The following is a 144,179-nucleotide window of genomic DNA, read 5'->3' on the forward strand; positions in this document are numbered from 1 at the left end:
CTATGATTAAAGTCAATGGAAAACTACAACAATTCAATTCAACCAGAACTACAAATGGCCCTCACCTTCAGGATTGTGGTTTGGGTCAATGCACCAGATAAAGAACTATGACCCACTGAGGTGCTTGCTGACAGCAAAGGAAACACAAGTAGGGAATAGGTAGTGGTAGAAAGTAGTTATAAATACCGGCTGCAACCACATAACCACTTACAGAGATGAGGACTGTTACGAATTTTGTTATGAATATGTGCTATGGGTCAAATGTGTATTGACCCAAACAAGCTCATGTATTGGAAACTTAATCTCCACTTTAACAGTGTTAAGATGGTGGGAAATCCGATTATAGTAATTGAAAAGTGGGGCCTTTAAGAGGTGATTAGATTGTGAGGACCATGCCCTGGTGAATGGATTGACCCATTCATGGATTAACAGGAATGGTTCTGACAGTTTTGAAAGGAGAGCAAGTGAAGAGGTTAGCTCTCTCTTACTCAGCCTATTCTTGCCACATGATACCTGTAGGGAAAGTGAAAGTAAACGGTCAGGGTCTCTCAGATGTTCAGAATCTTGCGAAGCATTTGATATAACTATGCATGTGTGCCCAGGTGTTCCTTGGTTATTGTCTAATGTAATTGTGCATGTGTACCCAGGTGTTCTTTGGTTGTCTGACTCCACCCAGGTGTTCTTAGGTTATCGGGCTTAAGTATAAAGGACGAGTGGCTCTGATCCACAGTGCCCCCTGCCTCCAGGATGCCCTGGGGGGGGGCCACAGAGAGGCCACTATGCTGCTGGAGGCTGTTGCTGACAACTGTTGCTGCCAGGGCCCCCGGAACGCTCTCAGAGGCCACCGCCACCACTGCTACTGGACGCTGCTGTAAGCTGCTGCTGCTGCTGAGGAAGCTGAGGACTGACCTCACATTGGAATGAACCTGTCAACTCTGTCAACAGCTCCTAGGATCCTTTCCAATTACCTAGCTCACAACTTGTATGTGAGGGCTCTGGTGACCCAACATGGCATGTGAGGGGTCTGTAACCCAGTCTATACAATGGGTTTAAAGGATCTGTGAGCCCTAGCCTGACAATACCCTGCATCGCTGTAGAAGAAGGCCCTCACCAGATGTATTCCCTGGACTTTGGACTTCCCAGCCTCCAAAGCTGTAAAAGATAAATTTCATTGTCTTTATAGATTACCCTGTTTCAGGTATTCAGATATAAGCAACAGAAACAGACTAATATAATATGTTTGTGTGTATATACTAAGTTGACAAAGGGTAGACCTGTAATGGTTTTATGTGTCAACTTGACTGGGCCACAGTACCCAAATGTGTGGTCAAATAGTTTGGATGTTTCTGTGAGGGTGTTTTTCAGTGAGATTAACATTTAAATCAGTAGACTTTGAGTAAGGCAGATTACCCTTCATAATGTGGAGTGGACATCATCCAACCAGCTGAATAGAACAAAAAGACTGACCTCCCCAAGCAAGAGAGAAATCTGCGAGCAGGTGGCCTGGGACTTGAATTGCAACATTCGCTCTTCCTGGGTCTCCAGCCTGCTGGCCCACCCGACAGATTTTGGACCTCCTAACCTTTGTAATTCCATGAGCCAATTCCTTAAAATAAATATATTTCTCCCTCTCTTTCTTTGTGTGTGTGTGTGTAAGCATATATATGTACATCCTGTTGGTTCTGTTTCTCTGGAGAACCTTAATACACCAGGTTTTGGCTATTATATATAAAGTTACTATGGACGTTCATATGTACAGGCTTTTATATGAACACAAGTTTTCATTTCTCTAGAATAAATACCCTCATATGTGATTGGTTGCTGGGTTATATACTAAGTGTGTGTTTAACTTTATAAGAAACTGCAAAAGTGTTTTCTAGAGTGACTATACCACTTTTCAGTCCCACCAACAATGTCTGAGAGATCAAGTTGGTCTGCATTCTCTCCAAGACTTGGTATTGTTGGTATTTTTTAACTATTCTAATAGGTGCATAGTGATATTTTCTTCATAAGTTCTATTTCAGCCCTCCAGTCTCACCCTGACCACATTTAAGTCACCATTATTTGTCTTGCCATCTCTAAAACCTGCTTTTGTGGTCTTTTCAGAAAGCATGGATGAAGGGACAGGGTGATTGGGATTACATGGGGCACATAACGCTTCTTCAAAACTACTACTTGAAAAAAGAACTTGCACCAATCACCGTGGGTTTTACGAGGAGCTTCTAAAAAGCAGGTGTATTTATTACCTATTGCTGCAAATTACTGTGAAACTTAGTGGCTTAAAACATCATTTATTTGGGCCAGTTTTTGTGGGTTTGGAATCTGTACAGAGCTTAGCTGGGTTCTCTGACACTGGGCCTTACCCCAGGCTGTAGTCATCCCATGGCTCAACTCAGGAGGATCCACTTTTCCTAGCTCACTTCTATGGTTTGCTGGCAGGATTCACTTCTTCACAGGCTGTTGGACTGAGGGCTTTTTCACTAGCTGTTAGCTGGAGTTTGCCCACAGTTCTTTGTCACATGGGTCTCTTCAATATGGAAACTTGCTTTAACACACACACACACACACACACACACACACACACACACACACACACACACACACACACACACACACACACACAGGAGATTACACAAGAGTGTGAGTAACAGGAGGTAGGGATCATTAGGAGCCATGCCAGGAGCTGCCTACCACAGCGGGTGTTTAGGTTTGACAATCTAGATGAAGGGGAGGCTACTGGGGAATTTTCTCTGAAGCCGTCTTTTCAAGGTGAGCACAGATTTTACTTAGAATGAATATTTACTTGTGGCAGTTTAGGGGAGGAAGACCGATGGAGCTTTCGGACTGCAAAATCAAAACTACCTCTTGGCAGCACCATAGGATATCAACACAAGAATCCTCTCCACCTAGAGTGGGGTCTATCACTTAAAGATTCTCAATAGGTGAATTTAAGGAGGTGTTTAATCCCATCTCTAGGCTTGAGATCAAGATGTTGGGGCAGCGCCATTATTCTGCCACAGCAAATGAAATAAAATCAGCATCAGAAATTCAAAAATTTAGAAGGCTAACTAAGTCCGTTCTATGGTTCCTTCTCTGATTTGAACTGTAGAAACAGTTTTAACAGCAGGAGGCAGGCACTATAAAGTGTTAGAGATTCAAGACCAGAGTAGAATAAGCCTTGCGCTCTTCAAATCTACTAAACTGTACTAATGGCCCTGGGAGGCCTCCTAACAAATTAAACTAGAAGTTAAGAAATATTTTTTAAAACATATTTGTACAATATATTCATATTCCTAGAAGGAAACACCAGAATCTGATAAGATTAGTTATCTCTAGAGAGAGGACTAGGAGCTCTGTGCTGGGAGACAGACACACTTTTTACAAAATATCCTTTTATACTGTTCGGATATGTTCCCATGAACATGTATTTCTCTTTTAATTTAAAGCAATTTTAACTCTTCTAAACCATCCCTGAAGCAAAGATAAATGAGATAGAAATGGCAAATTATCTAGAAAGTAATGAAAATAACCACTTTCTATCAAAAAACCTATTGGACACAGCTAAAGCTGTATTCGGAAGAGAATGAATAGCTTCCAAAGCACTTATTTTAAAAATAGGCTGAAAATAAACTAAATATGCAACTTAAGAAATAGGGAAAACAATTAAACCTAAAGAGAGTACAAGAAAAGAATTCACTGAAGTAAAATTAATTAAAAAGAAAAACAAGTAAAGATAAAACAACGCTGATGCTTACAATTTAATAAACCCTGACAAGCCTAATTAAGGATTAAAGAAAAAAATGAAAATATGCAGCATTAGAACATTAGGAATTAGAAAAGATACAGAAGACATTTAGAAATTGTAAAAGAATATAAGTATATGTCTATTTGAAGGAAATGTATGGTTTTCTAGCAAAATATAAATAACCCAGGTTCACTTAAGAAGTAGCAGAAAGTCAAATAAACCATTACACATAACAGAAATTAGAAACACAGCTAAAGATCTGCCATGTGGAAAGGCATCAGCACCAGATGATCTTTATCATAGACATCTATCTAGCCTCAAAGAACAGATAATTCATTTTCTTATGTCTATTCACAGAAAAAGATGAGGGGATCCTTTAAGTCATAGTATGTGTGAAACAGATAGGCTTAATGACAACCAGATAAATATAACTAAAAATAGAACTATAGATAAATGTCATGTACTAATATAAATAAAAACATTCTAAGTAAAATTAGAAATTACCGTTTATTTAAATAATAGCATACCTGGCTAAGTAGATTTTATTCCAAGTATAATAATTAGGGAATATATTAACGTAATTCATAACATGAATAAAATAAAGAAGAAAAATATTTGTGGCATTTGGTAAAATTTAACAGCTTGTACTTGTTTATAATAAAGTGTACCATAATCAACACTGACAAATTGATAAAGTAGGAACCAAAAGAGGCCAAAAGGTATATTAAAAGGTACTGAATCTCAAGTGGAAATAAAACGTAATTTTTACCTCTCAGAGTAGAAAAAAATTCAGTACTGGGGAGAGGATGTGGAAAATCCTCCACATGTAGTAAAAATGTGAATTGCTAACTTTTTGCAAGGTAATTTGTTGTGCCTGCTAAAAATTGGCCATAAACAGCCCTTTGGGGACTCTCTCCTGTAGAATAAAAGAATAAATAAACAGGAATAAATATAAACAAATACTATGTAGCAACAAAAAGCAGTACATTATCTCACTGCCCATTGGTTGGTAAATTGTCAAATAAATTGTATGGCATACTTATCTCTTGTTAACCCTTACACAGAATGCTTTAGATGTAGATGTATTTTATCTGGTGGAATGATCATTTATTTATATCTACTCATATAGATCAGATGAGAGATATAAATTAACACAACGTAAAACTAATCCTTTTAAAGCACACAATTCAGTGTTTTTTAATATATTTACAGGTTGTGCCACCATCACCACTACCCACTTCCAGAATATTTTCATCACCCCAGAAAAAAATCTTGTACCCATTAGCAGTCAAAAGTGCTAGAAAACTAATACTCTCAAGAGCAACCCTGTGATGGTTAATTCTAGGTGTCAACTTGATTAGATTAAGGAATGCCGAGCAATCTGGTAAAGCTATCTTTTGGGGTATGTCTATGAGGGTGTTTCCAGAAGAGCTTAGCATGAGAGCCTGAGTGGACTAGACGGGAAAGATCCACCCTCAATATGGGCAGGAACCAGCCAATCCTCTGGGGGCCCAGAGAGAACAAAAACGGAGAAAAAAGGCAAATCACTTTTTCTCTATACTCTTCTCTCCTGTCTGTGGACATCAGAGCTCGAGACTTTTCAGCTTTTGGGTTCAAGGTCTTTCACCAATGGCACCATTGGCTTCCTTTGTTCTGAGGCTTTCAGGCTTGGATTGAGTCATGCTGCTGTCATCCAGTTTTCAGACAGCCTCAACCTTCACAATGGCATGAGGAAATTCCCCTAATAAATCCCCTCTCATATATTTATATGGATATCCTACTGGTTCTGTCTCTCTGGAGAACCCTGACTAATACAAACCCGTAGCCAGTGACTGTCAGAAGTTGGTGTATAGATGCTCCAGTTCTCTTACCCCTCAGCAGCAAACTCTAAGGCATACATTTACAGTTTCCCTTAGTTTCCCCTTCAGGATTAAGCTTTAGTTATCCATAATGCTACCTTGTATAGCACACTCTTTAATCTTTTATTTATTTGTTGGTTGTCTTCTCTCCTCTGTTTTCTCTTCCCTTTCCCCCTACTGCTGTTTCCTGTGATCATCTTCCTAATAAACTCCTTGCATTCAAATCTTTGTCTTGAGTTCTGCTTCTGCAAGAACCCAACTAAGAGAGTGGGTATCAGACATGGTCCTAGGAAGCAGATTCTCAGGATGGGGTTCTGGAATTGTATCACTCACTGTCCAGATGACAGCAAAAATCCTATAATTGGTGGTAATTGGTGATGATAATTCCCACATGCTTTTGTATCAAGATTACTGATTCTTACTGTGGTCACTTGGGAGGGGGATACAAGTGAGAAGGATGCACTTATATGAAATGTCTAGTATTTGAAAGATAAGGGGACAATAATAATTATAAAACTCTGAAATGATGTAGCTACTATTAAGTGCTACTAATGCATTGAAGAAGAAAATGTCAGCTTTGGGTCAGGCAACTATCAACTTAAGGCATATTGTAAAAGCCAGAAAACTTATTTGGCAGCATTTAAAGAGATTTTGGCAGCATTTAAAGAGATTTCATCTCCTTCAGCCAGAGGACATGATGGGACTGAAAATTAAGTGCAGGACCAATGGTAAACTTAGAGGGGGGGAGGGAGGGAGGGAGGGAGTGGGGGAGAGAGAGAGAGAGAGAAAGAGAGAGCGAGAGAGAGAATACATAGTTCTAACAAGTCTAGTGGTGTTTAATCTGACGTCCCCAGAAATTCTCCTAGACATAGTAAGATCCTAAAAGGGAAGGCGTGGGGTGCTGAGAACTAGGGTGGGGACATCAGAGTAAATGCATTTGAGAATTTTGAACCCTCAGATTCCTCTGAATTCTTTGGGCTGGCAAAAGAAGCCCACTCATCCATTGCTGGAAAGTAGCGGCCTTCCTTTGTCTAGAAGCCATGCTAAGACTTCCCCTGAGACAAATGCCTCTCAAGGTGATGCTTGCCTCCCTCTAGGTCTTTCCCTTCCCAACCACTGCTTTGAGATCAATAAGCCAGGGCACATTGTAGCATAGCTCAACTGTGGAAGTACTGCCCAGGCTTTAGAAGTAAAGAGATATTTCCCAGAAGGGCTATGTTATCTAGCTAAAATAGTACCAGCAAGAACTGGGAGGACATGCCTGGAAATGAATCTTGAGGGTGCTGAACAGAATTTAAGGCCATATATAGAAGAGTTGGTTGGAATGAGGACACTCTCCTGTGACTCATAATTTAGCATCCTGGCGAGGACATCTGAGACTGGTCTTAATACACTATTGGGATGATTCCTTGAAGCTTGAGAAAAATGAAGACTGTAAATTAGGTGGAGATGCCATAATTATCACAGGAAAGTATTGAGAAAGAGATCAAATAGTATAAAGAGGGGGCATGCTAGACTAGATTTATGATAAAAGAGTATAGAACTTACCAGCTAACTATGTTCTCCAGGAGGGTCTGGAGGACATTCTCATCATGGGAACAATAAGAATTCTCTAGTTGGCAGGGGCAGGTTGGGGTCAGGGAGCGGCACTAGCATTGTCAGGAAGCTCAGTGGTGACTCTTTCCTGTATGCTGGGATTGCTGCTATGGAAATGGTTTCCCTCATGACAATTAAGATGAAAAAGAATTCTGAAATATCAGAGGCCAAGTGACAGCACCCAAGACAATGAGAGGCCAGGTGGACATAATTGTCACACTGCAAAGCCAGAATGTCAGCTGGGAGCCCTAATTAGGATCTGTGGTGAAGGCTAGCAGACCAGAGTGTTCTAGGGCTGAAATAGATGGGTGGGTAGCCAGTTAAGGGATTTTTTGATCTATATAATCAAAAAATGTCACAGGTGGGTGTGGAGATGTCAGCCGCTACGACAGAAAATCATAATCCTTCACCTTGTTTCCAGACTTGAACCTGTTCTCAGGTCTGGAGTTCATTGATTGAAGATTGCCTTGAGGAAGGACTCTGCAACGCCTCAGATCTGTAGTAGTGGTTTCCCAATTCTTCCCCCAAAGGAACCTACAGTTACAGACTAATTTCACACTCTGGAGGGGGGAATACAACTCTTTTGAGGTCTGTTGGATACAGGATCTGAACTGACACTGGTAGTAGAACTTAAAACACCATCCTGACCCCTGGTTAAGGTGGATCATACAGAGGTCAGGTAATAAATGGAGTTCTGGTCCAAGTCTGTGTCACGGTGGGTTCAGTGGGGCCAGTCATCTACTGTGTGGTCATTTTCCTAGTCCCACGGAAGATATCAACTAAATGGATGTAATTTTCAGCTGACAGAATCATTATATTGGTTTCCTGACCTGTCATGTAAGAGCCATAATAATAAGAATAGACAAATACAAGCCTCTGAAACTGTCTCCGGCCCGGGCCAAGATATTATATCAGAAACAATACTGCTTCTTGAAAATCATGTCAGAAATAAGACAATCTCAGTGACTCAAAGGATACCAAGATGATGGTCGTCCATCTCTGCATTCAATTGACCAGTCTGGACCTTGCAAAAATCATGATGGTTGATGGTGGACTACTAAATTTAACCAACTGGAAGCTCCAATCACAGTTCCTGTGCTGGACGTACTATTTTTACCAGACTAATTGGCAGAGACCCAGGCAAGTGATATGAAGCTCTTGATACAGCAAACTCATTCTTTTCAACCCCATCAGGAAAGAAGAGCAAAAGCAGAATGCAAGTACATGTTCACTTGGAACAAACAGAAAAACACATTCATGGTTTTGCCCCAGGGTTATGTTAACTCTCCTGATCTTTGCCATAATATAGTCTGAAGGGATCTTGACTGGACAGTCTGCAGAATATCACCTGGTCCACCATATTAATGATGTCATGCTAATTGGACTAGATGAACAGGAAGTGACAAGTACTCTGAATGCCAGCCAAATACACTCCAGAGGATGAAAATCAACCCTATAACCTCAAGGTCCTTCCTCACCAGTGAAAATTTTAGAAATCTAATGATTTGAAGCCTTCTAGAACATCACTCAAAGGTGTAGAATAACTCCTTGCACTTCTTCCCACAAAGCTAAAAGCACAGTTCTAGGTAAGCTGCTTCAGATTTTGGAGAAAGCATGTGTCATCTCAGTTGGAAAAACATTTCTGGCTCATTTATAGGGTGACTAAGAAAACTTGGAACAAGAGGGGGGTCTGCAAAGAATTCAAACTGCTGTAATCGACTGTGACTTAGACTGAGGACCCAGCATATCCATGGCACTAGAGGTATCTACAGTAAATAAGAATGCTGTGAGGATTCTCTGATAAGCCCAATAGGAGAGTCACAGTGCAGATCTCCAGGTTTCCAGAGAAAGATTTATGCTGTCTGCAAAAGACCACTCCAGGCAGGCTACTGAGGGCCTGACCATGGGGTATCAAGGGACTATGCAACCAGAACAGAAGTGTCCATCATGAGTTTGGAGGTATTGTCAGACCTCCAAGTCATATGTTTATGATGGTATCTTGTTTTAAAATAGATTTGTATGTCCATGAGGGCAAATTCGTCTGTTTACCTAGGCAATTTGATTGTTTTCTAGTTATTACAAAATAGCAAATTAACTCCCAATGGAATTTACAAATACTGGCTCTATCATATTTATTTTAATGAACTGAAATTGTTTTAATACATTAATTATATGCAAATAGGTCCTTGAAAATAGTTTTTCCGTTTTCTTTTAATTGTTTTTCTCTCTCTGAAACCTCTTTCCCATCCTAAAAATTATATTTAAAAAAATTCCTCCTATACTCCATATAGAATTGGTTATATAGCTGTTCTTTACATATTGATTTTAATCCATCTTGAATTTATTTTATGTATAATGTGACATAGGGATCTATTATTTTTACAAATTAATAAAATTTTTTATCACTTAGCCTTTGCTTTCCTCAATGATAAGAAATATTGCGCTCATAATATACTAATTTCTCAGATATACATGGATTTGTTTATGGCTCCTCTGTTATGTACCATTGACTTTCTGTACTAATAGCATTCTGTTTAATTATTGTGGCCTTATATTACTTCTTGATATCTAGTAAGATATATCTCCTTTGGTGTTCTTTTGTTTGTGTGCATGTGTGTTGCGCTTGTGGAAGCCTGTTGTGTAGTTTCTCTTTCAGATAAAATTTTAATTGAAATGTTTATTAAGATAATTGTAGATTCACATGTAGTTGGAAGAAACAATACAGAGAGAACTCATGTACACTTTACCCGGTTTCCCCCAAATACCAACATTTTGTAAAAGTATAGTGTGCATAATATCAAAACCAAGATACTGACATTAATATAATCCAACAACCTTATTCAGATTTAATTGTATTTGTTTGTGCGTGTGTGTGTGTTTAGCCCTCTAAAATTTTATCACATGCGTAGATTCATGTATCCACCACTACACTCAAGATGAAATTGTTCCGTCGTCGTAATGATCCCTGTGTCGCCCTTTTATGATCACACTCACCTCCCTGCAAGCTCTGTACCTAACTTCTGGCAACTATTAAACTGTCCTTTGTTTCTGCAATTTTGTCATTTTAAAAACAAATATCAGTGGAGTCATACAGTATGTAACCTTTGGAGTTGACTTTTTTCACTTAGCATAACTCCTTGTAAATTTATCCTACTTATATATATGTCAATAATTTGTTGCTTTTTATTGCTGAGTAGTATTCCATGGTACAGACATACCACAGTTTATTAAACTACTTATCTGCTAAAGAACATCTAGGCTGCTGTTTCCAGCTTTTAATTAGTCCAGATAAAATTGCTGTGAACACTTATGTATAACTTTTTGTGTAAATGTAGATTTCCATTCTCTGGAATAAATGCCCAAGAGTAAAACAGAAGAATTGTGTGATGATTACATGTTTACTTTTTTAAGAAACTGCCAAACTGTTTTTCTGAGTGGCTGTACCATTTTCCATTCCCACCAGCAATATATGAGTGGTCCAGTTTCTCCATATTCTCGACAGCATTTGGTGCTGTTACCACTTTATTGTAGCGATTCTGCTAGATGTGTAGCGATATCTCATTGTGTTCATACATGCATTTTCCTGATGGTTAATGATGTAGAACAGCTTTTTATGTCCTTACTTGCCATCTACATATCCTCTTCAATATAATGTCCATTTGTGTATTTTGTACATTTCAAATTAGATTGTTTGTTATTGTTGGTTTTGGGGAGTTTTTGTTTGTTCTGCTATTCATTTTAAGGGTTCCTTATACATTATAGATATAGTTAGTCCCAGTCCTTTATTGAATATATGTTTGCAAATATTTTCTCCCAGCCTGTAGCTTCTTCACATGGGCTTTCTGAGAGCAAAAGTTTTTAATTTTGAAGAAGTGCAATTTATCCAATTTTTCTGTTTATGGATCGTGGAAATTTCTAAGAAATCTTTGTATAGCTCTAGATCCTGAACATTTTCTCCTTTGTAAAAAGAATTTATAGTTTTATGTTTTATTTTTAAACCTATGATCCTTTTTGAGTTAACTTTTATATAAGGTATGAGGTTCTGTGGTTTAGGTCAAAGTTCTTTTTTTTGCCTAGGAATGTCCAATTGTTCCACACCATTTGTTGAAAAAGCTACTCTTCACTGAATTGCTTCTGCATTTCTTGTCAAAAATCAGTTGAGCATATTTATGTGGTTCTACTCCTGTGTTCTTTATTCTTTCCATTGATCTATGTATCTATCCCTCTGCAATACCACACCATATTGATTACTGTAGCTATATAGTAAGCTTTAAGATCAGATAGTGTGGTTCCTCCCATTTTATTATTCTTAGTTAAGATTATCTCCTCTCTTTTAAGGTTGTGCCCTTCTGTATAATTTTAGAATAACTTTTCTATTTCTAAGGTAGAAAACCTTGCTGAGATTTTCACAGGGATTACATTTCACCTATAGATCAATTTGGGGAGAAATGGCATCTTTATTATGTTGAGTGTTTCAATCCATGATAAGGTATGTTTCTCCATATATTTAGATCTTCTTTGATTTCTTTCAAGGGACTTTTGTAATAATCAGATCCTTTGCATGTGCTAAATGTGTACCTAGCTTTTTAATTTTCTTTAGAACAATTGAAATAGTATTATATTTTAAATTTTGGTTTCCACATGTTCATCACTAATTATAGGGACATTACTGATTTTTGTATGAATATATTGGTCTTATGTCCTGCAACCTTGCTGAATTCACATATTAGTTCTGAGAGGGTTATATGTGTGTATGTGTATGTGTTTCTGTGTGTGTTTGTAGATTCTTTGGGATTTTCTGCATAAAGGAACATGTCCTCTGCAAATAGGGACAGTTTTTTTTTCTTTCTCATTTGTGTGTGTCTTTTATTTCCTTTTCTTGCCCTATTGCAGTGGCTAAAATTTCCAATATTATGCTGAATAAGAGTTGTTAGTGTGGACAGACATTTTTGTTTTGTTCCTGACCTTAGGGGAAAGCATTAAGTATTTCACCACTAAATATGATGTTAGCTGAAGGGTTTTTTGTAGACACTTTATCAAGTTGGGGTAATTCCCCTCTATTCCCATTTATTTGTTGGCAGACTCCTGAGCAATTCCCCTTGCTGGTAATATCAGGCTTGCCTGATGTTGTAAAGGGACTCCTGTTTGATTCAGGAGAGGAATGGGACTATCTGAGCTGCCTTCTCTTGCTAGGTAGGATGTTGGGAAATACTAGGTCTTGGCCTTCTTTTGTTGGGGACAGGGGACATGTAAGATGGCCTGTCACTGTGTTGTTCTCTATTCCTGGGGCCCCAAACTATTTCCCCTTCTTACCATCTTTCATAGTTCTCCTTTGGGTGGTCTCTAGTATTATTTCCAGGGTTTACAGTTATGCTTAGTGGAGAGGAGCAGGCAAAATGGATCTGTCTGGACTGGAAGTCCTTTCAGATAAATTTTAGAAATTTCCATTAAAAGCGTCATAGTGATGTTGGAATAACTATGGGCCATGTGACTTGCTTTATCAATTTGGAACACCAAATAGTAAGTTTGAAAACAGAAGTCTTAAGGAACTCCAATTATAGCAGAGAACTGGATTATTGTTCTCTTTCATCACTCCCTTCACAGTAATAGGATTAGACCTCCATAGTCTTTGGCTTGCCCTCCCATTGTGAGCAGGGTGTGTTTTTCTACTCCTTAACTCCAGGTTAAGTCATATCCCTTGCTTTAGCCTATGTGATGTTAATAGTATGTACAATTGGGCTTGCTTTCTTTTTTTTTTTTTTTTTTTATTATTATTTTTTATTTATTTATTTATTTTTTATTTATTTATTTTTTTTAATTTTATTTTGTCGATATACATTGTAGCTGTGGGCTTGCTTTCTTATGTCTCTGCCATCTCCACAAGTGAGCCTTCTCCCAGGTAGGAGTTGCCTCCTCAGCCTGAGTTCTAGAATGAATACAAATGGAGCAGAGCTGAGCCCAACTGTCAGAGAGGAGCCAAGCCTAGCCAGACCCATAACTTAAGCTAAGACACCCAGAGCAGCCCAGCCTAGATCAGCTGATTTTCAGCCAAGCCATAGAGTCCTGAGCTAAAGCAATGCTTACAGTTGCATGCCACTAAGATTTGTAGTTGTTTGATGTGCAGAGTTACTGTGACCATAGTTAACTAGTTAACTCCTGTAGACACTGTGCCTTTATGACCTTCTCCCACTTCTTCCTTCATGCGCTCTTGTAGGAACTGCAGCCATAATTTTGAGTATAGAAGTCATGTGCTACGATAAAGGAACAGAAAGCTAGAAGGAACCTGGGTCCTGGATGACCACAGGGCCACCATGCAAGCCCTGGACTGCCGACAGCCAGACTTTTTTTTATGGTTAAGTTATTGTTATTTGGGTGCTCTGATACATGAAGTCAAACCTAATCCTGACTAATACACAAATTATCTGTACATTGTCAAATCCTATGGCTGGTTTTCAGCCCTCATCTTACTTCCCCTATCAGCAACATTGGCCCTGCTGATCACTGTCCTTCTTGAAACCCTTTCTCCAGGTGGCTTTTGGGATCCCACTCTTTTGTGGGTCTTCTCTTAGCTCATTGGCTACTCCTTCTCAGTCTCAATTGCTAGATAACACTTGCCTTCCTTAATTCTAAATATTGGGCAGGGGGGCCACAGTGCTCACCTTTAAGAATCTTTATCAACACTGTCTGTAATTAGTCTTATAAAATCCCATGACTTTAAATACCATCTATAAGGTGTCAACTCCCAAACTTATTTTCCAGCCCTGACATCTACTCTGAACTTCTCTGCCTATCAAATTTCCACTTGATTGTCTAATAGGCATCTCAAGTTTCACATATCCAGAACCGAACAGTGCATTTCCACCACTCTTCCCCATCTCAGTTTTGATGCAGTGCAACAGCATTTTAATTTTAATTTAACATAGTCCTCAAAAGGAAAAATAAACTCCAATAATGTTTAAAAATATAATTAAATATAACTTTTCTGAGTTTATTGCTTAAAATGTAACTTCTTACTGGTCTTATTATACACTAAATTAAAAAACATACAAAACAAGGGTTCACTGCTCTAGAACTCTGTGTTAGAACTTTAATGCAAATGTAGATTGACATGTGGTAAATATAGGCAATGCAGGGAGACCTGCCAAGACTCTGAGGGCTTGACGCTTTTCTGCACTTTTCTTTGCAAGGTATGTGGTATTGGATCATGTACTTCATCATTGGTTAAAAAATAAAATTGTGTGTTTATTGGATTTATGTGACCTTTTCCTCCAAAAATCTCAGGGCACCAAACTTTTAGCACATCCACTCCTTAAGTAATTTTAACATGCAGAGAGGATGAGAAGGTCAAACAATAACAAGAATTCTGCTAGCCAATGTCAGCAGAATGCATTAGGTGTCAGTACAGTTCCTATTTCAGATATTAACAAACAGGACATAAAGCTACAGTACAGCTGGAGTGAAGCAAGAGGCATGCTGGGGAATATGCCAAATAACCCTGGGGAATTGGGCAGTGCAGTCAGCCTGCTCAGAGTACAGAAGCAGCAAAATGCAATGTTTTCAAAACTAAAAACTAGGATTTTAATGAGTAAAGATGCCACATAGAGAATCCTTATCTGCATTCAAATATTTATTTTGCTTGTGTGAATTTAGCCATTTGTAAAGGTAGAATACGCTCTTTTCCATTTGCTTTATTAATTACAATTGTTTGCCTCTTTTCACTGAACAAATTTTGCAGGATTTTATGAACCATTTTCTTTGTCTGATTTTCTATAATAACCACCAGTACAGGTTTTAGTACTGAAAGTGGGTTCAATCCAGAAAACAAAGCCACTGCAAATATTACAGGAGCAAAGGAATTCAATATAGGAATCAGGGCTTGCACATACTTCGGGGAGCTGATGGAAGGAGGGTCTGGAGGCTACAGGTAGAGGACCAGGGAAACATTCCCTAATGGCTTCAGCCTGAAGAACTGGAGCAGGGAGGGAAGCCGTTCTGGACCCTGTGTCCTCCTGAGGATAATGGCTTAGCTTTCCAAATCCCATGCAAGTTCCTCTCATTGGCAAAAATCAAACCCTGAACCATGTGGAAAGGGCATTCTGGGAAGCATGGTTCCGACCTTGGAGGTGGGAGGTGGTACTCCAGCATAGCCAATTGCACAATGAAAAGGGAGCTCTATTTATTGAAGATGGGCCTGTTTATTCTAGGTGATAATTGGGGTGCAGGCTAAAATCACAAATTCAATTTTGTTCATTGCTCTGTTAAGAAGAAAATATCAACTGATGTATTTTTATTTTTTTCTGAAATTATTTCTATTAGATTTTAGATGTGAGTTTGGAACAAAGAAAAGCCCTAATGTTAATGGTGAGGGCAGCCCCCCACCCCTACCTAAATGCTTTGATGATGGAGGCCAGACAATGCAATATTTTGAGTGATCTACTGTGTCTTCATAACGAAATTAATTAAAGCTGCTTCTTCTTCTGGTTCTAAAGCATAATTCCGGTCTGAAACATGAAAAATTTCATGGACTGTTATTTGCACTAGAATTGAAAACTGACTTGAAATACAAATTTATAAAATGAATAAATGAGACATTAAACTTTGTCTGCAAATAATCAACTAGAGAAGGCACATGATAATTGTCAAAGTGAAGTTAAAAAGTGAGGAAGAAGAAAAAACAGAAGTGTTGATGAAAAACCCTGCAGTTATCGGGGATTTGATTCCCAGATCTTTAGGGTTCCCAGAAGACAGAAAAGAGACCCCTGTGGTTTAGAAAAGCCTTAGAGAAAAGAGGAGGAGAGAGAGAGAGAGAGAGACAGAGTGAGACAGAGAGAGGGAGAGAGAGCATGAGAGAGAATGGGACATAGAGAATGGCAGGGAAAGCTGCAGTGGTTGGAAAGGAAGCTGCAAAGGCACTAACAGAGCCCTCGCAGCTGTAAGAGAGCTAAGAGAAGAACCCTATGATCAGGTTCTATAAAATTGGAACAGATGTATGATTTAGCTGGGTCTAGTAATGAAGACTGGCAAGGGACTTGCTCAATTGCATCATACCCCCCGCCCCTTCACTCTTGGATATGTGTGTATGGATAATACTTGTTTAATTTAATAACAACTTTTAGCCATTTTTTATAGCGACACCTATTTCTTAAACAAAATCCAATGAGCATTTTTGTGGCTTATTTCATATTTGGGAGCACCCTCTTCCTCTGGATGGTGTGGAACTCTACTATCACCAGGTGGCAACACACAACTTTGCAGGGAAAAAGAGTGGAAGGAAACTGTTCCTTTAAAGCACCAAACAGCATTGTCATTGTGACCCTCTTTGACCTTATAGGCCATGACTTGCAGGACAAAATGTGTTTTAGAGCTGCTTCAACAAGTCCTGAAATCCTGAGAAAATAATTACTGACAAATTTCTTCCAGGTTGCTCTAAAAAATTGCAAATGTTGATTCAGTTATAACTATAGTATTTCAAAAGGTTTATTTTTCCCTTTAAAATTTCTATCAAAATTGAGAAACCTGACTAGAACTCTGCCCATATTAGTAGCTGAAAGAGGAATTAGCAACCATCTGTTTACAATGAGCCCACTGTCCCCACTCACTACGTTTTCTACTATACTTTGCTGTGATAGTCTCAGTTACAGTCTCCCGTCTCCTATGACACAGAAAAAGACTATCTATCTCCCAGGGATTTTGTAAGGCTTAAAGAGGTAATACATGAAAATGGCTAGTACAGTGCCTGTTACATAGTAGATGCCATTTAAATGTCAGTTGCCTTTCCCCCATATACACAATTTAGGTGACAGTAATGGCTACTGCTAGCCGAGCTATGTACTGGGCAGTGTACTAACTGGTTTTGTTCCTAAAACTACTCTATAAAGAAAATGAGGCTAAGGTACTAATTTGCCTAAGATCCCACAGCCAATAAGTGGGTGAGCTGGAAATTCAGCCTCAGGACTTTCAAACCCTTACCAGTAGCCATTGTTAGGGTTTGGAAGGCTGTTACCCCAAAATATGGTGCTTTGACATGCTGGAATAAAGAAGCAGGCTCAAGGTCTCTCTTACACTCCCCGTGCCCCCATCTCTCTATCCTCTGTCACTCTCCAAAGAACACGATGAAGCTGTTCCTTCATCTGCCTAAAGTCTGAACCGGCCAAAGAAGACAATTACCTCTGGTCTTTTCTCTGAGATCTCATTAACTTAACTCATATCACAGGAAGGAAGACTGGAGTCCATCAACACACCTGCACTAATTTTTGTCACAGACCATTGACCTCTATACCGGTCCCATTCAGTATTTTAAAGAGAATCATTTACCAGTCATTGTCTACTCTGCAGACCAAATGGACTTTGTCCCAGGACCATTGTATGTTCTCCAGGCCCATTGTACCCCCTAAGAATCATTTAGTCCTGCACCCCCATTTCCCCTTTCCCTATAGACATGGGTATGTAAACTCTGAACCCTAATGGGAAATTGGGACATTACTCTGTTGTGATTCCCCTATTCTTTGTCTTTTCCTAGCACATTAAATAATATAATTTATTATGCTTTTTCTTCATATTTATCTAAATTTGTCAGTGATTCTTATTAATGAATCTTCAGGGATGAAGAGGAAATTTTCCCTGGGCCCCTACACCATCCTAACCTTGATTCTTCAAACCAAATAGAAAATCCCATCAAGCCTCATGCAGCCTTTGAAACACTTGGGGAGCCTGGATTCTCATGGAAGAAAGATTCTTTTGGTTTTACCACATTTAGTTTTTGAAACTATAGCACAACATTGCCAAACCCTAAGGCTTGAGATTGACTTGGAGAAGCAGGCTTGGCTGGCACGTAGTGGGAAGTGGGTCTGTCTTAGGAAAAACTAAGACACAGCTATTCAGAACATCTAGCCTTTTGTATGAGAATAAACAAATAAAAAAAATTTTTTTTAAAAAAATACTTTTATTCCAAGATTTCATGCACAAACTTGTATCCAACTTGCCCTTGTCCACCTTAATTTTCCTTTAATCCTCATGGCACCTATTAACAAAATCCTCTTGATTCCTGTCCACTTTTCCATGTACCATTAAATTCTGATCCCATCTTCCAGGGTCATATCACCTGTAAACAGACACTTGCTTTTAAATAGATGCCCATGTTTTGGTAGCGCAATAACCAGAATCATTGAGTTAAAGGTATTAATGCACTCCTGAATGCATGGTTGGAACCCCTTTAGAATGCAGATACCTAAAATGAGTTAAGTGGCCCCCAACTTAATCACCCCAAGAACACCTTTATGACCAATCTAGAAACTCCAGTATCTACAGACTGATTCTTCTAAAAACTTTATAACCATAGATTGGTCATAGAACTTGAAGAAGCGTTTTAGATGATTTCTGATGGACTTATACATATGCATTTTTTAAAGTGCCTTCCTAATGAAAGTCCATTTGAATATAGTTCTACCATAATCTTTCAAAGTGGGAAACGAATTTGAAGATTATCTTATGAATTATGTGCTTTGTTTTCTTTTGTCTAACAGTAGAGTATGCTGTCTAAACTTTTGCTCCATACAATCCTTTTTTGGCATTTGCTTAATATCTCTGAGACTTTGACACTTTTGCACAGAACTTTTATGCATATATCTCAGGAAACAGAATATCTGGTCTCTTTTTAATCTCTTAAGAGGGACTCCATAAAGAAGCTTCAGCCTATAACAGTTAGAGGAATCAATTAAAGCTTGCATTAAGGAACACTCTTCAATTGAACATGTTCTTCCATTACAGAGTTGACCCCTGTGGATCTGTAGAAACTTCTTTGGTCAAAGAACATTAGAGCAGTTTTCACTAATAAATCCTTTGCTTTTCTTCTTGAAAAGATCCCTTTACTCTTACTTCAAGTGTGTGAAATGTTTTCCTAAAATGGGAACAGTTCAAGAAATGGTTATTTGTAAATGGACTTTCTGTATATGACTATACCAGTTAATACTAACTTTATTTTATCAGGGTTTTCCAGAGAACAGAGCTGAAGTATGTACATGCACATGCACACACACAAAGTATGTATGCACACACATATGTGTGTATATATATATATATGTATATGAGTATGCTCATATATACATGAGTGTGTGTGTGTGTGTGTGTGTGTGTGTGTGTGTGTGTGTGTGTGTGTGTGTGTGTTGTAAGGGATTGGCTCATGGGATTATGGAGGCTGAGAAGTCCCTAGAACTGCAATCAGTAAGCTAGAGACCCAGAAGAGCCGATGGTGTAGTTCTAGTCTAGAAGCTGCTTTTTGAGTTTGAGTTGTAAGGCAGGAGAAGACTGATGTCCCAGAAGCAGTCAGGCAGGTGCAGTTCCCTTTTGCTTAGCCTTTTTATTCTATTCAGGTCTTCCATTGACTGAGTGAGGCCCACTCACACTGGGGAGGGCAATCTGCTTTGCTCAGTCTACTGATTCAAATGTTAGTCTAGTGCAGAAACACCCTCACAGCACACCCAGAATAACACTTGACCAAATGTCTGGGTACCTCATGATCCACTCAAACTGACGCATAAAATTAATCATTACAATATTCCATTATTAATAACATTTAATTCCGTTTCATTTTTGTTCTCAGTTTCTTCTAAGGCTCTTAAGAGCATGCTATTTGTTCTATATTTTAAATCCACTCTTTGGTGATTATGATTAGTAACTCTATCAAAGCACTCTTTATGTGTGCGTCACGTGTGTCTTAAAGAATAAAACCTTGGTTGGTATAATACATATATTTCCAGGTTTAGGTTCTAGACATTTACAAAGAGAAAGCAGCCCTTGACATCTGACAGCTGGCCAGCTTGGTACTGTCCACTAGGCCTTGTTGTTGTTAGAACTGGCCTTGGTATTTTCCTCTTAAACACAGACAGTTTCACAGAATATTAAAATAAGACAAGACCAGTCTGTGATCATCATGGAGCAAGACAAACACAAAACCAGTCTCCAATCATGTTTGAACGTAGACAATAATATGAACATTGTTGGACACTGTACTAACTTGTTTCATTCCTAAAACAGCCCTGTAGGGAAAATGAGGCTCAGATACTAACTAGCCCAAGATCCCTCTCTAAGAGCTGTAATAGCAATAGTAAAACAGCTAAAAAGCTATTGATTTAGTTCTAGCTCCACTAAACTTAACGATTCTCATGCTTTACAAACTTTTCTACTGACAAAAATGCTTACAATTTTCAGCTAGTTGTTTATTCATTTATGACGTGCTGTTTCTTTTCCCTTTATAATCACTGTTTCTTGCTGTGACACTCCAAATCCAGCCACCCTCCTTTTTTTACCGAAAGAGAAAAAAATCCCACTGTTACTTACAGTGGGAACTATCCTAACTATGTTAGGGAACTATCCATACTCTACACAGTCTTCTAGAGAAGCCCCTTGCACAACTCTGATATGATTACATTAGTGAACTGTTCGTACTTAAATAGAAAAAATCCGGAATTATAGCCAAGCAGGCTACCCTATGAAAGACTTAAATTTATCTTTAAAATACAGCTCTCACTGTACTCTAGCTGATGAAGTTGTTTTCCACGGGGATACACATAACAATTCTGATGCTATTATACACATATACTGGAATTGAAGGAGTAAATGGACGGCAGAGGGTGAGAACCAGGACTTTCACTGTAGGAGAGGGAGTTTGCGATCACACAAGGGGAGGAGGTCAGAAGGATCCATGTGATAATGAATCAGAGTTGGAGAGATCAGTGTGAACTCAGCTGGCCCAGCCTAGAAGCAGTGACGAGTTAGCAGAGCACACCTAGCACCCACGTCTTGGTTTCCAATAAAAGGAACTCCTTGGAAAAATGGAGGCTCCTTGGAGAAATGGAGGCTCCTTGGAGAAATGGCTGGTTCTAGAATCAGGGCAGGAAATATACAAGATGAGCCTAGAGCATTGTGTAGCACCAGAAAGTAAGGAAGTGCTCAAGAAAACCAAAACAAAAAACCTTTGCTGATGGGGGTAAGTCAAAGGGACACAAGAGCCAAATGAAAGAGTTCCCAGCGGCCAAAGCTGGAACAATTTGATCAACAAAATGAAGCAGTATTGGATTATAACCCGAAGTAGAAAATAAATATCCATGAGTCCATACTGACTCAAATAAGAGATTAAGTGAGTCAGCGAGTGGGGGAGAACAGGCAGGGCTCCATGCAGAAGAATTCCAGATAATTTATGTAGTTACTTTGCCTCAGGGTGGGGCAGGGGGATGGACGCTCCTCAAGTGCGGGCTGTGGGGAGTGACTTCTTTCTAAAGCATATGGTGTGCACAGTGGAGAAACCTGACGAACACTCCCTCAGCCAAGTAATCAAGGACGGCACCAACAGTGATAAATCACGTCAATAGTGCGAGTCGCTTTAGAAAGCTCACGGGCAAATAATATAAAAAATAATAGGAATCCTTTCATGAACTTTTTAATGTACCTTTATATGATGTGGTAAAGACGGATCTTTGGGGGGCTGGCCAGTTAGCTCAGTTGGTTAGAGCGCGGTGTTATAACCCCAAGGTCAAGGGTTCGGATCCCTGCACTGGCCAGCCACCAAAAAAAAAAAAGAAGAAGCTTTACCTCTGTTGTTTTCCTCCCTCAAACCCATAATCCCAGTATAATCATGAGGAAAACATTAGTGAAATTCCATGGAGAGGCATCCTACAAAATATTTGACCAGTCTCATGGTCCTCAGAAACAAGGAAAGTCTGAGACACTGTCCCCACCCCAAAGGAACCTGTGGAACAGTGAAAGGATATTAGGTAAAAAAAAAAAAAAAAAAAAAAAAAAAAAACTAAAGAAATCTTAATAAACTATGGAGTTTAGTTCATAAGAAATATACCAGTATTGATTCGTTGATGTAACAAATGCTCCATACATCCAGTGCGGAGAAAAGCTCTGCTTCCTTACACCTTGAATGCTGTGATGAGTCCCTCCTGACACTCTCTTGCTGAGGCACCCATGGCTCACCTGCAGTGTGTTCCGTCACTGCAATGTGGACTAACCCAGCTCCTGCTGTATTTCTAGTGGTCTTGGACTGGAGGACATTGGCAAAACCATGGTTCAATCAAACAATGATGACCATTAACACGCTGATAGTAGCAAGTTTTAGATTCATTTTTTTCTGAAAATAATTCGTGTTTTTCACTTAGTATTGCAGTTTTTAATTATTTTTTAAATTTCAATTTTTAAAAAAACCATGCTGTCTTTACATGGTATATACTCTCTAAAAAGACTAAGTATTTCTCTCGTTGACCTCAAGATGGCAGGCTTGAATAACAGATGTTCTGGACTTAAACGTTCTCTTTGAAGCTGAAGTTACGAATGGTCTTTTTTCACTATAGGCTTTTAAAAAACATATCTATGTTCCTTCTATCTTTGTTTTCTTCACTGTTTCCTGAAGGGCCGTGATATTTTACTCAAGTTTTTTCTTAGGATATCAAAGACAGTCATGAGAATCTGGAAGCCCCAAAATGGAGATAAAAAGAAGAGGTATGTTTAGGCAAATTGTACTAGGGCGGGATCAGTGACACACATCCCTTCACGGCAAAAAAAGTTGCAATGTTAGTTCTAAGTTACTATCGTGCATCCACAGTAATTTTATACTTGAATGTATCTACCGTGCCATCATGTCACTGAAAAAGTAGACTCACGTAGGAACTCCAACCAGTGGTTCTGTGACCTCATAGTGTCTAAAATTCTCCCAGAGTAAGTAAAACAATCTTTCAATTCAATTTAGTCTTTAAAAAGTATATCATATATTATTTTTCCATTTTTCTAATCTTATTAGGAAAAAGCAACATAGCATGGTAGTTAAGTACATAGGTTTTAGAGTTAGACAAACACAAGTTCAGATCTAATTCGGCCTCTTATTGGCTGTGTCTTATGGACATGCTCCTTAACCTCTCTAAACCTTATCTGAAAAATAGGGATAATAACATTTCTCACGGAGTCATGGATGGAAAGCACTTAGTACAGCTCAATAAATGATGGGCATTATTATTATTTTATGGGAAGGAGAAAAACGTGAGGTGAGGAGTATCACAAAACACGCTGTGGATTGTGAGTTACAACTCCACACAGGTTAATGAAATTATACTGATTTTTTTTTAAAGTATGTGAGTTTCTGTGTGAGGCCAGAAGACCCAGCTTTTAGAAGTGATTCTACTATGGATCTGCTGTGAAATTCAAAGAAAATTATCTAATGACTTTATGACTCAGTTTCCTCATCCATACTCACAGCATATCCATGACCACAAGTGCGCATCAGAGACCAGAAGGAATTTCCCAAGGGTTCTGTTCTGCATAGGCCTCCTCCGTCACTTCTGCAAGGGTAGAAGTGGGGTTATAGGAAACCCCGATAATAAGACTGATTGAAGTCCTCACCAGTCTAACAGGGTAGGCGTTCAGAAAATATTAAACTTAAGAACAAATATAATGTTTATACATCTAATGATTCCAAATTCACACCTATACATAAACACAGACACAGATTTCTTTTGTATTCATTGTATAGCCTCGTGGGCTTACAAGGAATAGAAAAACGACATTTTGTTGAGAGTCTTTGGTGACTCAGCCCAGCTGATGGGACATGTGCAGAAAGTGAGATGCTTTTAAACCTAACCTGGACCTTTGGGCAGCAACTGGTGACAAAAATTAATGTAAGGCTGGCAGGTTAGCTCAGTTGGTTACAGCCTAATACCTATAACACCAGAGTCCAGGGTTCAATCCCTGTACAGGCCAGCTGCCCCACCCCCACCTCCAAAAAGAAACAAAACAAAACAAAAACCCATAGGGGTGGCCAATTAGCTCTGTTGGTTGGAGTGTGGTGCTAATAACACCAAGGTCCAGGGTTTGATTCCTATACCAGCCAGTCACCATAATCAATCAATCAATCAATCAATCAATCAATCAATAGAGAGAGAGAGAAATGAACATAGGATTCACAGGAATCTAAGGAAATACCCAAATATCATTTAGATCCATGTGTTGTTTTTACTTGCAGTAGGTACTTTTGGTGTAGGCAACTCACCACCAGATCAGTCACCAGAGACACTAACTAGTGACTAATCGATGGTCTGATAGTTAATCACCTCTGTCAACCCACAGAGCAGAAAATGCTAACAGCCAAGAGCAGTATAGCCAGAGGAGCAAGACAATTAGACCTTTGTTATAGAAATTTGCCTGAGTAGTTTTTACTGGGAATTAGGGGTACTTTCTCTTTTCCAAATATTATCAATTTTGGAATACTCTAAAAGGGCTTAATATACAAAACAACCCCTTGATTTACTCAATCCTCAGTCCCAGGTTTGTTTTGTTCTGTTTGTTTTTTCTTTGTTGCTTTAATTTTAGTGTCACTATTCTGAATACTACTTTTTCAACCAGGAAGACAGTGAGAATTCGCTGAACATTGAACAAAACATGTCATCTTCATCAAAAGTAAAAAAAAAGTCAGGAAGGCACACCAGAGTGCTGTTCTTTCCAAATAAAATGCGTGTGTCAGTAACAGCAGAGGACACTGGGGGGCGGTAACACACAGCGTATACAACTGTGGTTTTTCTTTAAACACATTAATTTAATTTAATTTAATAGATAACGGATTTCCAAGTCTCCACTTTGAAAAGGAATTTCCCCAATAGTTTCTGTTGTTTGAGAGGTACTACATAGAGATATGTGGTCCAAAAAAGTTGTCCCTTTGGACCTTAAGTCAATCAGAAGATCTGATTTAGTTTGTGACTTCAATGGTTAGTGGATAGGACTTTGCAAATTAAATTGTTTGCCTTTTTCCCTCTTGGACTCAAAATTAGGACAATTTTTTAAATTGGCTTTTACCATTTTGTCTCTTTTCATGGTGGAATGACCAAAAATTGTGTTTAATTGCTTATGGCCGTGCTTATAAGTCAGACCATCCTGGTTTGAGAGGAGGACGACAGTCTGGGCTGGGGGTTGTGTTCAGACTGTTTCCCTGACTGTCATGGTGGCTGGGGTGTGGGGAAAGGGGGCGGGGCTACTGCTTGTCAACTGTTTGGGGCCTGTGGTCACCCTGAGGCAGGTGTGGCAAAGGCACCAGAGAGAGGAGAGGTGAAGGGACCTGAAGGTGCCTGTGGCTTCAGAACAGATGGAAAGCAGGAAAAGCCTGGAGCTCACCTTCCTCGGGCTTGGACAAGGTAGAAGGCCGAGTGGGCCCCTGCACAGAGCTAGCTCTGAACACACAGTGGCATCCACGTGCTGCTTTCCTGTCCCTGCCAAGCCCTGGGGGTTTCTATTTATCTCAAGTACCATCACCACCCTCATCACAGCCAGCTGCTCCTGGCTTAGCTTCTCTGCCTCTAGGGAACTACACAGTGAAGATCATTAAGGACCAGCCAGAAATGAAAGAATATTAAGGCCTCAAACTTTTGGAAAGCTTTTGGTCATACTTTTTCAGAACACACAAGAGAAAGAAATCCCCAAGTATCTGAAACTGTTTAGAAATAAATATAAACTGCAATTTTATCCTGGAAAATAGCTAAACAATAATAGCTGACTGAATACAGTGCTTAATGAGGGTCAGGCACTGTTCAAAGCTCATTTAATCCTTATGAGCACCCTATGGAGAATGTATTGTAATTATCCCCATCCTATAGATGGGGAACCTGGGATGCATGACTGTTAAATGACTCAGCTCAGGACACATTACCTGTTAATGTATCAGAGCTGGGATTTGAACCCGGGTAGCCTGGTCCAGGGGCTACACTCTGAATCATTATGTTATGTTGCTCATAAAGTGAGAGATGCAAATCTTCCTCTTATGTATGAAAGAAAACTTGTTTCAATTTCAATAACTGAATTTGGAGTCGTCATTTGAATGCATATATTTTAGATTATCTGGAAGAAAAATGCTGTTTTACAGTGAATTACTTAACTCTTACTTAGAATTTATAATGGGATGTTTGCCTTTAATTATTTTAATCCCATGTCCAGGTTAAAGACACTTTTATTTTACATATATTTTTTAGCTTTTATATACCTTTACTGGAAATCAAACATCTCTACAGAGGAATCACATTTTTTCCAGCCCATCTTTTTAGCATTTGGAATATTTAGTACAGGGTCTAACCCAGAGACGGTGCTCGAGAAATGCTTATTAGCTGCTTGAGCAGTTTTAATAACTATTCATTAATGGTGAAAGGTATAACTACCAGAAATACTTGTTCTGTGTATTGTAATAGGAAAATAAATTTTACCAATTTTCTAAAAGATGAAAAAGTTATAATCTAAAATATATGTTAATCATTAATGTATTTTTAAGAATCACTGATAGTTTCTTAACAGGTTAATGCACCTAAGAGAAAAGAGAGAAATCATGGGATTATTAAAATAACAAATAACAAATTTAGAATTCTTAAGGGAAGGGAGCTAATAGTATGTGTCAGGCAAAAGGCTAGGCACCTTCATAATTACCTTATTTTAGCCCTCCAGAAAGCTTAAGAAGCTATTTTATTATTTTCATTTTACAGATGAGGAAACTGAGGGTTAGGTCTGGTAACTTACTTTCCAACTAGTCAGGATTTGAATATCTTTGGTTCCAAAATCCATGCTATTTCCATTACACATTTTATCAATCAAGAATGCATTCCACAGTAGCAGAGGTTATTGACTGTGGTGTAAAATAGTAGGGTGTATTTTCTCACATAAAAGGCCAGGTGGGGGCACCTGGCTGCTGCACAGGTCCAGTGGCTCAGTGATGTCGGGGGCAATGGTGCTGAGATTTTCCTGGCCTTTGCCTCATGGTTGCAACGTACAAGGGAGGAATGGGGAAAGGGAAGTGGGTGACACTTGCACCCCAAATCCAACTACTTTCCTAGGAACCCCATAGCAGACTTCCATCCCATTTGCCAGAGCATGGTTAAGGAGGAGGATGGTAAGGGGTTGGACAAGCCAATGAACAGTGGCTGCACAATCATGTTGTGTTATTTGGTAGTAGACTCCTGAGGCTATCTCTGCAGAGTCATGTTTAGATGACCAAGCACCTGCCCCGAGCTCATCTCCAGGGGTATATTCTGGGTCCGAAGAACTGAGCTGTCAAGTGCATATGGGCTACCTGGTTATCCTTGCCCTTGCCAATACAGTCTTGTCCAGGTGTCACAGAGAGAACAGGCTGTTAATTGTTACTGCCACTTTTTCAGCACTTTCTGTGTCTGTAGACACAGACAATCCTGTGTCTGCAGCTCAATGCTGTAAAACTATGGGCACTGGGTTTTTCTTTTTTCTGATTTTTGGTTTTCAAGCAGTCTAGACAGAGCATTAGATAAGGAGTCAGAAGACTTGGATTCTAGTCTGGTTTTACTATCCACTGAGAGACCTGGAACAAATCCCTTAAGCCCCATGGGCTTTTATTTTTTCATCTGTGCAAGGTGGTGATAATTTTCTTGCCTGTTTGTTGAGATTGTGAAACGTACTGGTAAGCACTCTGAAATCGCTATGGCCTTACGTAAAACAAGCTATAACTACTACTAGGTGCAAAGGGGCCCTCTGGATCCAAAGATTGTGGCCATTGCCTTCGATCATGAGGCTGTAAGAGCCCAGAGGCTCGAGCCATATCATCCTCATCTTGTCTCCCCAGAGCTAGCACAATACCTGTGTTTAGTGAGAACTTTATAAATGTTTACCCAATGAGTGGGCGGGTAGGTCAGTGACTAGGAGAATGAAAATGAATGAAGGATGATCCCATGACAACGAAATTCTGGCCCTTTGGCTCTGCCTTCGCTCTTGCATGTCTGCTGCCTGCTAGAGATCACCACCCGGGTGTCCTGTAGCACCCCAAAGTTGATCTCACCGCCAAAGTGGGCAGCACTCATCTGCTCAAAACTGTGAGACTTCCAATTCCTGCCACCAGCATCTCTCTTCTCCAGCTCCTTAGCATGCAATTCCAGCTTTACATTTGTGTCTTTATTTCCTCTCATCATCAACATCCTATCATCTGAAAAGTCATTGCATTCCATTTCTGCAATATTCAGGCAGGAGACAAATCTCAGCCACCACACAGCACTGCAAAGGGCTCTTCCTGGTTGTGAGACTCGATCTTTCATAAAGTGCTGATGGCGATGCTGCAAAGCCCTGTCTCTGTTACTGGCATGGTTTCGCCAGGATCTTCTCTGAAGCAGAGATTAGGATGGATGCTCTAAGATCGCTCCATCCTGTCCTAAATGCTCCTGCCTATAGTCAAGCATTGCCAGCAGCAGACTTGAGAGTTTACGTTTTCCAAACTACAGAGCTAGTGGGTTAGACAGAAAGAGTTTCTGTTCAAATAAAGCACGGACAAATAATACACTCAGTTTGGATTGAAGATTCCTTTGCTCTCTCACCACTTTTAAAATATCATCTTTTTTAGGATGTAATTCACATACCATTCAATTCACCCATTTTAAATGTACAATTCAAGCTTTTAGTATATTCACATAGTTGTGCAACCATTACCATAAATAAATTTTAGAGCATTTCAATAACCTTCCCACCACCACCATCACGACCAAATAAGAGCTACCCATTAGCAGTCTCTCCCCTTCTCTCCTCCTCTACCCCACCCCCCAGCCCTGGGAAGTGGCTAATCTACTTTCTGTTTCTGTAGATTTGTCTATTCTGGACATTTAATATAAATGGTATCATATAGTATGTAATCTTTTGTGACTGGCTTCTTTTACATGGCATAACATTTTTGAGGTTCATCCATGTTGTAGCATGTATTAGTAATTTATTCCCTTTTACTGCTGAATTATAATCCATTGTATAGACATATCACATTTATCCATTCATCAGTTGATGGATATTTGAGTTTTTTCTACTTTTTGGCCATTATGAACAATGCTGCTGTGAACATTGGTATACATGTTTCGTGTGGACTTATGTTTTCATTTCTACCTACAAGTAGAATTTGTGGATTATGTAGTAATTCTGTGTTTAACCTTTGATGAACTGCCAGACTGTTTTCCAAAGATGTGTTATTGTATAGTCTTTTTAACTTGGGGGCATTCTTAGCATCTTTATAGAGATGGGCACTTAAAGTGAGTGTGATAACTGTCTTAAGAGTTAGACATGTCAAAAGAAACATAATTTTATTTTATTAAGTACTGTGCATTTATAACTTGTGTCCAAGTCACCATCAGCAAATCTTCCAGGAGACAGGATTGCATTGTGCCATCTAGCTTGTCCATGGCAGAGGTGAGATACCTGGTTAAATATCCTTGCACTTAAAGTTACCTTCACTGGAATATGGCCTTGAACCAGAACCTTCCTCTGCCACCCGTCACGCTCCTTGTTAGGAGATCCCAGGATGGCCTGCCTCAGCCCAGCACCTTGTGAAGTCTATCTGTATCATTCTGGTCCTGGAGACGATGCTCAGTACAGTCTTGTCTGTTTTTGCTGCTATAACAATATCTCAGATTGGGTGATATATAGTGAGCACGAATTTATTTCTTACAGTTCTTGAATGTGGGAAGTCTCAGATCAAGGGGCCAATATCTGGTGAGGGCCTTCTTGCTGCATATCCCACAGTAGAAGGTGGAAGGGCAAGAGAGAGACCAAAAGGGGGCAGAACTTGTCCTTTTATAAAAGGAACTCCCTCCCACTATAATAGCATTAATTCACCACTTAAAGATCCCGCCTCTTAATACTGTTACAATGGCAATTAAATTTCAACATGAGTTTGGGAGGGAACAAACGGTCAAACCACAGCATTTGTGCTCATGGATTTTTTTCATAGTAGGTGACTGTGGTAGAGAATTATGTCACAGAGACAATGCTGTGACCTCTACATAGAATGACACAGAGAGAGAGTTTTATTGTGCCAAGGATAGGACAATACCCCAGAGTGGTTAAGGAGAGAAGAGGAAAAGAAAAATCCATTTTGATAACTTTACGGTTTTAGATGATATCTTTGAGAACTCTGAATACATAAACTATAAATGGTATACTCTGGGCTTAAATATGTTGGCTTCCCTTTATAACTTAAAAAAAGAAAACGGAAATAAAAAAAGATAAATATATCACTGTCAGTTTGAGCTTAATCTTTATTTAGACTCTATATATCTCACCTCTGGGGATACTAAAATGAGATGAATTTCGTATTTTAGCAAGGAGGAGAGAAAGTGTTTTTCTAACAGATCTACATATCTCTTTAAAATAGTATTGGTAGTCACTCCTTATCTACTTCTTCTCATAAAGAGTTAGGATTCAGTGGACACAGTTTTAGGAAACTAATAATAGTAAGTCTTAAAACATGCAGAATTGTAGAAGTAGAGGTGAGGCAGCTAGGTGACTTGAAGCCTGGAGAAATTAAACACATCGCTCAAAGTGTCCCGGCCAGAGCGGCTCTGGAACCCTGTCCTGAGCCTGTGACTCTCAGACCAGGACTCTCTATGTGTGCCCCACTGCCTTGGTCTTCTCTGGCCTCCTGACCCTGACTGTGTATGAACGGCAGCAGGCAAGCAGCCTGCCAGCCAGGGTGTGCGGAAGCTCCCGCCCTCCAGTGCTGGTCACCGTGCCTGCACACGGCGGGGCTCAGTGGCAGCCATCACGGTTCAGGGTTGTAGGGGAGGGGTTTCAGGTTCTCATGTTCAACCCTCAACTTTAGGGGCCACTATTGGCACAGACAGTGCCTTTGTGTGAGGAGAAAATCCCAGCACTCCTCAGGATGGGTGAAGCCCTGCACCAGGGCTTGAGAGTGGCGTGGAGGCTCTATCTCAGCCCCAATTGTACCTTCACCTGGGCGCCCCTTCTGCAGGTCACCGCTTTTCTGATCTATCAACAGAATATATTGCCTATTTTGGAACTTATAGCAATGATAATTTATAGTATGTGCTTTTTGTGTGTGTTTGGCTTCTAACACTCAACATTATATTTGTGAGATTCAGGATTAAATTTTATAAACATAGTGAATATTTGAATACACCACAATTTATTAATTTACTCTACTCTTGATAAATTGAGTTGCTTTTCATTTTTGAGTTGCTTTTCATTTTTGGCTATTATGAATATTGTTGCTATGAATATCCTTGTATCTGCTTTTCATGCATTTCTGTTAGTTATAGAATGAGGAGTAGAATTGCTGAGTCATAAGGAAGGCCTATGGAGACTGCCAGCTTTCAAAAGTGGTTGTACCAGTCTACACCTCACCAGCAGTACATAAGAGATCCTCACCAACAGGTTTATTTGTGCTCTTTTTCATTTTTGCTATTCTGTGAATTTTTAGTGGTATCTATTATATTTTCATTCCTCTGATACATACCAAGATTGGGCACCTTTTCAAAAGCTTGTGTACCATTTGTATATCTTCATAGGCGATGTACCCATTCAAGTCTTTTGCCCATTTCTTAAAAAGTTTTACTGAAATATGTCGAGCTGAATCACAGATCCCTCTGCCCCATCCCGCACAGGTTGCAAGTCAGGCAGTTGAAAGAAAAATCAGGTAGCCACTGGCAAAGTTGACATACTTTACTCCAAGGCAAGCTCTGTTGGCCAGTGGTTCAGAACCGCTGCCTTTTATACCGAAAGTACACAACCATGGCAATGAGCCAAGGAGTACATGGGCACACAGGTGCAGTCACAACACTCTATATAACTTGTTTACAGTGGACGTGCTGAGCCATACCCAGCCAGATAAGAGGCGAGGGGGCCTGGCTATACTGACTCCATTTTCCTCACAAAGTACAATTGATAATACAAAATATCACACGTTTAAAGTATACATTTTGATGAGTTTGGACAAATGCATACACTTAATATACCAAACATATTCATCACCTCCAAAAATGTCTTTGTGTTCTTGTGTGTGTGTGTGTGTGTGTGTGTGTGTGTTAAGAACAGATAACATCTATCCTCTTAACATACTTTAAAGTGCACGACATCGTACTGTTAACTAGAAGCACTATGTCATATAGCAGATCTCTAGAACTTATTCATCTCGCATAACTGTGACTTTATACCCATTGACTTTGTCCATTTTTTGAACTTAGACTTTATGTCCTTTTCTTCACTATTTGTAAGATAACTTCATTTTTTTCTGCATATGTCCTTTCTTGGATATATGAATTTCAAAATCTTCTTTCACTTTGTGGCTTGCCTTTTCTGTCCCTTAATACTTTCTTTTGATGTCTATATTATATCTCTCCATTTATTTCAGTCTTTAATTTCTCACAACAATGTTTATAGCTTTATTTTTGAGGTTTTTACACATCTTTCATTAGATTTATTCCTAAGCATGTGATGATTTTTGATTATAGTAAACACAAAATCTTTTTTTTCTTTTAGAATTTCACTGTGTATTGCTGGTGTATAAAATAAAATTATTTTGCATATTAACCCTGCACCATCCATATTTCCAAATTAACTTATTAATTCCAATAACATTAATTTATCTGGAGATTCTTTTTTGTTTCCTGGTATATAATAATTTTACATGTAAATAACTAAAGTTTTATTTTCCACTTTCTAATCTTTATTATCTTCTATTTTTTCACCTTGCCTTTTGTACTGGTAAGTAGTACCTCCAATAAAATGTTCAATTAATGTAGTGAAAGCAGAAGTTCTTGTCTCATTCTTGATCTCAAGGGAAAAACTTTCAATGCATGTGGTATTTGCTTCATAACTTTTATAGATTTAGTTTATCAGATAGTCTCGTTCATAGTTGTCTTATTCATAGTTTGCTAATAATTTCCTGCTGCTAATAATTTTTTATTGTAAAAGAATGTTAAACCTATATTTTCTATATTCATTGAAATGATTGTGATTTTTCATTTTTTTATCTGTTAATACGGTTAACTGATTGATCTTTTTTTCAGATTAACAACATTAATTTAATGTGATGGATGATTTTTTATTGAAACATAATTGATTATACATATTTGTGTGACACAGAGTTGAATATCAATAACTGTGCACAATGTGTGGTAATCAAGTCAGGATGACTAGCATATTCATCATTACAAAACATAATCATTTCTTTCTGTTGAGGACATTTGATTTCTTCTAACAAGGTAAGCTAACCAGCCAGCCCTCTTTTTCAATTTCTTTCATCAGTGTTTTGTAGTTCTCATCGCAGAGATCTTTCACTTCCTTGGTTAAATTAATTCCTAGGTTTTTTGTTTTTGTTTTTCTGTAACTATTGTAAGTGGTCTTGCTTTCTTGATTTCTTTTTCTGCTAGTGCCTTGTTGGAATATAAAAATGCTACTGATTTTTGAGTATTGATTTTGTATCCTGCAACTTTACTGAATTCATTTATCAGCCCTAAGAGTTCTTTGGTGGAGTCTTGAGGTTTTTCTACATGTAGGATCATGTCATCTGCAAACAAGGACAGTTAGATTTCATCTTTTCCAATTTGGATGCCTTTTATTTCTTTCTCTTGTATGATTGCTCTGGCTAGTATTTGCAATACTATGTTAAATAGGAATGGTGAAAGTAGGCATCCTTGTCTTATTCCTGTTGATTATCTAGGATGACGCTGGCAGTGGGTTTATCATGTATGGCTTTTATTGTGTTGAGATATTTTCTTCTACACCTATTTTTTTGAGAGTCTTTACCATGAAGCAGTGCTGAATTTTGTCAAATGCTTTTTCTGCATCTATTGAGATGATCGTGTAATTTTTGTCATTGATTTTGTTGATGTGGTGTATCATATTTATTGCTTTGTATATGTTGAACCATCCTTGCATCCCTGAGATGAATCCCATTTGATTATGGTGTACAATCTTTTTGACATGCTGTTTAATTCTGCTTGCTAATATTTTGTTGAGAATTTTTGTATCTATATTCATCAAAGATATTGGCCTCTAGTGTTATTTTTTTATTGTGGCTGTCTGATTTTGGTATCAGAATGATGCTGTCCTCATAGAATAGGTTTGGGAGAATGGCCTCTGTTTTGATTTTTTGAGTTTGAAAGGAAAGGATTGGTATTAATTCCTTTTTAAAGGTTTGATAGAATTCAGCAGTTAAGCCATTCAGTCCTGGGCTTTTATTTGTTGGGAGACTGCTGATTACTGCTGCAATCTTGTTGCTCTTTATTGGTCTGTTCAGGTTTTCTATATCTTCTTGGTTCAGTCTTACTAGTTTGCATGTGTCCAGAAATTTATCCATTTCCCGCATAATTTCAAATTTGTTAGTGGATAGTTGTTCATAACAGTCTATAATGATTCTTTGTATTTCTGTGATATTGGTTGTAATGTCTCCTTCCTCATTTCTGATTTTTGTTATTTGGGTCTTCTCCTTTCTTTTTTAAATTAGTCTAGCTAATGATTTGTCTATTTTGTTTATTCTCTCAAAAACCAACTTTTCGTTTCATTGATCTTTTGTATAGTATTTTTGTTTTTGTTTTTGTTTTGGTCTCTTTCATTTAGTTCTGCTCTAATCTTTATTATTTCCTTCCATCCACTAATTTGTTCTTGTTTTTCTAGTTTTTTTTTTAAACATTTTTATTTTTTTATTTTATTTTATTTATTTTTTAATTTTATTTTGTCGATATACGTTGTGGCTGATTATTGCTCCCCATCACCAAAACCTCCCTCCCTTCTCCCTCCCCCCCTCCCCCAACAATGTCCTTTCTGTTTGCTTGTCGTATCAACTTCAAGTAATTGTGGTTGTTATATCTTCTCCCCCCCCCCGGTTTTGTGTGTGTGTGTGTGTGTGTGTGTGTGTGTGTGTGAATCTATATATCAATCTTTAGCTCCCACCAATAAGTGAGAACATGTGGTATTTCTCTTTCTGTGCCTGACTTGTTTCACTTAATATAATTCTCTCAAGGTCCATCCATGTTGTTGCAAATGGCAGTATTTCATTTGTTTTTATAGCTGAGTAGTATTCCATTGTGTAGATGTACCACATTTTCCATATCCACTCATCTGATGATGGACATTTGGGCTGGTTCCAACTCTTGGCTATTGTTTTTCTAGTTCTTTGAGGTGTAATATTAGTTGTTTATTTAAACTCTATTCTTTTGATGTAGGCATTTATTGCAATAAACTTCTTTCTTAGTACTGCTTTTGCAGTATCCCATATGTTTTGGTATGACATGTATTTATTTTCATTTGTTTCAAGAAATTTTTTGATTTCCTACTTAAATCCTTCTTTGACTCATAGGTCATTCAGAATCATGTTGTTTAATTTCCATCTATTTATATAGTTTCCAAAGTTTTGCTTGCTATTAATTTCTAGTTTTATTTCATTGGGGTCTGAAAAGGTACTAGAAAGGATTTCAATTTTTTAATATTCATTAAGCTTTGATTTATGACCTAACATGTGATCTATCCTGGAGAATGTTCCATGTGCTGATGAGAAGAATTTATATTCTGTAGGTGTTTGATGAAATGCTCTGTAGATATCTGTCAAGTCCAATTGGTCTAAAGTGTAGTTTAAATCCTGTGTTTCTCTGCTGATTTGTTACCTAGATGATCTGACCAAAATTGAGAGAGGAGTGTTGAGGTTCCCAACCATTATTGTATTGGGGTCTATCTCTCTTTTTAGATCTAATAATTTGCTTTATATACCTGGGTGCTCCGATGGTGGGTGCATATATATTTATGATTGTTATAACCTCTTACTGTATAGATTACTTTATCATTATATTGTATATATGTGATATGTATATATCACCTTCTTTGACTCTTTTTATAGTTTTTGGTTTAAAGTCTATTTTATCTGATATAAGAATAGCTACTCCTGCCCATTTTTGGCTTCCATTTGTGTAGTGTATCTTTTTCCATCCCTTCACCATTAGTCTGTGTAAGTCCTTACTGGTGAAGTGAGTTTCTCATAGGCAGTATATAATTAGATCTAATTCTCTGATCCATTCAGCCAGTCAGTCTATGTCTTTTGAGTGGGGAATTCAATCCATTTACATTTACGGTTATTATTGAAATTTATTGTGTTACTCCTGGCATTTTATTGATTTTTTTGATGGTTGTTTTAAATACCTTTTGCTCCTTTCTCTTTTATTGTCTGTCTTTAGTGTTTGTTGATTTCTTGCAGTGGCAAGGTCAAGTTTCTTTCTTGTTTGCATATCTGCTCTATCAGTGGGTTTTATTCTTTCTTGTGTATTCATTGTATTGATTATCATTTTTTGTATTCCAGATGTAGGACTTCCTTGAGTATTTCTTGTTGAATTGGTTGTGTGGGGAAAATGCCTACAGTTTTTATTTGTCTGGGAAATCTATTTTCTTTTCATTGCTGAAGGATTACTTTGCTGAGTATAGTATTCTTGGCTGACAATGTTTTTCCTTTTAGTACTTTGAATATATCATCCTATTCTCTTCTGACCTGTAAAGTTTCTGCTGAGAAATCTGCTGTTAGTCTGATAGGAGCTCCCTTATATGTGACTTGATGCTTTTCTCTTGCTGTTTTTAGAATTCTCTGGTTGATTTTTTACAGTTTGACTAGAGTGTGTCTCAGAGAGGACCTTTTTGGATTGAATCTGTTTGAAAATATTAGAATCTCTTAGTTCAGGAAGTCCATCTCTCTCCCACTACCTGTGAATTTTTCTGCTATTATTTTGTTGAATAGGTTTTCAATGCCTTTTCCTTTTTACTGTTTTTCTCCTATTCCAGAACACCCATAATTCTAGGTTTGTATGCTTAAGGTAGTCTGATAGCTCTCATAGATTTTCCTCATTTTTAAAAATTCCTTTTTTTTGTCTGCTTGGGTTATTTCAAAAACACTTCTTTGAGGTCAGAAATTCTTTCTTCTGCTTGCTCTAGCCTGTTGCTTAAGGTCTTGGTTGTATTTTTTTTAATTTCATTGAATAAATCCTTTAGTTGTAGGAGTTATGCTACATTCTTTTTTAAGGTATCTATCTTTGTTCCATTCCTCCTTCAGATCCTGGATTGTTCTTTTCATTTTGTTGTACCATCTATCTGTCTTCTTTTATGTCATGGCGTTTTCTTAAGATTGTTGCCTGGAATTACTTTTTAGTTGTTTCAAAGCTTTCCTGCTGTTTGGGTATGGTACTAGAGAATTATTGTATTCCTTTGGGTGTGTCATATTTTCTTATTTTGTTCCTATTTCTATTATCCCTACACTGATGTCCAGGCATCTGGTGGAGCAGTTGCTTCTTCTATTACTCTGGAGTGGCTTTTGAGGAAAGAGACTCCCCCCGTAACTGTGTTTTATATTGACCATTGGGTAGGGTGTTTTAGTTTTGTTTCCAGGTAGATGCAGTACTGTAGTTTCCATGTGTTTACTTCAACCGTATTCAACATCAGAGATGTCTGTTACTGCCTCTGTGTCCTAGGGACTGGGGCAGTCAGTGGTTCCTTGCTGAAGTAAGTGGCACTGTGTTGGCTCATCAAGGTTGTGGTCAAGAACTCAAGTTCTTGATGGAAGTGCCTATGTGCAGGGACGTGCCTTGGGTCCTCCCACAGACCCAGAAGGAGAAGGAGCCAACAGGATTACCCCCGGTGTTGGGACCGAGGGATCTCAGGGAAAAGTGAGCCTGCTGCCCGCCAACCCAGCCCCATGAAAGAGACACTCAGACGCAGCAGGGGTTCTGTCAGGGCAGTTCCACTTCATTGCCATTACACTGCAATTTATATAAGCAAGCAAGTAAGGGCTTTCCATGAACTAACCAATCAATTAAAAGATCACGCGGGCATGCATTTTGTACTAACATGTTGAGCATAGTGATCATGCAGGGTTCACAAATACGGAAATACTGGAGGACCAATAAAAACCTTTTGGAGCTATCTTGGGTTATGCCTCCCCTACTTCCTGCGGGCACCATCTTCATCCTGCACCCATAGGCACCATGTGGCTCACAGATAATGTTTGCCCCTAAAAATGGGCCCAACACCTGTGTGCTGGGTTGCTCCTTGGCTGAGTTGAGTGACCCTGGGTGGACTTGTTGTGACCATGATAGCTACTGTCCTATGACCATGATAGGTGCACTGGGGTGTACTGAAGCTTCTCAGCTTGATTGGATGACCCTGGGAAAGGTTTCTTTTTCCAGCATTTCCATGTGTGTCCCTCGCTCGGGTCAATGCAGTCACATGGGCTGTGCGAGTAGTTCCCACCACCAAATGTGTGGCCACAGGGCCAGCTCAAATTACCCTGTGGATTGGGCCAATGATTTTCAGGGCTCTACTCACTCACCTCTGTCCTGTAGGCAGAGACTCCTCCTGGGTCCTTGCTTCTCCCAGTTAGGGGATGAGGCGATGGTGGCTGGGAATTTTCTTCCATACTCTATTAGGCTATCCTGAGCTTCTGCACTCACTGGCAGCTCCAAACATATCCCTCCCTGGGTAAATGCAGTCTTGGGGGCTCCGTGCCTTGTTTCTAACACTAGGTGCGTGGTCACAGAGACCACGCAAATTCTCCTGTGGGTTGGGCCACTCGCTTGTGGGACTGTGCTTGCTCACCTCTTTCCTCCCCCGCTTGGTAAAACACAGGAACATCTGGATCTGGCAAGGTGGAGCTGGTGGTGCCTGGGCTGGGTGTCAACAGGCAGTGGGACAGAGTGTCATGTGGGGAGACAGGCAGCAGTGGTGGCAGCAATCTGGGGCCTGGCGGTAGTGGTGGCAGCCCCAGCAGTGGTGGTAGCAGCAGTGGTGGCCATGGGCCAAGGCACCAGCAAGAGGAGGATTACTACTATTAAGTGCGCATGTCTGAGCAGAGTCTTTTCGCCACAAGAGAAAATTCCTCCTGTGCTGATCCTGGTGTCAGAGATGTGGTGGCTGAAGCCATGTGCCTCTTTCTCCTCTCTGTGCCACCATCCTGGGCTTTTATGCTCCACAGGGATCTTACCAGTCTCCTCCTGCATTCCTATGCTCTCCCACTGGTGCTCTCATCAATATTTAGCTCTCATCAATATTTAGCTGTCTGTTCATTGTTTTGGTCTTTTTCTGTGGGAGGAACATGCTCTGAACATTTGTAGTCCACCATCTTGCCCCACCGCTCCCTTTGATTAATTTTTTTTAATGTTAAACCAATCTTGTACTCCTGGAACAAACCCAACTTGGTTGTCTTGTTATCCTTTTTATTTATTGCTGGACTTGATTTGTTAATATATTGTTTAGAATTGTTTGCATACAATTTCATAACAGAGATAGACTTGTAATTTCACTTTCTTGAAATGGTCTTGTCAGGTTTTGATATCCAGCTCATCCCAGCCTCATAATACTTGCTGGGTATTTCTGAGCCCCGCCCCAGCTTTTTAAAATTTTCTGGAAGAATTTGTATAAGGCAATTTGGAATAATTCACCAGTGACACGATGGGAACCTGCGTTTTCTCAGGGCATTTTTAACCAAGGATTTAATTTCTTTAAAAGATATAGAACTCTTCACATCACTAGGCAAAGGAGAATTGTGGAATGTAATGACTTGATTAGGTCAGAGTTTTAGAAGTTTAATCGTCTGGTGTTACTGCAGAGGATGGATTGAAGGCAGACAATGTTGGACTTAAAGATCAGTCAGGTAACTATCAATACTCACTTGCTGATATCAGTTCTAAGCAGTGGCACAGAGTTAAAGAGGGGACAAGTGAAAATGAATATTTCATTGTTTTTAAGGAACTGATTTAGAAAAAAGAATGACAAGGATGGCCTATTAAACAAGTCTGAATTTACTGTGTATTTTTTTCTTTACTTCTATAAGGAGAATCAGAGCTGGTGCCATTTCAGTAGATTCTTGCCCTGCCTGCAAACTATAACCTTGGAGCATCATTTACTGAAGATGCTAATCAAAAAATAGGACATGAAAGCTAGTCATTTTTTACCTTATGGCAACTAAGACCTAAACAATATTGCATTGTCATTATTCCTTGACTGAAACGTAGATGTGTTTGGGTGGATTTTGCACCAAGACTTGTATCCTTTCTGTCTTTCCTTTCCCTTCCCCAGGTTTCCTTTCAACGCTTTCCACATGTCCTTACCTGACCCCTGTTCATGACTGGACAGGGTGCAGGAGGGATGGCCTGTGGAAGCAAGTTGAGCTATGAGGTGTTACCCGGAAACTCCTCCTATAATTATCCAGGAGAGGAGGAGGAAGAGGAAAATAGGAGTCAGGAAGTAAAGCTAAGGGCAGAGATAGCCAATAACCAGAAAGGGTAATAGATGAGTCCAGACAAAAGATAACCCAGGAGGTGAAGAGAACACAGTGTATGATAGTGAAAGTGTGGGAAAGATAGTAAAGACTTAAGTATGCCAGTGCTGGATAGCTCTACAGATTATCTTTGGACATGAGCTCCATTATGTATCAGGTTCAGATTATTTAAAGAGCTCTGGTGAGCCAGATAGTCCCTTCCCCAGTGTCTGGTTTTGTCAGGTTATAAATTGGCTTTTCAGTTCCCCAAGATATTGATATCTAATTAAATAAAATGTGTTGCTTACTCTTAAGGAGTTAAAATTCTGATGGGGAAAGAAAGTATACACACAGATAACATCCCAACGATTCATACTAATAAGGGGAAATGCAGATCAAGAGCTCTAAGTTCAGGTACATACGACAGGGCAGTTGAGATGTTTTGAAGAAGGGGGTTTCCTTCAGGTACTGCCACATGTACACACACTCTCACTGTGGCACAGAAACACCTGGATATTTTCCTTTCATACCTGGCTTAGATGCAAAGTTAGTATAACCAAGAATATGCTAATAAGAAAGCCTAGGTATTGGGACTGCCCTTACTAAGCATTTTGTAATTTATAAAAAGCAGAACTTGGGTTTTCAGGACACTTCATCTGCTAACTGTCAACAAAATATAGTTGAGGTTGCAATGTGTCAGCAAGGACATCAAGGAGGAAATCAGAGGGTCAGATCTGCAGGGACTTGGCTTGTTTAGCTCACGTGGTATCCTTAATGTCTCAGTGGTCCATTCTGTTTGGCAGCTTGGAGAGCCACTCAGGTTCAGAACTAAAAATGTGCAGGCCACGAGGAAGGCAGTGAATGACTGGGGACCAACTTACTAATGCCTCCTGGAAGTCTGGTCACTTCCACATGCATCCATTCCCATAAGCAGCTCTTGACTAGATTAAAACAAAAACAAAAACAAAAAACAAAACCTTCTCTCTAGTGTTTCTTCAGTGTCGTTTTGCCTAAGAATCACCTGGTACTTGTTTAAGTGCACATTCCTGGACCCCACTCACAGACACTCACACACGACTTTCTGGGGTTGGGCCCAGATATCTGCATCTTTACAAGCACACCAGGTATTCTAGATTAAGACTGTCTGTGCCCCACTGTCTAATCACTGAACGAAGGGCCATGATTTAGTCTATTTCCAAAGAAAAGGGTCTGCAAGTAGTTTTTCTCCTCCCACATTCAATCTGTCATCTCCTTCTGCCACTCTGTTCTAACATTTTCTTTATGTTTTTACCCTCTCCATGAGCTCCTCACCCATAATCATTATCTAAGCTGGAGGCATTTCACACCTGGGCTTCTGGGATCGCCACTGCTTCAGTTAAGCCAGCCTCCACGAGACTGTACGGCAGAGGGGTCATCTGAGTAATTTGGGCAACGTATTTCTTTGGCTTCACTTACTGAATAACTCAGTTTGCCAGAGATTCTGACGTGACGACCGAAGGTTGAGTCTTACATGGGTCTTTCTTGTCAATACTTTAAAGTGGGGGAAATTTCCCATGAACATCCAGATTTCTGGCTATTCTTAAAATATCAGAAGATCTGGCCAGTCTGGCAATTTACCTAATGGCAACCATCACCTGCAGATGAGGAGAGGCTGCTCCCTTGAGAGGCTGTACAGGCCCAACTAAGCAGAGGTTCAAATATTGTAAAGACAAGGAAGCCAGTGTGTCAGGGCCCTGTTCTTCCAAGGCCATTGGTCTAATTTTGTATTTGTAGTTTTGTGCTTTTTTCCTTAAAGAGATCTCCGCAATTGTGTGTTTTAGACTCCACGACACGTGGATCCGCCCCTGCCACTCTGCTCTCGGTACTCCCCACTCTGAGGTCAAGGGTTGGTTACCATTTATCATCAGAGTGGCCAGTAGATTTTGTTAAAGTAGAGAAATGTTCCTCTGAACTTATGGATCTATAAAAACATGTGGAGGGGGCCTGACATTTCAGGAAGAAAGAGAGAAGCTATCTCTTTATGGATGTGGTCTGGTCTACATCGCTGGAGTTTGATTTCCTGATCCCTGGCTGCAACTAGTTCTCCTTCTATAATTCGTGATCCTTAAATTCCCTATAGTCGAAATAACATTTTTGTACATAGTCATCAAGCTTGCTTTCTTCCCAATTTCTTCAAAGACACATTTAAATCCCATCAATTTAATCCTCATTTGGTGCAGTGAGGCTGCTAAGAATCCCCACGCTGAAGAAAAAAAAAAGTGGTATCTGCCTGTAGAAGGAGAACGCGCTGTACATCTTGCTCTTTTGGAATGAGATGTCCTAGGGGAAAGGGGCTGCATCTTTTCTGTATTTTTTACTGCAAGTGTTTGCAGGCATGGCTGTATGCTCTCTGAGAACTCAATAAATATTCATTGACACTGATGATAAGACATGTATAGAATAGATTAAAGCATATGTTCTCCAGCTACCTTCTAGGGTGTGTTTTTTTCTGTATTGGTCACTGCTTGGATCAGATTCTTTTATCCCACAGTACTAGAGCTCTGTGGAAATACAAATATTTTTGTTGCAACAACATGCTGTAATATTGGGAATTCGGTCATTGTATTTCCCCTGCCCAAGATACTCTGCTTTACTTTGATATGTCTTGGGTTATTCATAATGATGTTTTAAAGACTCATTTTTCACTCTCAAGATTGTTAAGGATTGGGTGATGTTTTCTGTGAATATATTTATTACTTAGCAGAGCCATGTCTCTGCTTCTCCTCGGGCATGGAGGAGAAGTGGTATGCATTATAGATCATCTGGCAAGGAGTCTTCCCAAGTGATTTACTTGAAGCTTATTTTAACACTTTCCATTTGCACAGACTATTAGTCTTCTCTTTTTAGATAACATTTTATTAAAAGAAAACACCTGTTTGAAGATGTAAAAAGAAGACCAAATTTTTTAAAAGGGCATTTTGTTGAAGATAGCATTTGCTTTATCTTTTTAATAATTTTTCCTGGCTAGGAGTGGGTTGAGGATGTGATTTATTACTCTTAGTCTGACTCATTAGCTATTTTTCCTACAAAATAATGGGTTAAGAGCTAGGGCCACCAGGCCAATGTGGACATTTGTGGGTCCTGACCTTGGAATTAGTAAGGGATTCATTGTTTTAATGATATTGTTAATGGTATGAGCCTAATTTTCAGTATTTTCTCATCTTAGTTATATTTTGCCTACATAAATGTAAATGTAATATTTTTCTCTATTTAGCCTGGTGTCCTCAATGACTTCAGCCAGTTTGAAATCATCTCTAGTCCTAAAATTGTATTAGTGTGATTTTAGAATGCTTGTGCCCTTAGATGTCTTAAAGAATCAAACAAAAATCTGAAAAGGATATTAAAAGAAAGGAAAATGATAGGCCAATTACTCTTATGAAAATAGATGCAAAAATCCTAAACAAAATATTAGTAAATCTAATTCATCAATATATGGAAGGTATATGTACAATATGAGCAAGTTGTGGTTTTCCCAGGAATGCAATTATTTAATTTGAAAATCTATCAACCACAAAATTAAGGAGAAAAACGTATGATTATTTCAACAGATGCAGCAAAAATATTTGATGAACTTCAACTATGTTCATAATAAACTCTTATCAACTAGTAATAGATGAGAATTTCTTAAATAGAGAAAAGTACCTGCAAAACAGCATAAACAAAGTTCTCAATGAGGAGATATTGAAAGCTTCCTTCTGAGATCAAGAAAAAGAACAGATGCTTTCTCTTACCACTGCTACTCAACATTTAACTTTATAATTAGTAAATAAATGTATCAATGTCATTGTATAAAAGCTCAGTACAAAAAAATCAATTATATTTTTAGATACTATCTCAAACAATTAAATAATGAAAATTTGAACATACCTAGGAGTATAGTTAACAAGGGATAAACCAGAATGAAGCATGGAGAGGAGACAAAAAGGTGGAAAGTACAAAGGAAGAGGTAAAATACATAAAGAGTATAATGAAAAGGTCTGAGACATGAGTAATTGTAGCCCCAGAGAGAATGTGGCAGAAGAATTAATTGAAGACATAATGACTAAGCAATTTCCAACACTGGTAAAAAAAAATTTAAAAAGTCAAGGCACAGATTAATTTCTACAAACTACAAACAGAATAAATAAAAAGAAATCCACACCTATGCACATTACAGTTAAACTGCTAAAAATAAATAATAAAGAGAAAATCTTAAAAGTAGCCAGCGGGATGGAGTAAGGAAGAGTGGAGACAAAATGACCAAAACTAGATTGTGACTGATTTTGTCTGAGAAATGATGAGAGCCAGAAGAAAATGGGAAAATATCTACAAAGTATTGAAAACAAAAACAAACACACAAAAAACCCTGCCAACCTAAAATTCTATGTTCATTCTTAAAAAATGCAATTGGAATGAAGACATTTTCAGAACAGAAAAAAAGGATTCATTACCAGCACACCTATTATTATGGAAATACCAAAGGGTATTTTTCAGATGGAGTAGAAATGTTTCCAGATGGAAGGTGAGAAAAGCAGGAAGAAAAGAAGAGCAATAGAAAAAGAAATGAATAAGGCCCAACCCCGTGGCTCGCTCGGGAGAGCGCGGCACTAGGAGCGCAGCGGTGTTGGTAGCGCTGAGGCCATGGGTTCAGATCCTCTATAGGGACGGCCGGTGCGCTCACTGGCTGAGCACGGTGCGGGCGACACCAAGCCAAGGGTTGAGATCCCCTTACCGGTCACAAAAAAAAAAAAAAGAAAGAAAAGAAAAGAAAAAGAAATGAATAAATCTAAATGAATATTGGCTGTATTAAACAATAATAAAAGTGTCTTATAGACACAAGTCAGGAGTCAAGTAAGTGAAGTTAAAGTATTTGAGTCCTTGTGTTATCCAAGAAGAGGGCAAGAGTATCAATAAATATTACATTCTAATAAGATAAGAATGTCTGTTGTAACCGTTAAAAGAATAGAAAAGGGTTTGTAACTTTGAACCTAATAGTAGAAAATGGAATAATAAACTCAGGGTCAATCTAAAACAACTTAAGAAAATCAGCAAAACAGAACATAAAACACAAAGTGGAGCAAATAGAGAACACAGAATAAGATTATAGTTTTAAACCCAAATACATCAGTAATTGTATTAACTATAATTAGTCTAAATGCTTCAAATAAAAAAAAAACATTTCAGGATAGATTAAAAAGATTTTATGACTTTTATCAGACACACCTAAAGCATAAGGATATAGAAAGGTTGAAATGCAAAGATTAACCGAAAGAATGCTAAGCACAGAGAACATTTACAAAAGTTCACCATATGCTTATCCCTGAAGTAAATCTCAGTAAGGGCCATGAGATTCGAATCAAACAGTGTATGTTCCAGATCCACAATGCAATTAAGCTAGAAATCAATTATAAAGTGACATCTACAAAATTTTCTTACACTTGGAAACTAAACAGTATACTTTAAAATAATCCATAGGTCAAAGCAGAAAACATAATAGAAATCAGAAAATATTTTCAACAGGATAATTAAATTATCACATCTTAAAACCTGTGTGATACAGCTCAAACCGTGCTCACAGAGAAATTTATAACTTTATAGGCAATGAAGGATGTCTGAAAATCAGTGCACTAACCATTCATCTCAAGGAGTTAGTAACTGATATCACGCCAAGTTTAAAGAAAGTAGAAGTAGGGAAATAATAAAGATAGCAGAAATTATTGAAATAAAAACAAATAAAAGATAGAGAAAAATCAATAAGCCAAAAATTGCTTCTTTGAAGAAACTAATAAAACCGATAAACTCCTGCTGAGACTGATCAAGAAAAAGAAAGAGAAGTCAAAAATAACAAATGTTAGGAATGAAGAAGGCAACATAATTATAGATTTTGTAGATGTTAAATGCATAAGAGAATATTCATTTCTTTTTCCCATTTTTTAATTGGATTACTTGTTTTTTTATACTGTTTAGTTGTTTGAGTTCCTTATATATTCTGGATATTAATCCCTTGGTATATGTAGAGTTTGCAAATATTTTCTCTCATTCCATAGGTTGTCTTTCTGCTCTGTTGATTGTTACCTTTGCTGTGCAGAAGGTTTTTAGTCCATTTATTTATTTTTTCTTTTGCTGCTTGTGCTTTTGGGGACTTGTTCATAACGTCTTTGCCCAGTCCTACTTCCTGGAGTGTTTCCCCTATGTTTTCTTTTAGTAATTTTATGACATTTTTCAAAGGAAGACATACAAATGGCCAACAGGTACATGAAAAAGTGCTCAGCATCACTAATCATCAGGGAAATGCAAATCAAAACCACACTGAGATATCATCTCGCCCAAGTTAGACTGGCCATTATTAAAGAGACCAAGAATAACAAATGCTGGCGAGGATGCAGGGAAAGGGAAACTCTTCTACACTGCTGGTGGGACTGTAAGTTAGCACAGCCATTACGGAAAACAGTGTAGAGTTTTCTCAAACAACTACAGATAGAACTACCATAAGATCCAGCAATCCCACTACTGGGTATATATCCAAAGGAATGGAAATCATCATGTCAAAGGGATAACTGTTTATTCCATGTTTATCTGTTTATCCCATGTTAACTATACTCCCATGTTTATCGCAGCTCTATTTATAATAGCCAAAACATGGAACCAACCTAAATATCCATCGACAGACAACTGGATAAGGAAAACGTGGTGTATCCATACTCAGCCATAAAAAAGAAGGAAATTATACCATTTGCAGTAACATGGATAAGCCTGGAGAAAATTATCTTAAGTGAAATAAGCCAGACACAGAAAGAGAAATACTGCATATTCTCACTCATAATTGGGTGCTAAAAAAGAAGGAAAGAAAGAATGAAAGATAGAGGGAAAGAAAGAAAAGACCACAATAATACATTGAACTTTCAGAAGGAGAGAACAAAGCTAAGGATACTAGAGCTGGTGAGAAGGGAGGGAGGGGGGTTGGGGAGTGATAGGTTGGGTGGAGACCATGCGGTAAGATTATGATTTGTAATGATGAATATGCTAATAATAATAATAATAAAAGTTTATTCCTTAAAAAAAAAGAAGAAGAGAGAAGAGGACTGGCTGGCTAGCTCAATTGGTTAGAGTGTGATCTTATAACACCAAGGTTAAGAGTTTGGATCTTCTCACTGGCCAGTTGCAATAAATAAATAAACAAATATATGAGAATATAATGAACAACTTTGTTTCAGCAGCATTATTCATAATAGTCCAAAACCAAAAGCAGCCCAAATATTCATCAATAGTACAGTAGAAAAATAAATTCCTACAGGAGAATCTTCTATAGCAGGGGCCATGGAATTTGGGCTGGTAAAAGAACAAGTCTGAAAGTGGTTCATCCTACGCTTTAGAAAAGCTTGAGTGGAGAGAAATCACATCAGTATGGAGAGGTGAATTGTTCCACAGAAGCAACTGTCTACTCTTCCCAAAAGCCATCTAGTGAAAATCCTCTAAAGGACATGTGTTCCGTCCCAACGTGACCTATTTCGACTTCTATTCTGGATTATGCAAGACCACCAGAAAGCATCATTCTTGTATTTAATCAGTTTAGTCCCTGGCAGAATTTCCTTTTCTAAGTTGCATTTATTTATTGCTCTTCTCTCTCCAGGAAGATGAGCCTATGTTCTGGCACCAAGCTCTGGGGTGGGAGAAGCAGAGCTGTTGGGAGAAGACTCCTTAGAAACACAACACACAGAAGTAGGAATGAATTCTAGCTCCATTTCAATGTTCTCTTCCATAAAATGTGTATTCATACAGCATACAGTAATGTAAAGACTAAATGAGGTAATGTCTATAAAATTTCATGCACGGAAAGATGCTCAGATGGTAGCCATTAATATTTTATGTTGATTGAGTCTGACTGGCTTCCATTTCAGAATATGTGTGCTATGGTTTGAATGTTTGTGTGCCTCCAAAATTCATGTTGAAACAATCTCCAATGCAATAGTATTAAGAACTCGAGCCTTGATGGGGGATAGGGAGTAATTGGGTGAGGGAAACAAAAAGTAATTACAATTTGTAATGATGAACATGCTAATAATATTGATTTGATCATCACATACTGTACACAGATACTGATAGTCAACTCTGTACCCCATGCATGTGTAAATAAAAATCACCTAAAATGAAAATTAAAAAAATGAAAACTAAAAGATACGATCACCCTTAAATGATTCAAAGCAAACCATTTTGTTTACTTTCTGTAAATGAGTGATTTGCATTTTACATTACTTGAGAACTTTTTAAAACAATATCTCCTGAATGGAATGAGAATTATATGGTATCTCTGAAAGGACATTGGGACCAAGTTCTAGAAATAGCTCTGCTGTTGATTTTTGTTTATGTTATTAAAGTGTTGAGCCTCATTTGTTAATCAATATGAGGTACAGTACCAAAAAAAAAAAAAAAAAGTGGAGCCTTAAGGAGGTGAATAGTTATGAGGGCTCCTCCCCTGTGAATGGGACTCATGCCCTTATAAAAGAAGCTTCACCCAGCGTTTGCCCCTTTCGCACTTCGTCTTCTCCACTATGTGAGGACACAGTGTCCCTCCCCTTCAGAGATGCAGCAACGTGGCTCCATCTTGGAAGCAGAAAGCGAGCTCTTACTGGACACCAATGTCTTGATCTTGGACCTCCCAGCCTCTAGAACTGTGAGAAACAAATTTCTATTATTTATGAATTGCCCAGTTTGTGGTATTTTGTAGTAGCAGCAGGAATGGACTAAGACAATGTGTTTTGACATTCACTCAGACATTGTCCTCCCTCCCCACTGACTACACTAAGAACCCCAAGAGTGAGTTAAGGGGTTCAAACCAAGCATTCCTTGGCCAGAGAAGTCAGGCTCAGCCCCAGCTGAGCTGCTCAGAAAAGGCATTTTGATATCACCTGAATGAAGGCTGATTTCCATGGACAGCAGCCAGAGGGGGAAGTGAGGAAAGAAGAGGGCAGGGAGGATATCCTGGCAAAGAGAATGAGGTGAGCCTCTGGACTCTCTTCTGAAAACTGTGACGTTGGGGACAGAAATTCCTGTTGTGTGACTGTTTGTTGCCTTTCTGTACCTTGCTAGCCAGAGAGAATTTTCTTTGCCTATTTTTTCCCCTCCTCTTTAGGGGGAGTTCTATTTTTGCTAGCTTAGTTCCTAGGCCTCTGTAATGTAGAATCAGGCGATGTGCACAGAAACACAAACTAAATTCTGGGACAGACAAAAGAATAGGAGCAGCAGGAAAAGAATGGTGAAGGGAGACAACAGGGTGGGTGTTGGGGAGAGTTTCATTTGGAATTTGAGAATTGGAGAAGGGAAGGAGTTTTGGAGAAACAACTGATGGCCATTTTAAAAAACATTGTAAGTGGCAGAGGCAATCTCATAACCACAGGGTGACAAATGCACTTTGGAATTTGGATTTGGAACCAGTTGTGTTAGGTTTGGAGTTCATGCTCCTAAACTCTATGCTTTTCAGTTTCAGCAGGAGAGAGCCAGGGGCTCTTTAAAACGATGATCAGGACTATGGGGTTCCAAGTCCGCATAGAGGCATTTTTAAACACACATAGCCAGGCATGACTGTACCTGAAAGAGAACAAAGGAGAAGGGAAGCAAACAGGATTATGTTTTTCATAACCTTTGCTATTGGCCAGCTCTGCATGGGTGACTAATGAATATGCTGACTATTGCTGCATGGAATTAATTTTGCCTTTGTCTCAAGACTTCCTGATATATTCTTAAATATTAGATTATTGAATATTTGAGATGTAGAATTCTCTGAGTACAGGTCTATTTATCTCTGAGGAATTGTTCTGTATAAAATTGCCTCTGTATACCAAAATTTTGTTGTATGTAAATCAGCAATAGGTCTAGAATCAGCTTAATACAATAATGCACTTCTATAAAAGTCATAGCTATGCAAATAATTTTGCTGGGATATTACCTTAAGCATAAGATATGATTGTGACTACATTTATACATTATCTTTTATATTACAATTCTTTTAATTTTCACCACTGGTAAGAATTTAGATAATACCATAAATATAGATAGGATAAAAATCACCCATTAAGCTTACCACTCAGAGATAATCACTATTCATTTATTAAAATGTTTCCAGCTACTCTTTTTTCTATGCCTATGCATACATATATTATCATATTAATTGGAATATAGTGGATTTTCAATTTTATATATTGATGTTGTCCATTAATATATTCTAAAAAATTTCAGGTACCAAGAAATGTTCTTTAGAAACTTAATTTATAATGGCCACATTGTATTCCTTCATGTGGATATACCACAATTTATAACATTCCTTAATGTTGGATTTGTAGGTTGTTTTGATTGTTTTCCTGTTATGCTGTGATGACTATCTTGATGTAGTAGTAATCTTTGCCTAAATTTCTATTTTTGTAAAAACTTTATTGAGATCTAATTTACATACTGATGGAGTTTGGATGTGTTGTCCCCTCCAAAACTCATGTAGAAATTTGATCTCCAATGTGGCAGTGTTGGAAACTAATTGAGTCATGGGGGCGGATCCCTCATGAATGGATTTATGCTCTCCCTGGAGGAGGGGGGATGAATGAGTGAGTTCTTGCTCTGTTAGTTCCCGTGAGAGCGCGTTGCTTATAAAGACCCTGCCACCTTCTCTCTCTCTCTCTTGACTCCTCTCACCATGTGATCTGCTTGTACCCGCCGGCTGCCTGCCACTTTCTGCTATGAGTAGAAGCAGCCTGAGGCCCGTGCCAGATGCAGCTGTCCCAGAATCATAAGCCAAATAAATCTCTCTTCTTCATAAATTACCCAGTCTCAGATAATTCTGTTATAGCAACACAAAACGGACTAAAACACATACCATAGAATTCACCCATTTAATTGGTACAATTCAATGGCTTTTAGTATATCCGCAGTGTTGTGCATCCTTTACCACAATCCATTTTAAAACATTTTCATTTTAAAACATTTTCATCAACCCCAATTCTTCCATGCCCCCTATACCCCCCACCGTAAATAACCACTAATCTATTTCCTGTCTCTATAGATTTACTTACTTTGGACATTTCATATAAATGGAGTCAAACAATATGTGGTTTTTTGTGGCAGGATTCTTTTACCTAGCATAATATTTTAAAGGGTGACCCATGTTGTAGCATGTATCAGTAATTCGTTTCTTTTATTGCCAAATAATATTACCTGTATGGCTATACCACATATTATAATTCTATTCATCAGTTGATAGACATTTGGGTTCTTTCTACTTTTGGGCTGTTATGAATAATGCTGGTATAAACATTCACATACAAGTTAGTGAGGACATATGTTTTCATTTTTCTTGGATATAAAGCTAAGAAAGAAAATGCTGGGTCATGTGGCAACTCTATGTTTAACCATTTTGGGAACTGCCAGAGTGTTTTCCAAAGTGGCTGCACCATTTTATATTCCTACCAGCAATGTGTGAAGGTTTCGATTTCTCCATAGTCTCATCAACACTTGTTATTATCTATTTTTTAAAAAATTATAACCATCCTTTTCGGTGTAAAGTGTCATCTCATTGTGGTTCTAATTTGCATGAATTTTTATTGGCTAATTGCCTGAATTTTTATTTAATTAAGATACTTTTAGGATATAAAATTACTGAATTAAGGGTGCAATTTTTAAAGTTGATATGTACTGCCAAACTGCTTTCCAATAATTGTACAAATTTTACTGTGCCTGGAAGTAGGCTGTTCCATAATATCTTCACCAAAATAAATATTTAAATCTTTGCCAATTTAGTGTAATTGGTATTATTTTAACCCATTTCTTGTGGCACTGGGTCTTTTCATACACGTAATATTTATTTGTATAACTTCAGTGAACCGCCCATGTTCTTTGTCCATTTTTCTTCTGGGTCTTAGTTTTTGCTTTTTATTGAGTTGTATAAACTTCTTATTTAGTTATATTTTCCATGAACCATTTTTAATGTACATTTGTTTGAGAAATTGTTCTTAAAATAGCTTACATTCATCTTGAATAATTTTTGTTAGATAAGGAAAATTTTTGAGTAAATTATCATCATGAAATATTTTGAAAAAAAATGATATTTTAGAGTTCTTGTGATAACCAACCAGAATAACCATTTTCAAAAAATTTTAAAAGATTTAGAAAATTTTTAATTCATATTTAGTAGTTATGTAAAATATTAGGCAAACAGAGACTAAATGAGAGAGAATACTTTGAATACATGAGACATGCCAGTGCTTCTCCCTGAATCTAATTAAAAATTAAATGATAGTTTATGTTCAACAGAATGCAGGAAATTAGAAGTAGTAATTATTTTGTGCCATTCCTTTTCATTTAGTGTCTTAGGCACTTTATTACATTTCTAGAAATAAATGGGTTTTGTTTGTTTGTTTTAAAAAATATTGCCCAATGTCAGTCTCTCAGTGTTTACTTGAATTTAAAAGAATTTCATGATAAAATCTTGTTCTGAGCATTCTACTGCTTTCTGGCTTGCAAAATTCTTAAACAGAAATTGGTGAAGTATTAAATGTGCATCTTCAGGCCAATATAGTGCTTCTAGAAGGCTCAGTGTGAGAGGAGAGAGGAGCAGATACTGAATTACCAGCTCCATCTTTCTCCTGATTGTTTAATGCTTAAAGGCCAGAATCACTCGTAGGTGGATGACAAACATCTTGTTTTTCTTTAGGAAGATCTGTGAACCAAAAGGGCTTAAGCAAAATTAGAGAGTAGTTCTGAATTTATAGTCTTCTGAATTTAAGTTCTGTCTTTTCAGGTCTAATGAGTCTCTCCTACCCAGAGTTGGTTGTTTTATGTGGCTAAAGCCAGAGGGGGCACAGGACAATGTGGGATGGATGATGGATATTATGCTCTTTTCTTTAAACTATGTGTTTAAATGGGTGGATATTGATCCAAGCAATAGGAGGAAACTATTGTTTAAATGTACCAGATACAAAATGGAGAAGAAAGATCCCAGAAAATGTTCTAAGTTGATGTATATAAACATCATTGGTTTGGGGACACACACTGTGTGAACAGAGTAATTTATCCTTCCTTGCTCTTTCTCAGCAGTGGCATGAAATAAGAAAACCTGCCAAGTGTCCCCTGTGTTGTTGTATTGGGAAGATGACTTAAGAATGCTAAGCAATGAAAAATACTCTCAGTAGGAGTCCTGAGGTGGGCCCCTATTTGGGGTTGAATTGTGTCTCCTAAAGAAAGGTATGTGGAAGTCCTAATCCCCCAGTACTTCAGAATGTGAACTTATTTAGAAATAGGGTCATTGCAGATGATATTAGCTAAATTAGGATGAGGTCATACTGGAATAGGGTGGGCCCTTAATCCAATATGACTGGTGTCCTCATAAGAGTGAAATTTGGACACAGATACACAGAGAGTCGAAGGCCATGGGAAGACAGAGGCAGAGACTGGAGTGATGCATCTGTAAGCCTAGGAATGCTGAAGGTTGCCAGCCATCAGCGGAAGCTAGGGAAGAGGCATGGAACAGATTTTCCCTGTGAGCCCGCAGAAGGAGCCAACCCTGCTGACGCCTTGAGTTCAGACTTCTGGCCTCCAGAACTGTGAGAGAATACATTTTCTGTTGTTTCAAGCCACCCAATTTGTGGCAATTTGTTACCGCAGCCCTAGCAAACTGATATAGGCCCCAAATCTCTAGCCAAACTACTTAATTATTTTATCTCAATTTCTTTGCTTGTGGAATAGAAATAATCATACTAGCCCATTGTGGGGATCCAGTGGACTTCTATAAGGGGAAAGCTTTTATGTTTGGCTCTCTGAGGCTTCTAGCTTTAAGGCTTCCATCCATCCTTCCCAGCACTACCACTGCAGTTTAGAGACCAGTGGCTCTTAAGCTACAGCACACATCAGAATTACCTGGAAGGCTGGTTGAAACACAGATTGCGTGACCCCACTCCTAGAGTTGCTTATCCAGTAGGTTATGGGTGGGGCCTCCATAATTTATTAATCTAACACATTCTCAGGTGATGCTTATACTGCTAGCCTGGGAGCCACCTTTAGAGCACTATGGAGTCAGACACCTGGGGAAGCTTTGTGGGAGGGGAGTAAACAGATCCAGCCTTAGAGGGAGTCCTGAAAGTGTGGGAGGTTTTGCAGATAAGCCTTAAATGGTATTACCGTGATGGATCTCATCTACCCTGCTCTGTTACACTTGAAAATCTTATACTATCTTATTGGCTACAGGTTCTTCTCCTATCTTCATTCTGAATTTGGAAGTTATTTTCCTGTACCTCTGGGCTTGGACTTGATTGTCCACCTATTGTTCCATCTTGAGCTTCCCTGAGTGATGAGATTTGAGATCTGATCCAAAGTTAATTTCAGGATCCCTTGTCTCACCTCACAATGAAGTCTTTTACCATGAACCCTCCCTTCCTTGGGTTTGTAACACATATTTTCCATATTACTTATTAGGTGCTCAGTCGTACATTCATTGGTGGAACCAGTTTTTATGTGGTGGTTACTAAGCAACTTTCTCATTGATTTGTGGAGCTCTAGATCATGTTTAGCCATTAGGAAGGTAGGTCATCATTGTTCCTCAGAAACACTTCAAATTTCTTTTAAGTTTTATGCAATTTCCCAAAGCATCTCCACCCATTCATTCACTCATTCATTCATGAAATGCCCTGCGGAGCACCTGCTGTAGGCCAGGCTCTCAGTATATGCTGGGATGCAGTGGTGAACGACACTGAACAGTGCATACCCTTATGGAATCTGCAAAGCAGTGGCGGAAGGGAGGAGGCAGACATTAAAAAAAAAAAAAACCCACCAACCCCCCCCACCCCAAATCACATAAGCTTATCAAAGGAAAGCAGTACTCAGCTCTAAAGGACTATAATGGTGAAATTTGACCATTTGTTAGTAGGTTAGAGAAGACTTTTGAAAGATCTGAAGGATGTGCAGGGAGTTGGCCATGTGTAAAGCAGAAAACAATTAGGCAGAGAGAATAGTGTGTGCAAAGGCCTGATCAGATAAAGGAGTGTACCAGGGACTGAGCTTTGAGTGCAGGCATCAGGGCACATGAGGGGTGCTGGATGTCATGAGGCTGGACAAGTGGGGGAGTGACCAGAGGGCATAAGGTCCTCCATGCTGGGTGTTCTTAGTCTGGGCAGAGATGAGCCATTGGCCATCTCCCTGGTTTCCTCTGACTGCTCTCCCACCTGTCACCAGACTTCCTCCCCTCCACACCTTCTCACCACTATTCTGTCCCAGTGGCACAGGCATCCCTTCTCCTTTACCAGGTGGCCTCTCCATTAGGCCATTCTTCCTTCCATCCTGCATCCTCCAGTGATTGGGCTCAATGAGCCTCTAGGTCTCTAGCATGACTCACATCTGCCATTTAACTGGCTCCTTTCCTTTGTTCCTTAACACGCCCAGATCACACCCAGTTTAAAAAAAAAAAAAAAGCCAATCAGATCCCCTGCTATCCCTGACCTGATGACTGCCTTCTCTCTTCTCATTGGTGGTGATGGGGTGGGCGTGGGGGTGTCATCTGCCTTTGCTCCTCTCATGACCTCTTCTCCCCGGCTCCTTAGTCATTCTGCCTTACTGGGGAATTCCACACTATTAAATGTGTTCCTTGTTCTTATGCTTGTAGGCTGAGATGGGATTTCCTCCCCACTATAACATACCTTCAAAGTTAAGGGCATCTTCAGAAGTTCCCCAATTCAACTTATGTCTATTTACAAGAAACTCAAAATATTTTCACGATCTTCGTTCCAAGGAATTCCCTACTTGGCAAACCTCCTGTGACTGGACCTGGGGAGAAAATTGGTATTCCCGAGAGGGTGGAGTTTTAATGTTAACTTAAACGTCTGAAATGCAGTTTTAAAATGGTGCTTTATAGTTGATTTGTTGTCATTGAAGTCAGCTTTGTATGTGTGGCCCAGAGAAAATACATAAAAATTAATAAAACAACCAATCCAAAAAAATTTTAAAAGGAAAAAAAAAGCCCAAACCAAAGATAAATGATCTATTTAAATAGTTTAAATAGTCTATCTTTTCATCACCTTTCAAAGAATACTTTTTTCTTTTAAGAAATCATAGTAAGTAAAGTAGAATAAATACGTTATTTTTATTATTTTCATATAGAAGGCTGATGCTGACAGAATACTGGAAGTTTGTACTCAGTTCTTAGTATTGTTGATAGGTTTATGCTAAACTAAATTATCTCTTCTTTTTCACCTGGACTTTTCTGTAATCAAGAGAATGCCTCCTTGAGATGACAGGGTAAAATGCATACTGTGACAAAGGAATAGCTTTTCTCTGCATGGCTAACTAGCTACTAAAATAGCAACAAAACTTGGACTCTTTAACATAACGCTTTAACAGGCTGACTAGCTAGATCCTAGTTAACAACTAGAGTTAACAACATGCCTTCAGCATCTCTAATGATAATATCCATCCAAGAATAGAATTAATAATTCAATGTTAAAGATACCCTAACAATTTCAGGAGTGGGCATGCTGCCTCCGAGTCCAGTTGCTTGGAATTTATTTACAAGCATTCAGCTTCTGATTCCCAGGGGCTTGAGCGGTTCAGGCCCTGGCAGCCTGGCACTTACTAATCAAATAAAAGATTCAATTAGTAAATCAGAATGTCAGTGTCTTACAGGGAGAATCGGTACTTGCTAAGAGACCATATTCCTTGCCACTCCATTTGTCCACCCTTGTCCCAGAAGAAAGCCTAATGCAGTGCTTACCAGCAACTAGGGTTGCCTAAATCTCCGTATTTGAGTCACTTGCCAAACAAGAAATTGAACTGAGATTAGAATATTGTTGTGGGGAGTGGGGAGGGGATGTATCACTTAGAGTTTTTTGATTGCAAGCAACAGAAAGCAATATTGCCTGACTGAAACAAAGGGGAACATCATGGGAAGGACATCTGGAACTCTCAGAACTGATAGGACCCTGGAGACCCAGGCTTAGATACACTGAGGGAGCAGCAACCACAGCACTGAACAATTGGCTCAGCTGGAGAAAAGTCCAGCCAATTTGTCTTTCCACCCTCTGCTGAACCAGGATTTCAAAATTACATCAGGCTTTTAAAATTTCAATTAGCCTATATTAATAGGTTTTTATATCAGCTGCTAAGAATGATAAAAGAAAAGATAAGACTCTGCACTCACAGAGGTCAGAATCCAAGACTATCTATGAATGTCTGCAATATACATAAGACCAAGTTCATGGCTGAGGTACACAATCAAGGCTTTGGGGCTCCAAAAATGAAGACAGGACATGGGGTTGGAAGGCTAGGAAAGACTTCAAAGGAAAGGCACTGGAGATGGGCGTTGGAAATGACAGGATTTTTGCTAGGGAAGTTGGAAGCATTTCAAACTGAGAAATAAGTAATGGAGATGGCCCAGATGTAAGAATCTAAAATGAGTCACCCACTGGCTAAGCCCCGTCCTTATCCTCTGTGATGGTGTTAATAGGGTTTAGCTAAGTAAAAGAAAGTTTTTGCAGGGGGGTGCCCCTGTTCTTTGGAGCTTTGGAGGGAGAAAGGCTACGTGGGAGGGAAGGAAAGGTGGGGGAGATGATCTTCTCTGGGAGAAAGACCCACACATTCAACCTCCAAGAGACAAAAATATCTATATATGTGTATATAGATATATATATACAATTCTATCTCTTGGAGGGTGGCTGGTAGGTGACAAACCTAGAAGCAAGGAAACAAATTTCTTACCTCTAGGAAAGGGCTTGTTAGCCCTGGTCATGCTGGGTGGGGACTCAATGTTACTGGGAGCATCCAAAGGCATAAAATTTTATGTTAAGTTCCACTTACCCCAGAACAACTGTCTGGGTCTTGCACAATCCAAGTTTTAATACAGAGCGATCTGGTGGAGGCTTTTGAACATCAGATCTGATGTGGTAAGAAGACAGCATCAGTGACAGTGATAAATTGTTCATTCTTTTATTCATTCCTTCCAATCTATATTTATCAACGCTGACTGGAGGCTTTGCCCTGAGATGAGGCTGGAGGCTGGAGTAGAAAAAGTAACAATGAGTAAGTCACTTCCTTTCATTGCCTCTGTTTTCTCATCTGTAAAATAAGCAGCTGGGATTGAATGCCTCTGCTGGCTATGTTTCTTGTGCTTAACGAACTTGCACATGAAGTCAGGAGTGGTTTGTCCTTGCACGTGTGGGCCAGTGACAGGGGCTGAAGGGCAGAAAGATGAAAGCTGCTGCTCTTTCTCTGCCTCCTGGTATCTAGGGGCCCTCTGAAAGGCACCAGGTATGCAGCAGCTCAGTGCAAACTAGAGGTATGGTATTTGGCAGAAGCTTTGGCATAATGCAAGGAGTGCATGAATGACGTGATGGAATTATTGCTGACCATGAGGTGGTGCTGTGTGTGGGGTTCATTCCATTGGGACTTTGCAGAGCAGATCTAGGTTTATTTATCATTTTACATTGATTTTATCTGAGGAGACTATAGGGCAGTGTGTTGAATTACAATCACCTTTTATCAAAGTTCTTCCTCATTGACCTTTGATTCTCCTTTCCCTGCATTGTGCTTCTGGTTTTCTCCACAGAGCTTCTGTCGCAGATTCTTAGACACCATCTCAGACACCAAAGAAAGCAACCATGTTTAGAATTTTTCAGTGTCTGGTGCATTTGTCTCTCTGTATTCAAGCCACAATAAATATCCATAAAAAGGGTTTTCCAAATTACTGGCTTGAAAACTCCGTGGGCTTCGAGGTCTAACCCATACACCGTCTTCATGTCACCCCCTACCATCCCCCAACACCTCCTACCGTGATGCCTGCTAGTCAGAGGAGCTCAAAAAATCTCTTCAAAAGTAACATCTTAAAAGTCTTTATGGCTATAAATTACGACTTCAATAGAAATGCTGGATTTAGATGAGATCCAGGGGATATCTGACAGAGTTAACAATGGTTTCAAAAGGATCTAAAGCCCTTAAGTAAGCCTTTCTCCCAAGGTAGTTCCTTTTAAGTTTAGCAGCATAAAACTAAGTTGGTGGATGAAGAACCAGGGAAGATAGAGACTTGCTTTTGCTTAATTTAGGGTTCAGTCAAGTGTTTAAAGTTCTGAGGAGACTCTTCAGGTCCCCATTTCACACCTTTCATGATTAGAGACCAGAGCTCAGGCATCCCAGGCACTTCCACTTTGAAGATCAATTGCTCTATCTCTTGGCAGCTTCAGCCAAGACCCACCTTGCTATGAAAATGTTACATTGCTGAGGTGAGGGACAAGGTAGTAAAAATTAACTATAAAATATTGTTCATATTATACGAGTAATGGGAAAACATTTTAAAATTGTAAAAGTAGAAAAAACAGTTCACTCCTAATAACCCCAGTCTCAGTGGATTAAAATTACTCAAGTTTATTTCTCTCTCATGCTAAATGCCCATTGAACATCAGCTGGGGACTTCGCATTGCTTTACCCTCCCTCACTCTGGATCCTGGCTGACAGACCATAGCTGTCTAGAATATTGTTGCAGAGGGAATACAGAGCTTTGCAGCATCTCATGCCAACAGTTATATTCTCTGCCAAGAAATGACAGTCACTTTCTCTCCTAATCCACTAGTCAAAACTTGTCATGGTGCCTCCAACTAACCACAAGGGGTTTGGAAAGTGCAATTTTACCATGTATGGGAAGGTATATGAACATTATTAAGGACTACCACACTGGGGATCTGCTTGTTTTGTGTGCTTCTCTCTGCAGACTGGGTACCAAGTCCATACGTTCTCACTGCTCCAGTGTCTGTGACTATGTGCTTGACTCTGCCTTTATGTGTTTCAGTTCACATTATCGAGACAGACCATGACTGGTATCCCAGCCAATGGATAGGATCCTCTTGCATCAGACATTCACCCTGTTCCCAAGCAGCAGTGGCTAGTAGGGTTGGTGTGGGTCTGTGGTTCCTACCAGGCAGCAGGGGTTGTGGAGACAGTGAACGGTATTTCCAGGACTCTCATCTGCCATGCTGTCTCTTTACTCATCCCTGGCAATTTCTCTCATCTTGGCTTCTGTCACTCTGGCTTCTCTTTCATATCACTCTGGTCCCCATATGGGGACAGCATTCAAGTTCTTTCCCATGAGCTCCTCCGTCCTAGAAGAACCAGAGGAAGTGGCTAATTACCAGAGTGGACATTTATTGCTGCTTAAGTCCCCTAATTCCATAAGTTTCACTTTTGGCCAGCCATATATACTTTGTTACAGATGTAATGTTTGTACAACTTAGTATCATGCTTTTTCACATAATATAATGATTACTTTCAATTGAAAACCCTAAATCCATTACCATAATTGCGTGAATGATAAGTTCACATTCAGGCTTTTTCATTTCTGTAATCAGAGGATCAAATGCAATTATTTTAGTAATACCTCAATTCAATTCTATTTACCTGTCTGGCTTTAAGTTTTCTTTTTCTTCTTTTTAGGTTGTTAAGTTGTATCAGACAAGGAAAAAACCTTTCTCTAAGGTTATGTAGGCTCAAGGGATATTAAAACGAGGGCACAAAAATGTTTTCTGTGACTAACCAAGCACAGCAAGGCAGAGGGAGCAATGACTTATTCATTACCCCAGACAGACCGCCTCCTTTTCAGGCAGCAGAGAGGCCAGGCTCAAAGTGCAGGAGGGCAGCCCTCCTGCGGCTACCTGGAACCAAGTCACCTGAGTCGCGCTGGTGCCTGGGCTGCCAAGCTGCGGCTACTGGTCCGCAGTCTGCGGGGGCACGAACGACACCCTCGGGGAGAGAGGACGCCCTCGTCCCTCTGACCAGGGAGCCACCCGCGGTGCTGCGCTGTCAGATACCCGCAGCGCCAGATCTCCGCGGCGGGCGGCGGCGTCCAGGTACCACGCGGCACAGCACCTGCGCGTCCGGCCCCGCCCCCGGGCGGGCGGGGCTTCCCGCGTCCCCTTTAAGAGGCCGCATCACCCGCCCCTGACGTCAGGGTGTCTCTCCGCACGAGCCCGCGTCCCGCGCCGCTCCGCGCCCCCGCGCCTACAGCCCGGCGCCTGCACGAAGAGCGGCGGCCCGAGGAGCGCGCCGCCCCGCTCGGCCCTCCGGTCCCGCTCGGCCGCCGTCTTCTTACCGCACCCGCCCGAGCCCGCCCGTCGTCCCGCACCATGTCGGTGGCCGGGCTCAAGAAGCAGTTCCACAAAGCCACTCAGGTAAGACGCGTGACAGGTGCGTCGCAGAGCGGTCCGGGACGAAGCCGCGAGGGGCGCGCTCGGCGCTTGTCGCCCAACGGGAGCTTGGGGACCCCGGCCTGGCGCCGGCCGCGCCCCTCATCGCCCGCCCGCCCGCCGCGGCGACGGTGGCTCCGAGCAGCCCCGGGCTGGGAGTCCGCCCTCGGTTCTCCGCCCCCGGCTCGTTGTCGCGCTCCGGGCGCCCGCGGGTCTCCGGGCGTCCCGCCTCGTCGCCCCCTCACCGCGACTGTGCCGGGGCGGGCGGCGGGAGATTATGTAAAGCCGCCTCTTCCCTGGTGACCTTGCGGTGGCGGTGCACCCGGCTGTCCCGGGATGTGCTGGCACGAGCTGCCGCCCGCACTGGAGGTGGCTGCGGAGATGCCCGCTGTCTGCGCTATCCCCACTTTTCGGTTTCTCAGTCACTCCTTCCGTGTCGTCCTCAGGCGCCATAGGAATGGGAGGGTGGGGGCTTCCTTCGGTGAAGCTCGTGCTTGAACTTTTTCCTGGAGAACTAGGCTGTGAAACTCCTTAGCTTGACCTGCAGCCTGCGTGTCTTAAATAAAAAATTTCCCATTTTGCCGTCTTAGCATAACCAAATTGTTGAAGACTTAAAATCATTATATATTTTAAACTATTATTTTTAGTGAGCCTTTTACATTTTGGATGTGCTCATTTTCTTTATGGGGTTAATACACTGTGATTATAATAAAACTTATTTAATTCAGATTCTAATAATTTAAATATCATTGGTCTCAGTTGAAGAATTTTACATAAGGGAAAATTAGTGAATACTTATGATGTGACCTATTTCTTGTATAATATGCGGGGTTACTATTTTTTTATTCTTCTGAAACAGGTTCAAGTTTAAGGAATCATTAGCCAAGGACTTTGTCGACTTAGCTTTAAATATTTTTCATAATTTAGCCTTAAATATTTCTTCATAGATTAAACTTAATTAATAGTGAGCTTTCTCATAATTTCTCAGAAGGAGTGAGGTTTTTCCCAAGCTACCACAATAGCAGCCCTATTATAAACCATATCTAGAAAAGGTGAGAGTTGTGTTTTACAGAATCTTGGTTAAGTTAGGGTGAGAGAGAGCATGAAGTTCATCTCATATGTGTTTGCATGCATGTGTATCTTCTTTACCACCGTAAATCACTTTTATCTAATTTAGGAAATCAAGAAAGTTAAGACTATCAGTTTTATCTAATTTAGAATCAGTTTTATTTAATTTAGGAAATCAAGAAAACTAAGACTATTTTGTAAAAATGCCCCTTAATGTAATTTTTTGCTTTTTTAATTGGAGCTTTTTGTGACCTCTTTCAGAAATGTTTGTAAATGTAGGTGCATTGTTGATGTAGTTTGGAAGGCCTCTAGTAATTTTATACTTCAAGTTCCTTTAGGTTTGAACCAGCCTTTGTGCTGTCCATGAATTCTCTGGCAGGACTTCTTTGATATTACTAACCTTTTTTATTGCTGGTGCTCATCACTTCTCTAAAGCAGACAGTACCAGTGCATTTACCAACACCGCATCCTTTTTTCACTTTGTTTCTGAAGATTTCCTTTGCAAAGATTGGTGCCTTAAAAGGCAATTAGGAGCCTTGGCTTGGGTGTGGGAAGGGCTGAGGTTTGAATTCCACCTCTGCCATATCTGACCTTGAGCGAGTTATTTCACTTCTGAATCTGTCCTTGCTAAAATGAGGATAATATCCATTTCTCGTGGCTGATGGGAGGATAAATGTATGTGAACACACATAGAAAGTGTTCAGTAAATGACAGCTATTAACATAAAGGCAAATCTTATTAGTATAAAATACTATCATTTATACAAGTAGTAATGAGACAGGAGGAAATTATCGAAGCTAGAATTTTTAGCTTTGCTATTTTACAAGACAACCAGACAGCTCCATTTAAGCCAAATCCTGAAATATATGTAGCTCTAAAGTTTGGAATAAAAAATTTGAATTGTGATACGAAAGAACTTATACATTTGGAGGAGGTCTGCTTGAGATAAGATTATTATTTATCACACACTGAATCCAGATGCAGAGTCACTGCATCATTTTTTTCTTTTCATTAAAAGGCCTTTCATTGTAAAGGTGAAGCAGCACACAGTCTCGTATTCATACTTAGTGTAACACAATTTTAAAAAGTCTAAGGCAAAGGTTACTCTTCTGTGCATGCCTGTGTATTTTGGAGGGTGTGTAAAGCCAGTGTTAATGTTTGCATGTGAGAAATGTTAGGGAAATAGTCATGTCCTACTTTTGTAGCCATTTTTTCCCCATACTGCTTCAAGAACTTGATCTTATCTACCTCTAGAGGAAGCATTAGACCTAGAATTATTTCCTTTGAGAACTGACATGCTAGATTATATAGCCTGTGTCTCTAAGTAGAAGGTGCCTCTTCAGGCAAACATTTCTCTTGTTTCTACAGGACTGAGCTTTCTGCTTATGTTATTGAGGGGTGATATGTGTGTTAATAAAGCAGTATACCTTTAGTGTTCATACCTCTGATTTGGAATTTCTGATTAAGATGTGTCACAACTGTTGTCTTAGATTAGAACTGATTATTTCTGCCTTGTTGTTGATGGTTATTTTCAATATCTCTGCTATTTGTTGGTGAAAAAATTCTTTTGCCATATTAAATTTATTAGAGGAGGAAATCCTTTCAGTGTGAAAATATATTAGAGTAGGAAAAATTGATCATATTTTAAAATATACTTTATTACTTAATTGCTCATTAAGATACATTTTACCATACAATTAGAATAAATGAGAATTTTTTTTTTACTGTAAAACAGGGCAAATGAGCATGTATTACTCTACTTTTAGTGAATTTTATTCATACTGAGATTTCATTTTATCAAGAGTAATGTCAGTTTTTTTCACTTGTTTTAAACTGGCAGCAGCTTGAGTAAAAATAGCTGTCTAGTTCCAATTAACATGCTGCCCATACAAAATCTACTTTTTTTTTTTTTTAACTTTACTGTATCATGCATTTGATGTCAACATATCCTGCTTTATAGTAAATTGTGAAAATCTATTAAAGAGTAAAATGTATTACATCATTGAATTAGTTTGCTAGAGCTGCTATAACAAATTATCACAGACTCAGTGGCTTAAACAACATAAATGTATTGTCTCATTCTTCTTGAGACAGGGACCCTTCAAGTCTGAGGTCAAGGGTTGGTAAGGCGGTGCTCCCTCTGAAGGATCTAGGCTGGACCTGCTCCAGGCCTCTCTCCTACCCTCTGGTGCTCTGTTGGCAGTCTTTGACTTTACTTGTAGATACATCACCTTGATCTCTGCCTTTATGTTCACTTGACATTCTCCCTGTGTGTTTCTGTGTCCAAATTTCCCTGTTTTATAAGGATATCATTCATTTTGGAATGGGGGCCCACCTTCCTCCAGTATTACCTCATCTTAATTTAAGTAATTACCTCTGTCTTTCCAAATAAGATCATATTCTGAGGTACTGGGGGTTGAGACTTTAACATATAAAGTTTCGGGGGACATAATTCACCGCCCAGTAGTCATTAAATATTGTATTTGATTAAACATTTAAAAGGACAGTTCAGGGGCCGAGCCCGTGGCGCACTCGTGGCGCACTCGGGAGAGTGCGGCGCTGGGAGCGCGGCGACGCTCCCGCCGCGGGTTCGGATCCTATATAGGAATGGCCGGTATGAGATATACTTTCTTTTTTGAGTTTGGTTAGGATATTACTGTGGTCTGAATGTGTCTCCCCAAAATTCATATGTTGAAATTTAATAGGCAATGTGATAGTTTTAAGAGGTGGGGTCTTTAGAGGTGATTAAATCATGAGAGCAGAGCCTCTTTTTTGTAAAAGAGGTTGGAGGAAGCATCCCTGCCCCCTATGAGGGTAGAGCAACAAAGTTTGAAGCAGAGAGGGAGCCTTCACCAGATACAAAATCTGCTGGTGCCTTGATCTTGGACTTCCCAGCCTCCAGAACTGTGAGAAATAAATTTCTGTTACTCATAAATTACCCACTGTACAGTAATTTGTTATACTAGCCTGAATGGACTAAGACAGAACTATACTTATTATAGACTATCTTCTGATATTTTTTTAATGGTAAAACTCATTTGGGTAGTCTGTGTATTATGATAGTGTGGTATGTGTTTATTGCCACACTCAGATTCTTCAGCTGGGAAAATTTAATTACAGTGATGTTTTATGCCTTTCTGTTTTAACTAATTTCTTCATGCTTTCATGACATTTAAAATGCTGTATTTTACATAGATGCTTTGCTCAGGAGAATGTTACATAAGTATGTTTATGCATTTGTTGATTTGGTGAGATGTTAAACTTATTAAGGTATTTAATTAAATATTTAATTAGTTAATACTTTATCTGAGTGGGGTTCTCAGTTTCTTAATTGCCTACTCTAAACAGTAAAATCTCTGCTGCCTTTAGAATCTTGAATGTGGCTTTTTGCTTGATGCAGGGTCCCTGTACCTGTCTCTTTTGTCAGTTTTTTAGCCTGTGGTCTGTCTACAATAGGCTGCAAGGGACCTATATATTTTTAAAAATTGTATGCCACATTTCATATGTATGTGCCTTTTTATTGAAGGAGAGGGTCCTTACCCTGTCACAAGCTTCTTAAAGGAATTCCTGGTCCCTGGGCCTCCCCACCAAAAGCAAATATGCAGTGCAAGAAATTGATCATGTCATCAGGAGAGAATGGGGTGGTTATTGCAATAACCATCACTCCAGCCATTCTGTTACTGGGCTTTAGAATGTCTGATCAAAATGCAGCCTTCTCTGAACTAATTTTAGGAGCAATCAAATATAAAAAAATTTTCTAGACATGTAAAGATTGAGTGAGATAATGCTTGTGAGAGTGCCATGCTTGTATAATAAGGATAACTTGAACCATATTAAAAAAAAAAGTTATCAATGAGCTGTAACTCACTGATACACAGCAAATGGACCAGTGGGGAGTGCGAAAGGGAAGAGGCAACTGAAAATAATTTCCCTTGAGACTGAGATTCTTTTTTATTGAAGTTTTTGTTGTTGACACAGTTATATTTTTACAGGCTCCCCCCACCCACATTGATTCTTTAATGTTTTAAATTCAGTTTATATGAATCTTGGTTTCAGTCTACTTGGAACATTTTAAAGTATCTTCCAAATTAGGTAGAGGAACCCTTGAAAATGGCAAGACTTGGTTGGGCAAGTGGTGACTGTTCGAGGACAGATGTTATTGTGGGAAGGAGGAGTTTAATATGGGAGGGGTGTTTAAAGCTTGTAGAGCAAATTCCATTCTGCCAAGCCACTTCTGTTGCATAGAAAGTCCCAGGGCATCAGGTGACTCTAGGGCTTTCTTTAGAGTGGTAGTTTGAGAAAGTGAAGAGAGAAGAGCAGGACCCACTGACAAATGAATAATATAATTGGGCGAAGTGGTAGAGTGGTGGAGTTTAAGAACTGCTCTAAGGTTTAAAGAAGATACCAGGTGAGACTTGCTAGGAATGAGTCGTCCTCCCGAGTATAAGGACTAATAGTCAAGATACTGGGTGGGCAAAAAGTCAATGGATTTCCTAGATCTCCTTTCCTCCCCATTTTTTTCCTTTTTGTTCTCTTAATTCTTTGTACTCTTGTTCTATGTTCTTTTATGCAATGGTCAGTCAGGTGTGGCCACAAGATTGGACACAGGAGAGGCTCAAGGAAACAGTTTATTATACTCACAGGTCTTAGAGAGACAGAGTCACCGTAAACTGAGAGGGGGCCTTACAAGGGGAGTGCCAAGGGAGCAGCTCAGCCAAGAGGTGGGGAGCCCAGAGAGAGAGAGGGCCTGTGTGCAAGTGCCTATATTGAGACCACATTGGAGTGACAGGAAACAGCCAGAGGGGATTTCAGTGGTGTGTTCCTTATTAGGTTATAGTCAGGGGAAGGTAGAGAGGGGAATTCTTGCTAGGGGCCAGCCTTATCACACTTGTGCACCTGGTCACCTGGGTGGGTTGCTCACAGCTGTGTATGTAGGGATGTTGAGGCAGCAGGAGACAAAACATGAAGTTTTAAAATTTTACAATACAGCCCTTCTCAGTGGTTTTTGCTTTAGATTTTCTTTGTTTTCCTAATCACTTTAGGAGCTGATGGAGTTTGGATGTGTTGTTCCCTCCAAAACTCATGTGGAAATTTGATCTTCAATGTGGCAGTGTTGGAAACTGATTGAGTCATGGGAGTGGATCCCTCATGAATGGATTAATGCTCTCCCTGGGGGAGGGGGGATTAGTGAGTAAGTTCTCCCTCTATTAGTTCCCACGAGAGCTGGTTGCTTAAAAAGACCCTGGCACCTTCTCTCTCGCCCCCTCTCGCCCCGCTCGCCTCCCCTCGCCCCCTCTCGCCCCCCCTCGCCCCCCCTCGCCCCCTCTCGCCCCCTCTCGCCCCCTCTCGCCCCCTCTCGCCATGTGATCTGCTTGTACCCGCTGGCTGTCTGCCGCTTTTCCACCACGAGTAGAAGCAGTCTGAGGCCCGTGACAGATGCAGCTGTCCCAGAGTCGTAAGCCAAATAAACCTCTTTTCCTTATAAATTACCCAGTCTCAGGTATTTCTGTTATAGCAACACAAAACGGACTAAAACAGGAGCCTAAATGTTTGAGTGATTTATATGGTCTATAATGGAGAATATTGACTAAGAAGAGAGCTATATAGCTATACCTATTAAAATGTCATGATTGTGAGACCCTGTCAAGTCTTCTTGAGACTATCAACACAATATTTTTGCACGATAGTAGATCATCAGTTGATGTCTAATGGTTCAAGAAAAAAGCTTTCTATTTATGAAGATTTTACATTTAGTACCACTTCTAAATTCTGAACATGATATCATAGTTGCTCTGTCCTAATCCACCCCCCGCACCTGGGTCAAATTGTGTATGGCATGGGTGAGTATGGCATGGGTGCTGTCTGTCATACTTGAGAAGAACCCACTAGCTCCTAGGAGGTTTGCTTAAATGCATAGGCCTCTGAAGGACCGCTAGACAGTATTTTCCAGCCTCTTTTGAAGTATGATATGCGAAAGAAATAGAAATATCTTTCCTATAATTCAAACTGAACTGTCTCCATAGATTCTAATTGGAACAGTTTTATAATGCTAAGAAATATGTCAATGTCAAGGTATAATGCTTGTTATTTGTATATAGCAGATATCTTCGTATACTTTTAAATGTACAAGGAATATTGTCCACAGTAAACACTCCCATCTGGGAAAGGGAAGAACGGAAGTCACAACAGGTACTTTCCACAACAGTGGTGCCATCCTGCTGGGAAGGCATTGTGAAGTCCCCAGCCCGGACAGTAGAGGAAGTTCCTTGATTTTTGCCTTTGTTCTGCAATGTGGGAAGAACTCTTTTATTCTTTTTTTATATTCTCCCTAATCTAATGAGGGTGACAGGGAGTGTGGCCTCTTTGGCAACTGTTTATCTTTTTCAGTCAACTTCCTGTTAATTTTATATTTGGGGATTGTTTTACAGTGACAGGCTTTTAACTACTCATCGCTCATGGCTCATTATGGCAGTAAAATTTCTTCAAAAACTTAGTAGCCTCCTGATCTGTTTTCTTCTTGTCAGTTTCATTTGCCAATTACCTCAATGGAAATTCTGTTTAACTTAATTTTCAACCAGTAGACTTGGTTATTTTAAGCTGAACTTTGCAAGAGGACCTGATACTTTGGTTAACCAAGAAGTCTTAACAGGATATTGTTGCTCAAAGAACTTTTCATTCTTATTTCCTGTTATCTGCTTCAGGGATCTGTGATGACCCTGCATGGGCTCAGCCATCTTTAACACATGGTTTTCAAGGTTGCCAAAGGGAAAGAGTATGTTGGAACAAGCGTGGGAGATTTTCATGGGCCTGCTCTGGAAGACGAATGTGGTGGGCAGAATTCTAAGACTTAATTACTGTTGCTGTGGTGTAGTCTCCTTCCCTTTGTGTGTGGTGCAACCTTCAGTATGAAAAAAATGGCACTCTTGAGATTGTTACTTTGTATGGCAAAAGGGAGATTATATGGCTGGGCTTGATCTAATCTCATGAGCCCTTAAAAAGCAGGGCATTTTCTCCGGCTGATAGCAGGAGAGGAAGTCAGAGAGATTGGAAGTATGAGCAGGGCTGGACATGCTATTGTTGCTTTAAAGGTGGAGCCATGTGAGAAGGAATGCAGGGAGCCTGTAGGAGCAGAGAGCAATCCTTGGATGACAGCCAACAGGGAGAGTAGGAACCTTTAGAACTACCACCTTAAAGAACTAGATTCTGCCAACAACTTGAGTGGAAGGGAATTCTTCCTCAAAGCCTCTGGATAGGAGCCTAGTATAGCCGACACCTTGATTTTAGCCTTGTGAGGCTCTGAACAGAGAGTCCAGTTGAGTTGGCCCAGACTTCTGACTTGTAGAACTGTGAGCTAATAAATGGGTGTTGTTTTAGGCTCCTAAAATCGTGGTAATTTGTTATACTATAGCAGAAAACTAATAGTATAATCACTTTTATTTATGTTCAATTGTCTGGAACTTATAATGGCCACTTTATGGTTACCTAAGTGCAAAGGAAGAAGGCAAGTATAGTCTAGAAATGTCCCTAGAAAGTAGAAGTGGGTTTTGATTAAAATATTAGGAGTTTTTGCCATCACTTATCTCTATAATACATTCATTTATATGTGTGCTTATAATGTACCTATATATGTGTGTATGTGTTGTTGGGAAAATGGAACGATTTGGTCAGGCTCCCCTCGCCTCAGAGCCGGTTCAGGGTCATTCAGTAAACATTGTGTGTGTGGGTGGAGTAAGGTGGTGCCACTTTGGCTGGTGTTTTGCTGCCTTGGGCACCTGCCCTGTGTGGCCATGTTTTTCCAGACCTGCAGCTTCCAAGGATGATGTGGCTGGTTACCTAGCTCATAGACCTGTGTGAAGGGGTCTGTTGACCCAGCCTGGCGTGTGAAGGGTTTGTGACCCAGTCTGTGAATGGGCTTGAGTGGTCTGGGAGCTCCAGACCCAGCCGTAGCTCAACCATTGGCCCAGTCAGTGCAGGATTACCGGCAGGTAAAAGAGCCGCGACAACTAGCCTGGTCACCTAGCTTTACAATTGGCATCCCAAACAGGATTAAGAGCTAGACAAATGGCGCTGTGAGGATTACAGGCCTTAGCCATAGCTTAGCAGTAGCCAGACATGCGTATGTGCATACACAACACAAACACGTACGCACATATGAAATTTAAGTCCAGTTTGTGAATCAATCTTTTCTTGTTACATAAGGTTTAATTTTACATATGCCTTTTTTATACATTTTATATATACAGGTTTTTTTTGTTTTTTTTTAAACTACATTGCTTAGGCTTTTTGATATTTATTTATTTTTTTGTTGGTGAAATACAAGTTTATTTCTGTGGTCCCTGATCAGTTTTAAGCATTGGCACTGTTGAGTATTGTCTGAGCAGCCTCTTAGCTTGGTGGGATGGTAGTAGAGTGACAGCTTCATTTACCTTGGAATGGAGAGAGTGAAGAACTATGAGGAAGTTTTTGAATTACAGTCTTCCAACACTGCTCCAGGAATTTTTACCAGTGACAGTAGAGTGGTTGACTGTTTTCCTTATGTCTGTCTTTGTACTTGTGGAAGGCTGATGCCAACATAGACACAGTGAAATTCTCTAGCTTAGAATGGGCACATCAGATGGTTACGTGGCAATTTGAAGTTGTTAGGTAAGTTGTTGTTGAGGATTGCAGATTCATGTAGCACACTTGAATTGTGTTTTTGTGTGAGCAGCTGGGGGATGGCTGCAAGGTGGGGCCTGTAGCATGTGGGTCATTGTTTGATGTGTTAGCTCTGTGCTCTTTGATATGATTCGTGGACCCATGGTCGTGAATGGCTTTCTAGGTGTAGCTGTTGGTCAGTGCCAGACATAATTTGTAAAGTGTGATGTTTGGCACCCTGAGACATCTTGTAAGGATTTGGTGGTGTCAGTTGAGTGGCTTAGCTGAGAATAGTCAGGCACGAATCTGTGTCTGAGTGATGAGTAACCTGAAGGTGAGGTGTCCTATAGGAATCAATTACAGGCTAGTTACTGCTTTCACCCTTGTCACTCTGCATATTCTCACCGAGGCTACCCTGGTGTCACCTTCTTTCTGTTGAGTTAGTGCTGTGTACAGTCACTTGATGGCTGTATTAGTCCGTTTCTGTTGCTTGTAACAGAATACCTGGAACTAGGTGATTTATAAGAAAACGAAATTTATTGCTTACAGTTTTGGAAGCTGGAAGCCCAAAGGCCAGGGAACACATTTGGCGAAGGCCTTGTTGGTGTGACAGTGACACAGGAGCCTTAAATGGCAGAATGGTAGAACAGAGAGAGAGACTCTCATGTGCTCTCCTTTTAAAGCCCTCAGAACCATGCCCACGACTGCTATTAAATCATCAAATGGATTAATCCATACATGGCATGGTCCTCACAATCTAGTAACCTCCTCAAGGCCCTGCCTTTCAGTTATCATGAGAGGATTTCCCACCCTCAACAGTTGCAGTGGAGATTAAACTTCAGTGAGTTTGGGGGAATCCTCAATCCACTGCAATGGCCATATTTATACCATTCACTTTTTTAACTGCTTAAGTGGCTACATCCAGGCAAGAGGAACCGACAAATCCCAAACCCTTTGCTGTGGCCATCCTTCGTCATCTTTGCTGACTGAAGGAAATATTTTTTGGAGATGTTCATCATTAATACTGGCATTAAGATTTTTCTCATGAAAGTTAATATTATGTTATCCAGAGATCCTGTTCTCCTTATGCTCAATCTTGTGTTTGAGTTCTGTCTCCTGATCCACTTTTTAAGTGTGACATAAAATTGTTTTCCACTAAGCTCTTTTCTATTCATCTTGTTCACTATTCTCTGTGTATCTTTGGGCACTTTGAAGCTCACAAATCTAAAATCTTTGGATTTTCCACTTTTGGGGGGTCATTACCATCACTTAAGCCCAGTTCAGATGTTTTCAGAGAGATACTTACAGGGCTCATCATTTCTGTCCTCTCAAATTTCTTAATGTAGACATGGACAACTCTTCTTTCCTAGTTCTAATGGAAGCTAGAAGAACTTCATCTTTACAAAACTTAAATTGTTCAACAGATATTTTGCGATGACTAAGACGCATTAGTGCATTTTCACAGGATCTTTCAGTTACTTTCTGTGCCTCAAGATACACAGAGTTAATGCATTTTGATCCATTTTCACCATAAACCACCGTACAGAAAGCTTATCATAAAATCTCTGTCAATTGTTTGTCTAACTTTGATGACTTTGGAATCCCCTTGATTTTTCTGAGGCAATAAGTTATGTTGATATCATGTGATAGGTACTGGTTTGCCCTTTATAACATCTAAATTCTTGTGTTCAGTAACACTGTGTCTACTGGTTAGTGGCATGAATGATTCAAGTGACTATAGGCAGTCAGTTTCTGTAGAGTCTTTCCATGTGGCTGTGGTGGAATAATTTGAGTATTTCCCCAAATTTGTCATTCCATTTTATCTTCCTGACTTTTTGGCCATCTGTTTTCATCTTTAAATTACTGACTGTATCAGTCGCATTCTCCAGCAAACCAGAACCAATGGGATATATATACATAGGTATATAAATATGAGAGGGGATTTATTAAGGGAATTGCCTCATGTGATTGTGTCTCCAGCAAAGCAGAACTAATAGGATACATATACATAGATATATTAATACAAGAGGAGATTTATTAGGGGAATTGCCTCATGATTGTGAAGGCCAAGAAGTCCTGCAATAAGCCAGCCTGCAAGCTGGAGAACTGGGAAAGGTGGTGGTGTAATTCAGACTAAGTCCAAAAACTGGAGAACTGGGGGAGCAGGTGTAACTCTGAGTCTGAGGAACACCTGAGAATGTGAGGCGGATGCATGGGCACTGGTGCTAAATCCCAGAGTCCAAAAGCCCAAGAACATGGACTTCTGATGTCTAAGGGCAGGAGAAGATGGAAGTCCCAGCTCAAAAAGAGAGCAAATTTGCCCTTCCTTTGCCTTTTTGTTCTATCTAGGCCCTCAAGGGATTGGATGATGCCTGCCCTCAGATGTTCTTTGCTCAGTCTACTGATTCAAATACTAATCTAGTCCAGAAACATCCTCATTCTGTCAGACATATCCAGGAATAATGGTTATCAGCTGTACAAGCTTCCTTTAACCCAGTCAAGTTGACACATAAAATTAACCATCACACTGACTTAATGTTAATTTAAAAATGAATCATTGTAACACTCTCATAAATGGAAAAACCACTATCACTTATACAAAAAAACCCTTAAGTCCTGGATATTTTGTTTCAGTAAATCTGTGAGTTTGAGGCTTACTCTGCCTTTGTTAAAACAGGAGATTAACAAATAGACAAGCGATAGATATCCTTACAATACCCTGAGGCTTTCTCCTTCACTAAATCAGAATGATTGAACAAAGAATAAAAGGAATGACATCCTCATTGAGGGATTCAGTGTTATTGAGGACTGTGATATGATGAAATATGTATTTGGTTTTGTCTCTATTTCCTATCAGAAAATTACTAAAACCCTGGAAGTCTCTGGAGTGTTAAGTGTGTTTTGTATGCTATTGAGATGACTGGTGGTATTATAACTTTCCCCATATAACTTCAGAATGGCACTGGAAAGATGGAGGCAGGATTAGAGAGTTGGAGCTTTCTAATTTTGGTTCAGCCCCACCTCCCAAACTCTGGGGAGGGAAAAGGGGCTGAAGTCTAAGTTGATTACCATTGGCCAATGATTGAATCAGTCATGCCTACTTAAATCACAGGATTCGGGGATAGCTGAACACTCATGGAGGCTCCTGGAAGGTGGCACTCCTGAGGAGGGCTTGGAAGCTGCATGCCCCTTCTCCCACACTTCTCTATGTATCTCTTGCATCTGGCTGTTCATCTGTATACTTTGTACTATTCTTTGTAATAAATGGCTAAATGTAAGTCAAGTGTTTCCCTGAGTTTTGTGAGCCACTCTAACAAAATAATGGAACCCAAGGAGGGGGTCATGGGAACCTCGACTTATAGCTGGTGGTCAGAAGCAGTGGCCACAGCCTTTGCTTGTGGCAGGCATCTGAAGTGGGGAGCAGTCTTGTGGGACTGAGCCCTCAACCTGTGGGATCTGATGGTGTTGGAATTGAATTAGAGGACACTCAGTTGGAGTCTGCTGGAGAATCATCTGCAGAATTGTTGCTGGTAGAGAGAAGTCCTCACACATTTTGGTGACCAGAGGTCACAGAAGTATTCTGTGTCAGGTGTTGTGAGAGTGTAGTAGGAGAAACTGAGTTTGTTTTTCCTGTGTTCTTATAAGGATGCGAGTCTGACCATGTTGTTCAAAACATGCCCACCTCCCACAACTTGATAAAATGGTAGACCATTTTCTGAACATCAAGGAGTTGTCTGCTCATAACAGTTAGGGGATTTGATCATATTTTATAAAAGGGAAGTCATTTGTTTAAAGCAGCACTGAGTCATCTGTTCTGTGCTTCATGTTCAGAAGGAAGGCAGAAGCAGACTTCAAGAGAAGCTCTTGAAATAATCCAGAAAATGGTGCAGTACCATCCATCATCAGGTGATACAGAACATGATCAATAGGAGCCCAGGATTAGAAGCTCAGAGACTTCAGATCTCTTCACAGTTTTCCCATCTGAGCACCCATAAGACCCCAGACAAGTCAGCTAGTCACTTGATTTCAACTCCTTCCTCTCCCCAACCCCACAGTTCCTCAGTTCCACAGCTGAGGTGATAGAGTCTTGGGTGTGATTTTAGCTTCTGTTGTTTTATGCTTCTGGTCTTGTTCCCCTCTGATTCATTATCTAAGTGTAGCCATAGTGATCTTTCTAAAGAGCAAATGTAATGTTGCTCCTCTGATTAAAACTCTTCAATGGCTCCTTATGGCTTCCAGCATAAAGCCCTTATTATAAGTGCCTTTAAGAAGTTTGGAGTATAATCTGGCCCCTGTTCACGTGTCTAGCTTCATCTCTCACAGCTCTTTATATGTGCTCTATGCTGTAGCCATACTGACCAACTGTGACATCTTGACGCTGTGCCACACAAACATTCTTCCCTTTGAGCCTTTGCATCATGCTTTGTGAAAATTCCCCTCCCCCTCTTCAACTTGATACTTGACTAATCACTACTTTTTTTTTTTTTAAAGTCTCAGCTTGATATTTTTTCAGGGAGATATACCCTTCATTTGGTGTGAGTTAATACCCTTCCATGTGCAATGAAAATTATTTGTTGTACCTTTCTTAAGTGTAGTGCTTGACCCACTGCACTGCAAGATCTTGTTTCCTTGTTGTTACCCTCTAGGGTGGGTGTAAAGAAAGGGACCCTATTTTTCTGTATTTCCTTGTGTTCCCAATGCCTGTTCCATAGTGGACATTCAGTTGATGTTTATTGAATTAATACATATTTCCTGTTTCTTTTCTATTTATTCGTATTTATCCATATTTAAAAGGGTGCCCTTTGCATATACTTTTTGCTGTTTATTTCTACTTAAAAATAATCACATTTTTAAAAGTTAATTTAGAAGTTAAATTTAAGCATAACCCCATAAAATTATAAGTTTGTATATTTAAAATAAACTTTCTTAATTGTAAAAATGGCTAGTATGGCTAGGCACTATTTGAGCTTACTACCCACAGCACCCCTATGAGGTTGCAACATTATTATCCCTATTTTTACAAAGAGGAAGCTGAGGCACAGAGAGGTTAAATAAGTTACCCAAGGTTACACAGCTTCAGTGGCAGTGTCAGAATTTGAAATCAGACCAGCTGGTTTCAGAGCCAGTAACTGCCAGTGTTTCAACCATGAGTCCTATTCTAGGCTTAAATGTCAAACCAAGAAATATCTAAAAGCTCTTAGTAATCAACAAGAAACAGACAAACACTGATAGAAACATTAAACAAGAATATGGAAAGGGAATATATGAAGGAACTATAAACGACCAAGACAAAATGTAAAAATCATGGAAATCAAACAGCAATACAGTGTATTACATTTTTCATTGTTTAGATTGGCAGGTATTAAAAGGACAATAACATTATGAGTTAGCAAGAGTAAGAAGTTGGGTTCTCATTTGATGATTGGGGTGTAAACTGTTGTAACACTTCGGGAAATCAGCAGTTCTCTTCCCTGTAATTCTGTTTTTAAGGATCTATTCATAGGAAATAAATTTATTGGCATACAAAACTTGTGTACAAGGCTGTTCACTTTATTGGTTGTTGTGGTGAAAAATTGGAAATAACCTAAATGTCAAATGACAGGAGATGAGGAAGTAAATCATGGTATGTCTGTATATGGAATCTCCATAGCTGTTTATCCATAGGGCAGTCTTTTTTGGTGTAGGGAAGTATTCATTGAAAGAAAGTGAGTCGAGATGCCGGGTACCATTCAAGCTTTATTAAAGGAAAAGATCTGCCGGGCTGCACTTAAAGTGGGGAACAGCCTGGGGCTGCTCTGAAAATGGTGGACAGCAGCAACAATGGGTTTGTGAGAATTTATATTAGCTGTTGGGTGCGAAATGTATGGGGGGAGGGACTATTAGGTGGTGACTGGGTGGAGAACTGCGCCTATGCGGAAGCTGGAAAGTTGTTTCTAAGTCAGGAGGCTTCTCCTAAAGGGAAGCGGGGAGGGGCTTGGTGCTGGAGTGGAAGACGAGGCCGGTGGCTATTTTGTGCTGGTGCTTATTGTGTGCAGAATGGCTCCGGTCACGTCCAAAATCCATCATTCATCATTATTGCTAAGTGAAAAAGCAGTCTATGAAGTAGATATGCAGTATGTAATAAGCTAGTATTGGAAAAATATAGCTACCATAGTACACTGAGAATTTATATGCCAGGCACTATGCTATATTGCTATAATAAGATAATTTTTTAAATGAATATTTAAACAGTGGTCTATGGGTGAGCAGTTTGTGTTTCTACATTCTCTTTCTTGTGTTTGGTAATTGTACAGATTTATCACTAAATTTTCTTTCCACTCCATCATCTTTACTTCTTATTTCCATTGCCACTTTTCCAGGTTAAGTTGAAAATAAGGGATGGAAGAATTTTAGGAGCTATCACAGGGATTGGGAGCAAACTCAGATTCTAGCCAAATTCTAGAACTATAAATAGAGGCAGGTTTGCTCTATTAGGCATTTAGTTTAAGACTCTTGGACCATCTGCCTTGCTGTCCTTTGCAGAGCCCTGAATTAAATTGTGCTGCTTGGGTTTCTTCTTGAGTGTATGGCTGCTTTTCCTGTTTCTACAAGTAGAAGTGTTGAATGTATGGCTGCTTTTCCTGTTTCTACAAGTAGAAGTGTAGAGAATGCTAATGAATTTTGTTTGCATTTCTTTTAAATGAAGTTTTTTTTTTTTTTTTTTTTTTTTTTTTTTTTTCCAGATCCCTAGTTTTATCTCTAGGGAAAACAGTGTGATGATTTTGACTCTGTTTTGCATAAAGGGATAGAGGGCAGCTAAGACATGTATAGTATAGAGGAGTGTTTCTTAGAGATGTTCTTAGTAATTTGGTGTGAACAGTTCAGCCTTATTTTCCAGCTCTTATACCAGGAGTCTCTTGGTCACTTCCTAGCTTCTTGGCAAAAGCAAAATGCCATCCCAGCAAAGAAGAATAAAGTGAGGTAGAGACATTCTTAGTGATTTCTTTTGAACTTGAATATGGGATATTAGTAGCTTCTGATGGACTTCTATTTTGAGGACAGAAAATACAAAGTTTAGGAAGCCATAAATGGAAAAACAATACCCCGTTATCCCTACCCCAACAAAACAGAACAAAGTGGGGAAAAAAACTACTACCATGAAACAATCTCAGTAAAGAGATGAGAAGGCCACTTTTGGCTTCCTTGCAGAGAGGACACTCCTGGCAAAATCAAGCAGAGCACTGAGGGTGGTTGCTTGTTGGGCACAACTGTGCCTTTATAGATGGTTTGGCTTTCTTTGGGGCCTGGCACTCTTTAATGGTGTCAAGCTCTGAGACAGACAAGTTGTGATGTCATTTCTGGATAAAGCTTGCTTTTCTAGCCTCAGCAGAATCTCTTTAAATTTTCAGATCCAGTATTAACTTGTAAGTTAAGAAACATCAAGTCTGCCTCAAGAAATTGTTTTCCTGCATTGTAATCTGTTGGAAGCATATACTAAATTGATACTTTTATTTGCTGTAAAACTTCAGGTTTTGGTCCTTTTAAAATGTTTTAGTTTCCAGCATTTGAAAATAATCACTCTTGCTGGCTGGTTTGCTCAGCTGATTATAGAGTGTGGTGTTATAACACCAAGGTCAAGGGTTCAGATCCCCATACTAGCCAGCCGCCAAAAAAAAAAAAACTAAGTCACCATCTAAGAGGGGTTTTTGGATTAAGGTAGATGTAGCATAATAGAACTTTGTTACCTGTATATTCTGTATTGTGTGCTTCTTAGGTGGTTCTCTTAAGAATGGGAGGGTTTTGTAGGATACATCTCATAATTAGTGGTGGAAGGTGAGGTATGAGTTAGTCTGTTTGGTTTATGTTTTTCTTAGCAGATTATTAACATATGCTTTAATAAGCTTTTCTGTAAATTATTTTGATTTAAAAACTCTCCTTATGTGTTGAGCTAGGGCTGGGTCTGGAACTCACAGATCCCTCAAGCCCATTCACAGACTGGGTCACAAACCCTTCACATGCCAGGCTGGGTCCCCAGACCCCTCACACGCAGGTCTTTGAGCTAGGTAACCAGCAAACACGTCCTTGGAAGCCGTAGTCAGGAGAGCATGGCCATGCACAGTGGATGCCTGAGGCAGTCATCAGCCAAGTGGTAGTGCCACCCATGCACACAAACTCCACCCACACACAACTTGCTTACAAAGAATGCACTGCACCACTGCCAACCGGACCTAAGATGAGGGGGCTTGATTAAACTATTCTATTTTCCCAACAATATGCAAGATGCATTCTTAATTGCATCAGTATTTTAGTCTCTCTTTGCTCCTCAGTAGACTATTAGAATCATAAACTCGATATGTACACTTGTTCTGGAAAAAGGTATGTGATTCTGTTTCTGTGGATTAAATTACTTCACTTTTTCTTATAATTTTAATTTGTCTCATGCTTCATTTAGTAGGTGCTGTGACTCTAGCATAGGATCTCTGCAAGTATTTTAAAACCATGTAAGCTGATGCAGTGGTTCTCACGTCTGGCTGTGTGTCACACTTGGTTTCTGCCACTTGGAAGTCTGAGGAGGGGTATGGGCATTACCATTAAACAAACAACAACAGCAACAACAAAAATCCCCAACTCCTCAGCTTTAGGGATTGCTGTCCAAAGGGTCGTCTATTAATAGATAGAATATGGGGGAAAGACATGTAATGAGGTCAAATAAGTTTGGGAAACATTGGATTAAAAAAAAGTCAAGCAAGTTTCTGTAGTTCAGGACTTTCCAGATCCAAAACACCAAAAAATGTTCAGAATTCTTTATTTGTTTTGAATGATAGTTACATATTTAACAAGTTAGACAATATATATAAAGATTATTATCCCCTAAAAATTATGTAAAGTTAACGTTAGAGTAAAATATTTACATCAATGGTGATTCGTACACTGCTTGTCTTTTTTGATTCTTTAAAAAGATCAACAAAATTTGCAAACCTTTATCTAGACTGACCAAGAAAAAAAGAGAGAAGACAGAAATTATTAAAATCAGAAATAAAGCAGGGGCATGGTAGAACAGTTGCTTTTTCTGTTATGCTGGAGTGAGCTTTGAGGAGAGAGAGGCCCTCTTTTTCCAGTCTCCTCTGGTGACACTGCTTGTGTCACTGCAGTTGAGTGTCTGGCGGGCTGCCTGCATGGTAGCTATGGCTACTGCTGTGGCATCAAGCTGTGTTTGCAGCAGCCATGGCTGTTGAGGGCCCCTAATAGGAAGTGGTGTTTTCAGCATGCTCCTTGCCTGCATCCGGGCAGAGGGAGCTGCCCTCAGCTCCTGCCTATGGACACTGGGTGTGCTTTCCATAAAATGTTCAGAATTCTTGAAGCAGCATATGATTATGTACAGTTTCTCAAGCTTTATGGATTGTAAACCCTCCTTGCCCACCAGTCTCATTCCCTTTCTTCCTCTCTTTTTCCTTTCTTCATTTTTCCTCTGTCATCCATCCTTTTGAAAAACTTTTAAAAAATGAATATAGATTATTCATACATCATGGTTCTCCTTCAAAATTTCTTAAAGAAACATATATAAAACCAAGCTTTAAGTAGGAGAATTACCTATACTTTGAAACAGTGTTAGGGTCCTTTGAATAGTCCCCCCTGCCAAATAAAATTTCCTTATTTAATATGTCACTATGTCAAATAATTAGACCATCATGATTTGACTCTGAGGAATATGCTTTCTAACATTTATCTCACACAGGAGACTCACATTAACTTTTCCCTCTTTGTTGATGAACATGGAGTGACACCTTAAAATCTTACAGTGCGTATATGTCTATTTTGCTGCTATACCACATATCTAGGGGAAGGGTATATTGATACTAAACCATTTAACATATGAGTATGGGAAAACAGAGGCTGAGTAGCTTTCCCAAAGTGTCTGCAAAAATGATGGCATTATGAGAATCTGGAAGCTTTTTGTGCATTCTTCTTGCCAATCAGCAGGCTCCTTGGGTCTAAACCATTACCAGTGGTGCCCAATGTGCTCATGGCAGCTGTGAGGGATAGGAAGGGAAAGAAGCAACACAAGAGCATAGCGGGGCTGTTGTTCCCAAAACGCTGCAAGTGGCAAGTGTTGTAAGTTGCCTGCCTTCCCCCACAAAGCCATTCATAAATACACAAACTCAGTCCCTACTCACATTAGAAAGAATTTTAAAATATGCAATAATAGGTTTTTCAGGAATGTTATGAGGATTGAGTAAGCATTTGAAGATTTTTTTCCCCCCATACCATTGTGGAAAAGAAACTTTGCAATATATTATTTAATTATTTTCTTAAAAGTAATAATTACGTGGTGCTGTCAAGTTAAAATATGGCAGTGCAGAGGACTTTAGCCACTGTGCTTTGTGGTTATGACTGAATATTGCATACATTCAATATATTCAACAGTCAGGAGCTATCTCTGAAGTGGTTGGTAATTAACATCCCATGGATAAGTGCAGTTTCTGAGAAGTGGGACTCCTCTGTGGAAAGTAGACTTTCCTCCAGGTTATACTTCCGTCTTTACTTAATAGGTTCCCTGATTACAACGACTTATTTCTATGTTGTATAGTCTCACAATTTGTGTCAAGGTCACTAGTCATGTGGAATTTCCTTTTCTTATGCCAAGTCTGTCCCTGTGGATTATTGGCACTTGTCATAATGTCAGTGTTTAAAACACTGTGGAATGCCTCAGACAGTCCACTGCTCACCACCCCCTTCACCTCCAGCCTAGTCCAACCTACAGCCATCTCTCAAGTACCTATCTCCGTAGCCTCTTGACTGTTCTCCCAGTGTTCACTCCTGCCCTCCAGTTGGTTCATATTTTAGCTAAACCCAAATCTGCCTTTGGTTTCTGGTTGCAGAGACCAGAATACTAAGCAATTGGCTGCAAGGGCCTACCCCATCTGTTTTACAAAGAGTAGACATTAAATCAATTACCTGCCAGCCTCTGTTCTAGATCCTGGGTATAGAAAAGTGAATAAAATACCCATTCCCTGCCCCCATGGAACTGGCATTGTAGTGTGAGAGATGGACCAATAATCATGCAAATATATAATTAGAATTTGTCACAAATGTAACAAAGAAAAATACTAGGGTACTCTCACATGGAGATCATACTTGACATTCTGTTGTGTGGAGAGTCCACATTCTTTTCACTATGTATAAAGGTTAAAGGTTGTTCATCAGGTATAGCTGGAAAAAGCTCTTACCAGCTGAGATAATTCCACATGTGAGCAGAGTACTGCTATTTGCACAGAAAAAAGAACAGATGATGGTTTCAGAAATACTTGCGCATTTGTATTCAGAGAGATAGCCTTGAGGATAAGGAACTACTTCTTGTGTCTTACTGAAGCTAGGGTCCTGGAACATCTCCAGGTGGAATAATTTCTGTTGAACGAATAAGATTGTACGTTATGGTTTACCTCATTGTCTTTCTCATATCTCTAGCTATCAGAAGCAAGTGGTCATGGGGTATCTCCTTGAGAATATGACTTTAAACTGGGAAGCTGAGTGTGAGAAGAAACTAGCCCTTTGTGGAGTTGCCTGTGGAGGGGACAGCATGCACAAGCTTCAGATCAGGCAGATGTGAAGCTCTGCAGTCAGGCCCATGATGCGGGGCCAAGCCCACTCTCCTACTTGCCCACCTCCCGTCACCCTGGGGCTAGTTCACTTCTACTCATCCTTTAGCCCTTAATCCAGATGTTACTTCTTGGAATCCCCTTCTCTGACCTGCTAGATTGGATCAGGTTCCCTTTAATACACTTACCATTGTTTATGATTGTGCATTAATTTTGTGGCCATCTGCTTATGTCTCTCTCCTTTATTGGTCTCTGAATACTTGAAAGCCAGGATCAAGTCTCTGCCTATTTTGGGGGATGATGATAAGAATAAGTAACACACAGTGCTTACCATGTAGATTGATCCCCCAAATAACCCACGGGGTAGGTACCGTTATGCCCATTTTACTGATGAGGAAACTAAGGAACAGAGAGGTTGAGTGCCTCATCCAGAGTGTTGATGGTGGAGACAGAATTTGACATTGGCAGTCCATCCTTTGCATGCTGAACAAGACTTTAAATGAATCATTTATTCAGTCAATGGAACAAAATAGAAAGTCCATAATAAGTAGAACAAGTATATTGTGGTGATTTGGTATACAACAAAGACAGCATTTCAAATCAGCAGAGAAAAGAATGGATTATTTAGTAAATGATGTTTGTGCAGGTAGCTGTCCATTTGGGAAATAAAACTGGATCCTTTTATCACACCTTAAGCTAAGATAAATTTTATGGGGTTGGGAAATATGAAGGTAGAAGAGTGTAAAGTAATAAAAGGAAAATATGGGTTCTCTTGAGCTGGAGAAATACTTTCTGAATATAACTGATAAGGTGCAGACACTAGAATGAAGGTGAGTGATTTTTGCTACATAAAGAAGAAGTACTGACTAGCAAAAGCATCCTAAAGATGGTTGAAATGACTAATGGGATTAGGATTTGCATCATACAACTAAAAAATAAAATTTACAGAACCCCGTTTTGGCAAGGGTATGGGTCCACGCAGTGCTCTATGTCCTGCATGTTTCTTTTTTTCTGGGACCCAGTTAGCCAATTATGTGTCAATATTTAGATTCCTTTTGATTAAAGCCCTTCTTGGAATTTATCACAAGTAGGATAATTGGAGATGTGCAAAGACAGGTGTCCAAGATTCATCACTGTGCTAATAGTGAAATATTGGTCCAGTCACATAGTGGAGGTCTGTGAGGCCCTTACAAATGATGTCATCTATGTTCACATGGAAACTTTTCTTTGATAAACTCGGGGTAGGGGACAGACTCTAGCAAGGCATGAACCCATATGTAAAATTATGGGTATGGCCCATATTTGTACATGTGGATAGATGGCAGTTTGGAACAAGGTCCATAATGTTAATACTTATCTCTAGATGTGGGCTTTTGAAAGTTTTCTTTTTCTTGAGATATAAGGAACCTGAGCGCCATGTTGGATGCTCTGTTCGTTGAGTGAAGAAAATCCACCGGCATCGCCTGAGCCCCGCTCCTGAGAAGGGCGCTGCTTCCCCCGGGGAGGGGGACAAAGACCCCCCTGTCACCGGCCCATGAGGATATTGCTGTGAAAGGCTCAGCGGCTGCAGCAGGAACCGGACCGGCACCAGAGCGGTGGCGGCAGCTGCGGCAGCAGCAGTGCTACCGCCTCCTCACACAGCAGTGGTAGCAGTCATGGCGGCAACGGCGGCTCCTCCTCACCCGAACATCAGGGCACTCCAGACCCAAGTGCCCCAACATATCGAGCCGAGCTGGAGCCTATGGGCGGCGTCTGCACTTGGACCAGGGACTCCACGCGCTGCCCCCGATTCTCCTCTGAGTCTGCCTGCTATGTTCATCAGAATGCCCAGTGGAACAGAAGATACTCTGCTCATCTCATCTGATCTGTGGACTGTGAAACCCCATGCCACAATGAATAAACATCAAAGAAAAGATACCAGAAATACAAAAAATCAAGAAAGTACAACACCAAAAGATAATAAATCTCAAGCTCTAGATCCTATAGAACAAGAAGCCCTTGAAATGACTGACAAGGAATTTCAAGTGATAATTCTAAGGAAACTGAATGAGATACAAGAAAACACAGCTAGACGTCATGATGAAATGAGGAAAAGTATACAGGATCTGAAAGAGGAAATGTACAAGGAAATCAATGTCCTGAAAAAAAATGTAGCAGAACTTGCCGAACTGAAGAAGTTATTCAGCAAAATAAAAAACATAATGGAGAGTTTAACCAGCAGGCTTGTCGAAGTTGAAGAGAGAACCTCTGAACTTGAAGATGGGCTGTTTGAAATAATACAAGCAGACAAAAAAAAAAAAGAAAGAAAGAAAAAAGATTCAAAGGCATTGAAGAAAATCTGAGAGAGATATCAGACAACCTTAAGCGCTCAAATATCCGAGTCATGGGTATTCCAGAAGGGGAGGAAAAAGGAGATTCCATTGAAAACATATTCAACAAAATAGTGGCAGAAAACTTCCCAGGTATAGGAAAAATCACAGATCTTCAGATCCAGGAAGCTCAACGATCTCCAAACGTATTCAACCGAAAAAGGTCTTCTCCAAGACATGTTATACTCAAATTGGCAAAACTCAAAGACAAAGAGAGAATCTTAAAAGCTGCAAGAGAGAAGCGACAAATCACCTATAAGGGAGCCCCAATCAGGCTAACATCAGACTTTTCATCACAAACCCTAAAAGCCAGAAAGGAATGGGATGATATATTCAAAATACTAAAAGACAGAGATTGTCAGCCAAGAATACTCTACCCTGCAAGGCTATCCTTCTGAAATGAAGGGCAAATAGTATATTTCTCAGACAAACAAAAACTGCGGGAGTTCACCACCACACGACCACCCTTACAAGAAATTCTCAAGGGAGTACTAGCATTGGTTCCTGAAAAATAACTACCACTGCCATAAAAACTCAAGAAAAATCTAAACCCACTAGTATAATAAAAATGGCATTCATGAAGAGAATACAAACAAAAAGGCTATCTACAACCTAATGAACCAACAAACAAAGAAAACAAACAGTAAATCAGTAAGCAAGGAACAAAAGACACCTAAGACAACCAAACAACAATCAATAAAATGCTAGGAATAAATTAACACTTTTCAATAACAACTCTTAATGTAAAAGGCTTAAATTCCCCAATCAAAAGACACAGACTGGCTGACTGGATTAAAAAGGAGGACCCAATTATATGCTGCCTTCAAGAGACCCACCTCACCTATAAAGACTCACATAGATTAAGAGTGAAAGGATGGAAAAAGATTTACCATGCAAACAGGAAAGAAAAACAAGCTGGAGTAGCTATTCTTATATCTGACAATATAGACTTTAAACTAAAAACCATAAAAAGAGACAATGAGGGACACTACATAATGATAAAAGGATTGATCCATCAAGAAGACATAACAATAATAAATATGTACGCACCCAATGTTGGAGCAGCCAGATTTATAAAACAAACACTATTAGACCTAAAGAAGGAAATAGACACTAATACCATAATAGCAGGGGACCTGAACACCCCACTGTCAATATTAGACAGATCATCTAGGCAAAGAATCAGTAGAGAAACACAAGATCTGAACAAGACTCTAGACCAATTGGAATTGGCAGATATCTACAGAACATTCCACCCAACAACCTCAGAATATTCATTCTTCTCATCAGCACATGGATCATTCTCCAGGATAGACCACATATTAGGTCACAAATCAAGTCTCAATAAATTCAAAAAAATTGGAATTATCCCATGTATCTTCTCAGACCACAATGGATTAAAACTAGAAATTAATAACAAATGAAACTCTGGAAACTATACAAACACATGGAAATTAAACAGCATTCTACTTAATGACATATGGGTCCAAGAAGAAATCAAGCAGGAAATCAAAAAATTTCTTGAAACTAATGAAAATAATGATACATCATACCAAAACCTGTGGGATACTGCAAAAGCAGTATTAAGGGGGAAATTTATTGCATTAAATGCTCACCTCAGAAGAATGGAAAGATGGCAAGTGAACAACCTAACACTTCACCTTAAAGAACTAGAAAAACAAGAACAATCCAAACCTAAAGTTAGCAGATGGAAAGAAATCATTAAGATCAGAGCAGAACTGAATGAAATTGAAACCCAAAAAACAATACAAAAGATCAACGAATCAAAAAGTTGGTTTATTGAAAAGATAAATAAAATTGACAAACCATTAGCATGGCTAACAAAAAAAAGAAGAGAGAAGATTCAAATAACAAAAATTAGAAATGAAAAAGGCGATATTACAACTGATCCATCTGAAATACAAGGAATCATTCGAGACTACTATAAACAACAATACGCCAACAAATTTGAAAATCTGGAGGAAATGGATAAATTTCTGGACACACACAAGCTCCCAAAACTGAATCATGAGGACGTAGAAAATTTGAACAGACCAATAACAATAAAGGAGATTGAAGCTGTTATCAGAAGGCTCCCAACAAAGAAAAGCCCAGGACCAGATGGATTCACAGGAGAATTTTACCAAACATTCCAACAGGAATTGACACCGATTCTTTCCAAACTATTCCAAAAGATTGAAAGAGATGCAAATCTCCCAAACTCACTCTATGAAGCAAACATCATCCTGATACCAAAACCAGGTAAAGATATAACCAAAAAAGAAAATTACAGGCTGACATCCTTGATGAATATAGATGCAAAAATCCTCACTAAAATACTAGCAAACAGAATACAGCAACACATACGTAAAATTATTCACCACGATCAAGTGGGATTCATCCCAGGGATGCAAGGTTGGTTCAACATATGCAAATCAATAAATGTGATACACCATATCAATAAAATCAAACCCAAGGACCATATGATCATCTCTATAGATGCTGAAAAAGCATTTGATAAAATTCAACACTCGTTCATGACAAAGACCCTCTGTAAGTTAGGTATAGACGGAAAGTATCTCAACATAATTAAAGCCGTATATGATAAACCCACTGCCAATATCATCCTGAATGGGGAAAAGCTGAAAGCTTTTCCTTTAAGAACAGGAACTAGACAAGGATGCCCAGTCTCACCACTCCTATTCAACATAGTGTTGGAAGTACTAGCCAGAGCAATCAGAGAAGAGAAGGAAATAAAGGGCATCCAGATTGGAAAAGTTGAAGTCAAACTGTCCCTGTTTGCAGATGACATGATCCTATACATCGAACAGCCTAAAGCCTCTACAAAATAACTCTTGGAGGTGATAAATGACTTCAGCACAGTAGCAGGATACAAAATAAGCACACAAAAATCAGTAGCATTTCTATTCTCCAATAGTGAACATGCAGAACGAGAAATCAAGAAAGCTTGCCCATTTACAATAGTCACCAAAAAAATAAAATACTTAGGAATTGAGTTAACCAAGGAGGTGAAAAATCTCTATAATGAGAACTACAAACCACTGCTGAGAGAAATTAGAGAGGATACAAGAAGATGGAAAGATATCCCATGCTCTTGGATTGGATGAATCAACATAGTGAAAATGTCCATACTACCCAAAGTGATATACAAATTCAATGCAATCCCCATCAAAATTCCAAAGACATTTTTCTCAGAAATGGAAAGAACTATCCAGACATTTATATGGAATAACAAAAGACCACGCATAGCCAAAGCAATGCTGAGCAAAAAAAATAAAGCTGGAGGCATAACACTACCTGACTTTAAACTATACTACAAAGCCATAATAACCAAATCAGTATGGTACTGGCATAAAAACAGACACACTGATCAATGGAATAGAATAGAGAATCCAGAAATCAACCCACACACCTACAGCCATCTGATCTTTGACAAAGGCATCAAGCCTATACACTGGGGAAGAGACTGCCTCTTTAGCAAATGGTGCTGGGAGAACTGGATATCCATATGCAGGAGAATGAAACTAGACCCATACCTTTCACCATACACTAAAGTCAACTCAAAATGGATTAAAGAATTAAACATACACCCTGAAACAATGAAACTTCTTAAAGAAAACATAGGAGAGATACTTCAGGAAATAGGACTGGACACAGACTTCATGAATATGACCCCAAAAGCATGGGCAACCAAAGGAAAAATAAACAAATGGGATTATATCAAACTAAAGAGCTTCTGCACAGCAAAAGAAACAATTAACAGAGTTAAAAGACAACCAACAGAGTGGGAGAAAATATTTGCAAACTATACATCTGACAAAGGATTAATATCCAGAATATACAAGGAACTCAAACAACTTTACAAGAAAAAAACAAGCAACCCAATTAAAAAATGGGCAAAAGAGCTAAGTAGGCATTTCTCTAAGGAAGATATACAAATGGCCAACAGACATATGAAAAAATGCTCAACATCACTCAGCATCCGGGAAATGCAAATCAAAACTACACTGAGATACCGTCTTACCCCAGTTGGGATGGCTAAAATCCAAAAGACTCTAAACGATAAATGCTGGCGAGGTTGCGGAGAAAAAGGAACTCTCATACATTGCTGGTGGGACTGCAAAATGGTGCAGCCTCTATGGAAAATGGTATGGAGGTTCCTCAAACAATTGCAGATAGATCTGCCATATGACCCAGCTATCCCACTGTTGGGAATATACCCAGAGGAATGGAAATCATCAAGTCGAAGGTATACCTGTTCCCCAGTGTTCATCGCAGCACTCTTTACAATAGCCAAGAGTTGGAACTAGCCCAAATGTCCATCATCGGATTTGTGGATACGGAAAATGTGGTACATCTACACAATGGAATACTACTCAGCTATAAAAACGAATGAAATATTGCGACTTGAAACAACATGGATGGACCTTGAGAGAATTATATGAAGTGAAACAAGTCAGGCACAGAAAGAGAAATACCACATGTTCTTATTTATTGGTGGGAGCTAAAAATAAATACATAAATTCACACACACACACACACACACACACACACACACACACACACACACACACACACACACACACAGCCCCACACACACAAAAAAAGCAAAGGCGGGAGGGGAAGAAGAAATAACAACTACAATTCCTTGAAGTTGGTACGACAAGCAAACAGTAAGGACATTGTTGGGTGGGAGGGGGGAGAGGGAGGAGGGAGGAAGGTTTCGGTAATGGGCAACAATAATCAACCGCATTGTATATTGACAAAATAAATTAAGAAAAATAAAAATAAAAAAAAATAAAATCTTTTCATAAGAAAAATTAAGTTTGTTTTTTCTTAAAAATTTTTTGATGTTGTTTCTTTTAAAATATGTAAACAATGTCCTTATACCTTTTGATAATAAAAAAGAAGTATCCAGGAAATAAGAATAAATATCTAAGAGTGTGTATCTTAATTTTTTTTTTACATCTGAGCAGTTGTCTTGTTTATGAAATACAAAATTAAGACATTTTGTTATTTTGTATTTAAATTCTTATAACATTTATTTTTGGCTTCTATAAATTCTCTTCCTACTTTTGGCCTTCTTACCAATGGTATTAGGGTTGTTTGAAATATTCAGGACACTGCATAACAGTTTAAACATAAAGAAGGAAAAGGGGTGTGGAAACATTTTCATTAAAATTCTACAAACAATGGAGTTTTTTCTACAGCACAAAGCCTTCCTGGATGAACTGGATCGATGTTTAATAGAAACGCAGTCTTTTAAGCATCACTGTTCTTAAATTCTTTTGTTTTTAATTAAATGTCCTATGTTCTTTAGTCACGAAAGACAGACTAACTAAAGCAAAGGAGGAGAAGAAAACCCAAGATGTGAAAGATAGGAGTATAACGTTGAGGGTAGAATTTCAAATAACCCACCTCCACATATACCTCCCTCAGAGAGTATTAAACAGTACAGATGTCTTAGATTCTGATCTTTTCTAAGTCAGATCTTCAGAGAACAGTTTAATAAAGCATTAATTATGGAGCAGCCCTACACACTATAGACAGGGATAATCTAGCTGCATAATTTTGCTAATGATGTATGTGTGGAATGCTATTTTTATCCTATTGTAAGGTATCTGTTTGCACTTTAGTTACTAGGCGTATGGTGATTCCAGAACTACAAGCTGTATTTAGTATTCAACTCACTATCTGGTTCAGTGAATATGTACCACTGTTTTGGATTTTGTAGAGAATGGACTGTAAATATTGGTTTCATGAAAATCCACAATGTGTGGACACATTTGAGATTTAAAAAAAAACTCTTTACCCATTGTCCTAGGCAAGAGGTCATTGGAAAGTAGAGCAGAGGGAAGAAAGAAATAAATTGTTTAAATAGATGAAAAATGCCATGTGAATTTATAGTTTGGGGTTTAGGATATGGCAGTTGTAATGAGTGTTGGGAGCTGCAATAGGTACTGGTAATTTTTTCTGTGCCTTTTTTTTTTTTTCATTAGCTCTGTGACAACCACTGTGTTTTTTTTTTCATCCTTAATCCATGTGTCCCTCAGCTCCTCAACCATTGTGTATATATATGCATTACCCACAGTATTCCCTGGATGCCTCATGTGTGGTGGTGTTTCTCCAGCTTTTTGCACTGCTCCGCAGCTTCACCTGATGGCTGATGGGGGTGGGTGTGCCTGTTCTGCACATGTTCATTTCTTTTTGGTTGTTGAAGCCCATGTTGTCTTAAGTGATACCTTATTCTTTAATGTGAACCATACTGTGATCAAAGGACATACAGCAGAATGGGTGAAAGATGGAAATAAACATAGGGCTTAATGTTAAGAGGATATTTTTAGACTTAGAAGCAGCTTGCTGCTTTCCATGAAGTAGTTGAATGTAATTAATGACTCACGTTTCCCTTTTTAGTGGTTTTCTCTTTAAAGGATGAAATGCTGGTTTTGACTGTGTGTGTGTGTTTTCGGTTGTCCAGGTTTCTAGGAGTGTGTTTATTTTATTTAGTGGCTATGTGGATAGTATTTCCTTTTGTCCTTTGTAAAGTATCCTTTTAGTCATTACAGAAGTGAAGTTCTCTTCCCACATATGCTTCAGAAAAGTTGAAGTTGTATATTAAACCACAACAGTAATTAAATTTCCCTATTTTTTAGGGATAGAGGAGGAAGCCAGTGGGTGGTTAAATGACATTGTTACTTTTCGAGTCCTCTGGAATGCTTAAGTAGAGCCAGAAGTAATTTTTTTAGGTCATTTTGCGTTTGTACACTTTATTCAGTGACTCGTTGAACTTGGGATGACTCAACTTGGGAAGACTCAGAACTTGGGATATGGTAACTGGGAAAGAGAATCTTTAGGAAATCTTCATCTGTCTGTAGTGGATTTGATTCTGTCAAATAGTTAAAAGTAATTTATAAAAGAAAAATGGTCGAACTTGAGAGTCATGAATTGTATTTTCCAGCCAGGAGTCTTACAGATCATTCATATATGGAAAGCTGAAATGTCATCATTTTAAGGACATTGCAGAAAGCCTTTTGGTTTATCTTCATGAAACTTAGCTTTTTCTTCCCATACTGCCTCTCCCACCCTTTTGAAAGCCACATTGGCACTCTTTATATAAAGCCTAAAAAATGAACTGCTCTATTTATTGGATGCTATGATTTAAAAGAGGAAGAGACTAAAGAGTGAAAATCAGACATCTTTCGAGTTCTCCAGTGGACTCAGTGCAGGATGCTCTTGGCATCCCAGCATGCCTACCTCAGGATCAGGGTAGTGAGGGACAAAAGTTATCTAAATTCTTTTGGTCATAACTTGAAATGAGGCTGCTTGGCTCCCATCTTCTGTTTTTGGTTTTTTTTGTGGTTGTTGTTATTGTTTGTTTCCTTAAGTTGTTTGCAATAGCTGTTGAATTTGTCTCGGTGCACTGTGTAAACAAGCAGGTTCTGTCCTGGCTTTCTTACAGGCTGCTTTGGCACACTCGGTCCGTTAGAAGTGGTCCTGTACCTGACAAGTCTTGTCTCCCCCAAAGATGCTGTGTCACATGCGGGGACATTTTTTGCTTTAGCTTATTTACCTTGAAAACCCGGTCAGTTGAGTGTTAGCTTAATTTGTATTGTCTGAGCTCTTTTGTTTTACTTAGGAAATCAGTATTAGGTCACAGTTGAAGTTAATACCTTTTCATGACTAGGTTATGATGAAACATACAAAACTATCTCTGGTTTGGTACATTTTAGCCAAAACATTTTTGAAGACTTTTACTTCACTCTTTCCAAGTGTTTTGTTTTATATTCCAAATGCAGAGGCCACAAGACACTTTACCTCTTTCACTTCTGTCACCAGGTGATTTGACAGGTCTGATGGTCGTCACAATAGATCATGCCTTCCAGGTGAGACTTGACCTCCCATATGGGGAGTGGCCTGGTTCCATATAAACCTAGTGGTATAAAAATACCTTAAATATTATTGGTCTGCAAAAGAAGGATTACAAAAAAATGCTAACAGGACACTTGACTGTCATATTTTCCTCTTTATTCTATTTTTGGGGAAAATGGGGTGGAAAAGGGTAGGAAATACCTGCACCAAAATGAAAACATTTCTCATATGTAAGAATAACAAGGAACTTCTATTATGGAAGTGCTTCTTTTTTTTTAATGTTTGAACTAAATTCAGGGTGATTAAAAGAAATTCTACAATTATTCTCAAAATTGATTTGCCATCAAGAAAAATCCACCTTAAATCCCTTGCAAAGTGCATTCTAATCTTCCTCATTGTGGTACATTTTTTGGAGATTATCTTCTTTAGGTAGCGTGTTTTCTCTTTATTCTTCAGTCACAGTCAAAGAGCCACATTTGTGAGAGGAGGCTGTACCGAGTAACGGAGCAGTGCTCCGTGCGTGTGCTCTGTGTGGCCTCGGTTTGCAAGAAGTGCCACAGGGTCTCTGGACCTGTGCTTAGGTCATCTTCATTCAGGAACAGCAAAGAGTTTTGAGTTATGAGAAATCTCCTGATACATTAAAATTTCTTTCTGAACATAAATTGAATCCATTTTGCCTCACTAAAAACCCAGAGTTATTTGGACACCGATGTCCATAAAAGCATTATTCATAATAGGCAAAAGTTGGAAGCAGCCCAAGTGCCTGTTGACAGATGAGTAAACAAAATGTGGTATGCATATGCAATGGGATATTATTCAGCCTCAAAAAGGAAGGTGATCCTGTTACATGCTACATCATGGATGAACTGTGAGGACATTATGGTAAGTTAAATCAGTCATAAAAAAACAAATGGTGTATGATCCTGCTTATGAGGTAGCCAGAATGGTCAAATTCATGGAGACAGAAAGAAGAATGGTGGTTGCCGGGGGGGAGGGATGGGGAGTTTCATGGGTACAGAGTGTCAGCTGGGGAAGATGAGAGTTCTGGAGGTGGTTGGTGGTGATGATTGCACAACAGTGAGAGTATGCCTAATGCCACTGAATTGTACACTTACAAATGGTTAAGATGGTAAAGTTTATGTCATGTGCATTTTACTACAATTAAACATTGAAAAAATTAAAAGTACTCCAAACTCAGAGTGAGTCACTCTCTGGTTTTTTTTTTTTTTTTAGCTTCTCACAGTAGGGTGTGGCTCTCCTGGTCCTATGCTTGGTGCAAAACCATTGTTTGGAAGGGACCAGAGACCTATCATCTGCTCCAATACTTTCATTTTATAAGTGAGAAAAATGGGTCTCAGAAGTGAGGTGATTGCCCACCTCATTGGTGAGCACATTCCCCCTAACTTCTCATCCGGTTTTCTGTAGAATGTGGAATGCAGTAAGAGCTGGGCCATGGAATCCTGCTGCCTGGGCCTCACTCTGGCCCTGCTGCTTATCTATCACGTTCACGCAGGTGGTTCTCTAAACCTGTTTCCCAGTCTATAAAATGGGAGGAATGTCAGTATCCCATGAGGTTGTTATGGGGATTAAATGAGCTAAACCCATATTAGACATTTAGCGTAGTGTTTTCACACACATTAAGTAACAAATAAGTGTTAGCTGTTTTTTATCATTATCGTTTTTGTTATTGTTGCTGTTACTGGTATGTGCTGCAAGGAGGGTTTGGGGACGGAGGGTTGGGGACAGAGGTCTTGGGATTGAGGCTTAGTGCTAATCACTTGTTAGCTCTCTGTCTTTAGCCAAGCTACCTAATTAATATCTCCTTGTTAACCAGCATGTGAAGTAAGGATGGGTGAAGTACTTGTCTGAGTGTTGTGGTTGTGAAGTAGGGAAGAACCTGACAGCACCTGGCTAATGGTGACAATCCAGGTCAATTTTGGTGGGTAAGGGGAGGTCACTGCAGGAGGCCAGGCCTCTGCGAAGTCATGATCTTCAAGAGCAGTGCTGAGAACAGACATGCTACCAGTGGAGGTGTGTTCCCCTGAGCCCACTTTCCAGGGCCTCCTGTGGAAGGGGTCACCTGACTCCTCTAGGTTACTTGTCCCAGAAACTGGTCAGGGGCTGGCAGGTAGAGCATGGCTTAGTTTGAGGCAGGGACAGAGGTATTAGTGTTATTTCACAAGTACTTTTGTTTCTGGGCCCAGGTAATAAACATCCCCTCACTCCTGACTTGTCGTCTTTTGGCTCTTTTTCACTTGTTCAGACTTACCAGTTTTTGGAGGCAGATTCCATCTAAAATTGAGATTGCCAGGGAGGTTATTTGTGCTTAAGGAAAATTCATCTAGCAAACATGTGGTGAACATCTGTGTGCCTAACAGGGGGTAGCAGCCTGCAGCTATAAAGGGGAATGGAATGATCATGGCCTAGATGGGTTCAGCACTTGACAGTATATATTTGTAGCAACTGAGAACTACAAAGAACCAAGCAGGGATGTTTAATTTGGCCCAGGTAGCTACTTGGTGAGGAGGGCTGATGCCAACGTTGCAAGTGCACCATGTTTTATTTAAATGTGTGTTTGTGTTCATGTACATATAAATGTTCCCATATAGACATGAAAAATACATAAACTGCACATCACAAAATTCATGGTGTTAGATTTGTCATGATCGGTGATATCCCTAGTTAAAGGACCTTTCAATATTGTGGATATCCAAACAAGGTGAATCCAGAATGACTTTAAAACTATGGTGCCAGAAGGGGCTAGAGACATGTCTTCCTGTTTGGGTATATGTGTACTCACCCATATCAGGCCTAGGCAGTGAAAGCACTGATAGTTCCATCAGAGTCAACACATTGTTTTTTCTACTCTAAAATTTCTATGCTTGTCCACATGATCACTTTCACTAAGGACTTTTCAAATAGTCTAGTTTAGTCTTTCTCAGTACTGACTGCTGGGTTAGCTTCACTTGGGTGAGCTTTAAAAAAACACTCGGACCCCACCTCTCCCCAGACCAATTAAACCAGAAGCTTCCCATGTGATAGCAACATGCAGCCTGAATTGAGAACCATTAGTCTAGCCTTTGCTTGAATAGCATCTGCTTTCCCTTTTGATTAATATGAACTATGCTAATCTTTTTGCTATAATGGTCCACAGCTGTATCAGTTGGGTTTCTTCTTGTTTGCCATCCTGAGAGGTTTGATCTAGGAAACAGGGCTAAAATTGGTTTAAAAAGATGCTCTCTGGCAAAGTGAAAGCTTGATATCTTCCTGCAGTCTGAGCTGCCTAACGTTTTCTGTTGGACATTTTCTTTTGCTCCATTAGGGGAATGAAGGAGGAATTTGGTATTAGGTGTTCCATGTCCCACAATGCTGAAAACTAACACAACAGATAAATAAAATTACAAAATTCAAGGTGTGTCTTGACTAGTGTCACTTCTTGTCTAGACAGCTTCTTCTCTAGTAGTGAAATTGAATTTTAGAAATAGTGTCAGCAGTGGAAAACAAGGCCTCGCTGTGATTCTCTGTGAATTCATGTGAAGGATGGAACATCCCCTCTGTCCCCTGATTCAGAGGAACATGTTCACCAGCTCAAGCCCTTTCTTACTCCTCGTATAGGGACTGTTTTAGAGGAAGAGAGTTGGTGTGTCCAGGAAAAGGACTACTTTATCATAGTTCTTTAAGACAATGATATATTTAGCTGAACAATGAAGTACATTAAGTCATATTAATACCTTTTTCAAGGTATTTTCTTACAGGTTCACTGTTCACATTCTGTGTGTGCAATTGTAACCTTGACTTGTTTCTTAAAATTTTGAGTGGCTAAGATTTCCAGTATGCTCCAAGAACTTGTCTTCTTTTGGTTGTGTTTGTTTTATCCACAGCAGAATTGCCTAGGTTGAAATGAAATAAAAATAATTGTGTGAAATTTAGTACTTCACACACTGATTGTTCAAACTCATGGATTAAATACAGTTTATTTCATGATTTACTGAATGCTTTTCTGTCCCAAATATTTGTGCTCGGTACTGGACATATGATGATTTCAAATGTTTATTACCTTGAAGAAATTCAGGATTTTTCTCTCCCTTTAGCTCATCTCTTGGAATGAAATTGGAATCCTTGTGTTTGAGGGGCTGGTTTGCACTAGTATATAAACAGATGAGGAAGGTAGGTACTTAGAAATAAAATCTGTTTTTGAATTTGGAATTTGTAAGCATCCCTCTTTATGGTCAAATCTTATTATAGAAACCTGTTAATGGGAACTTTGATAAACAAAATTATCAGATTTGGTTCTTCCTCACCAGATAGGTTCAGAGCAACACATATTTTAATTTTGACTCATACTCTCAAATGAAGTGACAATTTGTTGATGGATGAAGCACAGTGATATTTTAAGCTGCTTTGACATTCTCTAGGCAAAATCTTGTCAGGAACAGAGCCCTGAAGTTTGAGAGAGTTGCAAATACTTTCATGATTCTTCACTGTCTCTCCTTACCTGTTTCAACAAAGCAAATAAAATTATTCAAGGCTCAAAGCAAAAGTGTTGTCAACTGGCTTTGAAGTTGAAATTAGATGGGGGAAAACATGAATTATTTTTGGCCACATGCAAGTGGAAATATGATTTAATCAATTCTTTTAGTTTTATTGAGTATAGACACAATTCCGTGGAGGTAGCTGCATTGTTCTTAACTTATAATAATTAAATTTTTTTCTGAGTAAAGCAGCTCTGTTTTAGTGGATGGAGAGGCAAGAGACCCATTTAAACCTATATGAGAGTACTTCAAAAAGTTCATGGCAAAATAGAATTGAAAGATAATATGAATCTTTCCATGAACTTTATTTAAAGTACCCTTGTAGGCAATCTGCTCTTTTATTATCCTTGTGCACCATGGTAAGCTGATCCCAGTGTCTGCTACTTCCACGTCACACTGTTGTCGATATGGGGGATTCAGAGCTAATGAAGGCATGGTCCTGGCTCTCAGTGAGCTTCATCCAGTGAATGACAATGCTAGTAACAAACATTATATTTAATGAACAATAACAGCCCAATCAAGTGGTTATTTATGGCATCCTCATTTATAGATGAAGAAATGAAAGATGTAATAGCTTGCTCAAGATTATAGTTTGTAAGAGGGAGAAGTAGAGTTTGATTCCAGGTAGTCAGGGTTTTTCAGCCCAAGCACCAAATAAATAGTTAAGGTAGAATTTTTTCTAGGGCTTTTGCAAAGGAGGGTCGGGACCAAAGAGAAGGAAACAGCGATGCTCACCTTGTGTTTAAGCAGATTCATTGAGCACTTTTTGGGTCATGGTCTCTGTACCCATAAAACTCTGACAAGAACAAGGGTTGCAGATCAAATGCCTACATAAGCCAAGCAGGTAGAATGGAGGCGTGAAGCCTGTTGGACAGGCTGGGATGAGCCGAGTGCCTCTCAGTGGGGCAGCCTCTGAGCAGCTGTGGCCAATGAGAAGGTGAGCTCAGTATGGCTGATCTTTAGAAGAGCAACTAATCAAAGGTTTAAAGAACATCTGTGGGTTGTAAAAATAAATCTTTGGGTCATATCAAGTTTGTGAGTCTCTAATGTGCAACCTCTGGACATGGACTTGAAATGGTTTGGAGGACAATTATTGAGAATGTGGGCAAACATTTTGTTCTCTAAAAGAAAGTTGCAGATCACATTACATATCTACAGCTGAGCGGTGGCTGCACCATGAGAAACGTGTTGTCTACCCAACTCATCCCTACCTGGGCTGTCATTAATAATAGGGCTTGGGGTGGGAGGCTCTTGGAAGCCACAGCAAGACACACCATACCTGGGCTCTCACAGAATCATTTTGCTGCCTCTGAGAGCTCTAGACACATGACTGGTCACTAACAAAGGTACTTTCTGATGCAGTCATACTGCTCAAGTGCCTATTGCTAAGTTAGGGGCAAAGCCCTTGATACCACCAAATCGAATTTTTCCTAAATTGGTCAGTGTGTTACAGTATTGCCTGTGTGTAGTCTTAACTCTACGGGTGTGGGTTTGAATGGAGGCCCAACCCTAGTTTAGCTCTGCAGCTGTAGGCAAGTTCCACCTTCTCCAAATTCAGCTTCCTCACGATATTGCAAGGATTAAATACCTAAATACACATAGGGGTCTAGTGTATAGCAAATGATAGTTTCCTTTCTTTTCCTCATTTTAATTGATTACTTGATTTATGGAAGTGATAACAAATAAGCTTTCTGAAGATCAGTACTGTATTCTCTTTATGTATTCAGTGAACAGTAAGTTCTGTGTCACAGGCACCTGGTCTGGGGCATTGGGGCAGTAAAGGCCTGCTTCTGTTCTGAAGGAGTTTATAGTTTAGTGAGAGAGACACAGAAAGGCTGACATCTGAATGGTAGGTTGGTTTAAGTGAAGGTATATTTGGAGTGACTAAGGTGACTGTTTAATATAGGTGAATGCACACTACAATGGAAACTTTATAACCTTGGGGAAACCCTAAAACTTAAAACATACAAATCAAGGTGTAAGCATCGTGGTGGATGAAAGATGTTGAGTTTTTTTTTTTTTTTTCCTTTTTGTAGGTGGGACAAATTTAACACAAATTTTTAAATCAAAGCTGCTCTAGAAAGTATAGTAAGTTTTCCAAAGGTTTTTTTTTTTTTTTTTTAATAAGAGCTTAAGTTATCTCCTCCTTTAAACTAGTTTGCTGATGCACAGATAGAATTGTAATAAAAATAGGGCAGTGCCCCCTCAAAATGAGGTCTTCTCATATAGGGTCACTGTTCTGATGAATATGTTATATTTATGCATCTCATTCTTTAGGCTGTAGACTCCTTACATTAAAGTTAATACAGTGAAAAAAAATGACTGTCTGAATAAAGAGATGTTCATACCAACGTGTTAAATAAGGTGCTCATTTCTTTTTAGTGAAGGTTCTTTTTTTTTTTTTTTTGAATTGGCAATTAACTGGATTTTTCCCTATTTCTCTAAGACTTATTTAAGACAAGCTTCTTTTAATGAAAGATGTAAACAATTTCTTTAATTTTTGATGTTCATAGAGTAGGCATCATATAATGTTACAAAAAGGAAGATATCCTTCATTCATCTTTTTTATTTGATAAAGTCTAACAATTATTTTGCTTTAGGAAAATACACAGGTAGAGTAACTCCGTATGATTTTTGGACTGTTTTATAAGTGAGTGGATGCACAGCTTTTTACAAGTCTTATACCTTCTTTTTGAAGCTGTTTTTAGAGAAATACATTGTAAGTTCTGTATTTCTTGAACAGTTTCATGATTATTTCCAAGGCTAATTTTCATGGGGTAAAACATGGGTACTTGATAGACATATAGCACATTTTGCTTTCTCTTTTCATTTTTGCTTTTGGTTTTAATTGTTCATGAAAACTAAAATATATTCTACAGTGAAGTTTTCTTTTGTCCTTTGGGCACTACAGCTTAATACGAAGGAAAGCTCATTTAGAACTTCATTGGCTTCAGTTCCTTCTAGCTACAGCATAGTCAGAGACTGTGAATTTTCATGTCATTGCAGTGGTGTGTTTGAGATACGCATGAGTTGGGGATGTCTCTGAGGCTCCGTGACTGGACACTGAAGCTCCCCATTGTGAAGGTCATGATCTCGCACTGATATTCTCACAAGGAGCTGGTGAATCCTAAGACATAGACTGTAAAGCTTTTACCACCTGTCAGAACATGTCTGGTTAACTTTGGTTGCTGAAGTCTTCCTTCTCTGGAAACTGGCCTTGCCCTCCCTAAACTGTGTCAGGAGGAGGAAAAGTGGTCATTGCCTTGGCCTCTGTCTTCAGTGGCAACAGAAGGAGGCATCAGGAATACCCAGCTTCTCTTGACTTTTGTGTCCATCCGGGTAATTGTAATGACAACTTGCCTGTCTCAACACTCTTCTCCCACCATCAATTAATATAATACCTTTTGGTTCTTTAAACTTTTTGCATGCATTATCTTATTCCACCCTGGAGATAACTTTGAAGTCAGTAGCTAATAGTATTGGGTCCAGCTCTACATGTGAGGAAATTCTCGGAGCTGGTGTAGAAGGGAAGCCTGTGACTGTCTGTGTGTAGGGGAGTCGGGCTATTCAGTGGTGGCATTGTCTCCTCGTCCTCTCTCTATAGTTCTGTGCACCCAAGGAACAGGGAGGAAAAACCCTTCTCAGGAGTGCTCCTTGGTATGTCTGGATTTGTGGTAGTAGTAGATTTCTGGTCAGTGCTTAGGACTTAGGATGTGCAATGAATCCATATATTTGGTACAGCCTTTTGGTGTGGGACTGACAACCCTCTGCCACACCTGTGAGTTTGCTAGAAATGGGCAATCTCCAACCTCAGACCTAAGGAATCATAATCTGCTCTTTAACAAAGTCTGCAGGTGATTCTTATGTACATTAAGTTTGCAAAGAAAGGCTCTAAAATACAGAGGTCAAGAGATCCTATAGTTGAGAATAAGGTGAGGAGATGAAGGGGAGTGGGGATGTGTGTGTTTGTGTGACTGAGAGGATACATTTCATTTGTGTATGTTTGTAAATGTGAGAGTTTGTTCTAATTTTACTTGATCACCCCCCCGATTACTTGAGATATAATTTACACACCGTATAGTTCACCCATTTAAAGTATACCATTTAAAGTAAATCATTTAATGGTTTTAAGTATATTCAGACTTGTGAAACCATCACCACAGTCAATTTTAGAACATTTTTATCAGCTAAAAAGAAACCCATACTTATTAGCCGTCGCTCATCCTTGCCCCTCAGTACTCACCCTCCCCCACACCTTGAAGCCTCTGACCATCACTAATGTGTTTCTGCCTCTGAATTGGATTTGTCCTTCTGGACATTTCTTATATAAATGGAATCATATAATGTGTGTCCTTTGTATCTGAAATTTTTCAGTTAGCATACTTTCAAGGTTCATCCATATTGTGGCATGTATCAATGCTTTTTTCCTTTTTACTGCTGTCATTTTACTTGTCTTAAGTTTATTTTGAGCAAGAGTAAGGAGATTTTGCCTTTTTCCTTAGCTTTGATGAGGTTGAGATGAGACAGTCTTTCTGTTGTACAGTATTCAAGAGTAATTTCTTAGTGTGACCATTGCTTTTCTTATGCCACATGTTCTAGAATCTGTGACCTGTGACAGTGAGATAGTAGGGACATTGTTAAATGCATTCAGTTGAAGAAACAAAATATCAGTATTTTCTATTTTCTTTCCATGTGAAGTTTTGATTACTTAATTTTCAACTACTTTTTCCATAGAAGCAGTGATATGCCATCCAAGCTCTGCTGAAAACTATGCCTGCTTTTTCAAAATATCCAGCTGATGTTGCTGAAAATTAAAATGACAAAATATTGTGTTCAGATAAATAACAACAATGGCTATATTTTTGGCAAGAAACCACATGATTATCCCTCCCCCAAGCAGTCTGTTCCCTGCAGTTCTGACTGTTTGGTAATTTTAAGCACCCTAGAGGAAGACAGGATTCTTTACTTTACTGTCTGTGCTAAGCTCTGAAATTTTTATTTGTCAAATAAAGAACAAATTTGTTTTCTTGCAGAATACCTTACTGATTGGAGAAAGTCTTGGTTTCGTTCTTGGGCTTTCCAGTAATCATTTTATAATGCAGATAGTGTGAAGTGACCAGGAAAGGAATGGTCACTGTCTGCACAGAAGTTATTGTAGCATTTCACTGCTTAGATGGTGTTAAATTGTCTTTTGGAAAGTCTTACTTTGGTTTTAGCAACATGAAAAGCTTTCTCTTTCCTTCTTCCCTCCTAGCTGACTAAGCTCATCTTAATGCCACTAAGTTACCAGTGCCTGATTTGGCATGCTGCCTGGTGAACCAAATGAATGATGACAATCCTGAAGATCTTGTGTGGTCACTTTCTGAAGGGTTTTGTGCTTGCTTTATGCTCTCATGTCTCCCTCCCTTTGGTGGGTAGACCCAATTGTTTGGTTATGTTTGAGAAGGCTCTGGGCAAAATGCCATTTGTCTATCTTTTCAACTTTAGGGGACATGCTTTCCTAACAGATTTCTTTGGGATGTAAGTTTCTTTTTTTTTTTTTTTTAACCTGATTACTGTATTTCTAGGTAACATGAGGTGCTGATCATTCTCAGCAAATCACAAGCATTATGTTCTTTTTCAAAGTCCTGACAAAGTTGCTGTTGTGCATATGTGTATTTGTGTGTGTGTGTGTGATACTAAAAATGCATGGTTTCTGAAAAGAGGAAAAAAAGATAAAAGTCATTGCCTATTTTATACTTGGAAGTTAACATGACTGGGCTAGCCAGATCCCTCTGTTGGAGGAAATGGGAAAGAGTGGATTGAGCCCTGTGTCAAGGAAATTGACTTGGCTAGATGTCAGGGAGCAGGATGCGCTGGCCCACTAAAGATCTGTGTCAGTGTCCTTAATGGCACTGGAATTGGGACAGGATAGCTATTTTCTGTAACAGGGTAAACTCTGGGGAAAAATGGCAGGCAACCAACGTTAGTAAGAGTCTCCTTTGTGTCAGGGAGTATTATATAACCCCTTTGTACATTCTTGTACAGTGTAACAGCTTTGGGAACTATACATTATTGTTACTACCACTGTTTTATAAATGGAGAAAGTGAGGCCCAGAAATGTTGTTTCCTAAAATTCTACAGCTGGGAAGTGCACTGTGGAGGTTGCTGTCCCCTAAGCTTATGTCTTTTTTTTTAACCAAGGGAAATTTGTCTTTGCTCTATCTCTGCCCATACTCTTTAAAGGGGCAGTTGTTACAAGGGTAATGTGGCTGAGGGAATGACTAACAGACATGGGACAAAAATACAAGGTCTCACAACAGACTCAAATTTCCTCACACCCAGATGGTTCTACAACAGCGTTTCCAGGTACAGGGGTAAGCTTCTTTGTCCTCCAGAGAACCACAGAAGTGTCCAGCTGCCAATGACACCCCTGTTTAGGGTGAGTATCCTATCAGGTCCATCTGAGAATGGCCTACCCGCCCTGCTCTGGGAGGTCCTTTGTCCTTGGGCCCCTCCTTACCACTCTGGACACTTTGGCTGTGTGCTGCCTGCTCACAGATGCTAAGTGACTGGTAGCAACCCATGGCTGAGTGTTTATTGTGCAATTTGGTGAATCAAAGGTTGACTTCTTGGTGATCACTTCTTGGCAGGCTGTGGCTACAGACCTGCCCCAAGTCAGTTTTGCATGAAGTGTTTTCTGGGGCCTTTTAGCAATTCTAAACAAAACCATATGATTGACTACCTAGATTTCCTATGATTAAAGAAAATGTATAATCATTTCAGCTGTCAGTTTTCCCCTTATTTTTTATGTCCTCCCATTAGTACATGGTCATTGTGAAAAACTTAGAAGTTAAATGGGGGAAAAAATCACTATTCCATTACAAAGAGATCATTAAAATAATTCTGTGTTTCTATTCTGTAGAAAAACTTTATGTTGACAAAGTAGAGAACTCAGTCAAATGGTGGCGTAATCATTTTAATCTGAGGATAATTTGCTTTCATAATTAAAAAAAAAAAAAGTTTTTCACCATTTTACTGTCCCCGAATAAGAGGTTAGAATTTTTGCTCAGTGGCAGGACCTGAGAGAGGTGTTTATGGGAATTGAGTTTCTGAGGAAGTTGGCATTCTGCTTTTTCCAGGTCTCCCTAATTAATGAGACCCTTGATCAGTAGTGGAGAGTTGCTCACTTATCATTATATTTATCCTACATCAGCCTTAATGTTTTGAGGAAAACGTATTTTGAGGAAATGTATACAGCTATTTTGTATATACCTCTATCACACAGTGGATGGAGCACTTAGGTTCCTGGAAGAAAGGTAAAGTAGGAGGCGCTAAGATTTCCTTAAAAAAGAAATACAGGGCTAGCAAAGAGGCATGATGGCTTTATGTGATATACATGGTGAGTCAGTGACCCATTTTTCCGGAGGTTGGCAGCTGCATTTTGTTCCTTTGGGGGGAAACATAATATATGGGTACAACTTCAACTCTAGCTAATTGATTGTAGTGATACTTTAAAAAATTATAATCAGTAAGGAGAAATCTACCAAAACTGATTCCATATACACTGAACTAATAAAAGAAGCTTTTGTATTTTTTGTGGATGTAGTGTTTTTATTTTTTGGGTGTGAAGTGGTGGAGGAGGGTGGGAGGAGGCTGAGGGTCTGGGGGTTGGAGGAGGCTGCAAGTGGTAGAGCAAAGTGAATAGCGAGATTATGAATCTTCATGCAGTCATAAAGGGGAATAAAATATTGTTACTGCTTTATCAAAAAGTATTTCTCCCTCATTATTAAAAAAACAAGAAGCTACTATCAGCCTTCAGAATCCTATCACTGATATAGTAAATTCCTTGTTTTTTCCCTTTACTAATATGAGGGGTCTTCGAAAAGTTCATGGAAAGATTTTATTATCTTTTAATTCTATTTCTCCATGAATTTTTTGAAGTACCCTCGTATAGCCTGCTATTTTAGTAGATTTACTAAATTTTAATATGCTTGATTTTTATTCCATGGAGACTGATAAAATTAGTTTATGTACTTATATATTCAGAAATAAAATTAAAATTAAAAATAATATAAAAGTCGATACAGTAAAACAGTCAGTGATATCTCTATTCTATTCCTACCCTTGGCTAGTTTACTTCTCCCAAAGCGGCCAGTGTTATTGTTATCATGTGTTTCCAAAGATAGTCCCCACAAATGTTGGTAAGTTTGTATATGTTCACTTCACTTCTCTCCTTTCCTTTTTTACACAAATTGTGGCATACGGAATATAATCTGTGTTTGCCTCATTTTTTTCCATATCATATACCCTGTAGATTATTCTATTTCAATACACAAAGAGCTTCCTCATTGTTTCATAGTTGAGTAGTATTCTGTAGTATTATTATGCCATGACTTATTTAATCAATATGATATTGGCACATGTTTATGTTACCAGTTTGCTCTTTTCAACAGTGCTGCAGTGTATAAAATTGTACACATAGGTAGATTTGTTTAGAAAGAAGTGTGAAGCAGTAGCTGAAAGATTGTCTTAGGATTGTCCCTGGAGGCTAGGTCTCTTGGTCAGGGTGCTCCTTAGAACCCTCATGAGGGAAATAAACTTCACTTGAGCGTAAGGAGAATGGGATTTCATGGCCATTAAATTTGGGAAATGCAGTGTTCATTTTCTCTTGGAGTTGCATAAAAAAACTAGCATATTAAAAGTTTAAAGTACTCATATGGGTTTTCTTTTTTTTAAATGAAAACATAATTAATTATACTTATTTTGTGGGGTACAGAGTTAACTATTGATACCTGTGTACAATATGTGGTGATCAAATCAGGATAATTAGCATATTCATCATTATAAAATGTAAACATTCTTTGTGTCCATTAGCCAGTTTCTTCCTAACCCCCTCCCGCCTTCCCACCTCTAGTAGCCAGAGTTCTGCTCTCTCCTTCAGAAAGTTCAGCCTATTATTATGATTGTTTGTTTGTTTATTTCTTTCCCTCCCTCCGTCCCTTCCATCCTTTATTTTTTAGCTCCCACCTCTGAGTAATGGGATATTTCTGTTTCTGTTCCTGGTTTATCTCACTTAACATAATTTTCCACAAACTTATCCAAGTTGAATGGCAGAATTTCATCCTTTTTTTTTTTTTTATGGCTGAGCATCATTCCATTGTGTATACATACCACATTTTCCTGATCCAGTCTTCCATTGATAGCCAAGATACAGAGCCAATGTAAATGTCTGTTGTAAATAGAGCTGTGATAAAATGAGAGTGCAGGTATCCCTTTGACATGATGATCTCCATTCCTTTGGGTATGTATGTACCCAGTAGTGGGATTGCTGGATCATATGGCAGTTCTATCTGTAGTTGTTTGAGGAACCTCTACACTGTTTTTCATAGTGGCTGTATAATTTACAGTCCCATCAACCATGTGTAAGGGTTTCCCTTTCTCCACATCCTTGCCAGCATTTGTTATTCTGTCTTTTTGATAACAGCTAGTCTAACTGGGGTGAGATGATATCTCAATGTGGTTTTGATTTGCATTTCTCTGATAATTAGTGATGTTGAGCATTTTTTCATGTACTTGTTGGCCATTTGTATGTCTTCCTTTGAGAAATGTCTATTCATCTTCTTTGCCCATTTTTAAATTGGATTTTTTTTTTTTTTTAACTGTTAAGTTGTTTGAGTTCCTTGTATATTCTGGATATTAATCCCTTTTTGGATGTTGTATTAGTCTGTCTCTGTTGCTTATAACAGAAATACCTGAAACTGGGTAATTTGTAAAGAAGCAGTACCTATTGCTTACAGTTTCAGAGCCTGGGAAGTCCACAGACAAGGGAACACATCTGATGAGGGCCTTTTCCTGGTGATGACTACACAGCAATGCTGGATATCACGTTGCAAGAAAGGCAGAAGTGAGAGAGAGCTAATTCTTCACTCTTTCTCCTTTTAAAGCCTGCAGAACCACACCCATGACCACCATTAAACCATTGATGGATTAATTCATTTACTTGGGCATGGTCCTCATGATCTAATCTAAAGGCCGCACCTTTCAGTTACAGTAATAGGATTTTCCATCCTCATAACACTGTCACAGTAGGGGTTAAGTTTCTAATACATGGACTTGGGGAGACACAATTCAATCCACAGCAAATGTAGAGTTTGTCAGTGTTTTCTAAATGTTTTTGTGCCAGTTCCATGCTAGTCCATTGTTGGAGTATAAAAATTCTACTAATATATTGTATATTTTATACATTATATATTTTGTATATTCATTTTGTATTCTGCAATTCTACCGTATTCCTTTATCACTTTAAGAGTTTTTTTGGTGGAGTCTTTAGGTTTTTTTGTATATAGGATTATGTCATCTGTACACAAGGACAGTTTGACTTCATCTTTTCCAATTTGGATGCCCTTTAGTTCTTTTTCTTGCTTGATTGCTCTGGCTGAAACTTCCAGTACTATGTTAAATAGGAACAGTGAAAGTGGGCATCATTGTCTTATTCCTGCTCTCAAAGGAAAAGCTTTCAGCTTTTCCCCATTCAGGGTGATATTGGTAGTGGGTTTGTCATATATGGCTTTTATTGTGTTGAGATACTTTTCCTCTATTCCTAAGGTCTAAAAGACTTTAGGTCTAATAGTGCTTTATATATCTCAGTGCTCTGATGTTGGGTGTGTATATATTTATGATTGTTATATCCTTTTGCTGGATAGATCCCTTTATCATTATGTAATGACCTTCTTTGTCTCATTTGACAGTTTTTGGTTTAAAGACTTTTATCTGATGTAAGAATCATTTTTTGTTTCCATTTGTATGATAAATCTTCCTCCATCCTTTCACTATGAGTCTCTGTGAGTCTTTATAGGTGAGGTGAGTTTCTCACAGGCAGCGTATAGTTGGGACTAGTGTTTTAATCCATTCAGCTAGTCTGTGTCTTTGGAGTCAGGAATTCAATCCATTTATATTTGGGGTTGTTATTGAGAGGTATTGTCTTACTCCTGGCACTTTATTGATTTTTTTTTACATTTTTTTTTTTTATGTCTTTTGTTCCTTTCTTTCCCTTTTATTGTTTGTCTTCAGTGTTTGTTGGGCTTTTGTAGTGGCAAGGTCATTTCTCTTTCTTGTTTGCATATCAGCTTTATCAGTGGGTTTTATTCTTTCTTGTGTATTTGTGGTGGTGGATTCCAAATGTAGGACTCCCATGAGGATTTCTTGTAGGGCTGGTCATGTGGTGGTGAACTTCTGCAGTTTTTGCTTCTCTGGGAAATACACTATTTCCACTTCATTTCTGAAGGATAGATTTGCTGGTGTAGTATTCTTGGCTGGCAGTTTTTTTGGTTTGTTTGCTTGTTTGTTTTCCTTTAGTACTTTGAAAATGTCATCTCATACTCTTCTGGCCTGTAAAATTTCTGCTGAGAAATCTACCGTTAGTCTGATGGGGACTTTATTATAGGTGACCTGACACTTTTCTCTTGCTCTTTTTAGGATTCTCTCTTTGTCTTTGGCTTTTTACAGTTTGATTAGAGGATGTATGAGAGAGGACCTTTTTTGGATTGAGTCTGTTTGGGGATCTTTGAGCCTCTTGGATCTGGAGGTCCATATCTCTTCCAATACCGGGGAAGTTCTCTGCTATTATTTCATTGGACGGATTTTCAATGCCTTTTTCTTTCTCCTCCCTTCTGGAACATCCATAATTTCAGTGTTTTTATGCTTCAGGTTGTCTGATAGCTCTCACAGAACTTCTTCATTTTTAAAAATTCTTTTTTTTTTTTTGTCGACCTGAGTTATTTTGAAAAGACTGTCTTTGAGATCATAATTTTTTTCTTCTGCTTGCTCTAGCCTGTTGCTTAAGCTCTCATTTGTATTTTTTATTTCATGGAATAAATCCTTCAGTTCCAGGAATTCTGCTACATTCTTTTTTAGGGTATTTGTCTCTTTGTACACTTCTTTCTTAAGATCCTGGATCATTTTTCTAATTTTCTTGTGTCATCTCTCTGAGTATTCTTCTATATCATTGAGTTTCCTTATGATTGTTGCTCTGAATTCCTTTTCAGATATTTCAAAGGTTTTCTGCTGTTTGGGATCTGGTACTAGAAAATTATTTTATTCCTTTGAGGATGTCATATATTCTTGTTTTTTCATATTTCTGGTATCCCTACATTGATGTCTGGGCATCTGGTGGAGCAGTTGTTCCTCCTATTACTCTGGAGTGGCTTTTGAGGAGAGAGAGACTCCTTCCTGTAGATATGTTTTATGTTGACCTTTGGGTAGGGTGTTTTAGTTTTGTTTACAGGTAGAGGTAGTAGTGCAGTCTCCATGTGGTTACTTTGACCATATTTAGCGCTGGAGCTGAGTGAATGTCTCCATGTCCTTGGCAGTGGAACACTCAGCCGTGCCTTGCTGAAGTGAGTGACACTGTGTTGGCTCATTGAGGTGGTAGGTGAGATCCCATATTCTTGGGAGGAGTGTCTTGGTATCCTTCTTCTCCTTGGCTGAAGTAGGTGACCCCGGAGGGACTTATTGGCACCTCTGCTAGTGTCCTGTGTCCCTGTTAGTTGCACTGCTCCTTAGCTTGAATGGAAAATCCTGGGTAGGGTTTATCTTTCCTCTTTCCTGTAGGCAAAGGCTTTTCTGGGGTCCGTGCTTCTCCCTATTTCCTTTTTCTTCTTGCCTGGTACAATACAGGAACTCCTGAATCTGGCATCTGATGGTGCCCAGGCTGGGCGTCAGTGATGTGCAAGATGAACTGCTCTGTAGGGAGAGGATGGTGGCATTGGCAATGCTCTGTGGCTGAGCAGTGGTGAGGGCAGTAGCTGTGAAATTGTGCTTTTCTGTATGGTTCGTGTGCTGGACTGCCAAAGGTGGAGCTGCTAAGACTCTTACTAGGAAGTGGGCAAGGATGCTAGTTGAGGCTGCAGTGAGGGGCCCCATCTAGCTGCTTTTGTGGTGCGTGGGGCCGCTAGGCAGGCCTGCAGTGAGTGGGCCAGGGCACCTGCTTATGGGCCTGTTAGCAAGACTTCTAGGTGGGACTGTTCAGCATGAAACCACCTGGTTGCTTCTTGGGGAGAGGCAGATGCACTTCATTTCCACCATCTTGAGGGCATGTTTTTTTAGGGTAGAGACCCATGTACTGTTTTTCTGGGGTTGGGAGCTCAGGCGCCCACAACTCAAGTCAGCTGCCAGGGTAGGGGTTGTGGGGAGGAATGAAGAGTGGTCCATCTGAGGAGAGTCTGCCTGTCTGCTCTCTGGCTGGGGATGTGGGTGTGGATCAGTTCAGCATGACTAGAGTTGGCTTCCCAGATTGTATGAATAGAGTCATAGCTGCTGTGAGCCCAGGTTTCAAGCCACTGGGATCAGGGCATTACAGACTCTCTTGTGAGTGCTCTGGGTGAAGGGAAGAGCACTAGGATGGAGAAGCATCCTGCCTACTGGCCCCAGGGCAGGGTGTGCTCCTGTAAGGGCTCTGGTATCAAGATGGCACCATCCTGCATCAGCTTGGGTCCTGAGGTTGGGGTGCGGGAAATGCACCATTTGTGCTAGCTCTAGAGCAATGCAGTGTGTCTATTCTTGGATGTTCCCCACACTTGGCTCTGGGCTTGTCCTACCAAAGGATCTGTGGGCCTCTGTGGTCAGGATGGGAGTTGGTGTGGCTCCTCTGCCTACCTTGTTGCCATAAGGAAAAATTCTTCCTGTGGTGATCTTGGTTTGGAGATCTGGTGGCTGACGCTGTGTGCCTCTCTGTGCTGCCATCCTGGGTTTTCATGCTCCACAGCAATCTCACCAGTCTCCTGCTGTACTCCCACACTCTTCCAGTGATGCTCCTGTCAATATTTAGCTGTCTGTTAGTTGTTCTGGTCCTTTCCCGTGAGAGGAACATGCCCTGGGCACCACTAGTCTGCCATCTTGCCCTACCTCCCTCATATTTTCAAACAAAAAGAAAACTGTCAAAAATAATTTTTCAGATCTACTTGGGCATTGCATGTTTCAAGATGCTTATTAACATCTGTTAAGACAGTTTCTGGAAAAAAAAAAAAAAAAACAGTTTGGGAAATGTTGCCCTGTGTGATTTCTCCCTGTCTCCCTAATTCTGTAGATACTGAGAATTAGCTAAACATTTGATTTTTCAGCTGGCAGGTTGCTTGCTTTTGGAGTCATGTCTCTTGACATCTGTAGTTTGTTCACCTCTCTCATCCCCATGCTTATTGTGAGAAGTGGCTCATTTGGAAAGCTGCATGTCAGCACCGTCTTCTGTTTGGGAGCGTGAGAAAAGGTGAGATCAGACATCTCTTGGGAAGCCCAGTGGGAGCTAAAGCCTCAGGTTGGAAAGTCATGTTGTATTTTGGGATTTTGTCCCAAAATGAAGTTAATTTTGGTTGGGGTTTGGGGTTTGAATGCCGCTAAACGTTCTACATTGTGCAAGACAAAATGCCACAGTAACGAATTATCCATTCCAAAATGTCAGTAGTACTTCTTTGACACAGTATGCTCTGATAGGATCTTACCAAGGTTGGGGACTTAAAAAATTGTCGTATTTTTTTCTCCATACATCTGAGGCAGCATAAATCAGCCATGTGCTCTTCTGGACTGCTCAGGCTGCCATGGTGCATTCAACAATATAGATTCATGACCCCCTATAGTTATGAAATTTTAAAAACTCTGAAAACGTGAAGTTTCTTCATAATTCACTTAGCAGTAAAACCTCATCCGTGTTTATGTGAAGATATTTATAGTCTTGATTTACCTGATTGTGTGTGAATGTTAATGTGTTTGATTCTGTGTTGGCTCAGACCTGGCTTGGGGTCTTATATAGTATGGCCAATACACTGACTGTATCACTGTGTAAAAATTCTGTATTTGGGAATACTTTGGGCCCCAGTAGATTCAGAGATTCAGGATTGTGGATTTATATATTGAATTAAATTTTTGCCTAATTTTGTTTCTTTTGAGAAATCCAAAAGTAATATTTATTGATTTTTTTTCTGTTCGAAAAATGTGTAGGATCATTGGGAAGAATTTAAGTACAAAAAGATAGTAATGTTACCAACCATCTCCAGTCGTACTTTGTGCCATACACTGTTCTTGGATTTTTACATGTATTAACTAATTTAATCTTTAGAATTCTATTATACTTATTTTACAGGTGAGCAAACTATGGCATACTAACTTGCCCAAGATCCCATAGCTAGTATATGGCAGAGCAGGGCTTTGAACTCTGGCACAAAGAAAGAAATCATCCATAATTTCAATAGCTAGAGAGGGCTGTTGTTTGTACAAGGGTACTTCAAAAAGTTCATGGGAAGATTTGTAATTTAATTTCATTTTTCCATGAACTTTTTTTTGAAGTACCATCATCCTTGGGTTTATTTCCTTACAGCCTTTTTTCCACCATCTCCGTTCTTTGTGGTTGAGCATTTCCCCTATTGTGTTAAATATTTTTCAAAAATCTGATTGTTAAATGGCTGCTTAAATAGTTAAAGTCATTTGGCTTTAGGCTGTTTGCAGTTTTTCACAACAGAACATTGACATGAACATGTTTGTGTATAAATATTTGTCCATATCTCTGATTATTTTTTTAGGGTATGTTTTTAAAGGGATTCACTTACAGTATATAATTTTTTACAGACACTTCCTGTGTGCTGCAAAACATACCAGTTCACTCTGCCACTACTAACAAGCATGGATTGTTAACATTTTTTCCCCCGATTTCTAATTCCATGATGTATTATCTTGGTATTTTCCGAGAAGATGGGACAGATGGCTAAATGTTTAGTATGATTTTTTTTAATAGTCAGGAAACTGGAGTTAAAATAAGTAAAAAATTCTCAGGAAAAGAGGACCCAAGTTAAGTAGTTGGAATGACTTATTTTTTTTTAAGCTTTAAATTAAAAAAATAAATAAAATTTTAGAGCCATTTTCTTTTCGGGTTAATCCATGAAGTTAAATCGAGGCTCCATGTCACATTATTATGAAGAGCTGGCCGAAATAAGGATATCTCTCATTAGGGGATACCCTGAATAGAATCTTATTGGTACGTGATCAGTTTACACCTAAAATAGCCATTCAGTAAATATTTATGGAGTATCTGCTGTGTGCCATACCCTGCGTTTTGTGTTGGGCATCCAGTAAGGAACAAGTTTACAAAAACAGTAGTGACAAATGCTTCTAGTGCGTCTTAGGTGCCAGACACTGTTCTAACCGCTTATGTAGGTTTCCTCATGTAACCCTCACAAAAGCCCTGTGAGGTAGATACTATTATCACCTCCTTCTAACCGATGGGACTGAAGCACAAAGAAAATAAGTGGCATGCCCATGGATACACAGTTCCTAAGTGGCAGAGTGAAAATCTGAACTGAGGCAAAGGCTGACTTTGCTCCTTTGGGGATTAGGAGTTAAGGGGGTTGGTGTTGTAATCTGGGGATGAAAAAAGGTTGGCTTTGGCCAACAACCCAGCAGTGGGGTTGGAGAGAAATGGAAGGATTAGAAAGATTTTTTTAAGATGGAATCTATCAGACCTGGTGATTGGATATGCAGAAAGAGGGAAAAGTCAAGAGTAAAGCCTAGGTTTTCTGATTTGAGCAACTTGTGTGATGATGGTGCCCTTCAGTGGGTTGGGGAATATCAGAGGAGGAGGAGGAGCATGTTTTGGATTGGTTAGGCTGGAGGGGTCTGAAAGACAGAGATGACCGGGAGGGCATTACCTCCAAAATATTCAGGGGTTGATAGCTTTCAAGCTCCCCAGATTTGCCCTGGTAGTTTACTTACTCATCAGAAAATGGTTTTCTTTAAATATTTAGTGTGCGGTTTACGAGAAAATTTTACGACTTTAAAGATGGTGACAAAGTTTCAGTTGGTTGCTGTGGTTTTCATGTATGAAACGTGTACAAATTTAATTGTGTCATTTTAATACCATTTTAAAAACTCATTTTAATGCCTGTAGTCCACTTTATAATGCAGTTGTACCATTATTTGCATAATCAGTAGTCTATAAATTCAGCCCCCCACCTGTGTTCCATCACAGGTGTCCTCAACTCATTCTTTTAATCCCTGTACAAACACAAATAAAAATGATACCAATTAAAAAAATGTGAAGGATTATTAATTGGGATCAAATAGTAACTGTGGTTTTCTGATGCAAACCTGGGCCTGTCTTATTCCCTGAGAAAGTGAGCCGTTGGTGCTCTCCATGTCCTGAATTTCAAAATGAGAGGGAAAAATGAGGTTATTGCCATTTTTCTTTATTGTGGATAATTTTACAGTGAATGTCTTTATGCATAAAACATTTTCGGTATTCAGGATTATTTCTTTGGAGATAGGTGAGAACTAGAATTACTGGCTCATAGTACGTATTATAAAATTACTTTAAGAGACTGAGTAATTTGTGTCTGCCAAATATGTGCAAGACTTGGCTCTTAATCTGCTAATGGGTTGAATGTTGTCCTGATGATCTTTGTGACACCTTCATTTACTTCCTGCTTTTTGTAACCATATCCCATGATCACCATCATATTATGACTTTGTGTAGTGTCATTAATTCATAATAATCAATGCCTAATTTATAGAGTTTTACCAAGAAGTTTTACAAGCATAATAAGATAAGAAAGGGGAGATTATGATCATTGTCCTTTAACTGTCTAAAGTATTGATGCCAGGATGATATTTAAAGTTGAGATTAAGTCTGCCAAAGATGGCCTAATGGCTGCGGGGACACTGGAACTCCCTAAAAAATGCCCGTTCCTCAGTGTGGTAAATGGTGGAGAGTTAAAGCCATTAGGTGGATTATTTAGGACAAAAACAAATTTTACTTTAAATTATCTGGTTATTTGGGGCAAAATTAGGATGACTTTTGGACTGGACTTAACGCCAGTTTTCAATGTTTTCCATTTTGCCCAGTAAAAATTTTGCTCTCTAACCCTCAATTTCTATAGTTTTTCCACCTCAGTTTTCCAAATGCCAGTGTCCCTATTTTGTGTAATGTTCTTGAGGTTACTGATTTCTGCCTCCAGAGCCATGGGACCTGGCTTCTTTTGATTGTTCCCAAATGTAAATTTTCGGAAAACTAGAATAAGGCTATTTATTTGTCGTTGTTGAATTTTCTGCCTCATAGATGGTTCCTTGTAATCTTTTGAATATGCAGTATGAGTTGTTTTGAAAGTTTATTATTTAGGGATTATTTATTAGCCTGGTTACTCACCAGAGTGATACATTAAAAAAAAAAGTTTGTCCACCCATCTGCTTCTTCCCATAATCTCCCCCAAACAGTCATCAACTAGGAGAATAGTAATATGCAAATAAGCCATCTGCAGTGTCCAAATGGGGGGGTAGTTTCCAGTTCTTAGCCAGAAATCTGCCAGAGGCTGGGTAATAATTTCAGTAACATTCTTAAAAGGGAAGGATCTCTTAAGAAGTAGCATGATTAAAAATGTTCCCATAGTAATAGAGACGCCGGAATTGGGTGCCAGTCCACTTGTGAGTGAAAAATCTCCTGTTTCCAAATTCAGCCCCCCCACCTGTGGGATACCTGTTCCATCACAGGTGTCCTCAACTCATTCTTTTAATCCCTGTACAAAGACAAATGTGATACTGATTTAAAAAAATGTGAAGGAATATTAATTGGGATTGAACAATAACTGTGGTTTTCTGATGCAAACGTGGGTCTATCTGATTCCCTGAGAAAGTGGGCAGTTGGTACTCTCCATGTCCTGAATTACAAAATGAGAGGAAGCTGTGGTAGGTAAAGCACTTACACAGCCTTTATCTTTTATGACACTGACAATTTTTAAGAATGTGTCTCCCCTTAAAAAAATGTAACAGTCCTCAGTTTGGGGTGGTTTGGTAATTCCTTGTGATTAGATTAAGGTTATGCAATCTCAGTTGGAGTATTGCATAGGTGATGTTGTGTCCTTCTTGGGGTATCACATCTGCAGACACATAACGCCCATTGGTGGTGATGACTTTGATCACCCTGCCAAGGTGTTGTCCGGTTTCTTGACTGTGTAATCATTGTTTTCTTTTTCTTCCCTTGTAATAAGCAGTCTATGGGGAGATACTTTAAGATCACGCAGATGTCCTGCTTCTTATCAAAATCAATGCAAGATTTAGCAACCATTAATGATTCATACAGGATCCAGTCTTTACTATGATAGGTGCACAATCATGATTTTCCGTCTCAGTTTCCCTTCCATGTTTACCAGTCAGCCTTTGGCATTCTACTATAATAAGCAAGAGCCTTCCTTCATTCCTATTTATCACTTATTATTGGTATGGACTCATGAATTTCCATTTCCCATTGTTTTATAATTCACTACTGTACCCAATTATTTTGGTGCTCAAATTGTCCTAGAGTTGGCCAGTGGGAACACCTTCAAGCTGGCTCCTGTGTCCATGTGACATGTTCATGTCATTTAAAAATTTTATTTATTTATTTTTTTTGAGAACTTTTTTACTTACTGGCATAAGATGTTCCAGGCTCACCTTGTTTATACTCTACTCCAGCCCTGGAATCAATTATTTCTTTGAGGAGCCCAGATTCCTTTTAGTGGAGAAAGGGTATATAGGCTGTAAGATTCATGTTTTCAATGAGCCTCTCTGCTGTATGAAGTGTTAGGCCTAGGCTTTGGAAACTGTCCATTTCTTGGTTGATGTTGGATCAAGCAGAAATCTTGGAGTAATGAGGAAGGGCAATTTTGATTTGCAATTGTTAAATGAAGAATATATGTTCAGAGTATGTCTGAGATGAAGATTGTTCTTGTGTTTAATTTGTTTGTAAGCCTTGGCTAGAGTTGGCCTGACAGATTGTGTTCCTTTCCCTCTAGCCATACCTTTTTGGGATGGGACTGGCCTGCATTTTAATGAACATTCGTATTCTCATACTCTCATGCTTGCATTTTTAATTGTCCTCTTGTCTTACAGAGCTCTCTGTAGGTTCTCCTTTAACACTGGATCATTGTACATGAATAAACAGGCGCAGGAGGTGAGGGGAGAATATTCTGGCTCCCTGGGTTGGAGTAGCCTGCAGAAGCTGTTAGTGTCTGTTGTTGATTGAATCCTAGTTTAGGAGCCCCACCTGTAGTACTGTGTGGAGTGAGCAGAATCATTACTGCAGAGCTGTGGCAGTACACGGTTCCTTTTTTATAATCCATGTCTCCTCATTGCCCCCCACCCTGCAGTTCACCTGGTGGTTTCTGACATTTTCTTATCAGTTTCTAGCTATTTAAAATGTATTCCTACATTTCTCATCTCATGAGATCCTCTTAACAATAGCCTTATGTGATAATCAGGGAGACAGTAATTCCATTTACAGATGAGGACACATGGCAAGTAGAGTAACTTTTCTACAGGGAAGCAGCTAGTAGGTGGCAGAACCAGGACTTCAACTCAGTTCTTGTCTCTCAACTCTGTGCTCCTTCACCCTGGTCTTGGGCATTCAGACTGAAGAAGGTGAGTCAGTCCTATAGAAGTGGCTTAGGTACAGAAATTGGTGGGGGTAGAGGGTGGGGTAGATTTCTTCCTTCTTAATCAGCTTCCTATTTTGGGCTTCACATATCAAGGGTACAATTTTTCAGTGTGACAGAGAGAATGAGGTCACTCTGTCCTACACCCCAGGGCCACTCCAAGGCAATTAGAACTGTGCTAAGGCATCAGTCTCACTGCCTTGTGGCTGATGAAGCAGAGCAGAAGAGCTGTTATTTTTCCCTTGCCCTTTATTTTGGACTTCCTCATCTGATGGACTGTCTTGTGGGGTGTGGGGAGGTGGGGTGTCCTCTTGATTCTCTTGTTATGGTGGCCAAAGGGAAGCTCTGGCTGTAGGACACAGCAGATGGGGCCTGAGTGTGTGTCTCAGCAGGTGTGGGTCTGGGATGGGTTCTGACCTCCACCTGGCACCTGTTCCTTTTATTGCCTCCATATGTCAAAGGAATCTCAGTCCCTATGAGTATTTTTGGATTGCTCTGGCCTGAGGCCAGGTTTGGGAATGGCAGGAGTGATGTTGAAGGGACCTTTGTGAGGGACAGTCAAAGGAAGGGCCTGAACTTAGAGGACCACACAGCTGCCACTTCTGGAAGTCTCACTGGGCCTGAGGCGTTCCTTCATAAAGGCCCTAGTTGGGCTGTGTTTTTATCTCTCTCGTATTTCCTGATCTATTTTGTTTTTATTTTTTAAAGGCTTCACGGTCATGGATTTTTCAAATGGAAGTAATGATTTTTTTTTTTTTAAGAGTAAAACAATGGCAATCTAGGGCATTTACTTCAAGGTATTTACCAGTTAACCTTTACCAGTCCATCAAAGGCCATTAAATCAGGAGTTCTTAGGGAGTCTGTGGACCCCTCAAATTAAATGCAAAATGTTGTATGTCTGAGGAAGGGCATTTCTGAGGAAGGGCTTCTTCCATGGCTTTCTGTACATTTTCATAGGCTTTTGATATCCTTCTCCAAAGCATGATCTTTGTGATGTCTTCTCTACATTCTTTGGGAGGATCGGCTTTGCCTCCTGTGTCCCTCATACGTTTCTGAGCCCTTTAATTTTGGAAGAGTCAGGGGAGAGGAGACCTTGAAAATGGTCTCTCATTACTGCTCAATTTGGGGGCTGGTCATCCCTCGACCCCTCCTCCTTCCCCCTCCCACAGCCTGGTTCCCTGAGCAGAGCTCTGAGTCAGGGTGACCTTTCTTAATCCACAGTGTGTCATTCCCGGCACTATGGGCTGTATGTACTTCTCCTCATCTAATTCTCATGACAGCTCTGTAATGTAGGAGGTCAAGATTAAGTAACATGTTTAATTTATTAAATAGAAGAACTGGGACTACCAGCCAAATCTTGCAGATTCCAAAGCCAGTGTTCTTTCCATACACCCAAGGAACAAAAACATCAGCTGTCATTTTTCTTAGTGCCCACCAACAAGACATTCTCCTGTTGTGCTCCCTGTTGTTTATCCTGCAGCAACATAAGTCACCCCAAAGCATAGATAGTGCCTGGGGACCGCCTTTAGCTCATCTTCCAGTGAAAGGCAGAGAACTAGCTTGCTCTTTGAAGGTGCTCAACCCCCAAACACTTTGCTGGCTTCTTCATTCCCGGCCTGGTCAAGAGCTCTTTTGGAAATGAAGGCCTGAGACTGTGGCCCTCTTGCCTACAGTAACTCAGCTGGAGAAAGAAAAGTAACAGAAGCGTTAGCAAGCAGGCCTCATCTGCTATCTGACTTTTAAAATTAGAAATAATAATTGAAGTAATAAGGATTACAAGGTGTTTCTAATGTAGTCACTTTGGCATGAAAATTTTTATTTTTAATTTCTGAGAGTATAATTTGTATGTAATGCTGTAGGTATTGTCAATTAAAAAAATAAATTGCAGTGGCTGTGCTCTGATGGCATTTTGAGAAGGTATTTACTATCCTACCATTCCCTTCATCCCTGTGTGATAACTGTGTGAACAAAAGATAAAACCCAGATAAACCTCCTGAGTAGAGGTTCCAGATGGCATTAGCTGAAAAAACACCTGGCATCCAGAGTGGCCTTGTGGTTCTTTGTACACAAACCATGGGATTGTTTATTTTTACTGCTCTAGTGCCCTGGGTGGTCAGTAATATCATAGTGGATTGGGAAGATTTGTCTGTAGCCTCCTCTGTGCTGTATTTTAACCTCTTCAAATCTCAAGGCCCTTGCTTTTCTCTAGCTGTTGCACAGGGTGGTTGTAAAGATGAGTGCAAAAGAGACTTAAGAGGTCTGATTTCTCTTTAGCCAAAGAAATGATGTCCTTTTGAGGTCGTATTTTTGCAATATAAAGCACAAATCATTGAATATCTGACTATGGCAAAGTTATTTACCCTTCCCTGAGACTCAGTTTCCTCTTTTGAACATGATTATATCATCCAGAATAATAAGTTATATTTATTTATTTATTTTATTATTATTTATTTATTTATTTATTTATTTTTTAAGTTTTATTTTGTTGATATACATTGTGGCTGATTATTGCTCCCCATCACCAAAACCTCCCTCCCTTCTCCCTCCCCCGCAACAATGTCCTTTCTGTTTGCTTGTTGTATCAACTTCAAGTAGTTGTGGTTTAAAGTGAGCCAAAATAGATCAAGTGTTTAGCATTGTTACTGGCACATGGGCATTCAAGAAGTTTGTAACTCTTCTCCCTACCTTCCCATTTCCCTATGTACCCCAGTCTAGATAGAATCTTTTGATTGGCTGGAACTAGAAAAGAACCGTTAATCTATTTCTCAAATGTAGTGCCAAGCTTCAGAATGCATCTCTAGTTCTGGAGATGGCCAGATAACTATTTTGGGGGGGAGGGGGGCATGGGCGCAGAGAGAGAGAAAGAGAGTGCACGAGAAAGCAAGCATGAGCATTGCATGTATTTATCTATTTGTGTTAAGTAGCAGAAATCTGGGTATTACATAATGAAATGCAGCAGCTTGTCTTGGTGGCTTCAAACATTTTGACTGATTTGAAGATAGATAAGAGAAACCTCAACAGCTAGCGTGGAGGCTTTTTTTTTTTTTTTTCTTTTTCTTTTTAATGGGTACCTTTAATTTCAAGCAAAAAGTTCTGGGTAGATTTTGTCTAGCTCAAGGGAGAATTGCATATTGGGCACTAATGGGTGAAATCCTCCCAGCTGCCCTTTTATAGATCTTCAGTGTGAAGCAAGGTTTTGTATAAGTTGCCAGCTAAGAATCAATCTCAGATCCAATTTCATCAGAGAAGCTTTAGTATTTTTAGAAGTAACACTCACCCTAGCACAGCATACGGTGATATATAATACCAACTGTTTAAAAAGTCCATGTTTTAATTAATTTCTAGAAAATTAAATTCCCTTTTTTTCCTGATACCTTCTGTCCCTCAAACTGTATGAAACTGCAGAGAGGAACTAGGATGTTTTGTTGACCTTTAGAATATGAGGATTGCATGATGTTTGGATGGCTGGGTTCAAAGAGACCTGGGGTCTATCCCCAGTTTTGCCTTTCATGAATTGTGCGGTCTAGGTCTAGTCACAAGGCCCTTCTGACCCTCAGATTGTGCAGTTACTAAAAAAAGGGGTTGTATGATCTCTACAGTCCCATTGTGCTTTGATTTCAATAAATTATTATAGCTTCATGATAGAAATGAAATATAGTGTTCGTAAGTCTCTCCCTGAAATTGTAATATCATATCTGTTAGAGTCATACAGCTCGGGTGGCTCTGAAAGATAGTTGGGGAAAGTGAGATTTAATGAATGAAGGTACTGATTTTTGGCACTCCAACCCTACATTCTTGCCACGTTCAGTGGATCCTCTTGTTTTATATTCAGAGAGAATTTTTAGCTCTCCTTAAGTCATTTTCTTTCTCATTTATTCAGGTTTCACTTTTCGTTGATGGTCTGTCATAAGACCCGCATTCTGCATACACCTGTGTCCGGGTGTCTCAGTCTAGTGGAGTTCTATAGTCCTGTTCATGCCACTGATTTGGACTTTCAGGTGCTTCCTTAAATATTTCTTTCTGTATGTATTCTAATATTCCAACTTAGACCATTGTTTAAAGTGTTGTTCCCACATCATCTGCAATAGAATCACCTGGAGGTGCTTGATAACCATGTGGACTTCTGGTTCATGTCCCATTCTTCCTGGAGCCAAGTCTTGGAGTAAGACATAAAAAATCCTCTTTTTTAGCAAGCTTCCCAAGTGGCTCTCAAATTTAAACTGACCCCAGAATCACTGTCTTTGGGAATTAGGGCTATGTTTGTTCATGTTCTCTGGATCTAACATATAGTTGAAGTTCAATGAATATTTTTTGAGCAAATGAATTTGTGCATAAGTGGATGGATTTGTGGTGGTTAATTGGAAAGCTATAAAATACCTTGGCCAGTCTTTTATCATGAAGACTATGAAGTACCTATGGAATGAATAAATGGTGCTGCTGATAACAAGGTGATGGAAATAATGTTTTCATTCACAAATTTCTAACATACTAACTTTAATTTCAAAAGTCTTCCAAAAACAGTATATCTGTGTCAGACTACTATTGAATATAAATTGAATATTTTTGGATGCTGCTCTGGTTGTGCACAGGTGTTTTTGACCTTGTATTTGTACACACTACTCACTTAAGGATCCACTGATTAAAGAAATTACTAATTTCTAATTAACAGTTAATTAACAGTTAATCTGGAGCTCAAATATTTCCTCAGATAATTGTGTGATAATATAGCCTTAGGAGCTTCCGGATCCCAGTTTGGCAGACAGGGCAGTGGTAAGCAGGAAGTTGGTTGTGAGGCTTGGTCTCTGCCTGCTGTTTTATGGGCAAGGCAGGGCTGGACCATATAGAATAGCCATTCTATATGATATGGTTATTCTGTAGCGGGATGGATGAGTGGAAGAACTGATTTCTAGCCTTAAACCTTAGAAACTGTTCTGTTAATAAAACAAGCCTAAAAATGTGATATATACAAACTTAATAGCTAATGATGTACACATAGCACACTCTTCACTGTTGTCACATTTCTTCTAAGTAATTCAGTTTTGGCAGTACATTTTGTTTTTAAAAAATAAAAGAAAAAGAAGTGATTTTTAGTACTCTATTCTTCAGACAGCAAGAAGGATACTATCCAGCTCTGTCCTCCCCCTAGAATAACAGTAACCTCCTTCACACAATCAATGTTTATAATGTTCCTAGCATGAATTATTTTTCTAGTCTTCTGGCTCTCAGTTTTCTTATCTCTACAATGAGAGTTTTGTGCTGCAAATTGATATTGGAGGCCTCTTCCAGCTCTAATAGTTAGATTCTGGGTAAGAGGGTATGTTTTCCAAATGGATAATCAATTTAATTAAGGTCATACTTTACTTTCAGTATTTTAGGTCTCTTTATATCTGTAATTAATTCTTAATTTCTTTTTCTTAAAATTTATCTTTCTATCTCCATTCCATACCCCCTTTCCCAGTTTTGTTGAAAACATATTCTACAGTTTGTTTGAATTGCTACAGAAAGACCCTGAACATCAGGTTGAACTGCAATTTTAGATAAATTATTTTTATTTTGAGGTTGGGCCAACTGTAGTTTGACAAACTTTGTGAAAACTGGAGATGGTTGTTTTCTGTGCTGTGCCATCTCCTGTGCTCTGACCGGTTCCCTCTCAGGTCTCAGTGCAGTTCTGATCACTACGGAAGAGGCAGTGCTTGTACAGGAGAACGGAGAGAACCAGGAGTCCGCATACTTTTCCTCTGGGGATCTTGGCCGTAGCTTATTCCTCATTTTGTCATGGTTGTCTTGAGTGACCTTGGGGAGGCCATTGAATGTCTCTTGGCCTTCGTTTATTTATCAGTAAATAAATGGGGTTATGCTAGGTAAATGTTCCAATAGGTGATCTTATACTGACCTTGGGTGCTTCAGATTACTAAAGTGTCTTCTAAGTCATCTAAGAAATTATGCTAGCTATGTAGTTTGAGTGCAACACAAACTTATATTCTACTTCAGTAAAAACTGGTAATCCAAATGTGGAGTAGAATAGATTAGTGTTTCCACACTGAGTGTGTAGGTGCTGTGTGCAGGTGTAGGAAAAATATTTGAACATAGTATTACCCACATTTTTCTCGAACTTAAAAAATTTGTTTTATTTTGAATTAAAATAGTAGGGTATATGGTTTATAAATAAAAGTATCAGGAGCCTGCATGCTGAAATTTATTTACTAACTGGGATTTACATTTAGAGTTAGGAAACCACAGGAATAGATTATATGTCTTTTTTGCCCAAAAGAGTATGTTTGATTAGGACATTCCAATTTCTGATTGTTAAGCAACAGGATCTTTTCTCTTTCCTTGGGAAAGATGATGATACAAAATAACGGGGTGTATCCAATTCAGCAAACCCTTATTTGACTACTGTGTATCTTGGGGGCTGTTGGGAGGGGAGTGGGTTTTAAGAATGCAGTTTTTGCTTCATAGCATATAGTTAAAATAAAAACAGCAGCTTTGTATTCTGACACCCTCTCTTGTTCATGTCTTCACGTTCACCTTGGCATAGGGTGTATATGGTGAACCGTAGCCATTCTAACTGTTCCTGCTGCTGTCTCTCTTGCTATCCTTTTCTGGGTTTTGTTGTAATGTAAACCCACCAAACAAAACTTCTGGCAGTTCTGTAGATGAAAAATATAGAGACTTAATTTGTAGGTAAGTGGTTTCTATCTGGGAAAAAGTGAAGCCCCCCCGTACTGGATGTCCACATCAGCTGGGCTGGAATGCAGTGTTGGTGAGTCAAGGCTTCAAAGGTACTAGGGTTAAATGTTTGGAATACCACCCCTCAGCATGGTATCTTGGTTTCTGTGGGACTTTAAAATATCCTTCATTCTCCTCACTTTTCGTTGTCCTCTTCAAACATTATAATTTCCTATACTTTTTTTGAAAATGAGCTTTTTAATTTCCCAATCCATAGCTGGAGGAGGCTTACTTTGAACAGTAGAGAGGTTGGCTTTTTGGTGGCTTCAGGGCTGCCCCTCACTTACATGCTTATGTTTACATTTTTGAAATCGACCTAAATATATGTCAGTATTTTGTTATAGTTTTGAAATTTATCGTTCTTTTGTGGATATGCTGAAATCTTAATTTTCTTGGCAAAAGCATTTTCTTTTTAGGGTTAAGCATCTTCTTTTCAGGGTTGTTTCTGGAAAGATTTTAAATTTATGGGAAAAAAATGAATGAGAGGGTTAGTGTTAATGCTAATTAGTGAATTTCATTTGTTTAAAAGCTGGTTTAAAATTCTCTTTGAACTTAAAAATTGACCAAATCTCAGTGCCAGGAATATAAAATAAAAAGTTACAAATAAATTGGTCTTTCGTTATAAAAACAACCTGTCCACGAGAGTAAGGAACTCTATTTTTAGTTTTACATGTTCTTTTCATCTTTGCTGAAGAGTTACAAACAGATCACTTATTTGAACTGTAATAATTATTTTGTATTTTTGATTTTTATGTATCATTGATATAATCACTGTTTTAATTTTTTCATATGCTGTACAAATATCACTGTAACCGCTACATAATCAGCTATCAAGTTGATTTACCATAACCATTCTCATATTGTTAGAATTTAAATTGTATCCAGTTTATTGACATTGTAGATTATGTTGTAGGGAACATAGGTTTTGCCCATGGTGTTTTCCTTTTTAGGATTACTTGCTTAAATTAACTTCAGACTTTAAATTTGGAATTTCTGGGTTAGAGTTACTTTTATGGCCCTCAAATACTATTATTATTTACACCTTTAGAAATAGTTTTTATTCTTCCAACCAACCAAAGCACAAGTGACAGCCAGGGTTTTAGGTTTAGTGCGTGTAGTTGTCATAATTGCCTGAGTTATTTAGGTTGTTGATGCTTCGTTCTTATTTGGGGGTCTGCCTGAAAGGGATTCTGCCAGAAGTTTCCGCTCATTAAATTGAGTTGGTCCAGTTTTGTAGCAAACAGGTAGCTGATTGTAGTGTTTTATTCACTGATGCTCATTGCTGGGAAAAGCTTCTATTAATAAGGAAGGATATTAGTCTTTCTTTAAAGTAGTTTGGAGTCCTGCAGAGGAGCAGCCATTGCTTGGAGCCTACTGGCTTTGCCTTTCCCTCTCCCAGGCCAGCCTTCATTGGTCTTCCACACTGCCGTTCCCTTTCTGCCAGCCGAGGCTTGGCAGTGCCTCTGGTGTGGGTACTGCCTCTCAAGTGAGTGTGGCCCCGGGTGGAACTGGGTAGTATAGGAAGGTAACTTTGATTTCACAGGCATGTGGGAGTTCCAGTAGAATAGAACTCTGTGGTGAATGGGGGTATCTGTCCCGCCTGGCAGGAGTGAACTGGAAATCTCTCGGGGTCACAGCAAGCCCCATCCATTGATGTGCACCTCCAATGGGGGAAGACAGTGCTCTGAATGGCTGCACTGCTGCCAGTGACATTAAAACGTCTTCCTAAAAGGAGAAATTGGTAAAGGGACACGAAAATCAAAGTCTTTTCTGGTGACAAAATAAAAGATGTTGGCCATTTGGTGAAATAAAGATGTTTGTAAGTGGGGTGTTTCTAGCACCCCTGAAATAGATTCCCCTATTCTTCTTGTACCTACCAGAATACTGGGCTCATTATCACTCAGTAGAGATTTAGCTTCATGTCTTATTTCTACTACTAAATTTTGTGACTTGGGCAAATCACTTAAGTGTTTTTAGGTATTCTTTAATTCTAAAAACTAAGGTTAGGTTAGCTTTGTCATTCTTTCTTCTTTTAACCTTTGACCTGGTTGATCTATTATTTGTTAATTTCTTTTTTACATCTCTAGTGAAAGGAGCAGAGAAGATGACTTTGGACACCTTAGTCAGATTACAAATTTTGAGCCTCAGTTCAATGCTAGGCACTCTTCTGGCACTGGGAATTACAGAACTAAACAGTACAGACATGCTCTCTAGCTCATGGAGCCTGCAGCAGGGTCTTGGATAGGGAAGGATAAGCATTCCCACTATGGTTTGATGAAAGCTTCTGTGAGGATGCACAGGGTCCAGTGCAAGGATTTACTTGAATGTCTGTAATTGGAATAAAGTGAAAAAGAAAGGGATGGTGAGGTGAGCACCTGATTCTGAGTCAGGAGGCCAGGGTTTGGAATACTTCATTTGTAAGAGTCTAGTTTGATTCAGTCATGTGAGTGCCTAAAATGTATCCTACTGGGAAACATCCTTCTGGGGCTGGAGAGGCATAGTTATTACCCTCACAGAGCACCCAGTCAAGCCGAGAAAGCCAGATGCCTGCTGTGAAGGGTAAACAAAAGGGGAGTCTGGCTAGTCCGCATCATCTCCTTGGGTTGTTTCTCGGAGTCAACTGTGATGCCCCTGGGGGTTCAGGAACAAGGGAGAAAAATGAGTGGATCTCTTAAGCCTGAGGATTTCCTGGATGCTGTGGACTCAAGTTGAGGAGTATTACTGGAAGGTTTGGAAGGATGAAAACTACACAATGGCACTTGCTGTTTTCATTAGCTGCCATTTATCAGCCAGATTATGGCAGCAAGTAACCAAGAGGTCCTGATTAGTGACTAGGCTGTATGTGGGCTTATGACCTGCCAAGGCATTCAAGCACAGCGACAATGAAGCAAAGTTTGGTTTTCTTATCTCTTATCTACTTGCTGTGATTTTCCATAGAATATTAATTGGGATTGGATGTTAGGGTTCCTTTATTTGTGCATGTATGTCCAGATGGTTGTGTATGGAATATTAATGATGGTATTTTAAACAGTAGTTCCTTAAAAAGAAGTATCTAGCACAAGACAGTCTTGGATTGAGAAGCCTAAACTGCATTTTAACACTTTATTTCTAGATCCTGTCACAGAACTTGCCACTGTGGTCAACACAGGAGTGGTCAATAATGGATGGATGGTCTATGTCATGAATGGTCTGCATGTTCTATCTGGAATTCCCATTTGACCCCACACCAAAACTCCCATGTTTCTAAACACTATTATATTTTCCTTTTAGCTAAACTATTTGTGTAAGGAAACCTTATGATGTACCACAGCATGGCATTAGCCTGATTCATCATTCCATTCTCCATGGTGATCATAACTCTACAAAATGACCTTCTTCACTGTTGGAATTATGCCATGGTACAACTTCCAGAAGTTTAGCAGTTTTGATAATGTTAAGGGAAATTAGATATCATTTTACTTTGGTCCAGGAGGATTATTTTCCTATTGTGCAAGATTACTAGCCATACAAGGTCTAGGGTTTGATTAAAAAAAAAAAAAAAAAAGAAAGATTACTAGCCACTGAGTTAGTAATCCTTACCCTCACTCTTACATCAAGTCAAATACTTAACCTGTACTGGGAAACAATTTAAAGTAGGAATTTAATTCAAATATTATTTCTTTTGTCCACTGACCTGGCACTAGTTAGCTTCTTCTTGGCCCAGTCTTTAAAGCCAAAATAAAAATTAAGGCCAGTTGTCTCTATTTATTGTAACACTGCTTTTCCTGGGTGGTTTTCTTTGCGGTTTTGAATTCATAATAACTATTCTAGTGTGTTGGACATTAGAGTAGAACAGAGATTTTCAGTCACTTCATGAATGTGAATGGTTATTGCTAAATTTTCTTCCAATGTGCTTGCAGTAGAATACCTGCTCTAACCTGCTGATTGCTAGAAGGGAAAAGAATTCAAAAGATGAACTTAGTGCATGAAGCATTTGTTGCTAAAATGGTCTCTTCCATTCTGAGAACTGAAGTTGCTGAGTAGCGCTTGGCATTTAGAGTGCCATTTTGGGTCGATAGCTTTTGGACATGAGAACAAAAGTTTAATGGTTAATTCAGGTAATATTACATAGACCATATCACAGCTTTAGCCACATATTTTATTAATGAGGATTACTACTTAAGTTTTGCTGGTAAATGGAGAATGGTTGGGATATGGCCATGAGATTCAGACCCAAACAGATCGTTCTCAAGTTTTCAGTGTTATGTAAGAGTTGCTTTGGAACTCTGGGGACTTCTTCTGAACTCCCATAAGCCTTTACGCGTAGCTTCCTTGTAACACTTGTGCTATTTATTATCTGTTGATGTGTCTGTGTTCTTCACTCATTTGGGAACTCCTAAAGCCAGGCACTATGTTGTAACATCTTTAAATTCACATAAAATACAAAATTCCACTGGCCTTTGTAAAGACAAAGAAATAGTGGAAACAACATTCTCTTTGGACACCCAAGTGTGATTTGAGTCCTTTCTTGTTTGTTTACTAGTTGTGTGTCTTTAGGCAATATCTTGTCCTTTCTGAGCCTTAGCTTCCTCATCAGTTAAAGTGAGATAATAACCTCAGAAGTTATTGTTAATGTGTTCAAAACACCCACATTGATTATTTCGAGGCAGTCATAGTATGTGTTGAAGTGTCCAGCCCAGTGCCTGTGGTGACAGCAGGTGCCCAAATGGTGGTTGTAACTCATGTCATTATTACTAATAAACTAGATCAAAATACTTGATTTTTGTTCCTTTTGATCTTAAAACACTAATGCTTTTCAAGATGTCTCAGAAAGGCCCTTGAAATTTTCTCATTTCCCAGCACATTTTTCAAGTCAGTATCAAAAAAGTTCTTGTGCTATTGGATGTTAATTTTTTTATTCATCTGTTGTTCAAATATTTATTGAGTTCCTTCTGCATTCCAGGCCCTGGTCTGAGAGCTAGAGATATGTAAATCAACAAAATAGATAAGTTCCCTGTTCTAATGGAGCCTCTTAATAATAAGGATGGACAAAAAAGTCAACAGGTAAATGAAGGCATAGTTGGTTGTGAACAATGTCATGCAGAAAACCAAATGATGAGGTGTAGGTGATGGAAAACTTCTGGACAGTGTGATGAAACAACGTCCCTCTGAGAAATGACATGTAAGCTGAGACTTAACGAGTGACACGGTGCCACAGCACGGTTCCTTGTGGGCCTGGGAGGCCTGTGAAACAAGGGTCTGTCTGCCTGTGAGCTCCAGCCTGAGCCACCACCCTCCACTTTGGTCTCTGCCTTTTGAGCCAACACCAGCAGGAAGGTGGGCCTCCCTTCAGCTAAGCTCCCCTTCCCCCCAGTAGCATGGTCCTACCAGCTGCCCCTTCCCGACAGCCTGCAGGCTCACCCTTCCACACTGAGGGTCTGACTTCTCACCATTTCCCTGTTTTTTTCTTTCAACACGTTGCTAAATGTAGCATAATAGTTAATAGTGGGGCATTTTAACTTTTTAAATCGATTTCCAGGGAAGGATATAAATACAGAAAAGCTCCCCTTTAGAGATTGTCTAAATTTATGCATAAATTTTAAGTACAATTCTGGAATTGAATTTAGGTTATATAATTATAGAATCCTTTTGATTATAAGAAAGTTGAAACAAATTTTTGTTTTTACTTAGGTAGGTTCATTTTAAAAATGATCATTATTAAGTTTTTATAAAGGAGCTTTTTGGGGGGTGGCTGCTAATTATATTATTAATTTTCCAATATTGTAAACTCTGTGCTTGAGTTGAATGTTACAGTTTGCTTTCTAACTCCTGCTAGTGTTTCCAAGCACGTAGCTTTTCCAGTCCCTCCGAAGTTACGCTCAGTCACCATCTCCTCACTGCTGCTGGAGTGCGGGGTGCTTATGGTAGCAGGTGAGGGGGAGGATGCGTCAGTGAGATCAATCCATACATGTTTTGAATTTGGATTCTTGTTTTCTAAAGATCTGAAGGTAACAGAATACAGACTGCATTTTTAAAATGACTTGTCAAAGACATTTATTGTAAGAAAAGATGAAATATTCTCTAATATTTTTGTTTCTCCAGTGTGCAAAACACTATGCTAGATATTGGGGAAGACTGAAATGCATAATAGCTGTCACTCAGCAAGGTCACATTGCATGCCAGATGCTGTGCTAAATGCTAAATGTGGGTGATTTCATTTAGTGCTACAAGAGCTCTAAGAAAGACACACACACACACAAATATTTGAGGAAACTGCTGCTTTAGGAAGATGCAAATGGTGGAGCCGGCATTCCAATTCACAGCACAGAATTAACTCATGTTCTTAACTCTCAAAATTAACATCCAAAGCCTCACTTCTCTCATCTGAGAGTGAGGATAACAGACTGGCGTGTTGCAAAGGTTGAAGTAATGCCATAAAACACTTGGTGCCACATAGTAAGCACTTAATAGTAGTAATTATTATGGCTGCCACTGGGGAGGGATAGTAGAGATTAAAATAAATAATGCATGTAGACTATTTAGCACAGAGTATGGCATGTAAACACTCAAAGACACATTCTTTAAATTGGACCTTGAAAACTGACAGAATTTTTATATGGAAAAATCAGTGCTTGGGGCGTGATCAAGATTAGGGGAATGCATGTACAAAGGTTCTGAGATGGGACTGAGAAATACTGTAGTCATTTTAGCTACATTAAGGTACACGGGAAGAGTAGGGGCTGGTTTGGAAAGTAATTCCAGGGCAAATCTTTATAGGTTTTGAATGCCAGGCAAAGAAGTGTGGGTTTGTCCTCCTTTTGGAAAGACACTACACTAACTCACTCAAAAATATACAGTGTTTCTTAGCATTGGTAAATTAATTTTTTTTTTTTTGGTAAATTAATTCTTTAGACTCTTGAGAAGGAGAGTTCCGTTGGAATATTTTCTGTTGCCATTATTATTTAATACATTCTTTTTTCAAAATGTACTGAGATAGTGCCTTGATAGAATCAAACCTCAGAAAATGAGTCATTGACTTCTTTCCAACAGCTTCTTAGGATTGTAAATTTTTGTGTTGACACACCTGAAATATTGTCTCATCTCTGTCTTTTGGTGTATTTGAAATGTTCAGAAGAGTTTCCTGTGATCGTGTGTGGCTTATTTAGGTTGAAAATGATGAAAACAACTTCTGGAAAGAGCTGACAGTGTAGATTACATCTGACAACCCAGAAGCAAAGTACCGTAGATTAGTCATCACATCAATCAATTTTTTACCAAATTAATACAATAAAATCTAGATACAAAGAGCACTGCTCCATTAAGGATTTTATTTTACTCTGAGTATAATTGTGTTTTCCTTTGTGATATTGTGTATGAGTGTGTGTGTATAAAAATAAATATGTCGATGTGGGCTTTTATGCCTTTTTCTCTTAAGCATTCATCATAAGGTTCTACAGTACACATTTTCAAAGGCATGATTAGAACCCATGTTTTGAATTAAACAACTCATTTTTGTCATAAATACTGCATTCTGATTTGGTCAAAAGGGCTGTTTTCAGTATGATTTAAATGAAAAAATAACTGTATGATACAGATAAATCTATAAGTTACTAAATGTATGATACTTAAAAAGACAGTGGGAAATGCCATAAATCTTACCTTTTTTTTTTTTTACTTCAAATGAAAAAAAATTTAGTTTACTGTGTGCTTATTTAACTTACGCAAGTGAGTTTGCTTTATTAGACTTATCTCAAATGAGGCAATACAAATTTTTCTTTTGATAAAAACATGTTAGGCATTATTTCAGGCACGAAGAAAACAATGTTTTTAGTTATTTTGAATAAAAACGTGTAATATTCTTTCTCAGAGAAGTCTAAACATTTTCTTTCTGCTATGCCTAAATTTTGAAGAGATACACATTTCAAACCAATTTGTTATGTGTTTATTGAGACAGAAATGAAGAAGAAAAATCAGTTAACAGTTTCTACAGGTTTGTACCAAAATGGTATTTAATATATCCAGATGTTCTATCTAGAAAAAATGTTGAATGACTCATAGTTTAATCTAAAAGAAAAACTTTTATGTCCACCAGTTTTTATTTAATGTTTCACACATTTCTAATGTTCTGACAAGGACATCTTCCCTGGAGAAAATAAAGTTGACATTATACCAACTCTGATTAGAATTTTAACTGAAAGCAGTTGAGACGATGTTATCTTTATTCAGATTCTCAACTTAGTTATGGAATAAAATATTGCACATGTTGTGTATTGATATAACATAAAATAAGTAAAATGTGATTATTCCTAGGATTTTACTGAAATAAATGACATCCTGTAACAATTTGAAGTACACAAAAGAACATGAAATATGGTCTGTGTGCTCCTATAACCTTCTTAATCATGTTACTCTTACAGATTGGTTGAAGAGTGTTTGAGGTGATATCCATTTGATATTTTTTTCATGGTCAACAAACCGAAGCATATTTTTGTAAAATCACAGGTTAATGGTAATGTGAAGGACAATGCAGCTGTGAATACATTATAGACTCTGTCCTATTTGTAACATATGAAAGTGTGAGAATGCTCATGAGAATTTCCCCCGGGGTGAATTCTGACACCATATCACTGACCTTAGACCTTTTCCATGATTCTCCTCTTCTCTCTCTCTCTCTCTCTCTATGTGTGTGTGTGTGAGAGAGAGAATGTGTATTATGTTTCTTGACTTTCATTCTTGATTTTTTTCATTAGTTTTTTGCTGTTCTTAATTACTATGACATAGTTAATTTTAATAATTTTCATATCTGGCAGGATAAGCCCTTTCTGGCTTTTGTTTTATTTTCTTCAGAAAGTGTTAGGCTATTAGTTTTCTTTTTCTCCTTTATATTTTATTTTTAGAATTAGTTTGTCAAGCTCCTTCAAATTCCTAATGAGATGTTTTGGGAAATGTGCTAAAGTTATAAATTAATTTTAGGGAATGTTGACATCATTAAAATGTTAACTTATCCCATCCATGAGCATCTTCTCTCTCCATTTATTCAGAGAATTTTAAATGTCCTTTAATGTTTTAACATTTTTTCCTTGAGAATCTTGTGCAATCTTTGTTAGGTTAATTCCTAGATATATTGTTTTTGTTGTATTTATAATTAGTGCTGTGGTGGCTCTACCCCTGCTGTAGGTCTTTGCCATGGCGTCCAGGTTTTTCCATTTATCCATTAAAATCTGGGTGGAGGTTGCAACGTCTCCACTGCTTTCATGTTCTGCTGGCCTGCAGACTTAACTGGACAAAGTGGACACTGCTAAGGTTTCCAGCTTGCGCTCTCCAGAGGTGCAGCACAAACTGCACTTAGGTCTGTTTGAGGTAAGGCTACTTCAGCAAGAGCAGAGCTGCAGGGAGCAGCATTCTGAGGCTGCATGCTATGCAGAGGAGCAATGCCCTGGACCCAGAACAATCTGGTAGTCCTAGTCCTCTGGGTCTGTGATGGGAGGGGCGTCTGGGGCGTCTTTTACTTTTATTATGATTATTATTTTATCAGGTTTATTTTTGCCATCTTATTTTGTGTCTTCTATTTACCATACGTTTTCTTGCTTGCTTGCTTTGCTTTTCGTTTCTACCTTCCGATGGAAGCTATTTAAATTGGATGTGTTTTTTTCCCCCCTCATTCTGAGAAATTCTTAAGCGTTATTTCACCTCTTTTCTTTCAATCTACTTACTTTTCTTTATCTTTATTCTTCTGAGACTCCTAATTCTTCTACTTTTAGTTTCCAAATCTCTTATCTTGCATCTCATTCTTCCTCTCTTCTTGATGCCATCTGGAGAGTTCCTTGACCTGGTTTTCTCAGACACTATAAGTTGTTTGAACTGTGGTCTTTCATTGGTAGTGCTTGTACTCCTCAGATGCCTCATAATTTTCTCAACTCATTTTTAATTCCCCTGGAATTATCACCTGCTGTAGTTTGAATGTGTCCCCTCCAAAATTCAGGTGTTGCCAATGTGATAGTGTTAAGTCATAGGGCCTTTAAGAGGTGATTAGGCCATGAGAGCTCCTCCCCTTGTGAATGGGATTAAGGCCCTTAGAAAAGAGGCTTCTTGCAGCATTTGGTTAGCTTGCCCTTCTGCCTTTTGCCAGATGAGGACACAGCGCTCCTCCCCTTTGGAGGATGCAGCCCTCACCAGACAACTGAACCTGCTGGTGCCTTGACCTTGAACTTCCCAGCCTCTAGAACTGTGAGAAAATAAATTTCTGTTCTTTATAAGTTACTCAGTCTCTGGAGGTCTGTTATAGCAGCCCAGATGGACTCAGACACCTGCCTTGGTTATGATGTCTACCTGAGACTAGAAAATCTTGATGGGGAGAAAAGGAGGGATATACAAAAAAAGATCATTACAGTTTCATTACAGGCCAATGAACAGAGGTATAGAAAATCTTCGCAAGATATTAGCTAACAGAATTCAACTGTGTTAAAATAGTAAAAATAAGAAGGCATCCTGACCATGTGGATTATCAGGCTGTGCTGCTACACCACATTTTCTTACTAAATTTTCTCACTGGTGACTGAGATTGTGAAACAGGCTTTTTCTAAGTGTGAAATTAAGACCCTCTCTGATACAAGAGTTTTGTCTCTATGAGAAACTTGTTTGAAATTAGGTTTGTACAGAAAGAAAAAACAGGAAGAAAGGAAATTCTCAATAATTGAGTTCTTTCTGTGTATCAACCTCTATACTAGGCACCATTCCATGGTATTTTCACTTATCCCAACAGAAATCCTCTGAGGCTTAAGTAGCTACCACTCTCATTTCCCAGAAAGGCCTAGGGAGAATAACTGGCTGAAAGTGGTAAACAATGAAGGTGGATGAAACAGAGTCACTGGCTTTTAGATACTCTGGGATGACACAGTTATGGAAACCTCACTGCTTGAGGATATGCCTTCACTTTTTAATGATGTGTGGATGGGGTAAGGAAAGACTAATATTTTGATGTGATTTGTTGCTCAGAGAAACTTAACTTGTAGATGGAAGCCTGAAGGGTGAAAGCAGTTCAATTTGAGGGTGGCTGAATTGGGCCAGTCTTATACAAGAAGAGGATAGATGTTTCCTTGGTGAACATTTATGGGGACATTCACAGGAGGCTGACATGGAAGGTACATACTAACCTAGCTTCAAATAGGTAGAAAACATCAAATGTGTAACAAAAGAAATGATGAGGAAGATTTTTTTAAAACTGAGAAAAGTAATTGTGTAATATATTTACATAGCAGACCTTCATTATTCATTCTGCATTTTCAGCTCTGACTTTACCCCTGATCTAATTAGCAGCTAGCTTCTAGAGGGTGTCAAGCCAAGGAGAGATCCAACAAGAAGTTGAGAGTCAAGTGAAAATCCTCTTCCCAGTCAGAAGAAAATCAGTTTGGAAAAATTAATATTTCTCTGGCCGCTCCTTCTCTGCTACCCGCTGACCCTGCTGTGTGCTAAAGAATTAATCGTCCTTTGTATGTGTCTTTGTTCATGTATCATTCGTAATCTCTCTTTACTATAGTGATTATACTATATCTCTTATGGGTTTCTGTACTGTTTCCCCTGAATAACTGCACTCCTGGAGAGAAGGGGGACTATTGTATTTTTTTCTGTGTTCAGTGAAGCTTTGTTAAACAATTGAATGGATAAGCAGTCATTGAAAATGTAGCAGGAGATATGCATCTTGCCTTTTGGCTAAACAACTGAGATTTTTGATTTATTGATAGGAGAACTCTGTCCCTGACACAGAATGCCTATCAGTAAGGCTTGTCTGAAAGTGTAGGTTAGGGCTCAAAATGAATAGAATTTAACCATGAAAGTAATATATTTCATGTCTATGTGTCTCATAAAAGAAAATAAGAAAATGTTTAGAAAGAGAAATTTATGAAAATAATGTTGTAGGTAAAAATGAGTTTAATCATCACTGGCTGTATTAACCAGTAGCTGGCATGAACAAGAAATAGTATGCTGAAAGGGATGAGAACACTAATGTGACAAAAGTATAACAGCCTACTGCTGGGGTACCGCAAGACTACAGTGCATAGAGGAAGCAGTAGTAAAAGAGAAAAATAGTTGGGTTCTGGTATCATGTGGACATTTTCCATCTAACTTGTTACTTTTAATGACAAAGTCATGCTACTCCTGGAGGATGTGATAGGAGCTCTGCAGTGAGATGAAATAGGTCCTGGAAAAAACTATAGTTCGGTGTTCTGCAGATGTTTATAGATCAAATAAATAATTCTCTGCCATTCTGTGAAAAATCCCTCAGCAGAGGGAAGTGATGAGGAGGGGCAGCACACATTTTCCTTTTCCTCTGGAAAAGCTTTGGACACCCAAGAGGCGTCAAGCCAGACTCCATGAGTGGAAAGCTGTAATGGGAAAAAGAAAAGCCACACTCCAACAGGTCAGAAGACTGTAATTTCTTATGAAATAAGTACCTTGATGTTTCATTGTCTTTCTGAATTCATGTAGTACTTCCTTTCTACAATAACTGTGGAAGGATGACAATCAGGAACATACAGGCAGGCTTTCTTCCCTCCCTCTCCCTACTTCCAGCATTCTGGAGGGGAAGCTGTTTTACCGGTTCTGTCTCCCCCGGTCATCTAGCTCAGGAAGTGGTGATATGAACTGAGTCCATTCTGATAATACATGTAACAACATGACTTACTGTTTTGCAATATGTTTTATATGATGGATTGATTTATATACCTTGTAAGTTGAGTCTGAAGTCAATTTTCAAAAGTGAATTAAGAACCAGTTTGTTTACATTGCAGCTTAATGACCTAAAACTACTTACAAACCCTAAATAGTATCTATTTAAACATATCACTTAAAAAGTAAATGTTTGGAAATGGTGGTTGAAGCGCTGTTTCTTTCGTTTTAATGCTGGCCAACATAGTTGCTGTCTCATCTTCTGGGCCTTCCTTCCAGGGACTTACAGCTCCACTTCTAGCAGGGTTTCTGAGCAGATTGAACATATTCAACATGTGTGGTCTGAGCCTGATGATCTCTGAGCGTTGTCATCCCTGCATGCTTGCCTTTAGTCAGAACCTCCTCCTTAAGTCAGTCCAGCCTGCTGCATCCCAAGAGGAGAGTAGAGGTCTAGGTTGCTTTTCACAGGAATCTGCATTCTTGACTCTGAAGAAGAGTGTTTTTAATACCCAGCCTGTCACGTTCTAAGTCAGAATTTTATTTGCAGTGGTTTGCTCATCTCTTTAATTTTCTGTTTTAGTACTCTAAAATCCTCCTTGGAATGAAGTATGGGTATGTATAAATAAGCTCTTTCCTCTATTATCATTATGTGCTGATTTCTAGTAATATGCTTTTATTCTAATAGTTTTGGTTTCAATGCCGCATGAAAAAAACCTGTGTGTGCTTTGACCAGGGCTAAAAGTGTGTGGGTTCAATGTATAAAACTTTTAAGTTGGTCTGGAGTATCTGCAGATACTGTTAGTTATAAACTCAGCTTCATTTCAGAAGCAGTAAAAAAATTATAGCAATATGTTAAAGTTCAGCAGTGGCTGTGAGGTAACATTAGCCTTAATTTCATGGGCAAATGAACTTCTCAGTACAAAGGAAACTAATTGTAATGATGCTAATTTTATGGCAATTTGTTCCCTACGTAAAGTATACCTGTACCATAACTTAAGGGGAGAAAATGGATTAAAGTGACCAACTTATGGCTTCATATAAAAAAAAAGTCTCAAAGATAAGTTTTATACTTATGTTCTTTGGATAAACAGTTCTTGTATTCCACCCAGAAGTTCAGTTGCATGACTTTTATGGTCATGAACCTTATTTGCCTTTAAGAAATGTTGGTACTTGCTGATAATAGACTGCCGACTGATCTCATAATTGCTGGGATTTTTCTTTGCTTGAAAATAGAATGGATGATAAAAGATCAACCTGATATTTAAAAGAGAAAAATGGGGAGCTCAAATGAAAAAGTGGGATGAGAGGTGGGAGAAGGAATATAGGGAAGAGTGCAAAGCCATTCCTTCTCTCTTTCCCACAGCTCTTTAAACAGTGATTGGGTGGCTACTTTCTGAGAAGCAGGGTTTCATTTTCTGGAGAGGAAGAGCTAGAAGAGTTTAGAAATCAGTCCCTTAGGTTGGCTTCCTAAAATTTTATTTATTTATTTATTACTTAGGCAATACTCTAATTTCTTTATTTTCTACGTAAATTGTGTTGCTGGATCTGTACACAATATTATCTAAATCATTTCTTTTGGAATGGTTCTTACTGTAATTATTTTGACAGACAGGTTTGCACTCAGAAAATTATACATGGATAGATATATTAGAGGACATTTTAATATTCTTTAATATGTAATATTCTTCAGAAGATTAACTGACCAATGTATTATAAAATCAGTAGAGTTACTGATTGCCTTATGAAATAGCCAGTTTGTTGAAAGTTGAATTTTTTGACTGAATGTGTGTACTGAGAATTCCATAATTAAAAAATAATTCCATGCAATTGGTTTGTAGATTGCAGATAACATGGATAATCTTGCTTGTGGTATATTGCTGAAAATTATCTGTTGTATTTGCAATATCACAAGTACTCAATAATAAATGATAAATTGTTATGCCTAAATAAATGTGCCTATGAATGATATCTTTTTATCTTTAATCATGTGCGTGCAAAGAAGAAATAACTGCTATGGTAGCTATTTAAATTACATTCAGATCTCTTGTGGAACATATTTGAACATTTTTTATGCTTATTGAAAAAGACTTTTCAATGATATTCTCTTGTTTGCTTTAAGTATGCTTGCGATCACCTGATGAATTAAATAGTGTACAATTTAAGTTAGGAAAATAGGATAAAAAAAACAGAAAAAAACCTTTTTTTTAAAAAAAAACTTTCTTATGGTGAAGATTGAAAAACTGATTTTATCTAATGACTTTCAGAAAAAAAATCATTCCATGTTACATAAATAGTAGAAGTGCAGTATCACAGAAGCATTCTCTGTCTATGTCTCTACTATAGACATAATCCTTAAATTATAAGTAAAATGTGACTGTTCTTGGGGAACGGTCATGAAATACTGTTTAGTTACCTACCTCATAGAGAAATGTGGTCTGACAAGCTTATGCACACTGAGTTAGTATTTCAGTTTAACTTTTTTTTTAGTGCCTACTAGTTGTCAGGCACTTTATATTGAGTGGTGAATAACATACTCCTGCTTTTCAGAAGCTTCGTCTAGTAGGAGAAAGAGATGCATGAACAGGCAACTTAATGTACTATAGTAAACACATGTCTAATTGTAAAATTGGGGGCACAGGAATCAGGAGAGAAGAAAAATTTGCAGGCAGGTTGTCCTTTATGTCTCCCTTACTGTAGCACTGTTTGCAGGTGAGATTTCTGGTCTTGGCTGTAGTGTGGTTGTACAACCAACATGTTTAGGCTTCCTGGTTGACTTGGATCCTGATGTCAGCCCTTCTAAATCATTGTGCCTTTAGGCAAGTTATTTCCCTCTCCATGTCTGTTTCCTCTTCTATGAATTATGGACAGTAGTAAAAATACCTGTCTTCCAAGGCAGTTATGAGGACCAGATGGGATAATGTGTCTGAATGAGCTTTGTAAACAGGGAAAATGGTATAGAGTGTACAAGCTAATTGTTAGCATTCTTGGCACTCATTATATAAATTTGGGCTAGATACTTAACCTTTTTATGCTCTAGATTTATCATCTGTAAATGGGGGATAATAATAGTTGCTCTGACATAGGGTGATAGTGAGGATTAAATGAATTAAAATATGCAAAGCCCTTAAGACGGTACCTGGCTGTTTTGTAAATGTTGGTTATTGTTTTGAAGATTATTCTTGCAAAAGAAGAGGTTTGCCCTCTCTTTTATCCTGGTGGAAGGTTTTCATGGTGGTCATTTTACAGTGCTCTGAACATTAAAATTCCATGTAATTTTGATGGCTTAATAAAAGTTGTACATTTTTGGATGGCTGTTACAGATGAACATCCAGAACTGGATTAACTGACTGACTGCAGGTAGGAATTTAAGAGGAAAGCAATTTAAGAGGAAAGCAGGTGTTTCCCCTTAGCTCACACTTGAAGCTGAACTGTTTGGAATACGTCTTTCTGGTATTCAGATTATATACTCTTTTTTTGTTTCAGAAAGTCACTTTGGTGAACAGTGATTAAGATGCTGCCTTTTGATAGCCTAATTAAAAACCCCAGTCTGGATCGTCTGCTGCCATCCCCTCAGACGAGTGGCTGCTTATAAGAGAAAACACTTTCCTTTTCTTGTGAAGTCTGTGTAGTGTTGGTGTCTGTTTCCTCCAGCTACTTTTTCCTGTAAAAGGAAAGTAAAATTCCGATCTGTTGTGTTTAAACAGCTACAGCAAGCTGCGTAGCCATTTCTGATACCTTGTCTGTTTTAGTAGTGAATTATAATGCTTCCTTTTTGTTTGATTTCTTCTAGTGACATATTTTATTTCCCCTCCCCCTTGGATGTTTGCCAAAAAGATTTATTTCATGTGAATTTCACTGGATCATTGCATTGGATATGTAAAAGAAAATGGGTTTATAATAGCAATTAATAAAAAACAGTAACAAATAATAGTGCTTATTGTGTTATTGTATGCCAGCCACAATGATAGGCATTTAAATACATAATCTGATTTAAATCATGTAAGGACATTGTGGGATGTCCTCCTAGCAATTTGTTACTTAAACTGGATGTTTATTTGAAGGTGACTTGAAGCAACATTTGCATAGCTTGCACTCCTTAGTATATTTATTGGGAGAGTAGCTGTTGGAAATGATGGGGGTGGATATGTGTGCTGAAATCCTCCTAGCTATCCCTCAAAATCATCACCACTTGCTCTATCAAGCTACCAGAAAATACACCATGAAAAAGGAGTCCTTTGGATGAAGTCTTTCCATCTTTAGGGCTCCCTGCTTAAAATGCAATTGTTCCTGTAGGGGTAATTGATTACATCATTTAACACTTAAATAGGAATTCAGTTATGAAATTATCCTCCTGTGAGCAAGAAAGGAGCTGAATGCTCAAGTAACTTTTAATTGGAGAAGGAAGAAAGGGTGAAGCAGGTTTTCTTCCTAGTGGTTCTTTCTAAGGAATTAACTGGAGGTGGCACTGGGAACCTATGGAGGGAATGTAGAGTAGGGAGAAAGAATGGGACAGGGAGATAGGGGCAAGCTAAGTAACCACTAAGTTTCCTCCCTGGGTTTACATTGGGGGCTGGATGTTTGTTTTCACACCAACATATTCTCTTGTGTCCGTGGGCCAGAGAGATGTTGATGAATTTGTGGAGGTTAGGAAATAGTTGATCTCTGGGCTGTCTCATTTAGGTTCAGGGAAAGAACTCTTAGTCCTTGCAACAAAGAATATTATATTTATGTGCTCTCTGGAATCAGAGTTAGAAACTGGTGGTAAAACAAATGAGTTTGCTCTGAGGGTTTACTGATTTCACCAGATATAGTTAATATCTAAATAATAGTTTACTATTATTTACTGTATAATAAATAGTTTGTTATTATTTACATTTCATCAGATTTATTTCATAAATAATTAGTGTTATTTATCTCATAAAAGTTGAAATTACCTTACTTTAGAGGCACAAGAATCTCAATGACAACCTTGAACTAAATGAAAAGCAGTTGGGAAGTCAGAAAACATTTTACATCTAGTTTAAGACTCATTGCTTGGGAGTATTTTATCTCTAATTTAGACGGGAAGATGAAAATACTCAGATTTTCGTAAAACTGAGTTCTTGATATGACTGCAGGCCAGAATCTACTAGTCTTTGAGACTTACTTTACTCGGTCTGTAAACATGGGTAATGACAACTGCCTGTAAGGGTGGATATAAGTGTGGTGGAAGTATTAAGTAAACAGGCTTGAATTATGACCCCACCACCTACCTGTTAGCTATATGGGCAGCTTTATTTAATCTGCTTGAGTGACAGCTGCCTCATCCATAAAAACCCTGGCTGTGGGTGAATGTAATGAGAGGATGTATGGAAAATGCCTCACATGCGTTAAGTGGGCTTGCCATTCAGAGCTGGCTTCTTTGGCCAGGGTTGTGTTTGAAGTAGTTGCCAGCAATTAAGCATCAGAAGATTTTACTGTAAGAATCTGGGTTTCAGAAACCAGAAGTTCTGGCAGCCTTGCACTGGCACCTCTGGCTGACTGTACTCCTCATGCTGTGTGCCTGTGGACCTGTTTGGGTGGGACATACGCTCCGGTTTTCCCAGCACTGCCACTCCCCACTGTCTTATACCTTGCTTACTCGTGCACTTATGCTCTGTAGCTGAGTGCGTAGGCATTTATTTTGCCAGTAAATGGAGGTTTTGGTTTAAAAAGTATGTAGTACTGGATATGATACTCGCAATAGATGCTCATTAAATATTTCTCCTTTTTTGTATTAGGCCACTGATGATATTGTGAAGAGAACCGAGATTTAATCCCGATGTTTTCAACACTGAACTAGGTTCTGTCTCAGTTGTCTGTGTGACCTGAGAAAACCAGTTACCTTCTCTGAGTCTCAGTGTTTTCCTAAGGACACTAGAGAGTTTGGACTAGCTGATTCTCAAGGTTTCTTCCAGTAATGAATTTGTCTGAAAGGTGTATATACCACAGTTAAACTTCCACAGGGTATCTGAAAAAATCTTTTATGATATCCTATGAATAAAATAGTGAGGTATGGATTGTAAGAATAATCAAGCAAATTAGAAAGTGGCTGAATATAAATAATGTTGAAAGTTGGTTAATGCCAATCGGTAAGCTGAAGAATTCAGTCTTTTAGCCCTATGCTGTTCATATTTTTATTGTTTATTTGGATAAAGCAAATGAGGGGAGATTCATCCATTTAACAACTTATTTGCAGCTGGGAATAACAGTCATATGATGGATGACAGACTCAGGATGGAAAGATATCTTGATAGAATGGAATGGTTGACCATAATTCAACAAGGATAAGTATACAGTGCTGTAATTTAGGCTTGGAAAACCAACTGCACGTGTAAAGTTGGGGAAGGAGATGTCTTAAGAACAGGTGAAAAAGCTAGGGTTTTAGATGGAATGTTCAACCTCAAGGGGTGTGTACATGGCCAACTCTGTTATATAAAGAAAATATTAGGACTTCTATTTATGTTTATTTAGGTAAGCAGTTTTTCAAAATACCTATTTTTCTATGTTGACTTACAAAGTAGGATGATAATACATGAATAAAAACAAAAATATATGCATTTAGGCTATAGGTTTGATTTTTTAAAACTAATAGGAGGGGGTGATTAAAAGTTTGTAGGCTACTGGATTGGAAGTTCATTTGTTGAGAGGTAGCATAGTATAGTGGAAACTATAGACTTTGAATCAGATAGTCCTGAATACAAATTTTGGCTTTTACACTAGGTAACATAACTTTTTGAATCTTACTTTAAGCGTAAAATGTGTGTTATAATACTTCTCTCATAGGTATATTGGAATGGTTACAATGAGGTGATTTTCCTGTTGCCTTTTGGTTAATTTCTA

The sequence above is a fragment of the Cynocephalus volans genome, chromosome 16 (genome assembly GCF_027409185.1).
Source record: "Cynocephalus volans isolate mCynVol1 chromosome 16, mCynVol1.pri, whole genome shotgun sequence".
Taxonomy (NCBI): domain Eukaryota; kingdom Metazoa; phylum Chordata; class Mammalia; order Dermoptera; family Cynocephalidae; genus Cynocephalus; species Cynocephalus volans.